The sequence below is a fragment of the Neovison vison genome, chromosome 7 (assembly GCF_020171115.1).
Source record: "Neovison vison isolate M4711 chromosome 7, ASM_NN_V1, whole genome shotgun sequence".
Lineage (NCBI taxonomy): Eukaryota > Metazoa > Chordata > Mammalia > Carnivora > Mustelidae > Neogale > Neogale vison.
Genome location: NC_058097.1, coordinates 200,113,965 through 200,236,990, shown reverse-complemented (window position 1 = coordinate 200,236,990; position 123,026 = coordinate 200,113,965). Strand labels below are relative to the sequence as shown.

Here is a 123,026-nt window from a genome sequence, read left to right as displayed (position 1 = left end):
CCCACCCCCACCACCTTCCCCGGGAGACTCTGTGGCTCCCCCCTGTCATGCATGGCTTCCTTCACTCAGTGCCCCACCCAGCTTCTCCCCATGTCTCGCCTGTTCTGTCTCTTGCTCACAGATGAACACATTCCATGGAAAAGGCCTGGCTTTATGCAGATGGGACCAGCGACATAATTTAAAGGGCTTAGGCAGAAATGAAAATGCTCAGAAATGATTAAGAATTTCAAGATGGTGGCCGAAGAGCATTAAACCAAATGTGGGACACTCCCGAGTCTGGGGACAGTTGGTGTTGATGTTGGCTTGAAGTTGGTGTTCAGTAATTCTCAGCTAATGCCAGAGGGTCCCTTTGCTTGAAGCCAGCACTGGGCCATGACTGAGTGGTTGGCTGCCCTTCTCTCGACTTGGGCTTCTCATTTGTTCTCTTTCTGCGCAATGGGTCTATATTATAATCCTTACTAAATCTTCCTGAGACCAGCCGCTGGTCTATGAGAGGCAGAGGGAATGCTATTAACAGTCTTGGCTGGGGAAACAGGAGATCTGGAGAGGATTATAAGACAAATGATTTTAGGTTGCCCTTGAATGAGTGCTTGCTAAAGAGAGAAATGGCCCTGGGGCCTGGGAGCCAATCACAATAGTAGCACTGAGGGTATTTTCTTTAGACATCCTCTCTGGCACAGAACTGTGCTGGAACAAAGCAAATAGTAAGAAATGACCCAGAAAAGTCAGATTTTTCATACATTACCTTGTCTATTCAAAGTAATCTGCAGCCAGAGCGCCTGGGTGGCTCAGTTGGTTGAACATCTGACTCTTAATTTCAGCTCAGGTCTAGATCTTATGGGTTACGCGATCGAGCCCCACATTGGCCTCTGTGCTCAGGAGGGAGTCTGCTTGAAGATTGTCTTTCTGCCCCTCCTCCCCACCAAATAAATAAATCTTTTAAAAAAAGAAATCAGCACCCATCAGGGATGGTGCCTGTTTGCAAATGAAGGAGACTTCATGCTCAGGTCCTCTTCAGCCATTGGACTCCAGCACTGGTCAAAGACAGCTGGAGAGGAAGTATCAGGAGCCGTGCGACGGTGGAAATGTTCTAGATCTGTGCCGTCCCCTACAGCAGCCGCATATGGTTGCTGAGCGCTTGAATTGTGGCGAGTGAAACCGAGGAAATGAATTTTACATTTCATTTAATTTTAATCAGTTTTGGTTTCAATCTCGGTAACCACCTGTGGCCGATAGTAACCACACTGGACAGCACAGACTAAAGCCCCAGCCCAGGTGGAGACACCGTATCTTCAAACAACTTTTAATCTTCGAGGGCAGGCAAAGCACAGTGCGGGGAACCATAGAGAGGGCCGCCATAGGAGGGCACCCTTCCTGCTGCTGGACTCTTGTAGGAGACAAGATGGGGAACAATAACTAAGAATTAGAGAATCTACGAGCTGATGAGAACTCAAGCTTACTTCGTCCTTCTCTGATGATGTTGTTAGACTCTGTCTGTCGTAGAAATGCCCTTAGGATGGGATGATGATGGTGATGTGATGAGAGTTTTCCACTGGGAAGTTACCCAGGACCATGGCACTTTTTTTTTTAAAGATTGAATTTATTTACTTGACACAGTCAGAGAGACAGCAAGAGAGGGAATACAAGCAGGGGGAGTGTGAGTGGGAGAGTGGGAGAGGGAGAAGCAGGCTTCCTGCTGAGCAGGGAGCCCCACACGGGGCTCGATCCCAGGACCCCATCCAGCCCCAAGATCATGACCCCAGCCGAAGGCCGACACCCAGCTGACACCCAACGAGCCACCCATGCGTCCCTGGGACTGTGGCACTTCTGAAATGGTGGAGTAAGGACCTTCAAATATCTCTGCCCCCCAAAACAATGTGAACACTTAAAAAAGATATAAAAATCAATTTTGTTCAGAACTCTGAAAATGAATCAAAATTAATCAAGAGGCTTGTAACAGATGCTCCACAGATTAGTCATAAGCAAAATGCCCATCAAAACCACAATGAGATGACACTACACCCACTGACTCTAATGAAAAAAAAAAAAAGGAAAATAACAGGTTTTGGCAAGGATGTGGAGAAATTGGAGCCCTCAGACATTGCCTTGCTGGGGGGAACGTAAAACGGTGCCACCTCAGTGGAAAACAGTCTGGCCATCCCTCCAAAAGTTACCATATGGCCTAATGATTCCTTGTGTAGGTAAACGACCCGAAGAACTAAAAACAGGCGTTCAGACAACTACTTGTACACCAACGTTCACAGCAACACAAATCACAGTTGCCCCAAAGTGGAAATAACTTGTATGACCAAGAGTTGACGAATGGATGAACAGGTCGGTAGATCCCTGACATGGAATGTTATTGGGCATAAAAAGGAATGAATCACTGACACGTGCTATGGTGTGGTTGACCCTTGATAGCATTACGCTACGTGAAGGAGAGCAGACACAAACGACCACATATTACACGTTCTCATTCATATGAAATATCCAAAATAGGCAAGTCTGTAGAGGCAGGCAGTAGATCTGGCACGCCAGGTATTGGGGGAAAAGAGGTATGAGCAGTGACTGCTGATAGATACGGGGCTTCTGTACAGGGTGTCGAATATGCTCTAAAATTACCCAGTGGTGACAGTTGCACAAATTTGTGAATATACTACGAACCACAGAGTTATGAACTTTAGAAGGTTAAATGTTACGGTATGTGCATTATAGCTCAATAAAACTGTTATTAAAACAACCACACGAAGCTACTGAGTACGAAAAACCTACTTTGTCCTTTAGCTTTTAATTATTTTAATTATTTTTAATTATTTTTTCTAAACATTGTGGTGAAATAGACATAACATAAAATAGGCACCCGTCAGCCACGTAAGAGCGATTAGCCCGGACGCCATTCTTGTCTTGGGTGACAGGCTCTCTGGGCTCCTTTCCAACTGATCCCCACAAAAGAAGTTGGGAGTGTCAGTTTGGCGAGGACTCAGAACTCCTTTCGGGACAGATCACTGGATGAGAAGGACCTAGAGAAAAGCAAGCAACCACTGAGGGGCCTGACCAAGGCTACCTTTTGGACCCCTGAAAGCTCTTCAGGGGACCTGGTTCCTTTCTTGCTCATCCGTGCATCCAGAAAGAACCCTCTACTACTTTTTTTCTTAGCTGATTCCTCCCACAGGAGAATGAGGGGAAAGTCCAGGATGGGCCTCCGGACGTTCTCTTGTGAGTAGCTTGGGTGGCCTTCAAGGGACCTTACTCACAGTTCCCTGTTCCGGTAAGGAACAGTCTCCTGTTCCTGACTCCTCCTCTCCTGAGCATTACTGGGATGCCCTTTGAACTGGTTACACCACTTATGTGAAGGAATGGCCAAGCAGGGCAAAAAAACTAAGATCTAAGGGATCTCCCAACTTTTCGGTTCCATCAGGGCTTATCCCAGGTGGATCTCCCCTCCCTGGGTGCCCCATCTTGCCCCTCCTGGTGGCTATGCCAGAAAGAACAACTCTACTAAAAGAAGTCTGGAGTATCCACTGACTTCTAAAGGAGTCTTAAGGGTGGGGAAGCCAGGGTTGCTCTCTGGAGGTAGGGCTAAGCCTGGGTAAGTGCAACTTCTCCCAGCCCCTTTCAGAAAGGATGGGGTGGGGGGTGGGGATGGGGGCGTTGGGGGGGGGCTCTGGCTGTCAGAGGCATGAGTAGGGCCACACATCAGGAAAAGATGAGAACTGAGGTGGGGAATGCCTTGTCCACTCTTCCCAAGTCTCCCTAATCAACTTTAAGAAATTGAAGTAAGGGATGCCTTTTCCTCTCTCCTTGTAGATGAGTAATTAATTCCCCAACCAACACCCTTCCTCCTTCAGAATCTCTCCCTGGCATTATAGGTTACAGGAAGGGTATCAGACCCGTAAATCACTCAATATCGTTCACTCGGATGCCTTCCTGGTTTTAACGGGACGAAGGCAACTCATTTGCTTTTGTTCTGGGGCATGGCCACAATACAAGTTGGAGGACGAGACTTGGCCACCTGAGTGACTTTGCCTTCTGGGTGCTAACTGGGAAAAAGGTGGCTCATTTTCTTTTGTCCTGATCTTCAGTGCATAGGATTGATCCCAGCCTCCTGCTGCTTTCTTTTGGAACCCCACCCCCCCCAATGTGGGTAGGGAGGAACCGAGGAACATCACATCCACATCAAAAGTTGATTGGCACATGGAGTCTGCAGGGGAATCCCGCCTGGCTTCACCCTTCCTGGGGTAAGATCAGGTCCCCGAACCCGTCCCACCCTATCTTGGAACCCCTGCTGGTGCTGGAGGGCTTGACCCTCTTCAAGAACTGGTAGTGCTCCAAGGGAGACCAAAGGGAGGGGCTGCGACAAGACCTGAGATGAGGGGGACCTCAAAAGTTTTCCAAACTCGGATGTAAGGCTTCTGTTAAATCAGACCCTCTCTGAAGCAGAAAAATGGGGCGTCCTGGCCACTGCTTAAGGATACGGGGATCGAGAGATGGGTGAGCCCATGGATAGCCTTGCTTTCCAACTGGAGCACTTGCTATTCCTCCTCAAGACCCCAACTGGGGACCCTCTCAAGACCTCAGTGAGGATCCTGATGATCTCTTTGGAAATTGGTATCACTGGCCCTTCCAAGCCTGCATCATAGAGGGATTGAAACCTAGAGGTTTCTCTCCCTCATTCATTTCCCGGGTTAATGGCTATAATTGGAGCCAACTGTGGTTGGTCTGCCTCAGGATGGAGACTTTTAAGGACTATTCCCAAGTTCCTGCAGAAACTGTTTGGGGAAATTCACTGTCTTCTCTGGCCTGACATGGACTGCATATTTCCACTTTGGTGGAAAAAAACACGGCATCTCGTCTTCTGTCCAAGCTGGTAAGGTTTAGAACCAGGAGTGAGTCCCTCTAGGTTTGCTGAAGGTCAAATAAGCTCGCGTTAAAATGGCGGCTAATCTTGTCTCAGAGTCTTCCTGGGTAATTTTTAAGGAAGTTCTGCTTGGATGTTAAAAGAGATTACATCTAGGTCTTTTCCAAATAGGATAAAGTGCTAAAGCATTGATTACCGAACTTAGGTTTGTGCTTTTAAAGGATATCTGGGTCTGTTGGTAAAAAATTGGTGGTTAATCTTGTTTCGAAGTTTTCTAGGGAAATTTTTAAGGAGGTGGCTTTCAAAGTCTCTGGTAAGGGTATCTGGGTCTGTAGGTAAGTTAAGTGTCAACCCAAACTCGGGAAGAAAACCCAACAATTTTCTTAGATTGAGAGAGGCTCTCATTGAATACACAACCATCTCTCCTGATGCTCCCCATGCTGAGATCATTCTTAAAGACCCAGTCAGCTTCCAGGTTCCGAAGGCTCTGGCACCAAATGCCCTATCTATGGCTGCCCAGGACACTAGAAGTGAGAATGCCCCCAGTGACAAAAACTAAGGAGGACACTGGAAATCTGAAGGCCCTCGGGGACCTTAACCCTCAAGGGCTCAGGTGGCCAGAGCCCTGATTGGGACTGCTGGGTCCTGGGGCTCTCCATGGAGGCTCCTCCCCAACAGCTCACCCTAGGGAACCCAGAGCCCCAGGCCATTTTGGAAACACTGGGAAAACCAGTCCATTTCCTTCTTGATACAGGAGACACCCTTTCTGTTCTCTCTGCCCTGGGCCAACTATTCAACTGCGATGTTGTTGTTAAGGGTATTACTGGGCGACCCATTAGCCAGATTTTTTTCTCTTCTTCTGGGATGCACCTGGGGAGATCTGATTTTCTTTCTTCCATTCTTCCTTTTTTCCTCCCCCCCTCCCTCCCTTCCTTCCTTCCTTTCTTTTACTTGTTTCTTTTTTCTTTTCTTTTCTTCTCTCTCTCTTTTTTTTTTTGGTGCAAAAAAGTGATTTTATTAAAGCATGGGGACAGGACCATAGACAGAAAGAGCTGTAGTGGGGTCAGAAGATGTGGCCCATTACATACATTCAAGTCGGGTGGGGGTAAGGGAGAGTGTAAGTCTCTAAAGAATTTTGGAAACAAGGTTTCCAGGACCTTGAGGAGGCTAGTTATTGTTGCCAAAATGTGATTTATTACCGTCTAATAAAAACTTAGTCATGAGACCCTTCAGATGTATATCGGTGGGCCATAAGCTTGTTGGGGGGGAGGTGATTGCTAACATGGATCTTGGTGGGGTTTAGAGATAAAGGAATCTTCTAAAGAATTTTTATATGTTAAAGTGGACCTACAGGATCTTGGAGGGTGGGGGTGTGGGGCTAAGATTGGCTTTTGCCCTTAGGAAAGTAGCATCATTGAGGCAATTGAGTCCTTAGAGGAAGAACGTCCCCTGCCTGATTCCAGGACTGTCAGTGGGGTAGAGAGGAAATTTAATAATTTTTCTTCTGCCTTTGTTTCCCACATCACCCATCACAAAACACCTGAGGGGTGTTTTCGGGTTTCATTTGCTGCAGTTGAGGTCAGCTGGAAAGAAGAGCAGAAGGAGAAATGTAAGACAAAGGTCAGGGAGTACAAGCAGGTGGGCAGTGAGCATCAGGCCCTGGGGTCCAGCTGGTGAAATCCCCGAATGCTGTTCCACCACAGGGATGTAGGAAAGATGTTCGGGTTCGAAGCCAACAGCCAAGAAAGAATTCTTGAGAAGCTTTGGTGCAAAAAGGTTTTTTTAAAGCACAGGGACGGGACCTGTGGGCAGGAAGAGCTGCCTCTCTCACTCTTTCTTAAGGCCCGGAAGCTCCACACTTCTCTTAGGTAAAGAGAAACTCTCGTAGTGATGGCCCCTGGGCAGGCTGGCAATGGCCTCCCCGTAATGGAGGCTGATATTAATTCCCAGGTCTGGGCATCTCAGGCCAAGGTGGGTTGGGACTTAACATAAGCAGTGCCTGTCCCCATATACCTTAAGGACCCCACCGCTTTCCCTTGTTGTAAAGGTTATCGGGACATGATAGGACATGGTCACGGAGAAAGGGCAGGTCCCCTCTATTGGTTGATCAAAGACACCCAGACAAGCCAGTACCCACCTATTAATGTGGGATCCAAAGTCAGAGAAAGCTTTTAAGAATCTCAAGAGGGCCTTGCTCAGTGCCCAGCTCTAAGTCTTTCCACTGTGAAGGATGTGACAGAAAGGGAATGACCTCGGGCATCCTAATCCAGGCGCTGGGTCCCAGTTCAACAGCGAGTGGGCCACTTCAGCAAAGAGCTGCATCTGGGGGCTGGGGGCTGGCCAGCATGCCTTAGGGGCAGCTATAGCTGCCGGCTCCCTTGATTCCCGAATCTATGAAACTGATTCTGGGACAGGAAAAACGTGAAGAATGAGCAGTTCCCCCATTCACAAGTCCCCAGAGGCAAACAGTGAGTAGGAAGTTACCCTGGGGAAGATGGGCAAAGGGACAGGTATCCTCTGGTTTGGGTAGACATCCTCGCCTACTGGGTTAAGGTCTTTCCCTCTAGAACCAAAAAAGCCACAGAAGATCCCTTGGCTTGGACTCCCCCAGACCCCGCAGAGGGAGTAGCCAAGGTTCGGGGCTCTATCACACCATGTCTGAAGACGTCAATTCTTGGAAGAATGAAATGGCACAAGAGACAAGTAAAAATTAGGTGTCTCTACTCCCTATCGCCTTATATGGGAGACCCTTCCTTGTCAATGACCTGCTGACAGACAAGGAAGTTTTTTTTTTTGTTTGTTTTGTTTTTTTTTTAAAGATTATTTATTTATTTAACAGAAAGAAATCACAAGTAGGCAGAGAGGCAGGCAGAGAGAGAGAGAGGGAAGCAGGCTCTCCGATGAGCAGAGAGCCTGATGCAGGACTCGATCCCAGGACCCTGAGATCATGACCTGAGCTGAAGGCAGTGGCTTAACCCACTGAGCCACCCAGGCGCCCCGACAAGGAAGTTTTTGACTTAATAAATCATCTCATCCCTCTTGCAAGAAGCTTCCCAACTCTCAGTCCCCAAATAACCAACCTCTCCCACTTCACCCTGGGGGCCAAGTGCTTGTTAAAGCCAGTCTGGGAAGACCCACACGCAGGGACAACTCCCAACAGCAATGTGCCCGAAGTTCAAGCCTGGGTCCCCGAAATCCTTCTGGGAATCTAGAGAGGACCTCCAACTTGTCTTGGAGGCACAAGAAACAGATAGGTCTTTTTCCTTTTGCCTGTCATCACCTCACAAATACATGCTCTATTTCTCACCAGACCCCGGCTGTACTCGGTCTTGCATTATGCATTGGGCCTTGCCTCCTAAGTGCTCGGACCCACTTTAGATCTTCCAGAATAAAGATCATCAAACTCCAAAGGATGGTGGTTCAGAAGGAGCCTCGCATGGAGGTCAAACCAGACACCTGCAGGGGACCGCGTGACCGATCTGGATGAGAGGAACCCTGACTGCCGCCCCATCCATGCCCCTGACCAGCAGGACGGAGCTACCATCGGTCATCACCTTTTTCCCTGGCAGTAGTTAGGGTTACCTCTTTAGAGGAGGGAAGGATGAAGGATAATTGGAAGTCAGGCAGGCAGAAACAAGTGACCCCCCACACCTTAAGAGGAAACCCCCCTTTAAAGGATTTTACACTGCCCTGGAAGGAGCCCTCCATCCTTTCCCATAGGATAGATGGGGGACAGAAACTTGATTGGGTGACAGGTGCAGGGAGGGTTAATCAATGAAAACAGCTGGCCAACAAGCCCATAAAAACCCCTAGACTTAGGGCGCCTGGGTGGCTCAGTGGGTTAAGCCGCTGCCTTCGGCTCAGGTCATGATCTCAGGGTCCTGGGATCGAGTCCCGTGTCGGGCTCTCTGCTCAGCAGGGAGCCTGCTTCCTCCTCTCTCTCTCTCTGCCTGTCTCTCTGCCTACTTGTGATCTCTGTCTGTCAAATAAATAAATAAAATCTTTAAAAAAAAACCAAAAACCCCTAGACTTAGAAACTCCTGGTGGCAACCCCTTTGGATCCCCTCCCTCCTCGAGAGCTTTGTACTATCCCTTCACTATTGCTCAACAAACCTCGTTTTGCTGCCCACCAAAAATAAATAACGAAATAAAAATAAAACAAATATCATACAGATTTTTAAGGCATTGGTCAAGCAAAATAGGAAATACTAAAGTTAATCATTAAAATTCTGAAATATTGATATGATATGTGAAATCATATTTGTATTGATTTATCATTCTTGAACTCAAGTATGATCAAAATATTTTATTTATTTATTTATTTTTAAAGATTTTATTTTTAAATTTATTTTTTTTAAGATTTTATTTATTTATTTGACAGAGGGAGAGATCACAGGTAGGCAGGGAGGCAGGTGGGGGGGCAGGCTCCCTGCTGAGCCTAGAGCCCATTTGGGGCTCGATCCCAGGGCCCTGAGATCATGACCTGAGCCGAAGTCAGGGGCTTAACCCACTGAACCACCCAGGTGCCCCTAAAGATTTTATTTTTAAGTCATCTCTACAACCAATGTGGGACTCAAACTTACAACACTGAGATCAAGAGTCCCTCATGGGGCGCCCGGATAGCTCAGCTGGCTGGGTGTCTGACTCTTGACTTCGGCTCAGGTCATGATCTCAGGGTTGTGAGATCAAGCCCAGTATTGGGCTCATGCTCAACAGGGAGTCTGCTTGAGATTCTCTCTCGCTCCCCCTCTGACCCTCCCCGCTGTGAGTGTGTGTCAGCGTGTGTGGAGTCACGCGCTCTCTCTCAAATAAATAAATCTTAAAAAAAAAAAAAAAAAGAGGGCGCCTGGGTGTCTCAGTGGGTTAGGGCCTCTGCCTTCGGCTCAGGTCGAGATCCCAGGGTCCTGGGATCGAGCCCCGCATCAGGCTCTCTGCTCAGCAGGGAGCCTGCTTCCTCCTCTCTCTCTGTCTGCCTCTCCCCCAACTTGTGATCTCTATCTGTCAAACAAATAAATAAAATCTTAAAAAGAAAAAAGAAGAAGAAGAAGAAGAAGAAGAAGGAGCACTTGCTTTACTGACTGAGCCAGCCGGGTGCCCCTGATCTAAATCTTTGTAAACTTAGATTTTCTTTCTTTTTTTTTTTTTAAGATTTTATTTATTTATTAGAGAGATAAAGAGAGAACACAAGTAGGCAAAGAGGCAGGCGGAGAGAGGGGGAGAAGCAGGCACTCTGCTGAGCAGGGAACGGGATGTGGGGCTCGATCCCAGGAGCCTGAGATCATGATCTGAGCCAAAGGCAGAGGCTTAACCCACTGAGTCACCCAGGAGCCCCTAAACTTAGGTTTTCTGAAGCAGTTAAGGTTTATAGTCTGCTTTGATGTACTACTTTAATTCAGTTATGTCAATCATTATCTGTTTTCAAAAAAGGGATTTTTATTTCTAAAAACAAACCATGATATAATTCATAATCATAATTCAAATGAGAATTGGATATTGGTTAATTGTTCATACTTAAAGCAGATAAATAAGTAAACAAAAAACAGAAATAACGAAATATGAGTTAGCAATTAAGAAACTTAGCAGAATTTATTGTATTCTACTTAGCATCATTAGATCAGAGGCTAGTAACAAAAACATGAACACCGCAATAATCCCATATGTCTTCTATATTAGAGAAAACGTAGGTGTAGGGAAAAAAAGTACATACATTTACATGCCCATGCTGGATAGAGAAGTTCGGTGATAACCAGCGGACACCCTGATTTTCAGAAATTCAGAAGGCTCTTCTCCATACCGAAGCCCTGTGGGTCTCAAGCATATGTCCTTGTATATCAAATGACCATTACCAAACTTAGCGATATCAGTAACTAGCGAGCGGTACTATGTCAATAGCGCTGTGATCAATATCTTGGACACGCCCCTCACCACCTCTCTTTGGAAGCTCTGCTAGGTTTTTGGCCTTTTAGTGTCTCGGGCATCCACCCCGTGATCTTCTCGCCACAGAGTTGGTTGGGTCATCCACAGGCAACGTAGGATATGACCTTGAGCTGCGGCTGCTAAGGGCTTCAGGGTCTGATAAGAGCCACCACCGAGGAGACAAAACCCTTGGGGAGGCAGCCTGGCAGGACGTTTTCAGCCATCATGTCACTGTTTTAGATTAATCATAGAAAAAAGCTGTTGGACTTGAAAAATACGTCAATCATAAAAATTTCCAAACAGGGGCGGCTGGGTGGCTCAGTGGGTTAAGCCCCTGCCTTCGGCTCAGGTCATGATCTCAGCATCTTGGGATGGAGCCCCACATCAGGCTCTCTGCTCAGCAGGGAGCCTGCTCCCCAACCCCCATGTGCCTGCCTCTCTGCTACTTGTGATCTGTCTGCCAAATAAATAAATAAAATCTTTTAAAAATTTTCCAAACACCTCCCAAAGTAGGAAGGTCAAGGAACTCCCTGCTTCAACCCTGGCATTCACTCTGTCCACTTTTCTAGAATTTTAAAGCAAATTCCTGATGTTTCATTTCATTCCTAAATACTTCAGCTTCACATCTTTTTTCTTTTTAAAAAAGGGACGTTGGCTTCTGTAACCTAATGGCACTTCACAAAATCGACGGATCCCTTCATTTCTACTTAAAGCTCATTCTTAATATTCAAATGTCACAGATTGTCCAGTACGTGTCATTTATCGTTGGTCTCTAAGTCGAATGACTCATCTGCCTTATAATATTTCCAGAACACAGCCCTATCGTTGCTTTCCATGGCGGTCAAGCAAGGTGCCACCGCATTTCCTTGGCAAGACGTGTCACATTTCCAAAACATGAGAAAGTGAAAAGAGAGGAAGGGCCATTCAGAATACAGGTGTGGGTCTGGAAAAATCACACTGTGCATTCTACTTTTGTCTTCTGTGGGAGAAGTGAGGCCAATCCTTTCTTTGTGGGATTTTCACTGATGTTTCTTTGCTTGTCACGAGCCATCTTCACTCTGGGCAAGGAGGGACACAGAACAACACGCTCTGAGCGGAAAAGCAAGAGCTTCAGAGCTGGACGGGCTCTTGCGTCTCTGCCACCGCCCTGAGAAGGAGGGTGCTTGCTGTCCCAGAAGAAGGGTGAAATGGAGATGCAGAGCTGCCCCCTGAGAGGTGCCCCCAGGCCAGGCCAGCCCAGCCCAGCCCATCTGACCTGCAGACACACCCAAGCCCAGCCCCGATTCTCCAGGCCACAGATAAGGAACCCACTTGCAAAGAAGTGCTTTGTGGGTAGATTAGATGACCGTCTTCCTTCTAACCTAGAAAGCATGGCTGAACTTCATCTGAAGGGACAGACTGACTCACTTGGTCCCTACCACGTGGTTTTGCAGCCACAGGTTAGGTGACAAGAGGGATTTAGCCATGCGACAGCTCCCCTCCACATACAAAGTAATGATGTATTTAATAGGAGAATTAGGCAGCACTGTATACGGCCTCCTGTGTGATTCACCTCCAGATGCTTCCTCAGGCTCCCGGACGATCACCACCAATTTTAAGACATCTGAAGCCATTATGACATTTACAGAAGGAGGGGGAGGGGCAGTGCCAGTGGCCCCAGAGGTCCTGACATGGGCCCAGGGGGGTGCCCCACTCCTGCCAAGGCAGCAAGAACCCCAGAGGACCCTTTCCCACTGCTGCGTCCCCACAGGCTACAAGGACTTTCTGAGACGCTGGAGAGATGGGAGCAGGAAGTCTCCTACCTCTTCTCTGTCTCCTGGATGGTGTTCAGCAACGGCTGGTTGTTTGTCTCTATCAGGAAGGAGCCCGCTGCGGCTGCCAGGATAGGGACCAGGCCAAACATCACCGGCTGTAGCACTGGGCTATGGTTGCCCAGGATGTAGACCAGGGGGGACAAGAGGGAGCCCAGGCGTGTGCTGAAGATCCCAGCACTCATCCCGGTCTGCCTGCGGAGACAGAGAACACGGAAAGGGCTGGGACATGCAGGGGCACTGCCGGACTTCAAGCACCTGCACCAAGCCCGAGAGGATTTGGTGAATGAATGAATGAACGAGGCGCTGAGCGTCAGGGCTGGTGCGCGAGAGATAAGAAGGCTGCGTGGCAAAGGGCCTGATCCTGGGGTCCGTCATGTGGGGGCGCATCATGGGGAAGGGAACCTTGATCTCAGATGCAGCCGGGGGGATGCTTACTGGGAGCCATGATAATGACGGAAAGCCTGACAGCTGATACTTGCTGAGCGCGCGCTCTGTGCTGGGCGCTGCTCCAACACTCAGCTCCTCAGCTCCTCATTTCCCACCACTCTCTGGGATACTGACATTTTTCTGAAGCTACAGACACGATACCATTTATGGAGTGCCTGCCAAGTTCCCGTCACTATTCCAAGAGCAATGTCCTACGATACCCCAAATCACGTTAAAATAGGGACATGAACCCGCTCTTTTGAGACACGAAACCACAAAACCATTTCCAAATGGAGGCTGGTTTCCTTAGTGGCCCAGCTCTGAGGGACAGAGGCTGCCGTCTCGGTCCCAGAGACTCTGACCCATCTTCTTACCTGACTTCGGTTGGGAAGAGCTCCATGGTGTATAGGTAGAGACAACTGAAACAGCCGGCCAGGCTCCCTTTCCCAAACAAACAGAGGATCATCTTAAAGGTATTCAAGTCTGAGAGAAGGCAGTGGGTGGGGTGTAGACAAAAGGGAGTTAATGAAATGTCAGTGTAATCACCTGTTCTGACATCTCATTGGGTCAAGCACCTCCCAGCCCCATGGCCTTTGCACTGGCCGTACTCCCTCCTCAGTGAGCTCTTCTCCCCGCTATTTACCTTCTTCTTTCTTTCTTTATTTTTTTTTAAAGATTTTATTTATTTATTTGACAGACAGAGATTATAAGTAGTTGGAGAGGCAGGCAGAGAGAGAGGAGGAAGCAGGCTCCGTGCTGAGCAGAGAGCCCGATGCGGGGCTCGATCCCAGCACCCTGAGATCATGACCTGAGCCGAAGGCAGAGGCTTTAACCCACTGAGCCGCCCAGGCGCCCCTCACCTTCTTATTTCTCATCTTCTTCCCATCCTTCTCAACTCAAATGCTACTTTGGCGAGGAGGACTTCCCTGATCTGTTTCACTGAGCGGAGCCCACCATATATTCCCTTACTCCTTGGACATCTCCTCTGAGGCACTGATCTCAACTGCAGTTAATTATAGTCTATCTCCCTAAAGGCTTCTGTGTTCCCTGAACCTGGGTCTGGTCTGAGCCCCAGGGTCGGCAGGTGCTGGAGAAAGAGCTGTGAATAACTAACACCCAACCAAAGTTGCTATTTTCAGATGAGGCAGGGGCAGTTGGGGAGTGAGGAATGCTGAGATTTAGCCCTGTCCCGGGGAGCTGGGGAGGTGACTGTCCCACAGACACAGGGTTTTCATCAGTGAAATGAGAGATGCGACAGTCTTCAACACACCTCCCGCTTGCAGGGTTCTAGATTTTTGTGATTCCTACAACCATTTCAGATTAGTATCCCTTGCTACTAGATCTCAGAGGGCTGAATTTTTATCTTTATAAACTTACCTAATGATGATAGCTAAAATTTATTCAATGTTTCCCATGAGCCAGGCACTGGGATATGAACTTTTTACACAGGATCTTTAATGATTTTTTTAAAATTACTGCAAACATGGAAAACTATAGAGATTGCTATGACAAAATGCCCATGTCACCATCATGTTGTTTTCCCCAATGTTAGCACCTATTAGCTGTGTGACCTTGGACAAGTCACTTCACCTCTCTGTGCTTTATTTATTTATGCTTCAGTTATAAAAGCAGCTTATGATGATCAGATGAGTTGATACATTTGAAGGACTAGCACAGTGCTTGGCAGGCAGTCAACCCCAAATAAGGGCTTCTTAATTATTCTTCCTAAACAACTGTGAGGGTCAATGGAGGATAAGTGGGTCAACTTGTCCATGATCACAGGAAACCAGTTGAAAAAAGGTTCATCTGGTTCTCTAGTCTGCTCTGAATCATCAAACCAGACCGGGTCATCCATCATATCAGAAGAGAATTTTCACAAGACTCAGAAGAAAACCTCACCTCGAGGAAGAAATGAGAAGAGAATTTTCACGAGACCCAGAAGAAAACCTCACCTCGAGGAAGAAATGAGGTGACAAGGATCACGCAACCGGCCACCAGCTGCAAAGAGATGGCAGTGATTCGGCGGCCAAAGTAGCCCATGCTCAGGCCCGTCACCAGCTTCATGGGGAAATCCACGACTGTAAACAGCAGTTGTGTCCAGTAGATGTTGAACCCAAATTTCTGCACATCCAAACCCAGCCCAAAAAAGGAGAAGCCTGCGGAAAACCTGGAGGAGAGAAAGTGCCAGCAATTTACTTCCTACTCTAGAGTGACCCATGGTTTGGCTTTCTTTCAAATGGAAGGAGTCTCCAACATTCTGGCCACGGATAGGATGCGTTCCTATTCTAGAACCCAATCCTCTCTGGTTCCAGACTTTGCCAGGTTTTCCCATCTTCTCAGATTGCTTCGCCCGTGATCTGTTGCCTCCATCTCTGTCTCAAGCCAGTGGGGTACCAAGGAATGACAACTCAGGAGCAGCCATCAGGTGAATGATTCGGGTGGGGGGTTGTCACTCTTTGGGGCACCACTCACCATCCCAGGGCGATACAGCAAGTTGTCCTGCGGAGTCCCGGAGTGCGGAAGAGATCGAGGAGGAACGGGGTCTCCTTGATAGCAGCTGTGTCCTCCTGCATGTGGAGCCTTACTACCTAGCAGGAAAAGACCAGAGTGGGGATGGCGGAAGAAAGGGCTCCGGCCCTTAGTCCTTCCACTTCCTGATGCCCTACAATTACTTGATTCCTCCCACATTGGCCAGTTCCTTCACACACACCCTCAAAGAGAAATAGAGGACTTCAAATTATGGGCATGTATTCTCTTATATAGCAACTTCTCCTTTTCTCTTAACTAGTGTTTCTTGATGGTCAACAATGACCACCATTTATTGAGTACTTGTTATGTGCCAGATGGGGGTCTAAGTACTGGATGTGAACGAACTTGTTTAATGTAAGGGAGATTCTGCAATCCTTTTTACAGAAGAGGAAACAGAAGCTCCGAAGGTTAAATAATTTGCCCAAGGTCACAGAGCTCTAAGTAGGGAGCTGGGAGTCAAACCCCGGTGAATGGCCCCAAGTCTGGGATCTCAGCCATTGTTATTTTGTTGCTTCATGTTCATAGTTAGAAAGGTCCCTGCCTCCCCTTTCTCCAGCACCACTCTCAATGCCCCCTCTCCAGAACTGTCTTCTACTCTTCTAGGTGTTTCTTCTCATACTTATTTCCTATTTCCGGATAAAATGCTACACTGCTATGGCTTGATTTTCCAACTTTAGATTGTTTTATGCCAAGAAAGAATGAAGACTTAACCCTCTTACTCTACTACCTCTGACCTAACCCTTCCCTTCTGTCATTCTCCCAACGTCTCATTCAGAGTTGAACCACGTCGCGTACTCTGATTACATTTCTTTCTGTGATGTGAGCTTTTTATTTTCCTAAAGTTAATAATTGCCTCTTTTGTGTATTTGCTTGCTAATATTCTTGGTTTCTTAAGTACTTGGCACTTATTTGTCCCCCAGTTCTTTGATAGAATGATAAAACTCTTATTAAGAGGATCAAGTTCAATGAGCAATCTATCAAGATCATTTTTTTTCCTTCATGAAAGGCCTCTGGTATATGTCTATTCATTTGTTTCAGTACAGACTGATCGTTCTTTAGGTTTTCTGTCCAACTCTTTCCCTTCTTTTTTACCTTTCTCCTATTTGGGATCTTCTATTTCCTGGATTCCCTGGCTTACATCCTTGTTTTGGTGGAATGTCCCCTGTGGTAGCTTCTGAGAAAGGGTGTAACAAGACACTTTCCCCACAGGTCCTCTGCCTATCTGATGGTGACAGCAACTGCTTCTGGATGTAGAAACTTACCTCTTTGTTCACCCTCAGGAGGCCAACTTAAGCCCTCACTGAGAATTACTGCCAACTCAGGAGGAAGGGTTCGGGTAGTGTGTGGGTTCCCTTTGTGCCTACCTCTGGAGTGAGTTTCCTCCCCTGCTCCTTTCTGCCGTTTAATGTTGCCACAGCCTGCAGATTTTTCACAGCCTTGTCAAGTTTGTTGTGGGTGATGAGCCAGCAAGCCGATTCTGGCAGACCCCTAGCAGTGAGAGGGCATGGGGTAAGGGAGGGACCGGTCTGGAGGGAGGGACCGATCAGACAGGCAGAGCCTTGAGCCCAACCCTATCCCTGACCAGTTGGAAGGGCCAAGGGATCTCCATCCACAGTGCTTGCACAGGTACGGGGCTCACACTCCCAATCACCACAGGTCAAGGGCTGGCCTGCTTGGAAACAGGGAGATCCAAGAGAAAAATCGGAAAGAACAAAATGGGAGGAGCAGCAGTGAAAGGGGGTGTGGTTGTTTCCGCCGTTTTTCTTTTGCTCCTACCGCAAGATACAAATTCGGGCACGTGTTTGTTTTTGCAGAACTGTCACCACGTTGTACACATTTTCTGCCTCCTGCATTTCTCATTTCATGCTGCGCTCTCAATACCTCTCATGGCGCTAGTTGGGGTCTCCACTGTCATTTTGAGAATTTTGCCTACTTTCCCGTGGCTCTGGATTTGTAAGGTAAACCTCTTCTCAGTGGCCGGCAGGGTCAAGTGTGCAGCCACTTAGAATCCCAGATGGCGCGATTCATCGGACGATTCGCCAAGGTTGATACGGAGAAAAAGAAACCAAATGAAAACACCTCATATATCAAGGGTCCTCTCTTCTCTCCTTAAGGAGGTTGGCCCGGTGATGGGTGTTAAGGCAGGCACGGATTGCATGGAGCACTGGGTGTTATACTTAAACAAAGAATCATGAACACTACATCAAAACACTAATGAAGGGGTCCCTGAGTGGCTCAGTGGGTTAAAGCCTCTGCCTTTGGCTCAGGTCATGATCCCGGGGTCCTGGGATGGAGCCCCGCATCGGGCTCTCTGCTCAGCAGGGAGTCTGCTTCTTTCTCTCTCTGCCTGCCTTTCTGCCTACTTGTGATCTCTATGTGATAAATAAATAAAATCTTAAAAAAAAAAACACTAATGAAGTACTGTATGGTGATTAACATAACATAAAAATAAGAATATTAAAAAAAAAAGGAGGTCGGATCTCAGCAGAGCCAAGCCAAGGTCGGCTCTGAGGCCAGCAAACACTTCACTGACATGAAGTCAGACCAGACAAGGCAACTCTACGCAGGCCACGGGGCGTCTGGGAGCTGACGTACCAGGAGTACAGAAGAATGATCACGTAGGCGACAGATAGGGTGCCCTGGAGCCAGCGCCAGGGGCGGATGAGGTAGGCCAGGCCCGTGAGGACCACCTGGCCCAGCGTGACCATGTACATGGTGTAGATATTCACCAGCGTCCGCCTCTGCGTCGGGGTCCACTCCATGGCTGGGGGTGACAAGTGCGGCAGTGCTGGTAGTGAGCTCCCAGGGCCAGGGAGAGGGGTCAGCCTGGGTGAGTCAGGGGCAGGGACCCCAGGCAAGGCCCCTGTGGGACTTGCCCCCGATGAACCCAGTTGATGGGCGGGCTCTGACCCCGCTCGGTGCCATGGAGGGCACACTGTCCTGAGCATCCCAAGCAACTTTGCCATCTCATTTGGTCTCTGTGACACCCCTATACAGGGCCATCTGGGATCCATCCCCCCCAACACAGGTAAGGAGTATGTCCCGGGGACTGGGAATTCGAGCCTGGGGCTAGCTTAAGCCACCACCTTCAAAGAGCGGACATTTCCTGAAGGTCTTCGAGGGGGCCGGGTATCATTCTATAAATAGGTATGAGATGAGGGAGGTTCAATCATTATCACCCCGTATCACAGATGGGGAAACGGAGGCCCAGACAGGGTAACTGAAGTGCCCCCCCGCCCCGGGGTCGCACAGCGGTGAGCGGAGCAGCCGGGGCTCCGCAGGGGTACTCACTGAGGCAGAGGCTGGTGATAATGATGCCGGTCATGGCCATCCCGCTGAGGAACCTGAGCACGCAGTAGGCCAGGAAGCTGGGCGAGAAAGCGGCGCTGGTGCCCGCGGCCATCATCAGCAGTATCCCGCTCCGCAGCGCCGCCTTGCGTCCACACCTGCCACCGGGACCGACGGAGCGGCGGGCTGCGAGTGGCCTCTCTGCCCCCGCTTTCGCCCCAGCCTGCTGGCCTCCACCAGTCTGCCCCTCACTCCCCCACATCCTTAGGAAAGGCCTTGGGAAGGGACTCCCTCCCTGCCCCCCCCCTTCCCACACGAGTTGGCCAAGGCCTAGAATTCCCCTAGGGGAGGAGGGTTAATTCTTTGCCTCTTGGCTCCGTTCCTTGTTGAAGTACAGCTGTTTCCAGATGGGTCTATGATGAGCATCTGAGTGTGGCTTCTGGTCCCTGCCCCATGGGGGAGGGAGTGTGAGCAGTGCCTCTAATGTTCCAAGGGACCCTCGACCCCACACTCATTCTCTTCTACCTCCTCTCAGACCCCTGTGTGCCAGGCAGGAGCCAAGTGCTGAGGCCTCCACCCGGAGCTCCCTTGCCCCTTCCCATGGGACCCCCTACCCGCACCCACTGCCCTGGCCACTGTGCGAGAATCAGACAATAAGGAAGATATGTGGGTAAAACACACAGACCGTCAGAGGCCACAGAACAACGCGGAGCAGAGAAGAACAGGGAACGTCAGAGGGGCTGTCATTGTAAATAGGGTGGCCAGAGGAGGCTCCTCTGGGCAGGTGACACCACAGAGTGCCAAGGACGTAGCACTGAGGTGTGTCATCTAAGGTCAAGAGCGTCATTTTCCCCATTTTACAGATGAGAAAACAGAGGCTCAAGTTGAAATGACTTGCGCCACACCCGCAGCCAGTGAGAAATCCCCATCATTGTACTCTGAGGCTGTGGGACGTGGCCTGAAGAGGGGTCCTGGGACTAATGCCCCTAGTGGGGGAATAGCCAGTTCAAAGGCAGGAGGAAGGAGTAGGAGGGGCGGGGCAGGTGCTGGGTTCAGAGCCCTGGCTCCAGGGCCAGCCCGGGCAGGGCCAGCAGCCCACACGCCCACCAGGCTTCACAGGCTAGGAACCAGCGAACCGGCGGAAGGTCGAGCAGAGGAAAGGCAGGGTCTGTTCTGCACCTGATAGGATCGCTCTTCCCATAGGACTGAGAGCAACAGAAGGGGTCAGGGATAGGAAGAAGCAGGGAGGCTCCTTCAAAGGCCGTTGCAGCCAGCCCGGGGAAAGGGGAACGAGGCTGCTCCCGGAGTTTTGGCCTAGGAGGTGGCGAGGGGAGGAGGTAGGTCCAGGTCTGTGACGATACAGAGCTATACAGAGCCGACAGGGTTTGCTGGGATACCGGAGAGGAGGGAAATGGGAGGGAAATGGGCGAGGTAGGGGGGAGGGGAGGGGAAGCCAAGGGGAGGTCTCAAAAGGGATCAGGCAAACCGTGGAGAAGAGATGGGTTCACAGACTCAGGAGGTCCATCCAGCTCCTACCTGGGCTCTCCCCAAAGGTGAGAGCTCTTGACCTGGATCTCTACTCGGGTGTGCTGCGGCTCTCCGCCATCTGTACGCACAGTAGAGCCGGCCAGGCTGCAGGCCCCTTGTTACCGGGGACTGGCGTTTAAAGCAAGAGATCCTTGCCAGCCCCATGGAGATGACTTTAATTCCCTCCTTTCACCTCTGAGTAGGTGGCGGGGTGGGGGACAGAGTCTGGGGCCCTCCAGGTGGCCTCCTTTCCGATGAGCAAAGCCTTTGCTTTGCCAGCCCCTCTGCCCAGAGCTTAAGGCTGGGTGTGCCAGCACAGGGGACTGTGGTTGAGTGTTCCAGGAGCCCAGCCAGGGGAGACACAGGTGACTGGGGTCACTGGGTGACTGGGAGAGCCCCTCAGTTGTACAGAAATGATCCCAAGAGCTAAGTGAACTTTCCAAGGTTTCCTAGAGGGGCAGAGCCCAGCTCCGCTAATGTCCACCTGCTATATTCTTTCTGCGGCACCAGGGTGGGGGTGGGGGGAAGCATCCAACAGGCTGGCAAAAACCAAGAGAGGCAAAAGATTAGAAGATGCTGTACCCGGGAGGGGAGTTCTCAGAAATGTGCCTTGGCCTGTTCGGCTTGAACAAGGATCATCTGTCTAGATACGGCATCGAGTGCAAAGCTGCTTCCTGATGAGAACATTGTCCTCACTTCCAAGAACATGGACAAAATGTCCACGCTGGAATCAGTTTTCCGTGGGGCCAGTGGTGCTGAGCCCCGCGTCTTCTCTGAAAAGGGAGCAGCCACCCAGGGCTACTGGGAGGACCTGGGAGAGCGCTCCGTAGAATCAGCCACTCACAGCAACAGTGACTGTCCCAGGGGCTCCAGCTTCCTGGGGAAGCGACCCGTGGAGGCAACTCAGCGGGGAAATCATGGCTGGCAGAAAGGAGACCATGGACCCAGCTTTATCACCATTCCCATGATGAAGGCCTTCGGCCGCGTGACTCCAAATTCATCCCCAAGCAGAGAGTAATTCGAGAGTCATGATTGCAATTCATTCCAGAACAAAAAAGGAAGGTGTCACCACCCCCAGCCCGCATCAGATGCAGGCCCAGGGACTGTCTTCTAGAAAAGTTGGGGTGTCCGGGGCCCGGGCAGGGAGGGGCGAGCGCTCTAGCCTGACCCCCTCCATTTGAGGTGTCGGGTTCAGCCCTGGCCGTCTAGCAGGGTAAGGAGGTGCGGGGGTCTTCTCCAGTGGCGTCCTGAGCCGTTGAGGACAGTGGGGGGATAGCATGAACTCTAGCCTAGTTGGAAGCTTCTGGAGACTTCCTCAGGCCTCCTCCCCTCACCTGTCAGAGAAGATGCCAAAGACAGTAGCTCCGACCAGCTGTCCCATCATGTATATGGACTGGGCAATGGACTTCAGTGACTTGTGCTTGCACACCAAGTCCCACTGGACGGAAAGAGACAAGTGTTAGCAGGTGGCCCATGTACCCTCACCGTGTGGCTTCTGTAGAATAGCAAGAGCTGCCTTGTCACCTCTTACACGCTAATACGGTCCCACAGCTTGCCCTTCAGCCCATAACCCTGCTTTCATGAGCACTGGCCCTTTTAGATTAAATGGCAGAAACCTCGATATCAGCATCACGGTGATGAATTAAGCACGTTATCCCAGATGTTTTATGAAACACTTGGTCCCGAGTCTTAGGAAACCTCTACCCTAAAAGAAAGATGACCAGCACAAATCTAGACCCAGTTTACTGGAAAGGCTTCCTTCTTTCCTTCTTTTTGTTCCCATTTCATTCAGCGGTCTGAGAAATTTGGGAGAAAACAGGAAAACAAAGGCACCTGGGTGGCTCAGTGGGTTAAGCCTCTGCCTTCAGCTCAGGTCATGATGGCAGGGTCCTGGATTGACCCCCACATGCTGAGCAGGGAAACTGCTTCTCCCTCTCCCTCTCTCTCTGCTATTTCCCCTGTTTGTGCTCCCTTGCTCTCTGCCAAATAAATAAATAAAATCTTAAAACACACACACTCGCACACACAGGAAAATGGATGTCATGTCGATTTTCTGACTGCTTTGCAAATAGCTAAGTGAAGGCAAAATAAAATCATCAGACCAAGTGTCGGGGTGGGAGACGCAGTAGGACGGAGCCCTCTGACATGTCTGAATGTCTTATGCACAGCGAAAACTTCAGCAGAATCTGGGGCCCCTCTATGATCCTACAATCCCACTCCTGGGCATACACCCAGCAGAAATGAAAACCTGTGTCCACCCCAATACGTGTGCAAGAACACACATGACCGTGATATTCATAATAGCCCCAAACCGGAAATAGTGCAGGTGCATTTCTCGGTAGAAAGGGCATAGATTGTGTGGTATATTCGTGCCATGGGATGCTCCGTGACCCTGAGAAAGAACCAGCTCCCAAATTATGTATCAAGATGACTGACTCTTAAAAATCCATACTGAGTGAAAAAAATCCCAGCACACTGAAGAACACACACTATGATCCCATGGGTGTAGGGGGTGGGTGCGTAGTGATGTAGTGACATAGTGACGTAGTGACGTAGTGGCGTAGAAAGGGGCAAGGGAGCCTTCTGGGGTTCTTAGAAGCAATCTGTATCTTGAGCTGGTGTTTACCTATGTAAATGTCATCCTGCCACACACTTAAATTTTGAGCATTTCATGGAACAATTTACATCTTCATTAAAATAAAACAAACAAAAAAAACATCTAAAGACCCAGCGTTCAGCTATAGCCTTGTCTCACCTCAGAAACGATGGAGGAGGCAACACTCTGGTCATACACCCACCCATCCAGGCAGACCTCGGTGTCCAAGCTTAAAGAGGAGGTGTCGTTGAGGCTTAGGATCTGCCAATGGGGCTCAGAGAACCGCAGGCACCGTTCAGGTTTCTGGTCCTTGTCCAGGGGGATGAAGACCCTCAGTAAGTCCCCATCCCCCACACCGCCCGGGGCATGAGACCCATTGGTCCAGTTGGCCGGCCGGCAGTGATGCTCCGGGGTTATGGCGGTGAAGTTCTGCAGAAAGTTGTGACAGCTGATCAGGAGGGCGGGGAACATCATGAGAGCAGTCTGGAGGATCTGGAACTTTCCCATGCCGCCAATGGTGTGGAGCAGCTCCGAGAAACCCATGGTGCGCTCTCCGCTGTGGCTGTTGACGGAGGTGTTTGCCCACATGCACCGCGGTCTAATTTATAGACTCTCTCACCTCCTTCTAGTGGGTTCTTGGGAAAGAGCTTCTGGGTATCTGTCCAGAATCATGATATCATCACATCTTATTTGTCTCTGCATCAGGAAATAAGGTGTTTCCACTTAAGAATATTTGTTCAAGGGGCGCCTGGGTAGCTCAGTTGTAAAGTGTCTGCTTTCTGCTCAGGTCATGCGTGATCTTGGGGTCCTGGGTTCGCGCCTCGCATCAGGCTCTCTGCGCGGCAGGAAGCCTGCTTCTCCCTCTCCCTCTCCCACAGCCCCTGCTCGTGTTCCCTTTCTCGTTGTCTCTCTGTCAAATAAATCTTTAAAAAAAAAAAAAGAAAGAAAGAAAGAATATTTCTTTAAGGAATAAACTTTTCACATGACCATTTCAATGGAATCCTTCCAGGTAAGTTCCCTGTGTCTTAATTGCACAAGTCCATTGTCAATATTTACCGAAGACCTGCAGACTGGTTATCGTCCCCAGGCTCATGGGCATCATTACAGCTGTGCGTGTGGCAGCAAAAAGTGATAAATTCTCGGGAGCCCGGGAGGCTCACTCCATTAAGCGTTTGCCTTCAGATCAGGTCGTGATCCCCAGGGTCCTGGGATTGAGCCCCGCTTTGGGAAATCCCTGCTCCGCTGGGGCCTGCTATGTCTCTCTCCTCCTGCTTGCCACTCCCTTTGCTTGTGCGCGTGCGCGCTCTCTCTCTCTCTCTCTCTCTCTCGCTGTGTCAAATTAATTAATTAATTAATTAAAAACACCTTTTTAAGAAAAAGTGATAAATTCTCTGAGTCAGCCTTGGTTAAGCTGAGAGGCAGAACTGTAGGCTCCGGTCAAACACCCACACGAGACAGCGCCAGGCCAAGGTCAAGGCCTGATTGATTTGGCTGGTAAAGACACAAGAAGCCACTTTCTATTTTAAGGTTTATTACTTACACAGACAGTGAGAAGACAAGTAAGTCAAAGGTGTCAGCTCCCAAAAAAGGACGGCCTTGAAACCAAAGGGGTTGGGGGATGGCAAGGTGAGTTGTGGGATGCCGCAGCTGAGAAGCCTGCTCCAGACTGCAGCCAAGTGCTGTTGTACGCTGCAGCTCTCCCCCAGAGCGGGCGCTCAGAGGCCTCCGACCCCATCAGAACACAGGGGTGACAAGAAAGTCTCACGATGCTCCGGGGTACACAGGTGGGCAAGGGGCAGAGGTGTTGTGGTGGCTCCCCCATTTGTCCCACTCTCTGGTGTCCCAGAAGACAGTAGCTTCTCACCCAGAAGTAGACAAGCCGTGGTTCCAGCCTCTGCCTGTGTGGCCTGGGTGGGCTCTCCAGGACGTCATGGCCAACACGTTCCCCTAAAACTCTACCCCCAACCCTTTACTCGCAGCTGAGGCCACTCACTCAGACACTGGTGTTAATTGTACTCTTAGGGGCTTGAACCAAGTATTTTTTTCCAATTTTTAAAATTGTGATTTAAAAAATTGTGATAAAATACACATAAAATTTGCCATCTTTTTAAAAATATTTTATTTATTTATTTGACAGAGAGTGGCACAGAGAGAGAGGGAACACAAGCAGGGGGAGTGGGAGAGGGAGAAGCACGCTCCCTGCTGAGCAGGGTGCCCGATGCGGGGTTCGATCCCAGGACCCCGAGATCATGACCTGAGCCAAACACAGATGCTTCACGACTGAGCCCCATAAAAGTTGTCAGCTTAACCATGTTGAAAGGCACAGTTCAGTGGTATTAAGTACACTCACAATGTTATGCAAACATCAACACCGTCTACCTCTGTAACTCATCTTGTTGAGCTGAAACTCTGTCCCCATGAAACACTAACTCCCCATCCCCCACTCTCCCAGCCCCTAGTCCCCAGCCTTCTACTCCATCTCTACAATTTTCACCAAACTAAGCACCTCATATAAATGGAGTAACACAGATTAGGTTTTTTTGTGACTGGCGTATTTCACTTCGCATAATGTCCTTGTGGTTCATCCGTTCTGTAGTGTGTTCAGAATTGCCTTCCTTTTAAGGCAGAATAATAATATCCCATTGTCTGTCTAGACCACATTTTGTTTATCCACTCATCCAGCAGTGCACACGTGGTTTGCTTCCACATTTTAGCTCTTGTGAATAATACCGCCAATCACTGTGGACATACAGATATCTCTTGGACGTCCTGCTTTCAGTTCTTGGGGGTATATACTCCAAAGTGGGATTGTTGGATCATTAATGTAATCCCATGTTTAATGCTTGGAGGAACCGTCATACCGCTTTCCAAGGGGACCGCACCATTTAGGTTCCCATCAACAGTGCCCAAATGTGGCAATTTCTCCACATCCTCTCCAGCACCTGTCATTAGTAGCCATCTAATGCGTGTCTGGGAGGGTCTCTCCTTGTAATTTCTATCTGCATTCCCCTACTGATCAGTGGCATGGAGCATCTTTTCACGTGCTTACTTACTGGCCATTTGTCTGTCTTTGGAAAATGTTTATTCAAGTCCTTTACCTCTTTTTGAATCATCTTGGTCAGAGAGCTTTGGGTGTCCTCTGTGTATTTCTGGATATCCACTCCTCCTCAGATATATAAACTGCAAATATTTTCTCCCATTCTGTGGGCTACCGTGGACCCACTCCACTTTCCGTGCCTTAGAAACCATCAGACTACTGAGCACAGCTGCCCCTCTGTGGGCTGCCCAGGACTGTACCGCCCAGCCCCCCTCTGCAGCCAGCCAGCAAATAGGTCATTGAACAAATAACACAGCAAGAGTGGCCGCCGGCCACGCACTTCACCTTGCTAAGCTTGCAGGAAGTTCAGGGCGATAAGATTGCCGGTGGCCAGGCGCCTGGGTGGCTCAGTGGGTTAAGCCGCTGCCTTCGGCTCAGGTCATGATCTCAGGGTCCTGGGATCGAGTCCCGCATCGGGCTCTCTGCTCAGCGGGGAGCCTGCTTCCCTCTCTCTCTCTCTGCCTGCCTCTCCATCTACTTGTGATTTCTCTCTATCAAATAAATAAATAAAATCTTTAAAAAAAAAAAAAAGATTACCGGTGGCCACCACCTGTGCTGGAGAGTTTAGAGTGACGACCAGTCCGTGAGAAACATAAAAACCCATCCAACAATAACAAGAAGAAAGCAAAGGGACTGAGCCAGTGTCCAGAATGTTCATCTTGTTCTGTCTTCTAGAGTGGAGGTTGCTCCCTCTTGGGTTCAGTAGCTTTTGGCAGGTGTCTAATTAAGACCTTATTACGGGCACCTGGGTGGCTCGGTTGGTTGAGCGTCTAAGCTTGATGTCGGCTCTGGTCATGATCTCAGGGTGGTGAGATCAAGCCCTGCGTTGGGCTCCATACTGGGAGTGGAACCTGCTTGAGATTCTCCCTTGCTCTCTCTCTCTCTGCCCCTCTCCCATCCCCAAAAGACTCTTTATTAGTCAGTGGTCAAGTTGAGGGTGGCAGCGAATGGCTGGGTTAAACTGCCCGGATGGCCCATGAACAGGTGAGAAAGAGATTAGTGTCCCTGCCCGTGCCCTGATCTCCCAGGTGTAAGGTGATCCCTTCTTCCCATAGCGCTGCTGGCTCCATGGCTACTCCGTCAACAATCACTTCGCCCTCTGCAGTCTTCTCCATGTCTTACCTGCCAAATAATGACATCGGCAGCCCTAGGAGTGGGCTTAACCTAGTACTGGTAATTCTTTTTTGCACTGATATTTTTATTTTATTTTTATTTTTTTTAAGATTTTATTTATTTACTTGACAGAGAGAGAGATCGAAAGTAGGCAGAGAGGCAGGCAGAGAGAGAGGAGGAAGCAGGCTCCCCGCTGAGCAGAGAGCTGGACACAGGGCTTGATCCCAGGACCCTGAGATCATGATCTGAGCTGAAGGCAGATGCTTAACCCACTGAGCCACCCAGGCGCCCCTGCACTGGTTTGTTTTGTTTTGTTTTGTTTTAAAGCACGAAAGTGATTCCAGGATTGAGAATCAAGATTTTACATTTTCTTTAAAAATAAAAATTACAGATGTTTACAACAGATTTGTTTTTAAAACTATAAAAAAAGGAAAAAAAAAACCTAGCTTTCCCCAGATAGAGTCACTTGTGCTAAATCCCACTCCAGCCAAGCAAGACTTATTACCTAATTGCCTAATTGCAGTTTTAGCGTCTCCTAGGAGTGGAATTTTAAACCAATTAGCGTAGCATTTCCTGAACCGCACTAGTGAGGTCCTCTGCTGGAGAGACCTCTGTCCTTCTGCCCAAAGGAAGGGGACTGTATTAATCCTTTCTTCCATTTGTGACTTCGATGTTGCTGCCTTAAAAAAGCTGTTTTCCTTTTGCCTTAAGAAGTTTTCCATTTTGTACAGCTCCTTGGAGCTCTTTTCTGTTTGCTAGGAGGGATGCTGCCCAAGTCATGAATCATTGAATAAAGCCAATTAGATCTTCAAATTTAATTTGGCAGGAGTAACAGAATCCAAAGCCAAACTCCCTTTTCTTTCTTTCTTTCTTTCTTTTTTTTTTTTAAGTAGGCTCCACGCACAACATGGGGCTTGAACATAGGACACTACCAACTGAGGCAGCCCGATGTCCCAAAGCCAAGTTTCTGATGGCATTTGGGGACAGCAAGAAGCATAGGTGTGGTACCCTAAAACCTCTTTTTTGAGTTCTCTTTCTTTACCGGTAAATTCCTCTCGGTTCTGAGCTCCTGGTCTAACTGGCCTTTGGATGCAGGACGGGTCAGGCTGAGCTAGCAGACGATTCCATCCAGAGCCCAACTGTGCTCACGAGTGGGTCTGCCCAGAGGCAAGTCTCTAGGCTTTCAGACTGCGATCGCCAGATTCTTGAGTGGAAAGCACCTAGCCCTTAATTGCTTTTGAAGATCCATGTGGGAACTGTTAGTAGCAGTCCCCAGTCCCCAGCTGTTGGGGACTGCTGCTTCAATTCTCGCCCTAGTCCAAGCTTCCAAGGGAACTGTTGGTGCTGTGCATGGACCATTTGCTGGGCCAGGACAGAGTGACATGTCTCGGTTATTGCTGATCTATGAAGGTGCATATGTTTCTTCATCTTGTCTTGTACAGGTAAAGGCTAGTTGCTCCTGAGAACTCCAGGAGTCAAAAAAGTCCACCAAAATTGGTGGGCATTTAAAGCATTTATTTATATTTATTTTTGTTTTGTTTCATGTCATGTCATGTCATTTCATTTTAAGCATTTAAAAGTTGCTATGACGCTGCCACCGCACCCAGGGGCTCCACGTTAGGATGAGCTGGTCACGGAAGAGGTGAGATTAACACGAGGTCACCTACGAACCTTGAGAAAATTTCCGTGCACCAAGGTACACCGTGTAACATCACACAGTTCCCGACCCACAATGGCACATCCTTTTGGGTATTAGTTTGGCTCCAAGATACCCAAAGTCACAGCTGAAAAATAAATAATAATAGAATAGGATCTTTGAACTCCAAAGAGTTGAGCACATCCCCTCCCAGCACCGCTGGTGGGTTTATATCTGTGATATAAACAGTTTAGAACTGTGATCCCTGAAACCGTAGGCAGCTAGGAACACGGCAAAATCATGTGATGCAACAATGGGCCATGGGAGCCAACCTATGGAATGAGCCCGGATGTCTCGTCAACAGGTGCATGGACAAAACACATGTGGTGGGTCTGTATATACAGTGGAATATTACTCAGCCATCAAAAAGAATGAGACGTTGCCATTTGCAATGCCAGGGATGGAACTAGACGGTGTTGTGCTAAGTGAAGTTGGTCAGTCAGAGAAGGATGAAAAATGGTATATAATTTCACTCATATGTGGAATTTAAGAAAAAAACAGATGAACATAGGGGAAGGGAAGGAAAAGTAAAATAAGATAAAAACAGAAAAGGAGACAAACTGTTAGAGACTCTTTTTTTTTTTTTTTTTTTTACCCATTAGAGACTCTTAACGATAGAGAACCAACTGAGGGTTGCTGGAAGAGGGAGGTTGGTAGGGGAACGGGACAGCTGGGTGATGGGCATTAAGGAGGACACATGATGTGATGAGCACTGGGTATTCTATGCAACTGATGAATCACTGAATTCTGTGTCTGAAACTAACAATACACTACAGGTAAGCTATATTTAATTTAAATTAAAAAAATTTTTAGGGACGCCTGGGTGGTTCAGTCGTTAAGCATCTGCCTTCAGCTCAGGTTATGATCCCAGGGTCCTGGGATCGAGCCCTGCATTGGGCTCCCTCCTCAGCGGGAAGCCTGCTTCTCCCTCTTCCACTCTTCTTGCTTGTATCTCCTCTCTCTCTGTCTGTCTCTCTCTTTATCTGTGTCAAACAAATAAATAAAAACTTTTAAAAATTTTTAAAATTTAAAAATAAGTAACTAAATAAAAACAACCAGACATTACAATGGTCATTACAGGGAATGTTCCTATAGGTAAGTTTGTTCATTTAAAAAGTGAACATGAGGGGCGCCTGGGTGGCTCAGTGGGTTAAAGCCTCTGCCTTCAGCTCAGGTCATGATCTCAGGGTCCTGGGATCAAGCCCCACACTGGGCGCTCTGCTCAGCAGGGAGCCTGCTTCCTCCTCTCTCTGTCTGCCTGCCTCTCTACCTACTTGTAATCTCTGTCTGTCAAATAAATAAATAAATCTTTTTTTTTTTTTAAGTGCATGTGAAAGTAAGGGTTTTCAAATTAAACAAGCAGAACGGGATACTTATTTTGGCTGGCATGCAGAAACCTCCAAAAGGCTAAGATTTTTTTTTTTCAAAAAGGCTAAGATTTATGGTAAAAAGCTAATGAAAAATTAAAGATACAAATTGTACCTAGAACAAAAGACTGTAAGGCTGAGAAAAGCAAGCCTTCTGCTCCCCTCAGTCCTCCCTTGAGCATCTACGATGCCGTGTACATTGCCTGTCCCCTAGGGAGAGACTGCTAAGCAGGTACCTTTTGAAATAAGACCACTCAAGGCTGCCGATGGTCCTCTTCCAGTCTCCTGCCCTCCTCGATCAAAGGCCCATCTGAGAGCCAGCACCGCATCATCCTTTCCAAATCCAAGCCAATGATCATTGACCTTCGGGAGTGACTCCAGATCTTGTGACAATAGCGTCTTGTACACCCTTCCTGTGGATGGCTCCTGGACCCACAGGGTTAATAACACCAGAAGAAGTTGCCGTTCGTCCCAGCTGAAAGTGACAACATATTTAAAAGAATGTTTAAGTAGCTCTACGGTTGGAAGTTGGACAGGTGGTTGGATGATATTCCAAGATATCATCTTGGATAAGAACTTTTTTTTTTTTTGGCCTTCACTGCTGTGCTAAGTGTATCCAAAAGGACAGAAAAACTTTCCAATATAGTTGGTTGGTTATGTTAGTCTTTTGCTATCTTTTAGGCAGCAATCCAATTCCCTGAGGAATTAAAAACAGTCCTTCTCGTTTTACAACTTGAGTCTTTACAGAATCCAGGTAAGGCTCCAGAATATTCAACGTCTCTTTTACCAATCCCTCAGCCTCTCCTACTGACCGCCAAAGGCTCCTCCTTGTGCCTCTGAGATGTACGTGTGCTACCTGGTCTTCTCCGGGAACCTTTATCTAGGTCATGTCTTTAACATACCAATGTCAGGGGCACCTGGCTGGCTCAATGGGTGGAGTGTGTGACCCTTGATCTTGGGGTCGTGAGTTCAAGCCCCAAGTTGGATATAAGGCTTACTTAAAAATTAATAAAATTAAAAATTTTAAAATAAAATAAAATATCAACTTCAGGGAAGTCATTCTTACCAGAAGAAAAACAAAAGTAGGAAAGCTTATTTGAAATTTAAACAAATAAGAAACAATAACAACTTTAAGTGGCTCCTCCACAAATGCCTATCACGCGGTAGGAATCCGAGAGTGGAACTGTGAGGCCTTTCTGTGTCTGTCCTATGTCCACGTGTGTCTGTGTGTGTGTAAATTCGTAGCATTTTCTAACTGCAGATGGTATTGCCAAAATTAATTTGTTAAAGATCTCCCCTTAACTGGCTTAAAGAAAATCAAGTGCTTACATACAAAATCAAGTGCTTAGTGCTTACATAAATTAAATTCTTAGAAATATAATAGAAACTTAATCCAGATGAGGGTGCCTGGGTGGTGCAGTCGGTTGGGTGTCTAACTTTTGGTTTTGGTTCTGGTTGTGATCTCCGGCTGGTGGGATCAAGCCCTGTGTCAGGCTCTGAGCTTAGCAAGGAGTCAGCTTGATACACTTGCCCTCTGCCCTTCCCGACCACGTGTGTGCATATAAGCACACACACACACACACACGCACACTATGGGAAATAAATCAATATAAAAAAAAAGAAATTTAATCCAGATCAATTTCCAGGACATGTGATGTGGGGAAATATTTGATATTAAAGCTAGTTCCAGTTTGTGGACTTATTATTATTATTATTATTATTTTTTTATTTACTTGACACACAGAGAGAGATCACAAGTAGGCAGAGGCAGGTAGAGAGTGGGGGAGGGAAGAGGGCTCCCTGCCGAGCAGAGAGCCAGATGCAGGGCTCGATCCCAGGACCCTGAGATCATGACCTGAGCCGAAGGCAGAGGCTTAACCCACTGAGCCACCCAGGCGCCCAGTTTGTGGATTTAATTAAGGCAGGAATATCTTTAGAGTTACCAGCATTGAATATAATCTTTTTAGTCCTCTAGGCTTACTAAAGGCCTGGTAAGTTCATATTATTGCTTACAGAATTTGTCAGCAGGAAAAATACCTTGAGACAATGGCTGACTGTCTTTTTAAAATAATATATTTTATTTATTTATTTTCAGAGAGAGAGAGAGAGGTTGTGCAAGGGGAAGGGCAGAGCGAGAGAGAGAATCTCCAGCAGACTCCACAGTGAGCATGGAGCCTGGCCCAATCACATCACCCAGAGATCATGACTGGGGCCAAAACCAAGAGTCGGACACTCGGTGGACTGGGCAACCCAGGCGCCCCAACTTTGTGTAGAATCTAAGTGTATTCATTAAAAGGACTATCTGTAGAATGCTAGGGTAACATTTCACAACTGTTTGCTCCTTTTTCTTTGTTTTGCTTTTCTTCTTTTAAGTGTTAAAAATTCCAGTATATCAGCTACTAGAAATAATGAGGTAAATTATCTACATGTGAGGAAAGTTAAGAGTGTGAGAAGGTATGGGGAATGGAGGCATGTTTTTGTGTTGAGGGAGAAGTAATTTTGTTCCAATCTGAGGCTGGTTGTCCAAAGAGGAAAAACATAGGACAAATCTGAAAATAAGCAGGTTTTGTGAAAAGGAGTCTGGGGAAAGGAATTTTAGTGTGGTCAGGCTAAATGAATTTAAAAGTTAAAAGAAGCTTTAACATCAGTAGTATACTTATGCGAAACTAAACTTTAGGTTTTTCTTTTATCTGCTGAAAGGACATGTTTTCTTTATTTTTCTAAAAAAGAGTGTTTTAAAATGATAATGAAAACACAACAGTTCAAAATCTGTGGGACACAGCAAAGGCAGTCCTGAGAGGAAAATATATAGTGGTACAGTCCTTTCTCAAGAAACAAGAAAGGTAGCAAATACACAACCTAACCCTACATCTAAAGGAGCTGGAGAAAGAACAAGAAAGAAAGCCTAAACCCAGCAGGAGAAGAGAAATCGTAAAGATCAGAGCAGAAATCAATGAAATAGAAACAAAAAAAACCAATAGAACAAATCAATGAAACTTGGAGCTGGTTCTTTGAAATAATTAATAAGATTGATAAACCCCTGGCCAGACTTATCAAAAAGAAAAGAGAAAGGATCCAAATAAATAAAATAATGAATGAAAGAAGAGAGATCACAACCAACACCAAAGAAATACAAACAATTATAAGAACATACTATGAGCAACTCTACGCCAACAAATTTGACAATCTGGAAGAAATGGATGCATTCCTAAAGACATATAAATTACCACAACTGAACCAGGAAGAAACAGAAAATCTGAACAGACCCATAACCAGTAAGAAGATTGAAACAATCATCAAAAATCTCCAAACAAACAAAAGCCCAGGGCCAGACAGCTTCCCGGGGGAATTCTACCAAACATTTAAAGAAGAATTAATTCCTATTCTCCTGAAACTGTTCCAAAAAATAAAAATGGAAGGAAAACTTCCAAACTCATTTTATGAGGCCAGCATCACCTTGATCCCAAAACCAGACAAGGATCCCATCAAAAAAGCGAATTACAGACCAATATCCTTGATGAACACAGATGTGAAAATTCTCACCAAAATATAGCCAATAGGATACAACAGTACATTAAAAGGATTATTCACGGGATGCCTGGGTGGCTCAGTTGGTTGGACGACTGCCTTCGGCTCAGGGCGTGATCCTGGAGTCCCGGGATCGAGTCCCACATCAGGCTCCCAGCTCCATGGGGAGTCTGCTTCGCTCTCTGACCTTCTTCCCTCTCATGCTCTCTCTCACTGTCTCTCTCTCTCAAATAAATAAATAAAATCTTTAAAAAAAAAAAAAAAAAAGGATTATTCACCATGACCAAGTGGGATTTATTCCAGAGCTGCAAGGTTGGTTCAACATCTGCAAATCAATCAATGTGATACAATACATTAATAAAAGAAAGAACAAGAACCATATGATACTCTCAATAGAGGCTGAAAAAGCATTTGACAAAGTACAGCATCCCTTCCTGATCAAAACTCTTCAAAGTGTAGGGATAGAGGGCACATACTTCAGTATTATCAAAGCCATTTATGAAAAACTGACCGCAAATATAATTCTCAATGGAGAAAAACTGAAAGCTTTTCCACTAAGGTCAGGAACATGGCAGGGATGTCCATTATCACCACTGCTATTCAACATAGTACTAGAAGTCCTAGCCTCAGCAATCAGACAACAAAAAGAAATTAAAGAAATCTAGATCGGCACAGTAGAAGTCAAACCATCACTCTTTGCAGATGATATGATACTATATGTGGAAAACCCAAAAGACTTCACTCCCAAACTGCTAGAACTTGTACAGGAATTTAGTAAAGTGTAAGGATATAAAATCAATGCAGAGAAATCAGTTGCATTTCTCTACACCAACAACAAGACAGAAGAAAGAGAAATTAAGGAGTCAATTCCATTTACAATTGCACCCAAAACTATAAGATACCTAGGAATAAACCTAACCAAAGAGGCAAAGAATCTATACTCAGAAAAATATAAAGTACTCGTGAAAGAAATTGAGGAAGACACAAAGAAATGGAAAAATGTTCCATGATCCTGGATTGGAAGACCAAATATTGTGAAAATGTCTATGCTACCTAAAGCAATCTAAACATTTAATGCAATCCCTAACAAAATCCCACCCATTTTTTTTTCAAAGAAATGGAACAAACAATCCTAAAATTTATATGAAACCAGAAAAGACCTCAAATAGCCAAAAGAATATTGAAAAAGAAAGCCAAAGTTGGTGGCATCACAATTCCGGACTTCAAGCTCTATTACAAAGCCATCATCATCAAGACAGTATGGTACTGGCACAAAAACAGACACATAGATCAATGGAACAGAATAGAGATCCCAGAAATAGACCCTCAATTCTATGGTCAACTAATCTTCAACAAAAGAGGAAAGAATGTCCAATGGAAAAATGACAGCCTCTTCAATAAATGGTTTTGGCAAAATTGGACAGCCACATGCAGAAAAATGAAATTGGATCATTTGCACACACGAAAATAGACTCAAAATGGATGAAGGACCTCAATGTGAGAAAGGAATCCATCAAAATCCTTGAGGAGAACACAGGCAGCAACCTCTTTGACCTCAGCTGCTGCAACTTCTTCCTAGGAACATCGCCAAAGGCAAGGGAAGCAAGGGCAAAAATGAACTATTGGGATTTCATCAAGATCAAAAGCTTTTGCACAGCAAAGGAAACAGTTAACAAAACCAAAAGACAACTGACAGAATGGGAGAAGATATTGGCAAATGACATATCAAATAAAGGGCTAGCGTCCAAAATCTATAAAGAACTTAGCAAACTCGACACCCAAAGAACAAATAATCCAATCAGGAAATGGGCAGAGGACATGAACAGACATTTCTGCAAAGAAGACATCCAGATGGCCAACAGACACATGAAAAAGTGCTCCACATCACTTGGCATCAGGGAAATACAAATCAAAACCACAAGTCAGAATGGCTAAAATTAACAAGTCAGGAAATGACAGATGCTGGCGAGGATGCGGAGAAAGGGGAACCCTCCTACACTGTTGGTGGGAATGCAAGCTGGTGCAACCACTCTGGAAAACAGCATAGAGGTTCCTCAAAAAGTTGAAAAAAGTTGAAAACAGACCTACCTTATGACCCAGCAATTGCACTACTGGGTATTTACCCTAAAGATACAAACGTAGTGATCCGAAGGGGTACGTGCACCCGAATGTTTATAGTAGTAATGTCTACAATAGCCAAACTATGGAAAGAACCTAGATGTCCATCAACAGATGAATGGATGAATAAAGAAGAGGTGGTATATATACACAATGGAATACTATGCAGCCATCAAAAGAAATGAAATCTTGCCATTTGCGACGACGTGGATGGAACTAGAGGGTATCATGCTTAGTGAAATAAGTCAATCAGAGAAAGACAACTGTCATATGATCTCCCTGATATGAGGAAGTGGAGATGCAACATGGGGGGCTTGGGGGTAGGAAAAGAATAAATGAAACAAGATGGGATTGGGAGGGAGACAAACCATAAGTGACTCTTAATCTCACAAAACAAACTGAGGGTTGCTGGGGGGAGGAGGTCAGGGGAGGGAGAGTGGTTATGGACATTGGGGAGGGTATGTGCTATGGTGAGTGCTGTGAAGTGTGTAAACCTGGTGATTCACAGACCTGTACCCCTGGGAATAAAAATACATTCTATGTTTATGAATAAATAAAAATTTAAAAATTAAATAAAAAGAATAAGAATAAAAAGGGGTGTTTTAAAAGATTTTATTTATTTATTTGACAGAGACAGAGAGATCACAAGTAGGCAGAGGCAGGCAGAGAGAGAGGGGGAAGCAAGCTCCCCGCTGAGCAGAGAGCCCAATTCAGGGCTGGATCTCAGAACTCTGGGATCATGACCTGAGCCAAAGCAGACACTTAACTAACTGAGCCACCCAGGTGCCCCAACTTTTCATTTTTTTTTGTTATTAGCATATAATGTATTATTTGTTTCAGGGGTACAGGTCTGTGAATCATCAGTCTTAAACGTGCTCACCATAGCACATACAGTCATCAGTGTCCATCACCCAGCCGCCCTATCCCCCCCGCCCCACCTCCAGCAACCCTCAGTTTGTTTCCAGAGATTAAGAGAGTCTCTTATGGTTTTTCTTCCTCTCTGGTTTCACCTTGTTTCATTTTTCCCTCCCTTCCCCTGTGATCCTCTGTCTTATTTCTCAAATTCTGCATATCAGGGAGATCATATGATAATTGTCTGTCTCTGGTTGACTTATTTTGCTTAGCATAACACCCTCTAGTTCCATCCATGTTGTTGCAAAGGGCAAGATTTCCATTTTTGATGGCTGCATATATTTCACCATATATATACACACCACATCTTCTTTATCCATTCATCTGTTGATGGACATCTGGGCTCCTTTCATCATTTGGCTATTGTGGACCTTTGATTTTTTTTTTAAAGGTTTTACTTATTTATTTGAGAGTGAGAGTGGGAGCGGGGAGAGCATGAGCAGGGGGAGGGGCAAAAGAGAAACAGACACCCCACTGAGCACTGAGCCCAATGTAGGGCTTGATACCAGGATCCCAAGATCCTGACCTGAACCTAAATCAAGAGTTGGATGCCTTTGAGCCACACAGGCACTCTATCTTTGATCTTTTTAATCAAAACTATTTCCTGTGTTTGCTGTCTTTATCTGATCTTTGACTACTTAGCTAATACTTTCAATATTAACAGTACTAAGTTTTTCTTAGAATTACACAACTGTCTATATTTGCCTGTGAAGTCTTTGTCACTTTGGTTAAATAGATAACTTAGTCATGTTTTACAGTGACCCATGATCCCATTTAACGAAAAGTTTTAAAAACTTTCGATGTTTTTTTTTTTTGAGAGAGAGAGAGATGGAGTGTGTGTGTGTGTGTGTGTGTGTGTGTATGTGTGTGTGTGTGTGTATGAGAGAGAGAGAGAGAGAGAGAGAGCACCTGTGTGAGTGGGGGGTGGCGGGGCAGAAGGAGAGGGAGGGAGAGAAACTCCAGCAGGCTCCGAGCTCAGCACAGATCTGATGCAGGGCTCGATCTCACAAGGTGGAGATCACGACTTGAGCCAAAATCAAGAGTCAGACATGTAACCAGCTGAGTCATATAGGCTCCCCAAAAACTTTTGATATTTGTGACAAACTTCCTCAAAATCAAGTTCTTAAATGAACTCTCCTTCTCCTTCTCCAAGTAGGCTCCATCCTGGGCATGGAGCCCAACATGGGGCTTGAACTCACAACCCTGAGATCAAAACCTGAGCTGAGATCAGGAGTTGGATGCTTGACTGACTGAGCTACCCAAGAGCCCCAGTGAAGTCTGTTTGATTTCAAACTAACTTGGGGGTTTTTTGGAGGTCCTTGGAACATCTCAAAAGGTTTGTTCTCTCTCTTTATAAGAAGGGAGATGTGAAACTAATTAGGCTGATTTGATATGTTAAATTACATAGGAAGCATTGTCAAATAAGAAGTTATACTAAGGGGTGACTGGGTGGCTCAGTTGATTAAGCATCCAACTCTTGATTTTGGCTCAGGTCATATCTCAGGGTCATGAGATCAAGCCCCATGTCGGGCTCCATGATTTGGGGGGAGTCTGCTTGAGGTTCTCTCTCTCCCTCTCCCTCTGCTCCTCCCCACAGTAGCCCTCTTCCCCCTCTTCTACTAAATCTATCTTAAAAATAAAATATTGTGCCACAGAAATAACCAGACTTTCTTGTCAGTTCCATTATAATGAACTCTCATCAGATCTTTAATAATGGACATCTAAAAATCTTTGTCATTTGCAGAGTTTTTATTTTACTCTGATGCTTTTATAAAAGTGTTCCAACAAATTGCTTCATCTTCAAGGAAACTCATGGAAAGTACTCTAGAATACAGGGTTGTTGTTCTTTTTAAAATCATTTTAAGTTTAAAAAAATCACTTTATGTTCATAAAAGTGAACTGGTAAGAATTTCCAGAACTAATGGAAAAACTGGGTTCAAGCAGAACAAGAATGAATAAAGTGGGACCAAAGGAACTGATGAGGATGATTATAATTTTTATGACTTTTTGTTTGAAACGTTGCTGGTTCTTGAACATTTGTTTTTTTCCAGATTTAAGAAAATTTTATTCTCTTTTCTCTTACTATGGCTCATGGTGATTTGCTAAGGTAAACCTTTGTAAACAAAGATGAAACATTAATTTCCTCTCCCTCCCTGATCCTGCCAGAAACTCTTGAGTGTTCTTTTCATGGTAATATATTTAGTTATGTGCATAAGTTCAATAAGAATCTATTCTCCTCGTAACAGGACACAACTGGAGACACTGGGTGTATTACCAAACCTTTGATTGGAACGTCATATTTGAGAGAGATATGCATATCTGATCAGATATGATCAGATAGCTTTAAGGAGCTGTTTTAACCTTGGCTTGGCTTCCTGGTCTCCGGCTTTTAAGAATTCAATCTGAGTTTAGTTATAGAAAGTTCCAGCAAAGGGGCGCCTGGGTGGCCAAGCTGGCTAAGCAGCTGTCTCTGGCTTAGGTCATGATCCCAGGGTGATGGGATTAAGTCCCTCATCAGACTCCCTGCTCAGCAAGGAGCCTCCATCTCCCTCTGTCTGCTGCTCCCCTAGCTTGTGCTTGCTCGCTCTTTCTCTGTCAAATAAATAAATAAAATCTCAAAAAAAAAAAAGTTTTCAGCAAAGCTGTCTTAAAAAGAGCTTATATGGTCAATCACTATTCTTGTTTTGCTTATACAGATAATCAGGCCAAGTTTAATACAAACAAATTAGTTTTTTTTTTAAAGATTTTTATTTATTTGACAGACAGATCACAAGTAGGCAGAGAGGCAGGCAGAGAGAGAGAGGAGGAGGAGGCAGGCTCCCTGCTGAGCAGAGAGCCTGATGTGAGGCTTGATCCCAGGACCCTGGGATCATGACCTGCGCCAAAGGCAGAGGCTTTAACCACTGAGCCACCCAGGTGCCCCCAAACAAATTAGTTTTACTCTGATTATCTTTGGCTTAAAAAAAGCAGACGGGTGGGAATGATCACCAAGAGAAAAATTATGTTTGCACCTTTGCCTAGATATTAGATTCTCATCTGCTCATTGCCTTTGAGGTTTTGGGACACACCTGTAAAATGGACGCAATCCTGAATTCTTCTAGTTTCCTCAAATATCTGGCTATGACTCCCCAAATGTTTCTAATTTTCTCCCACCCTTCTGATCTGGAATTGCCCTTGAATCTCTTTCAAAGGGACTCTCCGAGGTCTGTGTGGTCCTGTGCAGACCTGGAAGACCTCCAAAGCGAACTGACCAGGAGGAGAAGCAGCTGATCTTGAAGTTGAGTGCATCTACCCAAGATGCTGAGTCAAAACTTCGAAGTTCTGCTACACATGAAATCCTTCCTTCTTTTCTTTCATTTACTCTGGCCTTGGCCTGAAGAGACAACACCATTGTCGGGATCTCCCAGGCCATTACGGTGGCGGGGTGGGGGGGGGAGCGGGGGGTGCTAATCTTTCAGACTGCTGGATTGGTCATCAAAAACTCTGACCTTGGGGCGCCTGGGTGGCTCAGTGGGTTAAAGCCTCTGCCTTCGGCTCAGTCATGATCCCAGGGTCCTGGGATAGAGCCCCACATGGGGCTCTCTGCGAAGCAGTAAGCCTGCTTCCCTTCCTCTCTCTCTGCCTGCCTCTCTGTCTACTTGTGATCTCTGTCTTTCAAATAAATAAATAAAGTCTTAAAAACAAAAACAAAACCAAAAAACTCTAACCTATCTATGATGACGGAGGCCTCCTGGTCCATTTCGCTGTTTCTGGCTAACAGTGCCAAACTTGAGGGACTGCATGTCGAGGCTGTATGCGAAGAAAGGGACACAAGGCAAAGGTAACCAGAATAAAGTTCCCTGTGTGGCCTGCAACCCTTTAAATATTTCCAGGCCTCGTGGATGTCACCTTTCTGGTCCAGAATCCAGCAGGAAATTCCCAGAAGGCCTTTATGAGTCATTCATGCCTCCATGCAGAGCCTTACTTCCCCGGTTAGGAATAAATGTAAATGAGGCTATAATCAGGAACGTCTTCTTAACTCTTGAAATTATTGCAGATTTGATGCAAAAGCTATAGCTACCCAAGAAAAAGGCTTAGGTTCTCTGTCCTAAGTTGTTCTTGATAAGAGGATGACCCTTGACTATATTTCAGCGGAGCGAGGTGTCTGGGCTGAGGCCAACACTACCGGCTACACCCAGATCAAAACTTCTGGGGAAGTTGAAACTCAATTACATGAGCCCAGTTGTACCTAATTACGTACCATGACATAATTACACTGAGCCAGCTGCTTGGCTTAGAAAGGTGACTCCTTCAAAGGGGTCTTTGACTCATCTGATTTGGATTGCTTTGGGTCCCGGGCACCATGGCTCTGAAGTGTGGGAATTATCCTGTCTATAATAACCAGAGTAATCTCCCTGGCATGTTGTATTTATCTCAAAAGTTTGTTTTTAAAGGATTTTATCTATTTATTTGTCAGAGAGAGAGAGAGAGAGCACAAGCAGGGGGAGCGGCAGGCAGAGGGAGAAGTAGGCTCCCCGCTGAGCGAGGAACCTGATGCAGAACTCGATCCCAGGATCCTGGGATCATGACTCAAGCTGAAGACAGACGCTTAACCAACTGAGCGACCTAGGCATCCCTCTCTCAAAAGTTTAAATTCATGTTGGCAGCTACTAATCACCAAGCAAATGGTCTCTCTAAGAGTGGAACATCAGAAAGGAATAAAGACTAAAAAATTGTAAACTTGAAGTCATGATTTGTGAATACCAGAGATTCAGTAAAAAACCTTGCAAAAACCATCCTGACTTGTGGCCTCTATGTCACCCAGAGGATCAGTACGGGCTGGGACAAGTACAGAGCAGTCGCTGAGAGTGGCACCCATGCCTTAAATTTTGATCACATCCTCTCAGGTTGGGAGTCTAATCAAAAGGGCAGAATCATTTAAAAAAGGAACAACAGGCCAAAATAGAGTCACTTGTGCCAAACCCCACACCAACGAACCAAGACTTAATACCTAACCAAATGGCAGTTTTAGCTTCTTCTGGGAGAGGCTGGAACTGATCAGTCTGGAATTTCCTGATCAACCCTAGTGAGGTCATCTGCTTGATAAAGCCCCCCACCCCCACCGACACCCTGTCCTTTCCTAAAGGAAGGTGACCTTCTTGAAATAATCCTTTCTTTTGTTTATGACTGCCATATCCCTTTCCTTTTCTGCCCACAAAAGCTTTCCATTCTGTGTAGATCCTCAGAGCTCCTTTCTGTGTTCTGGATGAGCTGTTGACTGATTCATGAAATGTTGAGTAAAGTCAATTAGACCTTCAAATTTACTCAAATTCTGGGCTCTTTAAAAATATTTTATTAATTTGAGAGAGATAGAGTGAGTGAGCACAAGCAAAGGGAGCAGGAGAGGGAGAGGGAGAAGCAGGCTCCCCGCTGAGCAGGGAGCCTGATTCGGGTCTCGATCCCGGGACCTGGAGATCATGACCTGAGCCGAAGGCAGATGCTTAACTGACTGAGCCACCTGGATGCCCCCTAATTCTGCTTTTCAATAAAATTTGTACAAAATCTTGTTTCTCTATTCAGGTCTTCCATTTTGTTTTTCTGCCTCCTCCCTCAGAGTTCAGCAATGACATTTTTTTTTTTTAAAGATTTTATTTATTTATTTGACAGGGAGAGATCACAAGTAGGCAGAGAGGCAGGTAGAGAGGGAGAGGAGGAAGCAGGCTCCCTGCCAAACAGAGAGGCTGATGCGGAACTCAATTCCAGGACCCAGAGATCATGACCTGAGCCAAAGGCAGAGGCTTAACCCACCAAGCCACCCAGGTGTCCTACATGTCACTTAAAAAAAAAAAATCCTCATGACCATTTCATCTACTCCAGCAACATGAACTGAGTTCCTGCTGAGTGGACCATGGTAGCTACACACGAAGTTGACATAACTGTCTTCAAGGAGCCACGAGGCTAGATCAGCCTGTAATGAATCCGTCACGAACGGTGAGGGCAGAATCACCCAGAGGCAGGCAGGGAAGGTCAGGGAATGCTGCTACCTGGAGGCGGGGACTGTCATGGCGGATCTTAAGGCATGACAGCAGCCTGCTGCCTTTCAAATTACTGATCCGCTGGGGGCTGTGGGTTGAGAACAACTCAGAAAGGAAACTCACATCAAAGATCGCTGAATGAGAGGTGAGATCTATGGGAGGAACTGAGGCTTTGGTGCATCAGGGCTCATGCCTTGGGACAGCTTTCTGGAGGATTCTCCAAGCTCTGTTCCAAAGTGTAAGCTGCTGAAAGACTTGACCTTGGCGAAATGACATGTTGCAGTGGTTCCTGCCCAAACTGTGATATTCTTACTTTTTTCCCAGATTGCCCTTTTTTCTAGAGCTTTAGGGGTGGAACCCTGATCTCATCGATTCTCTGGTAATTCCAGAAGGGAATTAGGAAGGGATCAGACAGGGAAGTTTGCTCAAGACTACTCAGTGAACCAGGATTTGAATCCTTCATGAATCCAATCTGAATGACAATGAAGGCCAAGGTCAGGGGTGCAGGCACCTGTCCAACATCTGGACTGGGAATGGATCTGAAGTCAGAGGGATACCAGGAATTCACCTCCCTGTGAGATGTTTGGAGAACCAAGCCACATCCTGTTTCTGCAAGGTGGTATTGCCAGGAATGCGCGGGAGGGGTAGAGGTCTCCATCCAGTGCCTGAGTCCAATTTCATCACATATTCAACTAACTACTTACTAAGCATGTGCCACGTGCAAATCCCACATTTGCTAGTCGAGAAGGGAAGTCATACAAACTAGGAGAAAAGAGTTTAATTGCATATATGGGCAAGACAGAGTAAATGCCAAAGGAGTGGAGCAGAGTGAGTTCGCAAGGACAAGCTGGGGGGGCCATCCCAGGGACAACCAGGGGCACAAATGTCAGCCACCCTAACCTTGCAAAGACACAATGTTTGGCACCTGGACAGGGTCTCTCTTGACTTTCTACACATTTGTGATGCCAGTCGGCTGCTGGTGGTCAGTTTCTTTTCAGGAACCAGAGCGCTGGTTTGTGCCTGGCTCTTTGGGATGGACTCGAAGAGTCTTGATGGTCCTTGGCCTACCTCACCCCCATCAGCATCAGGAATAGCCGTGGGGGTGTCTGGACACCCAAAGAGGTATTGTGAGCCAGCACTAGGCTTCTGGCTGCTTAGATGGTTTCTTTGAGGGGAGAAGCTCCTAGCTGCTGGAGAGAAATTTCTTCCCTCTTCTCTTCTTCATCCTTCTTGGAAAGACCTCCTTTGACTCTGTTGAAATGAAAAGGCAAATGGAAAAATAAGACAAAAAGGCAGAAAGGAGGTGGCAAGAAGTAGGCGGTGTGTGCACAGCCTTCAAGACCTGGGTCTCTACTGTCTGCAAACCCCCAAGGATGGTAGAAGCTACAGCGGCCCTTCCCCTAGTCCTCATGGGGGCCCCTCAGGGAAAGACTGCAAGGTTAAAAAGTTTTCCAACGAAGATTCGAGGCCAGACACACACCCAAGGTCTCTCAACTGGTTAATGGGGCACCAGGCTCACTGAACATGCTGGGGCTGGGCCTGGGTCCCTTGCGGACCAAGGACACTCCCAGAGACCATGGGGGGACCGGGCACTGCCAAGGCCCTTCTCCCTCTGCCCCGGGTAGAGAATCAGTCAGGCAGGAGCAGAGAGGAAAGTCAGGGGTTGGGCCTCCCAAACGGTATGAGGGCTGCCCCATGGGGCTTTCCATCCTTTGAACAGGGGCAGTTTTGCCTTTTTTGATTGTATTCCTCGGTTTTTGAAATAATTCGTGTTTTGGTCCCTTTTATTTCATCCTGGAATTGTGCAGCCTGAGAATGGTTTGTTCTGCATAATTTTGTTAGTCTTCATTTATTTCTTGTTTTCATCATTTACACCTCTCATCAATTTCTCTAGTCTATTTTCGCTGGCTCCGGTTTGAGAACATTTTCAATGTTCCAAATGTTTAATCAGAGTTTTCATCCTGGATTGTAACTCTTTTATTTCTAACCTTTTAGTCCAATGGTTTAAGCCATTTTTGGGTGTGATTATCTCTTCACATAATCCCAAAGAAACGTCTCTTTCTACTCCCTCTGCTGTCCCCCATGTCTCTCTTTTCTGCACTTGAAGCCTTGTAGCCTTTCTGACTCTGTCTCTTGGGTCCATTCAGCTTATTGGTTTTACCCATTGTGTGCCTGCCGGGTGGGGGCTGAGGGATAGAAGCCTGTCCCACCTGCCTCTGTCTCCTCAGCTCCCACCCATGGATTCCCCATCCCTTCCAAAGACAATTCCTAAAAACCCAGAGGCAGACATTCTCCAGATTCAATGGTTAGACTGGCTCAACAACACCATTTTAAAAATTTATCATATGAGCAAAGATGACCAGAAGGCCTGTTGTGGGACCTGAAATCCATGTTCTTTTTTTCTTAAATTCTGGAATATAATACAATAAGCATTAAAAGTGTACTGGGGGGGGGGTGCCTGGGTGGCTCAGTGGGTTAAAGCCTCTGCCTTCAGCTCAGGTCATGATCCCAGGGTCCTGGGATCGAGCCCCGAATCGGGCTGTCTGCTCAGCGGGGAGCCTGCTTCTCTGCCTGCTTGTGATCTCCATCTGTCAAATAAATAAATAAAATCTTTAAAAAAATAAAATAAAATAAAATAAAAGTGTACTGGGGTCAGCCATGCAGCTGGTGTTCACCATGCGTGAGACGGTGGCAGGAGGTCCCAGCTGACCAATGGACTGGGCTTTAGTCTTGGTGGAGCGTCAGACCTCCTGCTGAAAGCCTGCAACCCATCCCCCACCCCTCACCTCTCTAAGCCCCCACTACCAGTGGAAGAAACTCCATGGAAGGTCACTAACTGGAGCCTCACAAATTTGTCCAGGCCCTGTGGCCTCTCATCTGGGTCTTTCCACCATTTTGGCAGGCTTTAAGGAGCATTAGCCTCTTCCCAGACCCATCCCTAGCTTCTGGGTCTTGAGAAGGGCTTCCCTGTGCCTGGGAAATGACCTAATTGAATTCTTTTTTTTTTTCTTTTTAATTTTTAAAATATTTTATTTATTTATTTGACACAGAGAGATACAGCGAGAGAGGGAATAAGCAGAGGGAGTGGGAGAGGGAGAAGCAGGCTCCCTGCCGAGCAGAGAGCCTGATGCGGGGCTCGATCCCAGGACCCTGGGATCATGACCTGAGCCAAAAGCAGACACTCAATGACTGAGCCACCCAGGTGCCCCGACCTAACTGAATTCTTATAATTATTTTCATTGTGTGCCTCTCCACCTTGGTTACCAAAGAAAGCCTGCTCAATATAGACAATTTGGAGATAATTTTCCTATTAAAATATTTTTCATGTTTTATTCATTTAGCTAATCTCTATCCAGTGCAGGGCTCAAACTCAGGACCCCAAGACTGAGTCTCGTGTTCTTCCGACTGAACCAGCCAGGTATCCCTGGAGATAATTTTTAAAAATGTAAAGTAGCCAGGGGGTGCCTGGGTGGCTCAGTTGGTTAAGCGGCTGCCTTTGGATCGGGTCATGATTCCAGGGTCCTGGGATCGAGTCCCACATCGGGCTCCCTGCTCAGCAGAGAGCCTGCTTCTTTCTCTTCCTCTGCCTGCCCCTCTGCCTACTTGTGATCTCTCTGTCAGGTAAGTAAATAAAATCTTTAAAAAAAAAAAAAAAAAAAGCAAAGTAACCAGGAAAAAAATTCTCACTCATACCTTGCGGCACCGATTGTCACCATTTTAAGATATTTCTTTTTAAGATATTTCTTTCTTGCGAGTCTCTATTTCTTTTTTTTTTTTGAAGTTTATTTTTATTTTATTTATTTACTTACTTACTTACGTAATCTCCACACCCGATGTGGGGCTCAAACCCATGACCTCAAGATCAAGAGTTGTATGTTCCACACACTAAGTCAGCCAGACGCCCCTTGAGTCTCTTCTTTATTTTTTTTTAAAGATTTTATTTATTTATTTGACAGACACAGATCACAAGCAGGCAGAGAGGCAGGCAGAGAGAGGGAGAAGCAGGTTCCCTATGGAGCAAAGAGCCCGATGTGGGGCTCGATCCCAGGACCCTGGAATCATGACCTGAGCCGAAGGTAGATGTTTTAACCCACTGAGCCACCCAGGCTCCCCGAGTCTCTTATTTCTTGACATAATTAGGAAATATCATAATTGATTTTAATATACTGTTTAAAAATATAGTATAAACATTCCCCAGGCCTTGAAAAACTCTTCATCGGGGCGCCTGGTGGCTCAGTGGGTAAAGCCTCTGCCTTCGGCTCAGGTCGTGATCTCGGGGTCGTGGGATCGAGCCCCACATCCGGCTCTCTGCTCGGCAGGGAGCCTGCTCCCCTCTCTCTCTGCCTGCATCTCTGCCTACTTGTGATCTCTGTGAAGTGGATAAATAAAATCTTAAAAAAAAAGTCTTCATCAACATAATGTTTACTATTGCGCGGTATATTATAATTGATTGAAATTGTTGGAGAGCTGGAGAGTTTACATTTTTTTCCGGGCGTATTAAATATGGTGATGAATATCCTTGTCAATAGCCTTTGTCCACATTTCAGCTTTTTTGCTTAGTGCAGAGTCCTGCAAATGTTGTTGCTACTTAGAAGTATATGAAAATTTGCCATCTCATGATCAGTAAAGCCAAAGAAACTTCCAGAAACTTGCAGGAGTTTCCTCCTTCCTGTCTATACATCTTCCTTGACTACTACTATGTTTTAAACGTTTTCCTTATTGGGTATTTAAAAATGACCTCTTTCCCATTGTATTTTACATTTATTTGATTATGACTGACGTGAATAGCTTTCCTCTGTTTATTTTCTATCAGCATTTCCTCTTTTGTGAATGTTCTATTCTTACAGAAGAGGATTTTTTGAGCAGGGTTAGTCCACTCTTCCTTTGCTGTGTTGCCCCAACAAACTGGGGCATAAGCCCAGCTGGATCACAGAGGCTGACCCGGCCCCACACCAGGCATACAGACCATTCTGGAAAAACAGTATCTGGTCTTGTGATTAATGAAGGATAGGAACAATTTACATAGAAATTATTCATTAACAAATGGATTTTTGGCAGCCTGTGAAGTAAAAACGGAGAAGGTTCCCTTACATCTTTACATAACCCAGGAACCAGTAGTAGAAGGTGTGTTACCGCTAATCCCTCTTGGTTTGCCGCCATCTTGGAGATGGGTAACGTGAACCTTGGAAAGACATTTTCTTCTCATCTTAATCTTTGACACCCCAGCGGGATGCCTGGGTCGCTCAGTGGGTTAGGCTGCTGCCTTCGGCTCAGGTCATGATCCCAGGGTCCTAGGATCGAGTCCCGGATCGGGCTCCTTGCTCAGCAGAGAGCCTGCTTCTCTCTCCGCCTCTGCCTGCCTCTCTGACTACTTGTGTGCTCTCTCTCTCTTTATGACAAATACATAAATAAATAAAATCTTTTTAAAAAAAGTGACCTGCATACTTCAAAAAAAAAAAAAATCCTTGACACCTCAGGCCTGGGACTAGCACTCACAATTATTTGATGAAATTAGAAATGGAGAAAAATGAAATGGGCTGAGCAGTTCTTGAATCCTTATTGTTCAGATGTCGAAAATTCCGCTTGAGGGGCGCCTGGGTGGCTCAGTGGTTTAAAGCCTCTGCCTTCGGCTCAGGTCATGATCCCAGGGTCTTTGGATTGAGCCCCACATCGGACTCTCTGCTCAGTGGGGAGCCTGCTTCCCCCCCCCCTCTACCTGCCTCTCTGCCTACTTGTGATCTCTCTCTGTGTGTCAAATAAATAAAGTCTTAAAAGAAAAGAAAAGAAAAGAAAATTCCGCTTGATTGACTCGACAGAGGCTGTTTCTTGCCTCCTGTTCCCCAACATCACCATTTCCTACAAAACCAAAACAAGTTGAGTCGTCTCTGTCTCTTATTTGGTTATGGGGGAATTGTCAAAAAGAACCCCGGACAGGTTATTAAAGAAGAACATGGACCAGAACCCTTGAGAATCATGCAGGAGCATATTAAATTTTTTATCTGATTATAAGCCCCTCAGGGGCTCTAAAAATCTAACTGTGGGTGCCTGGGTGGCTCAGTTGGTTAAGCAACTGCCTTCTGCTCAGGTCACGATCCCGGAGTCCTGGGATCAAGTCCCGCATTGGGCTCCCAGCTCCATGGGGAGTCTGATTTTCCTTCTGACCTTCTCCCATCTCAAGCTCTCTCTCTCTCTCTCTCAAATAAATAAATAAATAAATATCTTAAAAAAAAAATCCTAACTGCAAGAGGTCCCATGTCTGTTGGAACAGGTAATCATGAAGAACACTCATTCTTCACAGGGGTGATGTTGTTCCCAGGAGGCAAAAACTGGTTCCTGGTGGGGGGAGGGGGAACACAAAAAATCCAGGATATTAAATGGTTTGTGGCCTTCCAAAGGGCCACAGTAAGTCAACAGAAACACAGTGTATCTGTGGTATTACATTGTTATTGGAAGGGTGGGGGTGTGATTAGGGGGAAAGAAATGTATATATAGAAAAGTCCCCGCAGTGGGGAGGGGAGCGGTGATAATGAGAAATGGTTGAGAAACTGTCCCAAAGCAACTGCTCGTCCAGCTCCAACCCAAGAGCAGGTTTTGTTCGCCAAGATGTGAGCCCATTCTATTTGCTAAAAAAGCATCATGCTATTTCCTCCTTAATAAATCACAGGTTTAGGGGCGCCTGGGTGACTCAGACAGGGAAGCATCTGACTTCAGCTCAGGTCATGATCTCAGGACCTTGGGACTGAGCCCCAGGACCCCATCAGGCTCTGTGTTCAGTGGGGAGTCCGCTTTACCCTCTCCCTCTGCCCTTCCTGCCGCTCATGCGCTCTCTTTCTCTCTCAAATAAATAAACACAATCTTAACCAAAAAAATCAGTCACAGCTTTAGATTTCTTATGCAAAAGTTTAAACGAGATGCAAACAGGCTCTGAATGTGGCTCGTCTACCTTTTGGCCTTGTTATACTTGCTATAATCTCAAGGGGGCATCTAGAGGCATGTGAGGTTGGCGGAGTGGGGAGGTCAGGGGGATTGCCCTTTATCTGTTGATGACAATGACAACCTCATCAAGTATATATGGAAAAACTTTTCTTCCCTTCTCTTCCTGAACAATTCGATCTTAAAGCCATCATGTGGGGCAAAGCAAGGTAGGTGTCCACATAGAGGGCCCAGGATGGACCTTTGGAGCCCAGGGTGGGTGTAGAGGGGTCCGTGGAGGAGAGGGATGGGTTACATGCTGGGGGATTGATGAGTTAGGCAACTAGGTTAAGGCGGAGGGAAGGCAGGTTTCTCCTTGTCAGAGAAGGGAGTTAAATATGAAAAGGGACCTGGGGCGCCTGGGTGGCTCAGTGGTTGGGCCGCTGCCTTCGGCTCTGGTCATGATCTCAGGGTCCTGGGATCGAGCCCCGCATCCGGCTCTCTGCTCGGCGGGGAGCCTGCTTCCTCCTCTCTCTCTCTGCCTGCCTCTCTGCCTGCTTGTGATCTCTCTCTGTCAAATAAATAAATAAAATCTTTATAAAAAAAATATGAAAAGGGACCAAACTGGGATAAACCTGGTGGTGGGTGCTGTTGGATTGGAGTTGGAAGTAATGGTGTGACTCGTGGTTTTCAGTACGATCTACAGATAAAAAAAAAAAGGATGTACTGCTCTCTGTATCTATCTGTATATTCATATATTCCCTACTTCTGTCTGCTGAGAGGGCTTGAGAGCAGGAAAAAACCCATAATAATGAGTCCCTCATACATGGATCTTGGATTTTTTTAATTTAAGATTTATTTGAGAGAGAGAGAAGGGTGGGGGGGGAGCAGAGGGAGAGAGAGAATCTCAAACAGACGCTCTGCTGAGCCCAATGGCGGGGGCCCATCTTACAACCCTGAGACTGTGACCTGAGCCAAAATCAAGAGGCAGACCCTTAATCAACTGAACCACCCAGGCGCCCCAAGGACCTTGGCTTCTAAATACCAATCTTTCTTAAAATGAACCAAGTAGTCAGGGAAAGGGTTGCTGCCAAGATAGCTATGGGGAAATGAGCTAGACTATCCAGAAAACAAGGACATACTGAAAGAATCGAGAAAGAACACAGAAGTCAGAAATTTGTACCAGCTGGTGGGATACAATGAGCAGGACTCGGGCTCACGCCTGTGATAACCGTGCCAGAGATGTCTAAGCTGCAACCGGTAACATCGGAAAACCCCAAACCGGGGGGAAATCTACAGAACAACTGGTCTGGCATCTTCAAAATGGTCAAGGTCATGGTGAATTCATAGCTAGTCTGTGGCAGCTCCGTGTTCAACTTCAAAGACACCTGGGGCCAAGACACTGACCATCAACCACAGCAAGGATGAAATGGACCAGCCAGTAATTGATCAGGTGCTGTCAAAGTGGGACTCTCCCTCTGAAGGACACCTCTCCCAGCCCATCTAGTATGGTGTGTTGAAAATTATGAACTTATGGTCTGCAGTTGGTTTACCTGGTTCTACAACCTGATTTTAGCTGTGACCAATGGGATACCGAGAAAACCCCTCAACAGGTGTATGTGTCTAGGCTTCCCTGAGATTTCGGTATCTCCCTTTCATGCTGACAGGCTGTGACAGAGACCAGAGGGCAGACAGGACCCCTGGGTGGTGCACCAGGATACCCTGGGCCTTCCTGATGGTTGCCTGCATTTTTTTCCCTCTTAACTGTTTTGTATCCTTCATCTCCTGAAAGCCCTTTATAAGTGTGGTTTATGACCTCACACTTGTCCTTCCTAGTATAAAACCTTGTCTAACTGTTGGAGTCTAGAGGGTCCAAGAACACCGGAGGACTTTGTCCAGCCCAAATGAAATACAACGTCTAAATGCCTCTTCTGATTCCGAACCACATCCTCTTGTTCTATAGGATGTTGGGGGTGGGGCCAGGGATGGGGGTGGGGAAGACAAGCAGAACTTGACCAAGGCCAGAGGATTAAATGGAAATCATTTATCAATACTAGCTTTCTGACTGGGATGGCTCCACTGAGGTTGTGTAACAGAACATCCTTGTTGGAGAGAATTACACATTAGAGTATTTGGCGGAGGGGTCTTGACAACGTTCTCCCCCAGGGTTCAGACAAAGAGGATATGTTTGAGATTGCCCCAGACCTCGCTCAACACACAGACACAGACGCAAACGCCCTCAAACATACGTTAATTTAAAAAATAAATGATAAAACCATACAAAATCTGAGATGACTCTGCAGCATTTGTGAAGCTTCAGAGAACACTCTGTTTTTAGATGTTGGTTCGTTTCCCCATGTGGTCAAGGTCTCCACACCCCCTGGGATGACCAGGCTCCTGTAGGACCAGCTAGGTCAGATCTGATCAGCAAATCGTTGTGAGAAAGAATGGCTTTCTCCCAACTATTTTATTCTATTTTATTTTAAAGATTTTACTTACTGGGGTGCCTGGGTGTCTCAGTTGGTTAAGCCACTGCCTTCGACTCAGGTCATGATCCCAGAGTCCCGGAATCGAGTCCCACGTCAGGCTCCTAGCTCTGCGGGGAGTCTGCTTCTCCCTCTGACCTTCTCCCTTCTCTTGCTCTCTCTCTCTCAAGTAAATAAATAATATCTTTTAAAAAATAAAGATTTTACTTACTTATTTGATACAGAGTGAGAACACAGGGGAAGCGGCAGACAGAGGGAGAAGCAGACTCCCAGCTGAGCACGGAGCCTAGAGCCCAACTTGGTGCTCAATCCCAGGACCCCAGGGTTAATGACCTCACCCAAAGGCAGATGCTTCACCAACTGAGCCACCCAGGTGCCCCTCAACAATTAAAAAAAATAAAATTATTTTTAGGGGCGCCTGGCTGGCTCAGTCAGTTAAGCATCGGATTCTTGATTTTGGCTCAGGTCGTGATCTCAAGGTTGTGGATCTCATGGGGTTGAGCCCCATGTCTGGCTCCGTGCTCGGCCTGGAGTCTGCTTGAGATTCTCTCTCTCCCTCCCTCTCCCCCTGAACTCTCTCTCTCTCAATAAATTAAATTAAATTAGTTTTAGTAAATGGTCTCCATCATGTAATTGGTTCACATCTGTAACAACATACAGTAGCTTTATAATAAATGTTCCCGGCAGGATCAAAGGGAGCTCTGTTACCCAAAACTCGAATTCATTTGGCATTACTGAGATTTTTCTAGAGCTAGGATTTCAAACACAGTCCACCTCGCAAGTCCCTAGAGCAACGGCTCCAGCTGCCAGATCAAGCTGGACCCCGAGAAAGCTACAGCCTCAGGCCCTGTTCCCTTACCCCATCCCATTCCCCACAACCAAGGGTCTTTGGTGACCCCACTCTTGCTGGGAAACGCACCAAGTCCACCGCATTTTCAGAAAGATCCTCAAGGACATCACCTTACTCAGTGACCGCCCTGAGGAGATCCATGAGAGAAATTTCTTCCAGTGTTAATTGTTGAGGAAAGTTCCACTTTCCCCAGAGAACTGGTAGCGCTTTTCCTCTCTGACAATATGACAAAAGTCATTAAGGGACGTCTCCCTTTCTGTTGTTCTGGGCCAATCTGGAAGGCCACCCCGGCAGCCACACAGGCCTGTCTTTGCTTCCGAATGTGGCACCTCTCCTCCCTACAAACCATCATCCCCACGTCTCTGCCAGGCTTGACCTCAACTCATTCCCTGTTTTGCCTGGTCTCCAATTTATTCTTTGTTCTGTGTGACCATTCACGGTTGGGTTTGTCCTTGATGAAAGCCAAGCCTCTTAGACAAAGGTGGGTGGGCGAGGCTGGGCTTCCCGGTGTGGCTCTCACCCACCCACCATGACACTGATACTGCAGCGGGAGGACCCTCATGGCCCCAAGTCATTTCACAGGAACCTGCAGTCTGTTTGGCCCCACCCCCACCCCACCATGCCCAGAGGCTTCTTACCTCCTCTCCATGGCCTCGATGGTCTCCAGCAGGGGCGCGTTGCGGGTCTCAGCCAAGAAGCAGACAGCCAGTCCAGCCAGGATCGAAGTGGCCCCAAAGCCCATGGGGGGCAGGATGGCACTGAACTCCCCGAGCGTGGTGATCAGGGGTGCAACCAGACCCCCAAAGCGGGCACTGACCGAGGCAAAGCCCATCCCCATCTGCCTAAAAAGTGCAGACTGGTCAGTGACTGTGGCCCAGACTGCCTAGAGGGCCAGGCCCCGCGTGCCAGGGGGCAGATGGAGAGGAGGAGGGGCCTGCTTCACCAAACTCAGCAGGTGCTAAGGCCTGGGGCTCTGGGGTCTCCCAGCTTGGGGCAGGTGCTGCTCTGCTCCCCTCACCCCATGGACCCACCTGATCTCTGTGGGGTACAGCTCTCCAGTGAACAGATACACACAGATGAACGAGCTGGCCAGGCAGCCTTTGCCTAGTGCTGCCTGGGCCGTGCGCAGGGTCTGCATATCTGTAGAGAGGTGGACAGAGCCGGGGGTTAGGGAAAGCTCAGAGCCCCAAAGGGGTCAGGGAGGCAGAGGGGTAGCAGTGGGAGCAGGGGTGCTCGGGAGAGGATGGGATATGGGAAAGAGGCTAAGGCTGAGGCTCAGAGCCTGAAAAGGGAGGAGGGAGGCCAAGCAGCGGGCGGCACGGATCGGAATCCGCACCACCTCATGTTGCCCCCCGAGGCCCCGGAACGCCCCACCCTGCCCTTCTCTCACTTCTGCCTCCCTTTCCCCTTTCTGAGGCAAGACAAACTTTGGAGTGAGGCCTGGGTTCAAACCCCAGCTCTGAGCCAGCTGGGTGATCTTGGTCACTTGCATTTAACCTCTCTGGTATCCTCAACCATAAAATGAGGAAAATATCAGCACCTGCTTCACCGGGTTGTCATAAGTTTCCATGACGTTAGGAGTGCAAAAGGCTCAGCGCTCACTCAATGTTTGCTCTTACCGTTATTAACTTGTCCTGCTGTTGGTTATGAACAGTAAAACCCCCACGGCACGCCCAACCTCCAAGCAACGGTCAAGGAAATTATGGTACATCCTCCAGCTGCACGCTGGGTCCAGGAGGGAAGACGTAAAAGATACCCACACCTGGACCCTACCCCCTCTCCATGACCTTAAAGCCTCTTGGGGAGAGCCTCAAGTTCGGGTATTTCTTTCAAGGTCCCTCGGAGATTCCAACAAGCAGCCAGAGTTGTGAAACACCAATCTGGATGAATTGTCATACAGTAATACAACACTGGGGTCATGGGACATTTGTATGAACAGGAACAAGCATCTCGGGGCGCCTGGGTGACACAGGCCATTAAGCATCCAACTCTCAGTCTCAACTCAGGTGTTGACCTCAGGGTCTTGAGTTCAAGTCCCACGCTGGACTCCACACTGGGCATGGAGTCTACTTAAAAAATAATAATAATAAATAGGGGATTCTGGTTGGCTCGGGTGAGCGACTGACTTCAGCTCAGGTCATGATCTTGGGGTCCTGGGGTCAACCCTCCTCAGCAGGGAGTCTGTTTCTCCCTCCCTCTCTGCTCCTCCTACCATGTTCTGGCACTCTCTCTAAACTGAATGAAAAAAAGCTTTAAAAATAATAATAACAATAAATAAATAAAATGAAAAAGCACATTTATGTTATATAGTGAAATAGGATATATTTTATATATATAAATAAGATATACACATACATATAAATATAATCATATGTATACACACATATAATATTATCTCAATTATGTCAAATACAAAATCTACAAAAAGAAGAAAAGATTGGAAGAAAATATGTCAAAATACCAATAGTAGTAATGTACCATTCCACAGGAAGGTAATAAGACACTGAGAAATCAGACAAGTTGCCCAAGGCCATGAGCCCTTGGCTTCCCACAAGCTCTAGGACTCTTGACACTCAACCCCGGCTTCTTGTTGGAATCACTGGACTGTTTATTAGATACCTACAGTTGGGTCCCATTCCTTGACACTGGAACCCCTGGGCACTGGGGATTTCAAAGGTCATCAACCTGATCTCCCTGACAAGATGGTAAATGCCTTGGGGGCAAAGGACTCATGTCTCTGCCAATTCTCCACCGTGAGCCTGATACTGAGCCCTGAGTGCTTAGTAAAAACTCTGCTAATAGATAGTCACTTCCTTTCCAGATCCTGAAGAACAACCCTCAGTCCTGTTCCCTTGTTGTAGTCAAGGCTCACCAGACCCGAGACTCCCGGGCAGTCACAGCAAGAGCAGATGGCTCACCTTCGGGCACAAACATGTTCACGATCACCATGAGCCCAGCCAGGATGAGGAAGGAGGCCACAGTGGCCCGGCGGCCCACATAAATCATGGTGGTGGTGGCCACCAGCATGGCCGGGATGTCTATGACCCCGAACAGGACCTGCACCAGGTATACACTGAGTCCAAACTTCTGCAAGTCCATGGCCAGCCCGTAGTAAGCCATGGAGGTGGAGAACCTGGAAGATGCAGCAGAACGGTCCTGCTTCAGCCCAAGGTCCACAGTTCTGGACCCAGGGGATGGCGCACAGGATGAATGACATAGGACTCCATTTTCAGGGAGTGAAAATCCCCTCAATTTAACATGCCCCTCCCCTTCCCCTCACCAAATCTAAGTCTCTGACTTGGGTTTTAGAGCCCAGACTACCTTCCCTCCATGTCCCTGCTTAAGCACCTGCTCCCCGAGTCCAAATGTGGGCTCCGGAGGGTGAGTGTTTTTCCCTATCTGCACTGCTCCAGCCCCTCCTCCTCCCTCCAGTGGCTGATCTGAGCTTCACATCTAAGAGCTGGAAGGAGAAAACGAGAGCCTTCCAACCAGGCGAAGACCCCGTCGGACCCTCACAGTGTCTCCCAATGTTTACTGAGAAGTTTGCACCTGTAGATGGCTGCTTCTGCCCAGGTGGGGTTTACAGTCAATCTGATGGCAAAGGTCTGGAATTCCCACACTGCGGGGGGGGGAGCTCTAGAGAAATTTAAAATGTCCCTGTGGCAATGTCTCAAAGAGTTATTTGTACATCCGTGTTCATAGCAGCATTGTTCACAAGAGCGGAAAGGTGGCAGCAAGCCCAAGTGTCCATCAACTGATGGGTAGATAAACAGCACGTGGGGAATGCGGGCAATTACTCAGCCTTCCGAAGCAGGAAGCAGGCACTAAACTGCACGGCGATCAGCCATCGCGATGCCACACTTCGTTAGGTGTCATTGAGCCCACTTAACAATAAAAGCGTGGGACAGGCCCTCATGCACCCGGCGGGTTGGCCTGGCTACGTTTCCCTGCAACACCTCATGTCGACACAAGCTCTGGGACATCTGGGGGCAGAGGGAGGTGGAAAAATGGAATTTGGCAGGGGGCTCTCTCCAAGCAGGACCCCGGCCTCTGCTCCCTTAGTGCTTACTGAGAAACGCCTCCCTTCCTCCCACCTACCCCCAGCTACTTGAGTCGGGGAGACGGAGAAGAAAAGACCCTTCTAGAAAGCTGATACAGTTATTCTTGTTGACCCTAGGCAGGTCTGGGTTCGTGTAACACGCAAAGATATTTACAGAGATGGTTGCGTTATTAGAAGCAAGTAGCGGATATGTGTGGTACTGACCCATTTTTGTAAGAATACATGTGGCGGGGCGCCTGGGTGGCTCAGTGGGTTAAGCCACTGCCTTCAGCTCAGGTCATGATCTCAGGGTCCTGGGATCGAGTCCCACATCAGGCTCCCTGCTGAGCAGAGAGCCTGCTTCCTCCTCTCTCTCTCTGCCTGCCTTTCTGGTTTGTTGGTTTTAAAAAAAAAAAAAAAAAAAAAGAATACATGTGGCGTCTTCTGTGTACAAAGGTCTGGAAGGATACGGACTCGTGCTTGGCAGGGCTTGCTGCTGGGGGGGTGGGGCGAGCGGAGTGGGAGGAGAAGCATTCGGTTTTCTTCAGTACAGTGATAACAGGTACAAGTCTTGAGTTTACCAAGATACTGTTCTATACGTGAATGTTTCTAATCTCCACAACCGCCCTATGTGGTAGGTACTATTATGATATTAGTGTTACAGGTGGGGAAACTGAGGCACAGAGAGATTAAGGAACTCGCCCAAGACAACACAGACAGAGCTGAGCAGATAAGTGGCAGAGCTGAGATTCAAATCCAAGCAGTCGGATTCCAGAGTCCTGCCTTTTGTTTTGTCTTGTTTTTAATTTTTATTTTGTTTTTAATTTTTTAAAAATTTTATTTATTTATGTGACAGAGAGAGACAGAGAGCACAAGTAGGCAGAGTGGCAGGCAGAGGGACGGGGAGAAGCAGACTCTCTGCTGAGCAGGGAGCTCGATGCAGGGCTTGATCCCAGAACCCTGGGCGACGACCTGAGGCGAAGGCAGAGGCTTAATCCACTGAGCCACCCAGGCGCCCCTGTTTTGTCTTGTTTTTTAAATTGAACTACACTTGAGTCAAGCCTCACAACCAATACATGACCCTGTCACTACATTTCTGGGTTGTTTGAAAAAACAAATTTTTTCCCAATGAGTATGCAGTGGTTTTGTAATTTAGGAATAAAAAAACAACCAACCAGTAGAGAAAAAGAAATCCACATTACGGGAGGCATTTACAACAGGAGCTTGTGAAAGCCTACCAGTTCCTCAAAATTCTTCTTCCTCCTCCCAAATCTCCCCACCTGCCTGCAGAAACTCCATCCGGCTGACCCAGTCCCTAGCTGCCCGAATTCCTTCCTTCAAACAGAAACGGGCCTTGCTTATTCTCTCCAGAAGGATCCAAGAGGGGACTTTCAACCCTGGAATTTTTCATTCATGATGATTCTTCCCAGTGGGAAGAGGAGAGCGAAGCAGGGGGTGCGCCCCAACTTGGGTTCTGAGGAGCCCTCTGGCTGCCCAGGGCAGAAGCCCTCCAAAGGTCCAGAGTGGTGGACAATCCCATTTCCAGTGCATAGGGGACACAGCTCCAAACTTAAATCAGAGACTAGACTCTACCTGAGCACTTAACTCTGCCAGGTGTGGGGGGTTACATGTCTAAACATTTAGTTCTCAAAAGGACCTTAGTGGTAGGCATCTAAGCTGGAAACTGTGGCACCAGGAGGCTGGCTGCCTCACTCAAGGTCACCCAGGTCATCTGGTCATCTACCATAGCCTGGCTGGTAACCACTGAACAAGAATGCTGGGTGTCCTCCTGAGAACAGATGACTTGTAGCCTGTGTTCCGTACTTCACAAATATCAACCCTTACTATTTACATATCCTGGTCCGTAAAATACCCTCTACCCCCTTTCTAAATCCATTCCTCATCTTAGAATTTGCCAGCTCCAGTCTGTGCTAATGGGAACAAGTTGTCCTTGTGGTTTGATCCGATTTACACTTCCTGTTTATCTAGATAGCCGCTCTGAATTCCTTCCTGGTCCCCTGGCAAACTCCACAACCGTTTTTTGTAAAACCCACTTAGACGCCATCTCCTGCATGATGTGCTCAGCAGCTCCAGTCAGAACTGCTGTAAGGACACTTGTCATACCTCATAGACATTATTGTCTCCTGGTCTGTCCCTTCCTGACCCACAAGTATGTCTCCGGAGTTGGACACTTCCCAGAATCTCCTGGAGAGCCCCAAGGGCCTATCAGGAGGGGACAAGGTGCATTTTGGAAAAGCTGCATGTGTGATTCCAATGGGCGCCCCCACCCCCACCAAGGTGAGACACACTGTCCAGATGTGGGGTCCCCAGGTCAGCACAAATGTCTCATCTATGACCACATCTTAGCACTGAGCAGAGGGCCAGAGAACCGTAGAGAAAGGGTAGAGAACAAGATCGAATTCACGAGGCTCACCTGCTCATTGCATTAAGAGTATTTGAGAACAGAGTTTGGAAGTGGCGATAAGAGGCTTGGCCCTGCCTCAGGTCAAAGACGTGGGCTCGAGCACATCACCTACCAGACCACCATGAGACAGCACGTGACCTTCCGGATAGCCGGGGTTCGGAAGAGGTCCAAGACCGAGTTAGAGGTGCGCACGCTTGCGATCTCACTCTGGAGGTAGGAGTTCACCACCTGGACAAGGGAAGTTTGATCAGCAAAAGGAAAGGGTCTGGGACCCTGTTTTCCTGCAAGGAGTCCCTTCATCTGGGGAGAGGAAGGTCAAGGCTGCGGTCCCCGGCAAGATGGCTGGTTCTAGTCTCTGCATCCTGGGACTGATGGCTCTCAACAGATTTGTTTCCAGAGCTTTGGGATGAAGCAGAGGCTCCAGTGTGAGTCCCAGGGCTCCTGAGCTGCCTGCTGATTAGGCTGAAATCGCCACCTATGGTTCTGGAGGGACCCTCACTCCTCACTCCCAGCAGAGACTCTGAGATAGGCCCGGGTCGTGGTTAAGGGCAGGGGTTCGGAGCGGTTCTGCCACTTTCCACTGTGTGTTCTTAGGCAAATGACCCGGCCCATTCAAACTTGGCCTCCTCAACCACAAAAGTAACACATTAAATGAGATTACGGACATAAAGCCCTCAGCAGAGTGCCTAGCACGGGGCTCGAGGAAACCCTACTTACTCATAATAAATGGTGACGATCTTACAAATGGTAATTCTCTGATGCTGGTGTTTATCGTAAGGGTACCTTTATTATTGATTCTTTGATAATTTCCTCTTACGGCTTCTACTTCAATATTTTCACTTTATTATTTTATTTAAATTTCGGCAATTCCATGGGAATGGGGTTATTTCCCCATGGCAGAGATGGATGGACCGATGAACAAAGCAGTTAGATGATTTCTCGCAGACCGCCCAGCCCTTCGATGGTTATGCCTTCTCGCCTCCCCAGAAGTCTTCCCTCTCTCCTCACTCCCAGCCTTTCCACCTGGATGGTGGGGCGCGTCCCGGCAAGCTACTGAGTCCTGGCACATCCTGAGGCCACCAGCCAGATTAGAAACGGTCCCTCCCCTTTCTTCCAGCCCTGCTGCCTACCTCTTTGGTCAGCCTCTCCCCTTCCTGTGTTCTCCCGTTCATGACGGCCACCTTCCGCAGGTTCTCCACGGCTAACTGCGACCTGCCGTGCAGCAGGAGCCAGCGGGATGACTCCGGCAGCCACCTGGGACCAAGAGAAGATGAAGGACAGCAGGGGTGAGTAGAGCACCTTCCATTCTCCAAACGCAAATGCACCTTCTTTTCCTTTCCAGCCGCCTCCAGACTCAGGAAGACTGGGGACACACCAGCTTCCCTTTCCCAAAGCACAGCAGACAGGGACCCACTGAAAGGCACTTAAAAAACGGTCACAGATTCAGTTTTGAATCTGGTTCTGACCCTGCCGTGTGGCTTGAATAAGCCATGGCCCTCTCTGGGCTATGTCTCAGTTCCCCTCCTGTTGGGAGTTGCAAAGGAACTGACGAGCAAAGCAAAACCACTGGAAAGTTCTGGAGCCCTACATCAATGGAAGGGATTTTATCAGAGCTTCCTGACAGCCGTGGGCAATGCCCGTGAGCCCGTGGTCCCCACAAGCATCCACCCCCTTTCAAGTCCCCACCATCCCCGGCAAGGCTCAGTCACACAGGGGCACCCTCCCACCCCCCTCCTTGTCGGGACGTACCAAGAATAGAGGAAGAAGATGAGGAACGGAACAGAGACAGCAAACTGCAGCCACCGCCAGGGGCGGATCAGGTATGCCACTCCAGCCAGGATGAGCTGACCCAGGGTAAAGGAGTACCCCAGCAAGACCCCCGCCACGGTCCGGCCCCGGGTAGGCATCCACTCCACGACTGCAGAGGGAATCAGGGCAGGATCAGTGGCACCACAGCCCCCAAGGTTGTCTAATGCACCTGTGCCCTCATAGCGACTCTGTGGCCACTTGAAATTTTTCCAGAGCTCTCCTGAGACACAGGTACACCAAAGAACTAAATACAACCAGTAAGGGACATCTGGGTGGCTTAGTCGGTTAAGCATCTGCTTTCAGCTCAGGTAGTGATCCCAGCGTCTTGGGATTGAGCCCTGCATCTGCTCCTTGCTCAGTGGGGAGCCTGCTTCTGCCTCTGCCTGCTGTTCCCTTTTCTTGTGTTCTCTCTCTCTGACAAATAAATTTTTAAAAAATCTTTTAAAAAAATAAAAAATACATATAACCAATTAAACCACAAGAATGTTAGAAAAAATCATGGTAATTTTTTTTCAATCTTAGAGTCAGGAAAATCTTTTCTAAGAATGCCAGAAAACCCAAAAAAAAAAAAAAAAAAAAAAAACCAGAAGCAATGAACGGGAAGATCAACAAGCTTGACTTTATAAAAATAAGACTGTCTGCATATAAAAACAAACACCTTGACTGGCTTTAACAAAAACAAACAAGCACCATAAATCAAGTCATAATGTCAACAAAAACATGCAAACAAAAACTTTGCAACTCAAAATATAGATAAAAGGTACATTTCCTTAATATTGAAAGGGCTCTGATATATCTATAGGAAAACCACCAAAAGGGGAAAAAAAAAAAAAAAAGAGAGAGAGAGAGAGAAGAAAAGAAAAAAACAAAAAAAGAAAAAGCCCACAAAAACCAGGCAAAAGATATAAATGGTTGGTAGGAAAGGAAATATGATGGCTCTTAATTATATGTTTTTTTGTAAATAGCAGAACTTGGAAACAACCTAGCTGTCCATGCATGGGGCACTGGTTAAGAAATCACACCCGCTCTTCCAAGGCAACCGTAGCCCATTAACGAGGACACTTCCCCTTCCCAGAAGCAGGCAGCTCCTGCGCCCCGTCCATCACCAAATCCCGTTGCTTCTACCAACAGAATCCGGTTGAGCCCTTCCTGCTAGCACGCTCCTGAGGGAGTAGCTAGCCACTCCCCTCACCTCCCCACCCCACCCCTGCAGCCAAGCCACTCTGCCGCTGGCTGGCGGGGAGGCATGAGGCTTGGAACTGGCTGCCCTGGTGGCAAACACTCAGTCAGATCAGGTCAGGCCTCTCCTCGGCTTGGGGTCCTCCAGGTTCTCCTGCCTTTCAGAGTCAAAGCCAAAGTCTGTAAGTGGTCACAGGCCCTAAGGACCTGCACCCCAAACTCCCTGACCTCACCTGTCACCACTCCACTCCCTGCTTCCCACCCTCCCGCCACAAAAAACCCCTCCTCGGGAGGCCTGGGTGGCTCAGTCAGTTAAGCGCCTGCCGTCAGCTCAGGTCATGATCGGGGGTCCTGGGATGGAGTCCTGAATCTGGCTCCTTCTCTCAGCGAGGAGCCTGCTTCTCCCTCCACCGGCTGGTCCCCTGTTCGCACTCGCTCTCTCTCTGACAAATAAATAAATAAATTCTTTAAAAAAAAGAAAAAAGAAAAAAAGAACCCCCTCATCTTGACCCCACTAGAAACACACACCCCTCAGGGCCTTTGCCTGGAATGTTCCTCTCCCAGATAGCCGCGGGGCACACTCCCTCCCTCCTGCAAGCTCTGCCCAGTGACCCTCTCAGCGAGGACTTCCCCGGCCGCTCCACCGTCCCCCCAGCTCCCTGCTCGCTCATTCCCTTTCTGGGCTTTAGGTTCCTCTGCAGCATGGGTGCCCTTCGCACATACTGTATAAGCCGCTTGTTCCTGCGGCTTTCTTCCTGCACGAAACAGAGGCTCCGTGGGACCAGAAATCTGCTTTGTACCTTGTTCCATCTCTGGCGCTCAGAACCGCATCTGGTATGTAGTGGTAGTACAGGGTGTGTGTGTGTGTGTGTGTGTGTGTGTGCATGCGCAGAGATATGCGTATATGGGTGCGTGCACAGGTAGGAGAGTTTGTGTGTTTGTAGGGGGTGTGTCTCACAGACGCAACTCTAGCACGACACGGACTGTGCATGGCCGATCCCGCCTTCCGATCCCACCAGCTGTGGCTGGGCGCCCGCCCTGGAGGCTGAGGCAAGTGGGCTGGGATTTATGGGGATCATGCGTGAGATCGACAACCTTCAGGGTCCTGATTCAGAGAGGGGGATGTCAGGTGTGCGAGCCTGGTGCGGCCTGGTTCTCCAGCCCTAAGATTTTCCCCCATCCCTGAAATGAAGGACCCATCCCGTCTTCGGCAGCAGTGTCTGGATCCCTCAGACCCTCCCTGAGCCTGATAGTGTCCCAGGTGCAAACTAAGCCCTTAGCACAAGCCGGTGGCCAGCCTGTGGGCATCATGGGCTTTCTACTGCCTGATGGCGCTCCGTGCCGGAGCAACCAGCAGCAGCCGGAAACCAGCCTGGAGTGAGCACTGACCCTGTCACTTTGGGCGTGGGGGACATTCCCATCTGGCTCCCAAGGGGCCAGGTCTCCACCATGGGGCTAAGGAGCCTGGGTGAGCCCTGCCCTTTTTGGAGCCACAGCATCTTAGGACAGCCTGGAGCCTTGGGGACCACTGCATCTCGGCTCCCTTTGTGACCCCACACTGAGCCTGGCATACAGTAGGTGCTTACTAAGTGGTTCCTGGGGACTATAGCGCACAGGAAACAACCCAAGCCTCTCAGCATATGGAGGGACACGTTGCCACCAGGGTCCACGGCTCACGGCCGGTGGGGAGAGCCCAGATCACCAGAGAAGCCCGGGAAGGGGTGGGGGTGGCGGGTGTTTCTGAGTGGAAGTCACTGGACGTGCATCCCAACACAACAGAAAAGACGTCCACGGATTGGGTGCGACCCCCAGTTCCGCAAGCCGGCCGCCCCGCCAGGGCCCTCCTTGGCTGGACTCACCCAGGGAGAGGGAGTTGAGGATGATTCCAGAGAAGGTCATGCCCATCAGGAACCGGAAGACGCAGTAGGCACTGAAGGAGCCGAAGTAGGCGGTGGCGGCCCCGGAAACTGCCAGCTGCAGGTACGACCAGACCAGGGGGCCCTTGCGGCCCAGCCTGAGCCGGGCACCGGGCTGGGGTTAGCTTCCGGGGGCAGCAGCCGCATCCCTCCTGGGGGCTGCCGGGGGAGGGAGAGAGGAAGCGGCTCCCACAGGCCAGTCTCTCCAACAGAGCCAGGGGCACCTGCTAGGACAAAGGCGCTGACGGCTGAGGGTCAGGGAGGGAAAACTGGACACGAAGACTTGTCTTTTTTTTTTTTTTAACATATTTTCTTTTTTTTTTTTTAAGATTTTATTTATTTATTTGACAGAGAGAGATCACAAGTAGGTAGAGAGGCAGGCAGAGAGAGAGAGGGGGAAGCAGGCTCCCTGCTGAGCAGAGAGCCCGATGCGGGACTCGATCCCAGGACCCTGAGATCATGACCTGAGCCGAAGGCAGAGGCTTTAACCCACTGAGCCACCCAGGCGCCCCAAGACTTATCTTTTGTCTTTTGTTCCTTCACTCAAAGAGTGTATCAGCCCCTCCCCCAACCCAGCTCCTGATCTTCAGGGCTTGTGGTCAGAAGGTCCCCTGAGGGAGCTTCTGGCTGGTCGGAGGCCTCACACCAGGACTCAGGGGCCAGTGGGAGCAGGACCCCAGGGTCGAGTCCTCATTTGAGCTGGTCGTGCTGGGGAGGTCCGGGTGGGACAGGGGCTTGTCACAGCACAAATGGGTCGAAGGTCAGGATTCAGGGTACCAGGGTTATCCTGGTCCGGCCTTGGCCCTGCCCCATGTATGCGTGAGGGTCCGGGGCCAGAGCCCTGGCGCGGCTGGGAAGGGGGCCGCATGCTGCTCACCCCCTGACCCATTCACTCGTTCACGCGTTCATTCTCTGACGCAAACGTGCCTCGATCACCTCTAGGTAAGTAACCGTCCTGCACTGGGGGCTGGTGACAAACGCGACACCGTGGGTAAGAGACAAGCTCGTCCACAGGAAGGGCAGGCTGTGCCATGACCTAGTACGGCCACGGTCATGGTGGAGCTGCCCACGAGGGGCCTAAAGCACAGAGCCCGGTGTGGGGGGGCCCTCTGGAACTGGCAGGGAGGGAGGGGAGATGGGGAGGGGGAAGGGGTGGACGAGCTGGGAGGTGGGAGAAAGAGGACAGGAGGTGCGGAGCCGACTCCGTCATGGCCAAGCGCCGGGCTGGGTTTCTTGGGGTCCCTCTAGAAGGGCTGCCGGCTACCCTCAGGGGCCGTTCTGCTTCATTCTGGTCATCCATACCATAGAATTTCAGCAGGGACAGTAGGGAGGACCAGAAAGTTTTTTCTAAAGGAACATGCAGAGGCCTCGAGGGGAAGTAAAAGCCAGGTCCCGAAGCACCCGTGGGGTGCACCAGCATTGGCACGACAAAGGTGAGACAGAGCATATGTACCTGGTGGCACGGATGACATAAAATCATGAAATATTGGGGCGTCTGGGTGGCTCAGTCATTAAGCGCCTACCTTCGGCTCAGGTCATGATCCCAGGGTCCCCGGAGGGAGCCCCGCATCGGGCTCCCTGCTTGGTGGGAAGCCTGCTTCTCCCTCTCCTGCTCCCCCTACTTGGGTTCCCTCTCTCTGTGTCAATTAAATAAATAAAAACTTCTAAAGAATCATAAAATATATCTGGAAAGAGACACAGAAACCAGGCTGCCCTCTAGAAATCAGTGGACGGTGGGACAGCCGCGGGAAAGGGACGCTTCCCCGCAGACTCTCCCACACCTTCTAGAACGGTGAACCATGCGAATGCGTCATCTCTCTACCAATCAGCGTCAATAAAGTAAAATGAATGAAGAGGCTCAGGTGGCCAGGACCCTCCCCGTCAAGGCTCACCTGTCCGCGAGGCTGCCGAATACGGCGGCGCCCACCAGCACCCCGGCCATGTAGATGGACTGAGCTAGGTCGCGGAGGGGGCGGGCCTCACACACCAGATCCCACTGCAGGGGAGAGAGAGAGGGAGAGGGGCGCTCCAGCCTCGGCCTCGGGCAGCAGCCCCCCCACCCGTCCACCGCGCTGGCTCCCCTGCGAACCTCCGTCACGATGGTGGCCGGGAATGTGCTGAGGTCATAGACCCAGCCGTCCCTGCAGCCCTCCGTGGCTGCCCCGTGGACAGAGGTGTTGGGGCTCAGGAGGGCCCACTGAGGCTCCGTGAAGCGCCGGCATGGTTCAGGGGCCCCGAGCTGGTCCAGGGGTACGGTGGCCCTTAGCCAGGCCCCCGAGTGGTTGTGGTTGGTGGCGGCCATGGTGTGGTTGGCAGAGCCCCGGCAGTGGTGGCCGGGCACAGCGGCCGTAAAATTCTGCAGGAAGTTGTGACACGCCAGCAGGCTGCAGGGCAGGAGCAGCAGGGCCGAGTAGACGAGCTGGAACCGCCCCACACCACCCAGGCTGTCTAGCAGGTCCGTGAAGGCCATGGCCACGGGCTATGGCCCAGCCTGCTGCGGCCTTATATAAAGGATGGGCCCCCCGGGAGGTGGAGGAATAGGCCCAGGGTCAGGACAGCATGCCCCTCGTCAGGCAGGTCAGAGGGGTCCGGTTACACCTCACAGGAGGCCCCGGGAGTCCCCAGGCCTGCAGGGCTCCCCCTCCCTCCAGGGCCTTGGTCCTCACTTCTCTCCATCTCTGCTCCCAGTTAGAAAACCAGGGGTCCCAGAGCGCTGCCTTGCAGCCCACCCGCCGGGATCCGCAGGCCCAGGCGCCCCGCCCCTGCCGCCCACCCCCTCCCCGCGGGACCCCAGCATCATTGCCGCCCAACACCACCCTCCCCTCTCTCCTGGGGGCCACTGAGAGGCACCTTCCAGAGCCGAATCCAGACAGCGTAGGGGACCCAGTCCCTGGGCCCCAGCCCCCAAGAAGAGGCTGCACAGGATCAACGGGGGCGGGGGGGGGGTGGGCAGGATGGGAATGCTGGGGCAGGGCGCTCAGAGGCAGCCGGGGTCTCCCCGCCTCGGTCGCAGGCACTCAGCCTCCGTGTGGGTGTGTGGGCAGGTAAGGCCACCAGACAGTCCAGACCATTACCTCAATGCGCTCTCAAACCCCAACACAGAGAACTATGGGGGGTGGGGGGGCATGAGACTGTCCTGCCAGCCCCCGACCTGGCCCCCCTCACCAGCCCAGACTCCCAGCAAGTGACAGGCACCCCCGCCCCCTGCCCCCGTCCCCCTGACGGGACGCCAAGGCCCAGGTCCAGCTCTAGGACTCCTGGGGGCCAAATGCTGCTCGGGACAGGGAGTCCAGGCCCTGAACCAGCCTGTGGCAAGCAGTGCCCAGGACGTCTGCCACTCGGGGCTCTATCTGGGCCTCCCCCAGCCGCCAAGGGCAGCCACCATCCCACCCCAGGCTCCATCAGCCTCTGCCCCGCAGACGCCATCCTAGTTTGTGGCATACCCCCAACCCCCTGCTTCCCACTGTCCTCTCTCCTCTACCCTCACCGCAAGGCACTCTTATCTCTGGTAAGAAAAGCTGCGACCCAGAGGGGCTGAGCAGCTTACATAAGCTGCAGGTGTCCGGGTGAAGGAGGCCCTTGTGTTCTGGAAGCTTCCTGGGGGGTCAGGTTTGTGCTCAGCGGGAGTTCGGGTTGCAGCTGGAACCTTCTGGGCAGAGCGTACATGGAGGGCAGGGGTCAGGCCTCTTGGGCTTCGAGGAGGGCAAAAGGGACCAGCAAGGGTGGTCAAGGGGACCTCCCCAGTATGTCCTTGCCCCTGCAGCTTGGAGCCCCATCCTCCCCAGCTTCCTAGGTACCCGGACTCCAGCAGGGGTGTGAACCCCCAGGAGTGTGAACCCCCAGGAGGAGCCGCAGCGTGGGGATGGTGGGAGGCCCTGGGCTGTCCCTCCAGCTCCAGGCTTGCTGGTGCCTTCCTGAGCAGCAGCTTGGGACAGAAATACACTTCGGACACAGGGATGGGGCCTTTTCCTTTACTGTTTGGGGTTTCTCAGCATGAAAATATGAGATCCCCACCCCACCCCATACCCAGGTGCCTCTGGCACCCCCATTACTGGTACACCAGTCCCTGAAGAGTCCCCGTTAAAGTCACCAATATAAAAAAGGAAGGAGCGGGGGAGGGAGCACCCGACTACCCCTCAGGCCGGGCGACTCCTGGCTGGCAGGTGGGGCAGGGCAGGTCACGGAGAGGAGGGACATGGGCTTCTGCGCAGTAAGGAGCGGGCCTTCCCAGGCCCAGGACGAGGCCTCGGCTGGGAAGGGCCCTGCACAGCTGGGCTGTAACTGTGCAGAGCTAGTGGTTCTGTCTGAAGGTCTGCAGGTGACACTGGGGGGCGGGGCGGGGGGGGTGCTCTGGACACCGTCGGGGCACCGGGAGGCCCGGGGCTGTCGGCTCCCCCTGGAACCCCATCCTGAGGCAGGGACAAGCGAAAGCTGCCTTCCTTGTTTGGTGATGGGAGGGGCGGACGAGTCGTCACCCCCCCCCCCCCCCCCCCCCCCCCCCGCCCACAGAGGGCAAAGGCAGGGAAGGCCACACGGCTCTGCGCAGAGCAGATGAGCCGAGGCAGCTGGGACATGAAGGACAGGAGGACGAGGCTGCCTCCCGCTCCGAGGAAGGCACTTGCAGCTGGTGTGGCCTGCTGTGGCGTGGCGGGAAGGCATGGCTTGGCAGACGAGGGAGAGGAACACAGCAAGGGGGCGAGCCCCTGCCTCATGCAAACATGGTCAGCTGTAACCACTGCAGGGGGTGGGGGGTGGAGAGACGGGTCAGGTGGGGACAGCAGAGACACCAAGTCCAGCCTCCCGCCCCAGAAGCCACTGTCGCTTCACCCACTGAGGGCAGGTGGGAGGGGACCCTCTGGGGGAAGGAGGGCCACAGAGACCTCCAGGAGCCCTGCCCTCCCTTCCTGCTCCCTTCCCAGGACCCAGACGACCCCACCCCCTCCTTCAAGGACTCAGGAGGCCTGGCCTTTGGGGCTGGGTCTGAAGCCCTAGGCTGCTACCCCCGGGCAGGTAAGGAAGTTCCACCAACCCTAAACGCCCTCCCCTGCCACAGCCAAGGGCAGTGCCCACCTTGAACAGATCAAAGGTCACGACACCATCCAGATCCGTGTCCAGAGTTTTGAAAAATCCTACATTCAAAAGAAGAAGTTCTGGCACTGAGAACCCAGTAGGACATTCCCGCAAGACCAGGACCCACCCTGCCCCTCATTCCCCATCCCCACAGCACCCCAAGCTCTCACCTGTGCCTGCCGGGAAACAGCTCTTCCTGCTGCCCGAGCCCCCCTGCTGCCAGGTCCCCGCTCCCCTAACCTCCCAGCACTCAGCCCGCAGGGTCCCAAGTGCCACGCCCTTCACCTCTCTGGCCCACGCCATGGCACGTATGTCCTATATCCCTATTGCCCTGTCGTTCCCCCACAGCTGACGAGAGACAGAACCAGAGGCAGGACCCGACGGGGCACTCACGGAACATGGTCTCCAGCCGCACTAGGCAGCACACGAAGTTGTCGAAGTCCACGGCCAGGTCTGGCTCCGAGTAGCGGGTGATAATGAGCTCATACAGCTTCTTGTTGAGCTTGAAGCCTGGCCCGGGAGAGTGGGTAAGGGCCAGGGCGGCATGGCCTGGCCCAAAGGGACAGGGAGGGGGACTGGAGGCAGCGGGCAGGGTGAACCCTGCAGGTCCAAAGCCTGAAGGCCTCCTGAGTAGGGCCCGCTGCTGGGAGGGGCTGGGCAAGCAAGTGCCAGCCCCAGAGGGAGCGAGGGCCTGACAGCCCCAGGGAATCAGGGGCCAGAGGGCCCAGATGTCCAGTTTTATTTGTGCAGAAAGCCCTGGCCTCATCCGGACACACACCTCCCTTACTGGAGGCTCAGGCGCCCACCTCCACCCCTCCCTGGCTGTGAGGCAGCAGGCCAGTTGCTTTCCCTCTCTGAGCCTTGTTTCTTCCGCATACAGTGGAGATAGTCAGAGACCCTCGCCCAGTCAGGCTGCAGCAAGGGCAAAAGGAAATGCTGACAAAGCACGTAGCTCAGTCCCCACAGGATGCCACAACGCATCACCACCACCACCCAAAGGACAAGGACAGTGTGCTAGCCTGCCACCCTGGGTCACCAGTGGGGAATCGGCCTGGGGCCATTGGCCTCCGGCACTCAGGCCTTACCCGCAGACTCGATGGCCATCCGCATCTCGTAGGCGCTCATGCTGCCCGACTTGTCCAAGTCAAACTTCCGGAAGATGGACTAGAGCAGGGAGCGGAGGGTGAGGGCCGGGCCGAGGGAGGCACCCAGCCCTTCCCGCCCCGCCCAGGGTGGGGGCTTGATGAGGGTGCAGGGGAAAGACGCGAAAGGTGGGCCAGGGGCTGGATCTGGAGAGGTGGGGTGGGCAGAGGCCCCGCCTGGGATCAAGGCCACAGCAGAGGGCGGGCACCAGCAGGGCTGAGGGGCCACCCACCAGGTAATTCCGGATTCGGTTCCACAGGATGTTAAACTCCACCAGGCCCAGTTTCCCATTGCCGTCCCGCTGGGGGCTACTGTTAAGAAGCTTAAACCAGGGGCACGTGGGAGGCTCTTTCGGGTAAGCGTCTGCCTTCAGCCCAGGTCATGATCTCGGGGTCCAGAGATCGAGCCCCGCATCAGGCTCCCTGCTCAGCAGGGAACCTGCTTCTCCCTCTGCCTCTGCCTCTTCCCTGCTCGTGCGCATGTGTGTACCCTCGCTCTCTAATAAATATTTTTTTTAAAGGGCAGCTTAAACCAGGCGCAGGGTGAGAAGCAACCGGGAAGAAGGGGAGACTGACCTCAAGGTGAGGGGAGATGGGAAGAGGCAGGAACCTGCAAAGCCAGGGGAGCTGGGTTTGGAGGGATACAAAAAGCACCAACTTGAAGGTCACTCAAGGACCTAAACCCTGCTCTATCGCTCACTCAACACAAAGCCTGTGCCTCCGTTTCCCCTTCCCAGTCAACGGGAAGTTGCCCGGGAAAAGAGCTGGTCTGTCCACACTTGACAGGGCTTTGTCCCTTTCCCTGCACTGTTCTCGGAAGAGGTCACAGGGTGTCCCTCTCCCACACGCTGCCCAGCCCAAGCAGCCTCAGGAAACAGAAGCGAAGGATACGTCCATGAGGTTCACCATGCTGCGGCACGACTCCAGGCTGAAGCCCTTGGTACGCAAGTCCTTGTCTGCAAGAAAACCAGTTCCAACACCTCAACCCCGCGAGCTTCTGCGGCACCGCGCAGGGGTCCCCAGGTGGGACGGGGACCGGGGGAGCATGATTCCTGGCGCCTGGCATGGGAAAGTCTAGCAGGGTGGGTGCGTCAGGTCATTTTTATCGTTAGCACGGTTTAAAGCACTAGAACAATCAAGCTGGTGTGCCGTCAGCCGTGTCCCTGCCACGGAAGAGCCACAAATGAAAGGGAGTCAGTGCCAAACAGAAGTGGACAGACGCAGTACGAACGTGAGGCCATGGTGGCCATGGCAGGGCTGGGGTTTGCCACGGGCCCCACAGCAGGGCCAGAGGAGAGGGCTCTGGGCTGAGGGAGCAGCGTGGAAGGAGGTCGGAGGCGGGGGCAAAGGGAAGGTCGGGGGTGGCTGCCCTTGGCTGTGCACATGGGGGTGGGAATGGGGGGGTGAAGCCAGCCTCGTTCTGCTCGATGCCACTTGGCCCAGCCCTGGGGTGTATCTTCTTGAGGGGGGTGGGCTTCTCCTTCATACTATGGTGCTTGTCAGCAACTCCGCTTCTAGAACAACACTGAGCCCCGGCACTCGGGCATAGAGAACAGGGACCGGCCAGATGGTGGAAGCAGTCCGAGAGGGAAGTGGGGTGAGCAGGGCTCAGAAAGGCAGTGGGGGCTTGCCCCGCCCACGAACACCGAGGACTTGGGTTTGGCTCAACGTGGGAGCAGAAGCCCAGATTGTGGAGTTCAGAGGAAGCGAGCACCCAGGGCAGAGAGATGCCGGGACGCTCACGTTTGCTGATGATCCTGTTCAGAATGGTCTGCAGCTCCTTGACGCTGATCTCCATGTCCTGGGGGAAGACAGAGGATGGCACCACCCACCCTGGGGAAAGACTGCCCCCCGCTGCCCCAAAGTCCCTCACCCCAGCCCACCCAGCCTACCTCCCCTGCCAGCTGCCTGAAGAGGGTCTTGAAACTCGCGTCAATCTCCTCTTCTGAGAGCACTTGCTGGATGGAGCGCAGGGGAGAGCAGGTCAGGAGCCAGGCTGGGACCACTCGTCACCACCTGCCCGCCTCATCACGTCTCAGAGCCTCACTCTTCTCACCTGGAAAGTGGGAATCTAGACCCCCCCCCCACCGCCGCCGCCCCATCCACCTGCCCAGGGCTCTGTGGCCCAAACTGGGCACCCTTCAGATCTGTGATGGGGGGGCAAGTTCCTGAACCTCCCTGAACTTGAGTTTCTCGCTGAAGGGGAAGAGGGTGACGGCATCCTGACACGGTTGTCATAGAGGAAACGGGGTGACCAAGGAGCTCAGCAAAAACTCGAAAGAGACAAGAGCTCAGGGATCTCGCACCACTATGACCTCAAAAGCCTTTGCAAACTGTCAAGTGCTGGGCGGATGAGGGATCAGGATCCCTCTCAAGGCTCCCTGCAGGAGCCAAGACGCCCAGGTCCCCACGACACACCCAGGCTGAGGGCAGAAGTGGAAGGCACGGGGCAGGGAGTGTGGGGGGTGGGTAGGGCACGCACCTCATCAGGGAGATTGGCCTGGATCTGGTCGTCCAGTTCCCTGCAGGGGTGGGGAGAGAGGGGGTCCAGTCAGGAGGGCGCAGGGAGACCCCAAGCAGGTGGGGAGGAGGCACTGGCGAGAGGCTCTCGACTCACTGGGTCCCGGCGCTCTTCTCCGAGAAGAAGCGCAGCACGAAGTCCCCCTCCTTGTTGGGCTCGAAGGTGGAGGGCACCACCACGTACTCCCCGGGCGGCAGGCGGAAGCGGGTGCTGACCTCCCGCAGGTTGATGAACTGCTCTGAGCGCGCCCGCGAGGAGTTCGCCAGGAAGAAGTCCCGCTTCAGGTGCACTGCGGGCTGGCCCACCAGCTGGCCGGAAGCAAGGAGGGGGCGGGGCTGCAGCTGGCCACGCCCCTGCCCCCCCCCAAGAGCCGCCCATTGACCCAGACCCTGACAACTCTGACAAATGGTTTCAGCTGTTTCCTCATGGGTCAGGCGCAGGCGACAACCCTGCCTACCGCACAGGGCGGCGGCGAGGAGACACTGGAGGTGGACGGGGATACTAGGGCATCACTGAAGAAACATTCCCACGGTTATTCCCCAAGTCACGCAGCACAGGTACGTTCCGGGGGGTGTGGCCCTCGTTTAAAGCTCACGCGGGCCATGTAAGCTGGTGTTCTCGCTGACACTGAGGCTTGGAGCTAAGGCAGCTTGCTCAGGGCTGCGGAGTACTTAGCTAGTCCCGGGCAGCCGCAGCCAGCGCTCACTCAGGGGAAACAGCAAGACAGGAAGAGCCTCAGGTGTGTGGGAGAGGGCCGTGTGTGTGTGCGCGCGCGCGCTCTGAGGGCCAGGGTTCAAATCCAGCTCCCTCACTTGTTACCTGCCCTGGTGCCCAGGACAGCAGTGTCTGCCCCCAGCCCCGGGAGAGGGGAGGAGGGCAGTTAGCGAGCCGTAAGAGGTGACTTCTTAACTCTCTACGTGCGGGCCATCTTGCTCCCCTCTGGGCACCGTCAGGCCCCCTGTGTTCAGGGGTATGGAAATCCAGGTGATTCCGGTGTCACACCTACCTCCGGAGGGACCTGCCAGAGAGATGGAGGAGTTAAGAGACCTGCTCCTGGCCCAGAGCTGGGGGTGGGGGGCAGCATTTCCTGGGCAGAGGTCCTGAGTTCTTAAGAATGATGGGTTGAAGACACCAGGAGGCAGAGCCCAGGACCACTGGTGGCCCCAGACCCATCGTCACAGCAGAGCAGGATCGCAGGACCTCAGGAAAGGGAGCCTGGTCCTCTTCAGGCAGGAGGCAGGGTTCTCTTCATCCTCAGAACGCCCTGGGCCTTGTGTCTGAATCAGAGAACCTGAGACAGACCCCAGGTGGCCAGCTGCCATGTCCCAAAGGCCAGGGACATCAGAGGTCTACATCAGTCTGCGGCCAGGAGCTCTGGGCCTGGGCCAAGACTGCAGCCATTCTTTGCCCCTACCAGCAAGGTCCAGAAGTTTCTGTCTTAAACATAAGGGGTGAAGCAGGGCCCTCCCAAGCCAGCCTCTGCTTATATACTTCTAATACAGGGAGCTCACTACTCCACCAGGACAGCACACATGCCTATTTCTTTCTGAAGCCAAGCCCAAGCCTGTCCCCTAGAAGCTACCTCCCAGTTGTCAACTAAGCCAAATGCCTCTGCCCAAGAGCGACTTCAGCAGGTGCCTCTAGGGAACAGTGTCCCAGGCCTCCTGCCTGAACGCTATGGCAGGAGGGTCCTTTGGCGCCCCCTGCTGGAACTCGCCGGCAGCGCACCGGGAGGCGGGCTTCCCCGCTGGCTCTGGGCCAACCCCCTGGGCTCACCTCATAGACCGCGAAGCCAATGGTCTCCATGTCCCGGCCAAAGCGGCGCTCGCGGCGACGGTGCTTCTGCATGAGGGCGAGCACGAAACTGCAGCCTGACTCGCGACCCCCGAAGTCGTCGTCTGCATCATCCGTCTCCTCCAGCCGGATCTTGAACTGGGGATTGACCCAGAAGGTGGCTGCAGGAGGTGGGTGGTCGGCAGGAATCAGAGGAGGAACAGGGCGGTGCGGCCCCTCTGCGTGTCTGTTCACCCACTCATCCAACAAATAGTTCTAAGTGTGCACCGTGTGCCCTGTGACAGCCCTGCAGCGGGGACACACACGGTCCCTACCCTCCTAAGCTCGCGTTCTAGGAGGGGAGCAACCTATGAGCAAGTCAATGTAATTGACAGAATAGTTACAAAAATAAGCAAGCTGGAGGTCGTCAGGCCGGGCATCTCCGAGGAGGTGATAATTGAGAGAGATGGGAAGGAGAAGCCCTGGGAAGGCCCTGGGCAGCAGAAGAGAGAACCAAGAGCCCCACACATGAGGGCAGCCAGGATCTAAGGCAGCATCGGACTCCAGCGAGCACGGGGGATCCAGACAGGTGGCAAAGGGGCAGGAGCAGGGTGGGTGGTAAGGAGTGTGGTTTGAATCAAAGAGCAAAAGGACCTCCCCACCCCCAACAGGCTGGCACCAGAAGGGGCCCGAATGGATTCGGGTGACTGCTGTGTGGACAATGACCTAGGGAAGAAAAAGAGAAAGCAGGGTCTGACAGGAGGCCTCAGAGCTGCAAGGGTGACAAAGACATTTCTGGCAGTTGGGTGATTCAGCGGCCCACAGCCCCTAAAACAACCAGGTGCTGGATACAATACTGGAAACCGCTTTTTAGACACGAATAAGCCACGGCATTCCCATCCCCCCCACACAAGGTGACATTAACCAAAATGAGATGCGCTCAAGTGCCAGCCAGGACGTGGAGAGCAGAACCTCCAACTGGGCTGGTGGGGTGCAGAAGGGGGCAGCCACTGCGCAGAACAGTCTGCCAGTTCTTCGAATGGTTAAACACAGAATGACCCTATGACCTTGCACTTCCAATCCGAGGTACATCCCCAAGTAAGCAAAAACGTACATCCACACAAAAACTTGCATGTGAGTGCTCTTAGCAGCATTATTTATAATACCCAAATGCAGAAATAACCCAATTGTCCATCAACTGAGGAACGGACAGGAAAATTGTGGCATAACCAAATAATGGAATATTACTCAGCAACAAAAAAGGAATGGAGCACGGATGCACACTCTAACATGGGTGAGTGTACAAACAGGCAAATCCACGCAGACAGACAGTAAGCTGGGGGTTACGTAGGAATGAGGAGGAAGGGCTCAAGAGTGACAGCCATGGGGTGTGTGGTTTCTTTTGGGGGTAAAAAAGGTTCTAGGGGAGCATAAGTGGCTCAGTGGGTTAAGCCGCTGCCTTCGGCTCAGGTCATGATCTCAGGGTCCTGGGATCGAGCCCATCGGGCTTTCTGCTCAGCAGGGAGCCTGCTTCCCTTCCTCTCTCTCTGCCTGCCTCTCTGCCTACTTGTGATCTCTGTCAAATAAATAAATCTTTTAAAAAAATGTGGCCCAGTGGGTTAAGCCGCTGCCTTCGGCTCAGGTCATGATCTCAGGGTCCTGCAATCGAGTCCCACATCGGGCTCTCTGCTCGGCAGGGGGCCTGCTTCCCTTCCTCTCTATCTGCCTGCTTGTCTGCCTACCTGTGATCTCTGTCAAATAAATAAATAAAATCTTTAAAAAAAATAAAAATAAAAAAAATAAAAAAATGTTCTAAAATTGATGTTGTGATAGATCCACAATATATGAAAATACACAGTGATTTTTATACTTGAGGTAGGTGAATTGTATCATATGTGAAGTACATCTCAGTAAAGCCTTTTTTAAAAATGGACATGAGGTGGGGGACCTGGGTGGCTTAGCAGGTTGTATGTCTGACTCCGGCTCTGGTCACAGTCTCGGGGTCCTGGGATCAAGCCCCACGTTAGGCTGCCCACTCAGCAGAGTCTGCTTGCCCTTCTCCCTCTGCCTCTCCTCTGGCTCATGCTTTTTCTCTCAAATAAATAAACATAATCTTTAAACAAACAAAAAGGACGCTAGGAGCCTACAAGGTAAATAATGCCAAAGGACTTCTGTTGACTCCTGGAAACCCTGAGCACAGGAGACCAAATCTAATAGGATGGCACCTGGGTGGCTCAGGCAGTTAAGTGCCTGCTTTTGGCTCAGGTTGTGATCCCAGAGTCCTGGGATGGAGTCCGGCATCGGGCTCCCTGCTCAGCGGGGAGTCTGGTTCTCTGTCCCTCCCGTCTCATGCGCTTTCTCTCTCTCCCTCTTGCTCACTCTCTAGATATAAATTTAACAAAGGAGCTGAAAAACTTAACACTGAAAACGTCAAAACATTGTTGAAAGAAATTAATGAAAAAATAAAAAGATACCCCAAGTTCATAAATCAGAAAATTTAGTATTACTAAAATGTCAACGCTATCGGAAGTGATCTGCAGATTCGATGTAATCTTTACTAAAATTCCAACATCTTTCTTCACATAAGTGGAAAAGCATTATCCTCAGACTCATATGGAATTATAAGGGGCCCAGAAGTCATAATGATTATGAAAAAAAAAAAAAACGCAAAAGGTAGAAGACTCACACTTCCGGATTTCAAAGCTTACTACAAAGCTACAGTAATTGCTACATTAACTGTAACATTGTGGTACAGGCTTAAGAATGGATATAGAGGGGTGTGTGGGTGGCTCAGTCAGTTAAGCATCTGACTCCTGATTTCACCTCAGATCACGATCTCAGGGTTGTGAGATTGAGCCCTGCATTGAGCTCTTTGCTGAGCATGGAGTCTGCTTGGGATTCTCTCTCCCTCACACATGCTCTCTGAGTGAATGAATGAGTAAATGAATGAATAAATAAAATCTTAAAATAAAAAAGGGATATATAAACTAAAAGAAAAGGACTGAGCCCAAAAACAAACCCATATACATAGATGGCCAACTGATTTTTGCCATGGGTGCCAAGACCATTCAATGGGGAAAACGTAGTTTTGTCAACAGATCATGCTCAAACAACTGATTTCCACAGGCACACGAATTCAGCTGGACACCTGTCTCACACCATATATGGTACTACAGTGATCAGTGATCTCTTACACTACTGTTGGGGGTACTGCTTATTTGGGGGTACTACAAGTTGCACCCACTTAGACAAATGCCATGTGTGTTCTAACAATTCCACCCACTGGCTGTCCCACCTTTCTCCCTCTTCTGGGGCCTCCCTATTCCTGGAGACACAACAGTATTAAAATGAGACCAGTGTGTAACCCTACAATGGCCTCTGAGGGTTCAAATGAAAGAGTCCCATGTCTCCCACTTTTAATCAAAAACTAGAAATGATGGGGGCGCCTGGGTGGCTCAGGGTGTTAAGCCGCTGCCTTCGGCTCAGGTCATGATCTCAGGGTCCTGGGATCGAGTCCCGCATCGGGCTCTCTGCTCAGCAGGGAGCCTGCTTCCCTTCCTCTCTCTCTCTGCCTGCCTCTCTGCCTACTTGTGATCTCTCTCTGTCAAATAAATAAATAAAATCTTAAAAAAAAAAAAACTAGAAATGATTAAGCTTAACGAGGAAGCTGTGTCAAAAGCCAAAAGGGGCAGAAGGCCAGGCCTCCTCCATCAAACAGCCAAGTTGTGACTACAAAGGAAAAATACTTTTTTTAAAAGATTTTATTTATTTATTTGCAGATAGAGATCACAAGTAGGCAGAGAGGCAGGCAGAGAGAGAGGAGGAAGCAGGCTCCCCGCTGAGTAGAGAGTCCCACGCGGGGCTCGATCCCAGGACCCTGGGATTAAGCCCCACATGGGGCTCCCCACTCAGCGAGGAGTCTGCTTCACCCTCTATCCCTTCTCCAGCTCGTGGGCCTGTGTGCACTCTCTTTCTCTCTCAAAATAAATAAAATCTTTTTAAAAAAAATAAAAGCACTAGTCCAGTGAACACATGATAAGAAAGTGAGATAACCTTATCACTGATAAGTTTTAGTGTTCCGGACAAAAGATCAAACCAGCCCCAACATTCCCTAGGCGAAGACCTAATCCAGAGCAAGGTCCTAACTCTCTCCAGTTCCGTGAAGGCTGAGTGAGGTGAGGAAGCTGCAGAAGGAAAAGTCTAAAGGCACCAGACAGTGGTTCATACATTTGAGAAAAGAAGCCAACTCCGTAACATGAAGGTGCCAGGAGACACAACAAGTAGGAGCGGCAGCAGCAAGTTCCCAGCAGGTAAAGCTGAGAGCATGAATGCAGGCAGCTACGCTAACCAACAGATTTTCAGTGTAAACAAAGCAGTCTTCTATTGGAGGAAGATGCTGGCTTTCATAGCTGGAGAGGAGAAGTCAATGCCTGCTCTCAAGGCTTCAAAGGATAGGCTGACTCTCTCATTAGGGGCTAACACAGTTGGTAACTTTAAGTTGAAGGCAGTGATCATTTATTGTTCCAAAAATCCTAGGGCTCTTGAGAATTATGCCAAACCTACTCTGTCTGTGCCCTCTAAATTATTAATTTTTTTACATGATCTCTACACCCAACCTGGGGCTCAAACTCATGACCCCGAGATCAAGAGTTGCACGCTCCTCCTACTTAACCAGCCAGATGCCCCCAGCTGTGCTCTTTGAATGGAATAACAAAGCCTGTGCGACAGCACATCTGTTTATAACATGATTTATGAACATTTCAAGACCATTGCTGAGATCTCCTGTTCATGAGATTCCTTTTGAAATATGACTGCTCTTTGACAATCCACCTGGTCACCCAAGAACTCTGATGGGGACACACAATGATATTAATGTTGTTTTCATGCCTAGCATAGTACCCATTCTGCAGTTGCCGGATCAAGGAGTAATTTCAAGTCTTTCTGCTTAAGTCTTTCAAGTCTTACTACTTAAGAAATACATTTTGTGAGTGAAATAAGTCAAGCAGAGAGAGTTAATTATCATATGGTTTCACTTATTTGTGGAGCATAATAAATAGCGTGGAGGACATGGGGAGTTAGAGAGGAGAAGGGAGTTGGGGGAGATTGGAAGGGCAGGTGAACCATGAGAGACTATGGGCTCTGAAAAACAATCTGAGGGGTTTGAAGTGGCGGGGGGTGAGGGATGGGAGGTTGGGCTACCAGGTGGTGGGTATTATCCAGGACACGGATTGCATGGAGCACTGGGTGTGGTGAAAAAAATAATGAATACTGTTATGCTGAAAATAAATTAATTAATTAAAAAAAAAAAGAAATACATTTTGTAAGGAAGACAGTGATTCCTCTGATGGATCTTGGCAAAGTTAACTGAAATCCTTCTAGGGGGCGCTTAGGTGCTCTGGCGGTTAAGCATCTGCCTTCAGCTCAGGTCATGATCCCAGGGACCTGGGATCAAGCCCCACATTGGGTTCCCAGCTCAGTGAGGAGCCTGCTTCTCCCTCTCCCTCTGCTCACTCTTTCTCTCCGTCAAATTATTAAAATCTTAAATAAAATTAAATTAAAATGACTGAACTATTTGAATAGCAACTCTGAAAAACATACATAAGTGGCCGATGAATACAGGAAAAGACTTTCTTATCAACATCATTCATCATTAGGGAAATGCAAATTGTCAATGAGATGCCATTTTATACCCACAGGGACCGCTACAATAAAAAACCTGGTCAATGACAAGTGTTGACAAGCATGTGGAGAAACTGGAACTCCGACAATGCTAGCGGGAATGTATCATGGTGCTGTCACTTTAGGAAACAGGTGGCAGTTCCTCAGAGCCAAACATGGGGCTACCTCGCAACCCAACAATTTCGCTCCTAAGAAGAGACCCAAGGAAACATCTGCGCCCACAAATACAGGTACATGAATATTCGCGGCAGTACGACTTATAAGAGCCCAAAACTAGAAACAATCTCAATGTCCAACAACTGATGACTGAATGAGCATAACGTGGTGGTACACACACCGTGGAGTATTTTTCAGCCATAAAAAAATCTGGGAGCCTGCTGCCACAGGGACAGCCTTTGAAAACGTTACGGTAAGGGAAAGAAGCCAGGAAACGAAAGGCCACACGTTGTATGATTCTATTTACAACAATACCTAGAAGACAAAGACCTACAGAGACAAAATGTAGAGTAGTGGTTCCCAGGGGCTTAGAGAGAGAGAGGGAGGGAGGGAGTGACTCCTTAGGGATACAAGGTTTTTTGGGGGAGTAATGAAAAGGTTCTGGCATTAGATAGTGGTGGTGACAGCCCAACACTGCAGGTATACAAAAAATCACTGGTGCCTGGGCGGCTCAGTCATTAAGTCTCAGCCTTCGGCTCAGGTCATGATCCCAGGGTCCTGGGATCGAGTCCCGCATCGGGCTCTCTGCTCAGCGGGAAGCCTGCTTCTCCCTCTCCCCTAGATTGTGCTCTCTCTAACTATCTCTGCCACTATTTCTCTCTCAAATAAATAAAATATTTTTTAAAAAATTATAGTTTAAAAAGTTTGCCGGAGGGGCACCTGGGTGGCTCAGTCAGTTAAGTGTCTGACTCTTGATATCAGCTGAGGTCATGATCTCAGGGTCATAAGATCGAGCCCTATGGGCATGAAGTTTGCTTAAGATTCTGTTCCTGTGCCCCCCACCCCCAACTACTCTCTTGCCCCATGCACTATTGGGAAAAAAAAAAAGAAAAAAAAAGATTGCTGGATACAAAATAAATTTAAAAGATCAAGTGCATGTTACTGTATTATTTGGGAAACAGAATTTTAAGAAACGCCATTTATAATAGCAACAAGATGATACAGTACCTAGTAATTAAGCTCAAAGATATTTAAGTCTTCTAGATGAAAATTATAAAATTTCATTGAAAGACACTAAGAAGACCAAAACAGAAATATGCCACATTCTTGGATAAGACGACTCAAAGCTTTAAAGATGTCAGTTCTCCCCAAATCGATCTATAGTGTCAGCGCAATTCCACATAAAGTCTCAAAATGATTCTCTGTAAGGCTTAGTAGCTGATTCTAAAATTCGTACAAGAAAACAGAGGGCAAGAATAGCTAAGAGACTCTTGAAGGCGTTTGCCCCACCCCCAAAGGACTTCTTGCAGATCTCTAGCAATGAAATCAACGTGCTATCCGCAGAAGCGGAAAACCAAGGGATGGAACGGTGAGTCTAGAAGGAGACCCACACGGATACGGGAACTATCGGACGGACCGTCACCGCAGGGAGAAAAGGAGAGAGTTTTCTTAATAAATGATGCAGGGCACAGCTATTGCCTATTTGAGGAAAAACTGGAACTGGATCCCCACAAGGAGGAAAAAATGCTTCAAAACAGGGCTATGAGCCATGCTGGGAACACGGAGGGCACGGGACATGGGAACAGAGCTGTGGGGGGGCGGGGTCTGGATAAGCCAAGGATCCGGGTGGCCTTCCAAAGAGATCGCACGGTGAGGACGGAAGCTAGACCACAGCGGTTTTAAAAATCTGAACTGGAAGCTGGAAAGGAAACGGGGGTGTAGCAAACGGGAACATTTTGCTTCGAAGGGGAGCAGAGCAATGGGTGGGGAAGTGTGGTCACGAGAGGTGCTCGAAGACGGGGGAAACGGAGAACAGGGGCCGGGGGTGACGGATGATGGAGCCTAAGGCTTTCAGACACGTGGGAGAACGGGAGCCTGAGCAGGGGCAGGGGTGGCCCCCCATGAGCACGAGCAGTTCTGTCATTGTCAGTCAAGAGAGCAGTAATGACAGGCATAGGCCAAGACAGGCGGGGCGAACACCCGAGGCGCCCTGCGGGAAGTAGAGGTATCCCTCAAGTGCAAGGCCAGGTCCGCAGACAGGAGTAACCGCGGAGGCAGATCTGAGGGAGTGGAAATGTTCCTAACTGGCAAGGGAACTGGCGGGAACCATGCAAGGGGGTACTCTGAGGGCCACGGCTGTGAATTTACAGGGAAAATGCTGCCCCCGTTGCGTGACAGGGAAAATGCAGCCCCTCTCAGTGGTCCTGCAGCTGATGGAGAGAGTTCAGCTGGGATTCTTCGGGGGAGGGGGAGGAGCAGAGGGAGCCAGGAGCCAGAGCGTCTGCGGGGACAAGATGACCATGGTGACTCTAACTGGTGAGAAGAAAAGACACAATGACTGGGGAAGGATAGGGCAACAGTGGGCTTCACAGACCAGATGGTTAGATGAGGCTGAGGGCTGCTGGAGGAGGGGGCCCAAAGGGTCAGGGCAGAGGTCAGGCTGCGAGGTCTGGCCAGGCTCCGGTGGGCCTTCAGGGGGTGCCTGAACTAAGGCAGAAGAAAGGGTCGCTGCAGGTGTGGGTGGGGAGGAATGGAGAGCCCAGGCTGTGGCCCACGTCACCCGCATGGATTCAGAAGGCCAGGGAACAGTGGCCGGAGGCCCAGGAAGAAGACAGCAAGCCAGGAGGGAAGGTTCCAGAATGAGGAGTAAAGGATACTCCTCGAGGAAAATCTCAGAGGTCAGCACAACCACACCATCTCACAAATGAGAAAAACGGAGGCTTGGGGAGGAGACGTGCGGGGAGCAAGGTGAGCGACCAGGAGGCAGCCGGGCCCAGACGCCACCCCTGGGTGCCCCGCGGGTGTGCTCAGGACTGACCGGGGAGGGGGGTCACCTGGGTAGTTCCGGCAGCCGCCCGCGGTGCTCCCCCGCCGCCAGGTGCCCTCGTACAGCGTCGTGTTCCACTTGCGGATGGACCGGCTCTTGAGCGCATCGGGCGTCAGGTTGCAGATCTCCAGGCGCGTGAACTCACGCATGAAGTCCCGGAAGGACATCCTGGGGTCCCGGAACACAGCTGAGCCCCGGTCCCCAGCCAGGGCACAGAGGGAGGGGGCAGGTGTGGGGTTCGTGGAGCTCGGGAGCGGGAGCGCAAACCCCAGAGGGGCCGGACAGGGCAGGGGGCCGCTCACCAGAACTCTCCATCCTCCATTTTCACCCGGAGCTGCTCCCGCTCGTAAGGGTCCACGCTGTTCCACTCCGAGGAGCTGGGGGGAGAGGGCGCTGCCAGGCGCTGGCAGGACTGACCGGCGGCCTCCGTCCCCGGGGCCCATCCTCCCTGAGCCCCAGTCAGAAGGCCTCCGTGTGGTCCAGCCCAATGTCCCAATTCCAGAGGTTGTCACAGGAGGGCCAGCTCCAAGGATGCTCGGCCTGAACTGTGTCGGGACAGTCCCCCAGAACCAGTAACACAGAGATGCCCCCCAACGCCCCCCTCCCCGGTCAGTCCTGAGCACAGCCCCAGCACAGACGCCGGCGGCCCCGACCAGCCTCCCCGGTCAGGGTCCACTGCCCCTCACCCGTCACTCCAGGCTCCCGTCCACTCCACCTCGCCCCAGGGATTCCGCATCCGGATCAGGCTCACCATCTGGCCCTGGTAGTTCACCTGTTCCCAAAAGCTCCAGTCAGTGCCCACTTCGAGCAAACGTCACTTCCTGCCCCTTCACCCTCAGGAGCCCTGCTCAGCGCCCAGCACCGCAGCAGGGGAAATACAGCCCGTTCTCTAGGAATTTACCGTGGAGGGAGGCAGCTATGCACACAAGCTACCGAAAACCAGCGCAGAGCAAGATAAACATTTCAGGATCAGGGGCCACGAGACACAAGTAAGATGCTTTGGGAGGTCGAAGAGCCAGCCCTTCCCCCACGCCCTGGGTGCAGGCCAAACAGGCAAAGGCAAGAGAGGAGGCGGGAACCACCCTCCAGGGAAGGCCCCCATGTGGGCTGCTACCTGCTTGGCCCCTGTCACAGAGTACGCGTGGCCCTTCACCAGCTTCTTGAAGGTGACGGCCTCCATGTCCAGAACGCTGGAGATCTGCACAGCAACACAAGTGTCGTGGTCAGGGGCCAGGTTCCAGGGACCATAGGCACCCCCATCCCCAGTCAGGAGGTAAGCCCCAAGCATCACAGGTCCCAGACATCCCCCAAGCACATATGACGGCCACTGAGAGTGGCAAGCAGGGACCCTGACTCTGCCTAATGCCCCCACATACACTGCACCCCTGGAAGGGGAGGGTCACTCCTCCAACGCCACCACTGGCGGAGGGGGCCTGGGCAGCTCACTGACACTGCTTTGGCCAGAGCTGGCCAGACCCCGTGCAAACACACACGGGCACATACACACATAGCGTGTGCTCCCCCAGAGCCCTAAGGCCCTCATGGAGAGAGATGCGGTGAGGTGGAGAAGGGAGTGAGGACAGAACTGAGTCAGCGAGGACTGGGGGAGAAGGAGAGAGCAGGGATGAGGTTAGAGCTAAGGACACAGTGATGTAGGGGGAGGAGCCCGCGGTCAACGGTAAGTGGTGAGGACAGAAGAGCAGCAGAGGGGGTGATGAACAGCATGGCCGACAGCACCGGGCAGCAGAAGGGCAGGAAAACAAGCTGTCTGAAGTCTGGGGGACAGGAACGACACCAGCCACGAAGGAGGCCGACAGGACTGAGGTGACAGATGAGGCTGGGTTAGGTGATGGGTCTGGAGCCAAGTCTGGGGCCAGGACAAGGCCCCCGGCTGGGCTGGAAAAGGAAACCGCTGGAAGAGAAGACAGGTCATGTGGGGGAGGGGCGCTCAGGGGTCAAGGCTGGGTGCACTCACGTCAATGGAGCAGCCCAGGAGGGACCCCCGCTCCAGGGCCTTGAGGATGATTTGATAGAGGTCGCTGGGTGCCTTGCGCAGCTCATACCACTCGGTGACCCCGCCTGTGAAGTCCTCGAAGCCTTCTGAAGTGCTGCCCCCGGAGAGGGCCTCATAGCTGCCATTTACCCTGCGGGCAGCCCCAGGTCAGCGCTCCGGCAGCAAACAAGGCCCTGGGATCCCCATGGCCCGTGGCCCCTACTCACTTGGCATAGGCCTTCTCCAGCAGGGCACTCCAGAACTCGTTGCCTTGGGCAGAGTGAACAAACACCAGCTTCCCATCCTTCATGGGCAGCAGGTCATCCACGACTACGTCCACCCATTCCCCAAACTGCCACAGCTAGAGGGGACGAGAGCACGGTAAGCAGCTGAGCCCCACCATCTGCTAGATGCCGGACCACGCACCCCAGATCTAGGAGCCTGAACGAGGTGGCCTCTCTGAGTCTCAGTTTCCCTGGCCAGAAAAGGGAACAGTGGAGCCTTCTTCAAGGGAAAACAAACCATGCTCACAGAGCTAAAAAGTTTTTAGGGCAGCATTACTGATACTCTGGAAACAGACCAAGGTGCTTTCTCAGGTATGGAGAGGCTGGAAGGCCCTGGGTGCTTGGCTCTCGTGGACCTAGTCCCCTCCCTTCTGCATTCTACGTCTTATACTAGGTCATTCTAGGTCCGGATGTGTGTCTGGAGGCGGTGCGCAACCAAATACACCTGTAAATGAAGTGTGGATCAAAAAATGTGGCATCTAGACCACGAGATGGATGTGGTTCCCACATTCATGGGTTTGCTTCAGAGATGGCGGGAGAGAGAGGCTTCCCATGGCCAGAAGCGACGGAGTGCCAGGTAGGTGGGAAGGAGTGCAGAACAACCTGGCAAGGAGAGGAAGCGGGCCCAAGTAATTAGGAGTTGGGGCGGATGTACGGAACAGGCCAATCAAGAGGCCAGGGAGGAGCGGATTGGAGGAGGGAGGGAGGGGGCGGGGCAGCGAGGCCACACCCCTGCAAGCGGGACCCTGCAGGTGCAACCCTAGGCACCTCTGGTCTGCTCTGCTCAGGCCCAGGGCAGGATGGAAAAGGGAAAAGGACCCCTGATCAGGCCAGAGGGGAGAGGGCCCTGGAATCCCCGGGGCAGGGTTGGGGCCACTAGGGCCAGAGGGTCTCATCCAGGGTTGATGGGGGTTTCTCTCTCCCAGCATCAGCTGACTGAGAATTCCTTAGTGTGACTTGAGAAATGGGCTCTGTGTGCAAAAAGGGAATAGCGGAGGGGGGCGGGGGGGGGCGTGCTCTGGGTGGCTCAGTGCGTTAAACCTCTGCTTTCTGCTCAGGTCACGATCTCAGGGTCCTGGGATCGAGCCCCACATCAGGCTCTCTGCTCAGGAGTGAGCATGCTTCCCCCTCTGCTTCTGCCTGCCTCTCTGCCTACTTGTGATCTCTGCCAAATAAATAAGTAAAATCTTTTAGAAAGGGGAGGGGGATAGCAGGTTTAAACAAATTTAATCCCTTCTTTCTTCTCTGCAGGGCTCTGTCAGAGGCTAGAGGCTGCCAAAGTGCAGGAGGAGGTGGGGGAGGGGGGCCACTTGCGCCACCAGTGGGGATGGCCACCTGTGCTGGTCTGTTTTCCCCCAGGGGAACACTATCCATTCTTCAGATGGGACACTGAGACTCTGTGGAGGAAAAGCATTTGTCCCCCAGGAAATACTACAGAGATCTTTCGATTCCTCCGAGCACTTTCCTCCTGATACCCACAACCACACGGGAAAGCCGCCAGCCGAAATACCTGCCTTGCCCAGCCGTTTCACACATGACAGATCTGAGATGGCATCAAGAGGTCAAATTCTTTCTAGAGGGAGGACCGATCCCCGCAGGGTGTGGACTTAAGCTGCCCTAACATCAGAGTGCTGTGAGTCACCGGTCCTCACCTCCTCCAGGGCCTGCTACCCCCTTTTCCCCCACGCCCTGGTCCTAGGTGGATCCGGGGCTCCTCACCTGGAAATGGAAGATGCCGGCATAGCCGTTCTGGAAGCTTTGGCCGTGTGGAACCACTCGATGCAGAAGTGTGTCATTGAGGGTGAGGGAGGCAATGGCAGCCAGGAGCCAACAGTCCCCTGGGATGGGAGGGACCCAATCAGGACTGCTCTGCACATCTGCTCCCGGGGAAGCATGGATGCCCATTCCTGGGAGACCCTGGGATTCCCTGGGCGCCATGTCCCTCAACAAAGAGACCCGACCTAGGAATCTAGGCAAACCAGCCCAGCGCTGATAGCCAGAACCTGCCTGTGCTTGCAGGAGGGAGGGAGGGGTTAGGGCAGAGCCGGAAGGAACAGGCAGGGGAAACTACTCTGGAAAAAACACCCAGAATCACCCCCCCACCTCCACCAAGGGCCTACCCAGTGCTCCCTGGCAGATGTCTGTGCGAGTGGCTCCATCCACAATGAACTGGGGATTCGAGAGCAGCTCCTGCAAGAGACCCGAGTCCTGTCTCTGGGCCAGCCCTCCCCCAAACTGGAACTCAGCCGCCCCACAGCTCACTCCCCACCAGGGACCTGGAGTCTTATTCCCACTCCTCACCCAGGACAGGAGTAAACTGAGCCCACCCCGGGGATGGGGTCCCTCTCACCGTGGGACGCTTCCACTTGATGCCATAGGTTTTGGAGGAGTTGGGGCCCAGGTCCTTGTAGCCTAGGCTCTGGGGCACCGGGGGGAAAGCCTCGTCACGAAAGAGGGCCCCACTCTGCAGGCAATGAGCCCGCAGCTGCTCATAGTCTTGGCCCATGTACTTGATGGCGTTTTCATGGCGGCCAAGGCCCAGATCCTTGGCCCGCTGCTTCTGCACTTGAGCAGACACCCCGGTGCAGTACACGGGGGTGATGAGCTCCTCAGCCATCCTGCAGGACAGACCAGCGTGCTCAGAACCCAGGCCTTCCCAGAGCTAGAACTGGGGCTCCTGCCTGCCCCTGACCACCCCTACTTTCCAAACCTGGGGTTTCCCCACCTCACCGCTCCCCTCATAGAACCCAGGACTCTCTGCCACCTCCTTATGCCCCAAGAAACCAGGAGGGGGGCTGTTCCGCCCCTCGGTGCACTGGCCACCCCCTCCCCAGCTCTCATAATGCTAACCCCTCCCCTTCCCGGACTCCCACTGTCGCGGGCCCTGCAGTGCTGGGCTCAGCAAGCCAGGCAGGTGGGGCAAGGCAGGGCCGGGAGATGCCACAGGAACCCCTTCCCCAAACAGCCAAGCTCCTAGGCACTGGCCCCTTTACCCGACTGGGAGGCTGAGAACTCCAGGCAGCCAGGGTCCCCCCCTCCCCAGCGCCCTGAGACGGGCTGGGTGATCCAGGGCTGCCGGGCCTCCGTCCCGACCCCTCCGGCCTTCCCCCAGCCCAGCCCCTGGAGACAGTGGTGAGCGCAGGCTGGGCCGGCTGCCTGGGCTGAGCGGCTTCCCGAGCCGCCGCCCCTGTCCCGGGCACTCAGAAGACCCGGCGCAGGGGGCAGCCCCTCAGCCCGAGAGCAGTGGCCAGAGGTCGGGAAATCCTGGCCCGGACACCCAGCCCCTTACCTGGGGGAGCAGTGTTTGGGGGGGATCGCTGCAGTCCCTGCGGCTGCCTTCCCGGGTGGCGGCTCAGGGCAGGGCCCAACCAGGAAGAGCGCTCCTCCCCGCCCTCCTCCCGCGGCCCCTCCGCCCTCCTCTCCCCCTCCCTCCTCCTGCTCCTCCTCGGCCTCCTACCCGGCTTCCCCTCGGCTCCCCCTTATCTCGGCGTCCCCTTCTCCGCCTATCTCTCTCCCGGGGTCTCCCCGCCCCTCCCACCGCCGCCGAGCGCGCGCGAGGACAGATTACTGAAAGGCACAGCGGTGCCCGGGGAGGGGCCGCTGCGGCCCAGACGGAAGGGCACCGCGGGGGCGGGGGAGGGGAGCGCGGGGGAGGGCAGGGCCGGGGGTATTTTTAACCCGGGGCAGCGGCTCGAGTTGCAGGGCCCGGCCGCCCCACCCCAGGCGGCGCCCCCGGAGGGCATTCCCCGGGGCTCAGCTCGCCTCGCTCCCGCCGCCCCCCGCCCGCCCCGCCGCGCCCCCAGCGCGGGGCAGAGATTGCCTCTGGCAGCGGCGGCCTCTCGGAGGAGGGGCCGGACTGGCGGCGGGCGCACCCCTGCCGGACGCGGGCCACACGGCAGCCGGGGCCCCGCCGCAGCCCCGCTCCGCGCCGCCACCCCGCTACCCGCCCCCGCGGCTCCAGCTCGGGGCGCCTCCAACCCGGCCCGCGCGGCTCCGCGCGCCCCCCGGCCGCGGCTCGCGGCGCGACCTTGGGCCAGTCCTGGCCCCTCCCGGCCTCGGTTTCCCGGGTGTGTGCGGCGAGAATGGGACGGAGCCCGGCAATGGCGGGAACCCATCTTCCTCCTGCGCTCGGGGGTTTCTTGAACCCGGAACCGGCGAGAGGTGGGCGTCTCTGCCCGCGCCCCCGAGTCCTCGGCCCACCCACCTGGGAGCGCCCTTGTGCCGCCTTACCCGGGAGGGGGCGGCCGAGGCTGCAGGCAGGTCGGCGGGCCCAAGCTAGACCGAAGATCCGCCTCCCGCCTCCCGAGCTGTGCTGGGAGAAGTCGGAGAGCCCGAGCCCGAGGGCGGAGGACTGCGGCGTTCGCCCAGCTCAGGGCTTTCCGCTGACCTCGGGGGCCAGGCCCAGCAGCCGCTGCGGCTCTCCTAGCGTGTATACACGAGCGTTTTGTTGGGGAACAGTGCATACCTTTCCTAGGATTTCAGGACACATGGACCCGGGAAGGGTGAGAGCCCCTGATTGAACCCGACCCCATTCACAGCCTCACTTTACAGATGAGGAAAACTGAGGCCGAAGGATGCGACTTGCCGAGCCCCCTCACCTGGGGCCGGAACCAGGGCTCTTTGCTCTTCTCCATTCAGCATTCATGAGTCCAATCTTGGCTACACCTTCCTGCCAAAGCCTCTCTGCACAGCGGAGACCCATGACTAAGACACACCAGCCCCCGCTGGGGCAGTGGGCTCTCCTGGTCCCCTGGTTTTGGTGGTTGGGAAGTTGAGTCCTGATGGACACGTAGAAGTTAACTAGGCAATGAATTGCTGGAGAGGGTGTCCCAGGGGAACACAGCTTGTGCAAAGGGCCGGAGGCTGAGAGAAGACATGGCAATGAGGGGAACAGCAGGTGTTCCTTGTAACTAGATGACCAGGAATAAGGGGGCCTGGAAGAAGAAGAAAGCTCTGGAGAGGTACGCGGGTCGACCTATATATCCCACAGTCCCCAGAATCACCTTCACAAAACTATCACTCCTACTGTCTTTGTTCATGAAATAGGCACCGACCATCTCCTGTATGTGCACAGACTGGGCTCACCTGAGCCTAAGGTGGTGAAGACCCCATGGCCACACCCCCTCTGAAGGAGGGGCTCACTCATGTAATTATGATCCCCATAATTAGGAAGAATTGATGCCAAGTCCTATCTAGTCCAGGGGTTAGGAGTGGGCATAAATCAGACACAGGGAGGTATGAGAGGATAGGGGAGATGCCAGGTTGGGGAACTGCGTTGGCACAGAGGAGAAACTAAAATATGCATAATGTAACTTGAGCAGAGAGAGAGAGAGTTATAGCAGGACTAGGTGAACCATAGGAGTTTCCATCTTATTCTACTAGGGGCAGAAGGCTGTCAGATTTGTGCAGATGAAGAAGGAGGCTGCAAGGGAGTGGGTTGGAGGGGGAAAGAGAGGAAGCAGGGGGCGCAGATAAAAGACCAGAGAGAGGGGGGCGCCTGGGTGGCTCAGCGGGTTAAGCCTCTGCCTTCAGCTCTGGTCATGATCTCAGGGTCCTGGGATCGAGTCCCACATCGAGCTCTCTGCTCAGCAGGGAGCCTGCTTCCTCCTCTCTCTCTGCCTCTCTGCCTACTTGTGATCTCTGTCAAATAAATAAAATCTTTAAAAGAAAAGAAAAATACTGACCGTGTTGGCAAGGATGTGAAAGAGCTGAAGCTCTCAAATGCTGCTGGTGGGAATTCAGAATGACATCGCCACTCTGGAAACCAGTTTGACAGTTTCTTCAAAATATGTTTCCTAAACATATATTTAGCAATAAATAAAAGTGACCTATCGAGCTTCAGAAAGACGGTAGAAAATCTCAAATGCCGGTTATTCAGTAGAAGAAGCCAGAAAAAAAAAGCTGTATAGTATGTGATTCCAATTACATAACATTCTGTAAAAGCCAAAACTAGAGAGAGTAAATAAGGGACCAGTGGTTGCCAGGGGTTTGCGGGAGGAGGGGAGAGATGAATGGGACATTTTGAGGGCAGTAAAAGTTCTGTATATTATAATGGTAGATACATGACATTACGCACTTGTCAAAACCCATAGAATGTACAACATTAAGAGTAACTCCTAATGTAAACCATTACCTCTCTCTCGCTCCCTGCCTCCTTCCAATGAAGAAATAAAATCTTTTTAAAAATGGTCTTTAAAAAAGGAAACAGTTAAACATAAACCTGCCATACAGGCCCCATTATTCCTCTCCTAGGCATTTACCCAAGAGAGATAAAAGCTTATGTCCACACCAAGACTTGTGTGTGAATAGTCATAGATTTTTCTTCCTTTTGGTGGTCAAAAGATCATGGAGTCTTCTCCTTTGTTTGTTTTTTCTTTACTAATATTTTCCTTTTTTTAAGATTTTATTTATTTATTTGACAGAGAGAGAGATCACAAGTAGGCAGAGAGGCAGGCAGAGAGAGAGGAGGAAGCAGATTCCCTGCGGAGCAGAGAGCCCGATGTGGGACTCGATCCCAGGACCCTGAGATCATGACCCGAGCTGAAGGCAGAGGCTTTAACCCACTGAGCCACCCAGGTGCCCCGAGTCTTCTCCTTTGTAGCTGGGCATCCCACCGCACCACTGCTGACATCATCCATGGTCATGACATTGGCAGCCGTCAACCCCACTGCCCACAGACTGGGCAAGCCCTACGATTTCTGTAATGGCTCCCGAGCATTCTAGTTAAAGATCGGTGTGGTATCTGTCCAACAATGCTGATGGATAGATAGTGTCCAAAAGAGATGTTTCCACTGGGTTTAATTCTTTTCTGCTCTGTCTTTTGGTGGTTCCTTGAGGGTTTTGATGATCAGGGCAGAGGGAAAAAGTACCACCCCAACCAATGAACAAAGGAATATCATAGCCTGAGTTACATGTGACTCACTAAATTAAATAAAACTTCTTGTACACACACATACACACACACAAAAGAAAAAAGGTGCCACCCCATTTGGTTCTGTCCGTATCCTCAGTCCCTTGTAATCACCTGTTGCTTTTGGCAATGTTATCTCCAGTCTTCTGGGGGGACAGACCCCAAGGGCCAATCTTGGGGGCCAGCACCGATGTGGCCCCGACCTCCCCACCAGTGCACCTCACGTGTACAATTCTGATTGCCTTGGGGTCAAACCTAGGCAGCAGGGTGGAGGCAGCTAGTGCCAGATGAAGCCAGATTTGGGACGAACCAGGACGTTGCACCGGGCCCCACTAAGAGCACAGAGCAGAAAGCTATTCACAGCAATTTTAGTCATAGCAGGCTAAACTGGAACCAATCAAATCTTCATCTGTGCATTGTGAATACATAAACTAAAGGTGGTATACATACACAGTAGAATACTACCCAGCTATAAAAAGGACCAGATGAATCTCGGAATAATTATAACAAGTGTAAGAAGCCAGACAAGAATATATATTATATACTTCCACTTCTATAAGAAGTCTAGAAAAAGGATGCCAATCTAGTGATAGAAAGCAGATCAGTGGTTACTTGGGGGTAGGGAGGGGGCGCCAGCAGGTAGGAAAGTGTGGGAAGGATTACAAAGGGGCTGGAGGGGGCGCCTGGGTGGCTCAGTGGGTTAAGCCGCTGCCTTCGGCTCAGGTCATGATCTCAGGGTCCTGGGATCGAGTCCCACATCAGGCTCTCTGCTCAGCAGGGAGCCTACTTCCTCCTCTCTCTACCTGCCTCTCTGCCTACTTGTGATCTCTGTCTGTCAAATAAATAAATAAAATCTTAAAAAAAAAAAAAAAACCCAACCAACAACACGAATAGGACTTAGGGTTAGCCATGGCTCTTGGAACACAGTAAGGAATCAAAGACAACTCCAAACCCTTGACCTGGCTTGACCACCTGAGTAAATTAAAGGGGGGGGTGGCTCATCAAGCTGGGGACAATAGTGCAAGACTTTGGGGGAACACCTCCTCCAAGCAGAGAAGCCCAAAGAGGGAACAGCTCTCAGAATAAAGGTACAAATTTGGAAGTCATTAGCCATTAGTGCCACCTGAAAGAAGAAGTCAGGGGACAGACACTCTATTCTGGATACCAAGATACTTCATAAAGATGTCATTTTTCCATAAAGCAATCTATATAAATATCACAATTTATAATTTAACTGATTGGGGGTGGCTAGAAAAGTTGATTTAAGGTCCATATGGAAAGTTAAACAAAGAAGAATAGCCAGGGGTTGCCTGGGTGGCTTGGTGGGCTAAAGCCTCTGCCTTTGGCTCAGGTCATGATCCCAGAGTCCTGGGATCAAGCCCCACATCAGGCTCTCTGCTCAGCAGGGAGCCTGCTTCCTCCTCTCTCTCTGCCTGTCTCTGCCTACTTGTGATCTCTGTCTGTCAAATAAATAAATAAAATCTTAAAAAGAAAAAAAAAAAAAGAATAGCCAGGAAACTTCTGAGAACAAAGGGAAATCAATTGAGACTAACCCTACTAGATACTAAAGCACAACAAATCCATAATAATTAGATGTAATAATTAAAGAAGGGTACTGACACATGTCGATCATTGGAAGTTAGAAAAATCTAGGATGGGACGCCTGGGTGGCTCAGTTGGTTGGACGACTGCCTTCGGCTCAGGGCGTGATCCTGGAGTCCCGGGATCGAGTCCCACATCGGGCTCCCAGCTCCATGGGGAGTCTGCTTCGCTCTCTGACCTTCTCCTCGCTCATGCTCTCTCTCACTGTCTCTCTCTCTCAAATAAATAAATAAAATCTTTAAAAAAAAAAAAAAGAAAGAAAAATCTAGGAGTAGGGGGCACCTGGGTGGCTCAGGCACTTAAGCACCCAATTCTTGATCTCAGCTCATGTCTTGATCTCAGGGTCGTGAGTTCAAGCCCCACGTTGGGCTCCACACTGGGAGTGGAGCCATCTTTAAAAGAAAAATGAAAAAGAAAAATCTAGGGGCGCCTGAGTGGCTCAGTGGGTTAAAGCCTCTGCCTTCAGCTCATGATCCCAGGGTCCCGGGATCGAGCCCTGCATCAGGCCTGCTTCCTCCTCTCTCTCTGCCTGCCTCTCTGCCTACTTGTAATCTCTGTCTGTCAAATAAATAAATAAAATCTTTTTTTAAAAAAGAAAGAAAAATCTAGAATTAGATCTAAATTCACATGGGAATTTAGGTTTTTTTTAAAAGATTTTATTTATTCACATTTGACAGAGAGAGAGAGAGATCACAAGTACACAGAGAGGCAGGCAGAGAGAGGGGGGAAGCAGGCTCCCCGCTGAGCAGAGAGCCCGATGTGGGGCTCGATCCCAGGACCCCCGGATCATGACCTGAGCCGAAGGCAGAGGCTTAACCCACTGAGCCACCCAGGCGCCCCGGGAATTTAGTTTTTAATAAAAGTAGCATTTCAAGTCTGTTGAGAAAAGATGAGTTTAAATGAAAGGCAATAGGAAAATGGGAAGGAATTTTGCATATGATAAATTCCAGATGAACTCAAGATGAATTCTAGATAAATTCCAGATGAACTCAAGATCTGAATGTAAAAAAACGAAAATAAAAATGTAGCCAAGGGGTGCTTTGGTGGCTCAGTGGGTTAAAGACTCTGCCTTCAGCTCAGGTCATGATCTCAGGGTCCTGGGATGGAGCCCCTCATGGGGCTCTCTGCTCAGCAGGAAGCCTGCTTCCTCTTCTCTCTCTCTCTCTCTCTCTGCCTGCCTCTCCCCCAACTTGAAATCTCTGTCAAATAAATAAATAAAATATTTTTTTTAAAATGTAGCCAAAAGCTAAGGAAAAAGATTCTTTAGTCATCTCAGTGTGAAAAAGTTCTTTTTAACTATGACACGAAATCCAGAAGCCACCAAAAAAAAAAAAAAACTTATTTTACTACATTAAAAAACCTGCCCAGCAAAGTCAGCAAGAAACTTACAACTGACTTCTTGAAGAGCTATTTTTCCTGCAAACCCTTGTACGTCAATCAGAAACAAAAAATGGGAGAAACAGACAAAGAATAGGGTTGTTCACAGAGAAGACAAACAGCTCTTAATTGTATGAACTTTAACTCACTCACTAAGAAGAAATGCAAATTAGAACTTCACCAAGAGACCATTTTTCACTTAGCAGTTTGGCAAAGATAAAAAAAAATCTGGTATGTCAGGGCGCCTGGGTGGATCAGTCGGTGAAGCAGTTGCCTTTGGCTCAGGTCATAATGTCAGGGTCCTGGGATCGAGCCCCACATCAGGCTCTCTGAGCAGAGAGCCTGTTTCTCCCTCTCTCTCTGCCTGCTGCTCTGCCTCCTTGTACTCTATCTCTGTGTCAAATAAATAACCCCCCCCCAAAAAATCTGGTATGTCACTGATGGGTGAATGTTCCGGAAAACAGCCTTTATATGTACTGCTGGAGGTGGGGTTCAGTATGTGCATGGCCTCTATAAAGGGACATTTGGCAAAAATTGTAAACCTGGGTGGCTCAGTGGGTTAAGCCGCTGCCTTCGGCTCAGGTCATGATCTCAGGGTCCTGGGATCGAGTCCCGCGTCGGGCTCTCTGCTCAGCGGGGAGCCTGCTTCCTCCTCTCTCTCTGCCTGCCTCTCTGCCTACTTGTGATCTCTGTCAAATAAATAAATAAAATATTTAAAAAAAAATGACTATTTTGACATGGCCTTGGGGTAATTCTTCAAGGAATTCCTACTACAAGTATCTTTTCATATTTGAATAATGATGTCCTTACAAAGTCTTGGTGACTCTCTGTAGGACGACTTGGAATAGCAGAATTCTGGAAGCAACTTAAATGTCAACGGATAAGGAACAAACTACATTTTGGTATGGCTATGAAGAGGAATACTATACAGCCATCAAAAGGACTGTATGGATAAGGAACCATCTTCAAACCTGGGGTACCCACAACCCCCTCCTCAGGTTTGATCATTTGGTATTAGACTCACAGAACTCAGGAAAGTACTTTAGTTAGGCGTTTTATTTTAAAAGACACAACTCTGAAGCAGCCAAATAAAAGATGTGCCGAGGACAAGGAATGGCAGGGAAGGACACAGAACTTCTGTGCCCTCTCTAGGCAGCCCACCAACCCAGCACCTCTGTGTCCACCCATCCAGAACTGCTCCGATTTCCTGACCCCCTCTCCTCCCTGCAGGAGGTGGGGAAGCTGAAAGTTCCTGCTCCTGATTGGTTTCTCTGGGGTAAGGAGGGGTCCCACATGGAGTCACTTCATTAACATGAACTCAGGTGTGGTTCAAAGGGGCTCACGGTGAGTAACAAAATTCACTTCTGTGACTCAGAACATTGTAAGGATTTTAGTAACTCTGGGCCAGGAACCAGGGACGGGAGACAAGGACCGAATCCATACATTTTTTATTTATTTTTTAATCATACTACGTTTGGTTAGGTCTGCTTATGCTCTTTCTCTGGAAGGGGAACCGGGGATAGGAGGTAACTCTTAGTTCAAAATTTAAAATCTAGGGCGCCTGGGTGGCTCAGTGGGTTAAGCCTCTGCCTTCAGCTCAGGTCATGATCTCAGGGTCCTGGGATCGAGTCCTGCATCGGGCTCTCTGCTCATCGGAGAGCCTGCTTCCCTCTCTCTCTCTGCCTGCCTCTCTGACTACTTGTGATTTCTCTGTGTGTGTGTGTCAAATAAATAAATAAAATGTTTTTTAAAATGTAAAATGTACACATGAATATATTACCTCTCTGAAAAACAAATGAAAAGGACTTGGTAGCCCATGTCTTAGCTTTTAATGCCTGCAACCCCCCAGCTTTCTCATTTCCATGCTTCCTGGGAGCCACTCGGTGTGCAGGGAAATGGTGTGCAGATCCCCTTGTCTGACCCTGGTGGATTTCACCAGCTTCAGACCAGCAGCTCCCCCAAACACACCCTCCCCTCCAGACTTTCCCCAGGCAGCCATTCACTCTACTGGTGACACCCAGGGCTTGCCTCTGAGCTCTGTTCTTGAGACACTTCTAAACACTTCTAGGATTACTCTGCTCAAACCTCACAACAGGGGCGCCTGGATGGCCCAGTCGCTTAAACATCTGCCTTCAGCTCAGGTCATGATCCCAGGATTCTGGGATCAAACCCCACATGGGACTCCTCGCTCGGTGGGAAGCCTGCTTCTCCCTCTCCCTCTGCCTACCACTCTGCTGACTTGTGCTCTCTCTCTCTCTGACAAATAAAATCTTTAAAAAAAGAATACCTCTTGTCATTCAACCTCACAGACAACATGCACAGGTGATGTTATAGAAGGGAAAGCGAGGTTGGGTGACTGACTGGTCGTCACTGGAAAGGGAATTGTTATCAGAGCCTGTACTCGTGAGTCTGCATCACTGGCGCTTAACGTTGGCAGACCCCCTTCTCTTCCCACTCCCTCCCCACCCCTGCCCTGGGTCAAGGAGCCAGGCCAGGGCCTAAGCACAGTCGGTGCCCTATGGACACGAGTTTATTAGAGGGGCCGGGGTCAGAGTGGGTACATCCGAGAGGAGGTGACGGGGGGCCTGGGCAGCTCAGCCAGCCTGACGTCAATAGGACAGAAGGCTGGGGTGGGGGGCCCACAGCTAGTGGGCCTTGGGTCAGCGGGCGAGCAGGTGGGCTACTCTTCACCCAGCGAGTGTCAGCACCCAGGGCACGGTGGAGGCTTCGGGAGGACTGCGGAGAAAGGACGAAGAGGCTCATCAGAGAAGAAACTTACCGCATGCACACAGCTAAGAGGTGGCAGGGCTGGGACAGGGGCCCAAGCCTGCTGGACCCCAGGTCCTGTGTCCCTTCTTCCCATTTTATCAGGCCCCACACCTGCCTCCTAGGCTCCCAAGGCCAGCCTCAGCTGCTGTCCCCAACTCACTGTGGAGAGTGTAGGTGCCCGGCTCCAGCTGCAGTTGGGGGGGCGGGATGATGAGGAAGCCGCCCGCCAAGGGGTCTTCAGCCACTGAGAGGCAAGCTTGGAGGGGAGGGCAATGCCACTCAGGGTTTGGGGAAGGGCACTTGGATAAGACAGGCACCGGGTGGGGCTGGTGGCAGCACTGGCTGTGGGAAGGGGGCTGGCCATGGAGGGAACAGGGAGGTGGCGAGGGGCTGGGGGGCCCAGGAAGGAGGACCTGGGCCTTTGGACCCCTCTGAGCCCCACCGTGCTGGGGGTGCCGCTCTCGAGTCCAGGCCCAGTGGGACGGCTCCTTGGCCATGACCTGGCGTGAGTAGAGTCCGTAGTAAATGGGGGGGAGGTCCAGCCTTGTGCCCCCCACCCCAGAACGATGGTGGGGCCTCACCTCCTCACAGATCTCGCGGCTCACCATGGCCCGGAAGCCCATCCGGGCCCACAGCTTATCCCTTTGATGCAGGAAATCCGCCACCCGGAGATGCCAGTCTTTTCCCAGGGCCCACAGAAAAATCACGCATTTGGGGTCCTCCACGTCCTCCTCCATGTCATTGGCGAGAAACCTGGCGGGCAGCGAGCAGAGGCCATAAGCCTGTGGGTCCCCCCTGCCCCGCATCCCACAACCCCCAGCTAGCGTCTCCACTGACCACCCTGGCCACTCACAGAGCCAGGAACAGGTTGCTGTGGGTGTACTCGTGAAGCTTCAGGTTGGCGCGCCGGAAGTAGACCAGCACCATGGCCAGAAGGTACTGCAGATCCAGAAAGGGGGAGAGGTTACAGGGAGGAACAGGGGAGTGGGGGGGGGCTCTACTCCCACGGTGTCACCTCACCTTATCTGAAATCTGGAAACAGGGATCTTTGGATAGGAATTCCTGGAGGAAGCTGTGCTCTGCGGTAGAGAAGAGAGACGGCGGACTGGGGTTACCATCGGCCCCCATAAGACAAGAGCGGCTTCAGGGTTCCAAAGCCCAAGCCTCGGCTGAACCCACATTCTGCCAGGACCCCTCCCTTCCCCTTGCCACACTGGGGTCACCTGCAAAGGGAAGGGACAGAGATTTCAGAGGCAAGCGTGGGCAAGGGAGATCCTACCTCTCATCCTGATGTCAGTGCCAGGCCCCACAGCCCCTTCCATGCCGGCCCCCAAGTGAACTCACCCAGCAGGTTGAGAAAGGCCTGGAGCTCCTGGTGCGGGCGCTGATGGACAGACCCACTCCCCCCACCTGGACGGCTCCAGCCCCCCAGCTTCACCTGGGTGGCAACCTCGGGCAAAGTGGCCAAGTCTTGAGTGTCGCTCATCTCACGGCGGGTGGGAGCAGGTGGGGCAGGGCAGGACGGCCTGCAGAGAAAGCAGCCTCCGGATTTAGCACCTACCCTCCTCGCCCCCCACAAATCCAGGGGTTTGATGAGGCTGGCCTGACAGAGGACCTCCAGGAGGTGGGGAGATGGGCGTGGAGACTTGGGGTGGGGGGCGGGGCGGTGCCAGGAGCAGACAGAAACTGGCCTCTGTGTGGGGTGAGGAGGCCCGAAAAGCAGCAGAGCCCCTGGAGCCCGCAGCAGCAGCAGCACCCCCCACCCCACTCCATCCCGGTACCCCAGGCCGGACCAGGGAGGAAGCCCAGCAGCAACAGGGCTCGTGGAGGGCTTCCTAAGTGCCTGGAGCTGTGCTAAATTCTTTAAGAGCATTCTTCCTCCCGGTAGGTGGGTCTAGGTCAATACCCATCTCACAAACATGGAAGTGAAGAGCGGAAGTCTCATGGCCACTTAAATATGCGGCCTGCCTGACCCTCAAAGCCCAGGAGTTTAATTGCTCCTCTGGCCCCCCAACTCCCCCCTCACCAAAGCAGCATACTTGGAAGGACCACCAACCCCCTTCTTCACGGAGAGGAAAGTGAGGCCCAGAGGGGGGAATGTGATTAGACCAATAATTGCATTTAGAGTCATGTGAAGTGGGGGTCACCTCAAAATTTTCACGCTACGGGGAGAGGCGCCAACTCCGGGGCTCAGAAGTTGCCACGCACCACCCTGTGGCCAACCTGGGGACCTCCACCTAGGCTCCCACAAGCAGCCCACCCTTCTCCAAACAGCCTTACCTGAGCTAGGGGATCACCTACAGCATGACTCCGGCCCCCCAGCCGGCATTTATATACCCCCTGGCGCTGCTCCGCCCCCGAAGCCCTCCACCAATCAGACCCCTTCCTGGGGAGGGGGTGGGTCTTTGGGCCATCACCATCCACCTCCGCCTGGAGTGAACTCGGTCTCCACGTTCGCCTCCCAGCTGCGGCCTCCCAAGGTAAGAGCTTCTCCAAGGGTTCATCACCTGCAAGAGGGGTAAAGGCAGGACAGTGGGACCCCAGGACCAGAATGGCAAAACCGCCCCCTCCCCACCTCTTCATAAAGGTGGAGCCAAGGGGCGGGCCGGAAACGAGGCCTGGGCACCAATCACTGATTGTGCCTTGGGGCTGGGTTGCTGGCCGGGGCTGTGTTTGTTTCAGATCCAGGAACCTCAAAACCTAGGAGCCAGAGAGGAGAGTGTCTTGGCATGAGAATTCCCAGAGTCCACATCCCCCTTCCAAGATCCCTGAACGGCAGGGGGAGCCTAGGCAGTGGCTCCAAGGTAGGACAAGAGGCCTTTGCCAAAGACCACCAAGCCCCTCCCACCCCACCCCACCCCACCCCACCCCAACCCACCCCAACCCCGCCCCCATCCCCGTGCACACCTTAAGCCTTTCCGCCCTCACTGCGTCATTTACTCTCTTTACAATCCTATGGGACAGTCAGCACCTTTATTACTTTGTACATTTGACAAGTGACACTTTTTTCCCCAATTTTTTTTATTGTGGTCAAATACACATCACATACAATTTAGTATCTTAGCCATTTTTGAGTAGATTTAAGTACATTCATACTGTTTTGCAAACAGTATGACCATCATCTATCTCCAGAACGCTTCATCTTGCAAAAGTGGGTGTCTACACCTATCAAACAATCATCCCCCTTCCCCTCCCCCAGTGCAGGGTAACCACCATGCTGCCTTCTGTGTCTGTGAATTCAGCTACTCTAGGGGCCTCCTACAAGGAGAATCACACGGGAGTTGTCTTTTTGTGACCAGCTTATTTCACTTAGCATGTCTTCAGGGTTCATCCGCACCCTGGCATATGTCAGGATTTCCTTCCTTTTTAAGGCTGAGTAATATTCCGCTCCGCGGATAGACCACAGTTTGCTTATCAGTTCATTCACCCATGGGCACATAGGCTGTTTCCCCCACCTGGCTCTGGTGAATAAGGCAGCCATGAGCGTAAGTGTACGAATATCTTGAGACCTGGCTGTTCATTCTTTGAGGTGTACACTGAGAAGGATCAGGTGGTAATTCTACATGTAATTCTTTGAGGAAGCGTCAAGCTGTTTTCCACAGCCACGGCACCATTTTGCAGTCGTGCAAATGGAGGCCGAGGGTTCTAACTTCGCATTGTGGCCAACATTGCTATTTTCTGTTTTGTTGATGGTAGCCACCCTGAGTGAGAGGTGCTAACGGATGACTTTTAAAATACATATTGGGCGCCTGGGTGGCCCAGTGGGTTAAGCCGCCAGGTCATGATCTCAGGGTCCTGAGATCGAGTCCCGCATGGGGCTCTCTGCTCAGCAGGGGGCCTGCTTCCCTTCCCCCCTCTCTCTGCCTGCCTCTCTGCCTACTGTGATCTCTCTCTGTCAAATAAATAAATAAAATCTTTAAAAAAATAAAATAAAATACGTATTTACGGTCACCTGGGTGGCTCAGTCGGTTGAGCATGTGCCTTCTGCTCAGGTCATGATCTCGGGGTCCTGGGACTGAGTCCCCACATCTGGCTCCCTGCTCCGTGGGGAGCCTGCTTCTCCCTCTCACTCTCCCTCTCCGATCTCTCTTGCTCTCATTCTCTCTCAAATAAATTAATCTTTAAATAAAATAAAATATGTATTCAATAAAAATGGAGGCCACAAAGAAGTTGAACCATTTATGCTCCAAATCCCACCAGTGGTGACAACAGAAGTGGGCTCAAGTCACATGACCAAGACGTCTGCCGCTGTGAGGTCGGTTTTGTGGTTCTCACTTGATCTTAGCCAAAAGGCCGAGCTCTTGCTGACATTTTTCAGATGCGAAACTGAGGCTCATTGGGGCCTCAACCTGCCGACGTTTGAGTGAAGGAGGGAAGGAATGTGGCAGGTGTGGAGGCCAGGTCCGCGGACCTCAGTTGCCACAGTGCCACGGTTCACTGTTGGACGCTCAGCAGCTGTCTCGACTTTGCTTCCAGTCTCAGGCTTTGACCCTGGCTGCCGGTGTGACTTTTCATTCCTAGGGACTCTCCCTCCTGTTCTGCATCCCTTCGTCTCTGTCGGTTTCTGAATCCATTAATCTCTTGATCTCTGTGTCTCTCAATCTCTCTGCGTTTCTGGGTATCTGGGTATTTTGGGGTCTCTTGGTGTCTCCGTGTCTTGGGGTTTCATGGAGTCACTGAATCTCTCCAGGTGTCTCTGGATCTCTGGATCTCTCTCAGTGTCTGGGTCTCTATATGCATCTCTGTATCTCTTGGTCACTCTGGATCTCTGGACATCTCTCAGTTTCTGCGTGCCTTAGAATCTCTGGGTTCCTGAGTTTCTGTATCTCTGTATCTCTCCTTTCTTTGTGTCTCTGGTCTGAGTCCTCTCCTTGGGGCCACCTCCCACGCTCCCTGAGGCTGCTGAGCCTCTCTCCACCTACCGGGTCCCATCAGACTGCCCTGCTTGTGTGTGGGGGGGTTCCATGTCTGTTTCTCCTTGTGTATTTAATGTTGGCCTCCCCAGAAAGGAAGCTGTGACCTCCACGGTCTCCATAGCAAGTCCCCTAAACATGTCACTAAAGAGCCTATAACTGAATCAGTTCCCATGTTTGTCACGACCACCCATGATGTGAATATGGTTAATAGCCTCGTTTTACAAATCAGAAGGACAACAGCTAAACCCCAGAGTTTGGATGGTCCCTGGGAGGTTACGTAACTCACTGCTGGCCACGCAGCTAGTGAGGGGAGGGCCACATTTCAACCTGGCGGTCTGACCTAGGCCCCACGCGGAAGCCTAAGCCACGGAGCCTGGCCGTCTGGTCTAGCGCTGTTTCCGGACAAAGCCTGACACAGAGAAGGTGTTCAGAACGAATGAACGAATGAATGAAGGAAGGAAGGAATCCCTCAGACCAACTGTGTGTTCAGCCCCCCACCCTCAGCAGGTAGGTACAAAGAAGCCTCAGGTGGGTTTCAGGCCCAATCCCTTCAGTGCCAGCCTTGGGTTCCACGCTCCACACTGGAGAGAACTTTTCGTTTTTCATTTTGAAAGGATTTTCGACTCACATAGGTGTTGCCTGAAAAGTATGGAGGGGCGCTTGGGTGGCTCAGTCAGTTAAGCGTCCAACTCTTGATTTCGGCTCCGGTGGTAATCTCAGGGTCATAAGATCGAGTCCCACACAGGGCTCTGCACTGAACGGGATGCCTGCTTACGATTCTCTTCCTCTCTCTCTCTCTCTGCCCCTCCCCCACTCCCATGCCTCTTTAAAAAAAAAGGAAAAGTATGGAAAAGTTTTGTGTCCTCTTTGCCCAGCTTCCCCCAATGCTAACATCTTACCTAACCAGAAAACACTGAGAACCAGGAAATTGACACTGGTATAACAAAACTGTGCACCTCATCCAGATTTCATTAGTTTTGACAAGCACTCATTTATTTACTTGCATGGTGTCTGGTTCTATAAATGTTATCACACGCTTGGACTGGTGTATCTACAACCCCAAGCAGGATATGAACAATTCCATCACCCAGAGGAGCTCTCTTACCAGTCCTTCAGAGGCACACCCTCCGCCCCACCCGCCTCCAGCAACCATTCCTGTGTCACCACCGTAGGAACATTACACAATTAGAATCATACTGGATGTGACCTTGCAGGCTGGCTTTTTCACTCTGCGTTTCATCTGCCCAGGTTGCTGCATGTATCAAAGGTTCGTTCCTTTGTATGACCATGTTTTGTTTTTTAAAAGATTTTATGGGGGCACAAGGGGGGCTCAGTGGGTTAAAGCCTCTGCCTTCGGCTCAGGTCAGGATCCCAGGGTTCTGGGGCTTTCTGCTCGGCAGGGAGCCTGCTTCCTCCTCTCTCTGTGCCTGCTTCTCTGCCTACTTGTGACCTCTGTATGTCAAATAAATAAATAAAATCTTTAAAAAAAAGATTTTATGTATTTGTCAGAGAGAGAGAACACAAAAATAAATAAAATCTTTAAAGAAAAAAATCTTTAAAAAAATAATAATCTTTACTGGAATTCTTTGTATAATGTGTCACGCATTTCTGGGTCTAACCATACTTACTTATGTGGTTTCCTTAGTCGTGTGGGTTTAATTTGCACTTCCCTAACGGCTAATGATACCGAACATCTTGTGCTTATTTTCAATTGTGGAGTATATTGTTGCCCTCTTCCCCACCAAGAGATGTTAGCCCTCCCTCCTCCATTTCCTGTGAATGTGATGTTATTTGGAAACAGGGTCTCTGCAGATGTAATCAGGTAAAGATGAGATCAGACTTGATAAGGGTAAGTCCTAGTCTAGTATGACTGGTGACCTTAGAAGGGAAGAGCCTCGGAGACAGACACAGAGAGGAGAACACCAGGTGAAGACAGACGCATGGGGAGGAGGGGAAAGGGGGCCCTGGATGGCTCAGTTGGTGGAATATCTGACTCCTGGTTTTGGCTCAGGTCATGATCTCATCAAGGTCACAGAAATTGAGCCCTCCGGGGCTCCAGGCTCAGTGGGGAGTCTGATGGAGATTCTCTCTCTCCCTCTGCCCCTTGTCCAGTGCTCACGCCCTCTCTCTCTCTCTCTCTCTCAGTTTCAGATAAGATCCCCAGACCGAAGACAGCCATGTACAGCAGAGGCAGACGCCGGAACGTTGTGACTGCCATACAGGGAACACCACAGTTTGCTTGCACCCACCAGAGAGAGAGCATGGAGCCACTAACACCTTGATTTTGGGCTTCTGGCCTCCAACGCGGAGATAGTAGCTTTTTCCCTGAAGCCCTCCCGCTCATGGTGCTTTGCTATGTGGCAGCCCTGGGACATGCGTACATTTTGCGTCTGTGCATCTTCTCTGGTCAAGTGTTTCTTGAGATCTGTTGCCTGTTTGTTAACTGGATGTCTGTTTTCTTATCGTCAAGTCTGGAGCATTCTTTACATATTCTCAGTGCAAGCTTTTGTCAGATAAGTGATTTGTAAATATTTTCTCCCGAACTAGAGCTCATCATTTTGCTTCTTACTGTTGTCTTTCAGGGAACACGGCTTTCATTTTTGATGATGTTCCGTGATCGACTGTTGTTAATAAACTGTGGGATTTCAAAGGTAGGGGTTCTCCCATTCAAGGGTCTCAAGGAGCCCAAGAGAGAGACAAAAATAAGAGAGGAGAGGGCGCCTGGGTGGCTCAGTGGGTTAAGCCGCTGCCTTTGGCTCAGGTCATGATCTCAGGGTCCTGGGATCGAGTCCCGCATCGGGCTCTCTGCTCAGCAGGGAGACTGCTTCCCTTCCTCTCTCTCTCTCTGCCTGCCTCTCTGCCTACTTGTGGTCTCTCTCTCTCTCTGTCAAATAAATAAATAAATAAATATTTTTTTTTAAAAATCCCATAATTTAAAAAAAAATATATATATATAAGAGGAGAGAAGCAGCCAAGGGTAGATCACTCTAGAAGAAAAAACCAGAGTCTCAGGGCTGGGGATGCCCAGACTGGGTGTGTAGGAGGCCCAGGGGGCGGGGGGGGGGGGGCAGGAGCTGGGGTGGGGGTGACTGGAGGATGGAGGAGCTGGAGATGAGCCCTGAGTGGGCATGTTCGGGGGGTTACCATGGAACACAATCGTGGAGGCAGAGGGCAGCCAAACTTCCAGGCCTGGTTCTGGACACCCTTCTCGGCCCATGCTCCTGGATTTGCTACCTGAATTGTCTTGTCTATTCCACTGGCTTTAGATCTTTCCAGAGGCCACAGAGGCTCTTCCCAGCCCTACACTCCCTCATGTCCACATTCATACCTCTCGCTGCCTCTCAGCCCTCTCTGCTGATTTTCTCTAGGCACCTCACAATCTGCCCCCAGGAACCATCCCTTCCTCCTTTCCCCGACCACTTACCAGCAGTTGTTCAAAAGCAACATAGTAACAACAAAATTAGGGGTCGTTCCTCAGTACATTTTTTATTGCCCTGCGTCAACCACATAGAAAAGTACACAGAACGGAAATGAGTTCCATGATGAATTTTCAGAACCCACCTGTGTAGCCGGGGGCCCCACGTGCCCTGCCCAGTCTCTATCCACCGCCGCCATCCCCCATGCTCCCCAAAGGCCAGTCACTGTTCTGGACTCTAACCTCATCAGTTAGTTTTGCCTGTTTTTAACTTTACGTAAATAGAAGCATACAGTAGGTTTGCTCTGGGGTGAGATTTCGTCATGCTGCTGCTTCCTTCCCCTTGCTGGTGAGAATTTGGATTTTCTTTTTTTTTTTTTTTTTTTTTGACAGATAGAGATCACAAGTAGGCAGAGAGAGAGGAGGAAGCAGGCTCCACGCTGAGCACAGAGCCCGATGCGGGGCTCGATCCCAGAACACTGGGATCGTGACTTGCACCAAAGGCAGAGGCTTTTAACCCACTGAGCCACCCAGGCGCCACTTGGGTGAGAATTTGAAAGTATTTTTACTTTCTTTTGCATCCCTGACATCCAGTTCATCACTACATCTTGTGGATTCTCACTCAAAAATCACTCCCTAGTTCATGCCCACCTCCCCCCAGTTGCCTCCCTGGCCATCAACTCCTGCCTGATGACCCCCGCGGTCTGCTGAGTACTCTCTGCCTTCTTGTGCTCTTGGCCCTCCCTAGAGCTGCAGTGATCTTTGAAAAATAGTCCTTTCAGGGGTGCCTGGGTGGCTCAGTCGGTTAAGCATCTGCCTTAGCTCTGGTCATGATCTCTTAATAAAATACAACCTCCTTAACCATGGTACTTAGATATGATCACATCTTGTTTCCTTGTTACCTCCCAGTACGTCAATACCTTTGATCAGGGACCTGGTCAGCTTTGTCTGTCCCCAAGCTTCCAGCCCTGACTCAGAGCCTACTGTGTAGCCCTCTGCTCACATTCCCGGGATGAACTGATGGCTTACCAGGTCCTGCACCCTCTGGTCTTGCTCCTCTGACCGTGGCCCTGGCGCTGACCCTCCCCCACCCTCCAGCCAGACCAGCTTCTTTAGTTCTTCTCTGAACTCTGTCCCCCACTCCTTGCCCCAGGGCCTTTATGCATGCTAGTTCCTCCCAATAAGACAGGTGTCCTTTCTCTGGGACAATTCTACTCCCTTACCCCCTTTTATACTTACCGGGTGGCTTGCTTCAGTTGCTGGAATTTGAGTAGAAACGGTTTATGCCGTATCTGAGCAAAAGCTGTCAGAGCCCCAAGATGGTTCTACCCTTCCTCTTTTCCAGCTGCACTGGACAGCCTCTCTAGCCTGGAATCCGGAATAAAGAAGGCATGGAACGGATCCTGAGCCAAGCTGTAAAGGGCATGGATTGTGAACAAGAGATAAACTTTTGTTTTTGAAAGCCACTAAGATTTGGGAATTGCTTATTGTCATATCAGATCTCTATTTGCTGCTGTGACAAATTGCCAGAAATAGAACAAATTTACTATCTTTTATATGAATCTATTCTATTGCAGGTTCTGGAGGTTCCATGTGGACCTGGCCTGCATTCCTTGGTTCATGGCCTCACCCTCTGTCTTCACAGAGATCAGCCCCATGTCTTCAAATCTCGAACTCGGACCCCACTTCCACTTTTAAGGACCCTGATGATGACATTGAGCTCACCTAGATAATCCACGATAATCTCTCCATCTCCAGATCCCAGACTTAATCACATCTCCAGAGTACCTTTTGCTCTGAGGTCAGATTCCCAGTTTCCAGGAATTGGGAGGGAGACATCTTTGAGAGGCCGCTATTCTACCCACTATATATATTACAGCATAATTTATGCTGTGCTACCAAATTTCCTATTTATAAAATTGTATATTAGCACTGCGTGCTATCTATAAAAATACACATGAAACACAAGGATATGGGGGTACCTCGGTGGCTCAGTCGGTTGGGCGGCTGACTCTTGATTTCGGCTCAGGCTGTGATCTCAGGGTCATGAGATCGAGCCCCGTGTCAGGCTCCTTGCCAGGCATAGAGCCTGCTTGGGATTCTCTCTCTCTCCATCTGTCCTGCCCCACATTGCTCGTGCTCTTTCAAAAGGAAAAAAAAAAAAAAAGAAGAAGGATATAAAGAATTTGGAAGTATAAGGATAGAGAAAAGAATTAGGCAAATACTAAAAGAAAGTTGAAATAGCTACATTAGTATAGCTATTAACAAAGTCCAGGTTAAAAGCATTACCAGGCAGAAAGAGGGTGCTTCGGTAATGATTTCTAAAATATATAGCAATTTAGAATTTATTTATTCTTTTTTTTTTTTTTTTTTTTTTTATACATGTCTTTTTTTTTTTTTTTTTTAGATTATTTATTTATTTATTTGACAGAGAGAGAGATCACAAGTAGGCAGAGAGGCAGTCAGAGAGAGAGGGGGGAAGCAGGCTCCCTGCTGAGCCGAGAGCCCGATGCGGGGCTCGATCCCAGAACACTGAGATCATGACCTGAGCTGAAGGCAGCGGCTTAACCCACTGAGCCACCCAGGCGCCCCTAGAATTTATTTATTCTTAAAAATAAAGTCCATGGGGCACCTGGGTGGCTCAGTCGGTTAAGTGTCTACCTTCAGCTCAGGTCATGATCTTGGAGTGCCAGGATCAAGTCCGGCAATTGGCTCCCCAGTCAGCAAGGAGTCTGCTCCTCCCTCTGCTCCTCCTGCTGCTTGTCCTCTCTCTCTCTCTCTCTCTAATCAATAAATAAAATCTTAAAAAAAAAAAGTAAAGTCCATAAGCAATAAAAATATGTAACTATATTGGGGTGCCTGGGTGGCTCAGTGGGTTAAGCCTCTGCCTTCAGCTCAGGTCATGATCACAGGGTCCTGGGATTGAGCCCTGCATCAAGCTCTCTGCTCAGCGGAGAGTCTGCTTCCCCCCACCATCTGCCTGCCTCTCTGCCTATTTGTGATCTCTCTCTGTCAAATAAATAAATAAAATCTTTTTTCAAAAGATATGTATATATATATATGTATGTATATAGAACCACAAGGGAAAATAAATAGCAATAAAGCAATAAAAATAGGTAAACTTAGGGCGCCTGGGTAGCTCAGTGGGTTAAGCCTCTGCCTTCAGCTCAGGTCACGATCTCAGGGTCTCAGGGTCCTGGGATCGAGATGCGCATTGGATGGGCTCTCTGCTCAGCAGGAAGCCTGCTCCCTCTCTCTCTGTCTGCCTCTATGCCTACTTGTGATTTCTTTCTCTCTGTCAAATAAATAAAATCTTTTTAAAAAATAAGTAAACTTGTATATAGATACATTATATATACATATAAATGGATAAAACCACAAGGAAAAACAGACAAATCATAATTGCAGATTTGATGGCACATAAAAAAAGAAAAAAAAAAGATTTGACAGCCCGTGCAGGCAAAAAAATTACCAAAGGCATAAAAGATAGGAAGAAATAATGAATTTGACCTAGTGGACAATATAGAACATTGCACTAAATGCAGAAAAACATACCCAGAACACTTTCCAATAAATTGATTAAATACTCGAGCACAACGCAACTCAACCAATTTCAAGCAAGAGGCATCCTTGAGCAGTTGAGTAGCGAAGGAGGTTAGAAAAGGGGGGTGGGATTTAGGGTCTTACAAGACAAAAGAGAATATTGGAGGCCACAAAGATTGGCCTGCAAAATATTGGAGGCCACAAATCCCTCTCCCCACCCAACAAATAAATGAAAATCCACTAGACCATAGACTTTGCTCTATTGAGATGAGTATGCTATTGAACTAGGAATCTTGTAAAACCTCCAACACCACAAAAATGAAAAAGAAGATTATTAGCAGATCTGTATGGAGCTATTATTTTTAAAAAAACGGGGGGGGGTTGCCTGGGTGGCTCAGTGAGTTAAGCCTCTGCCTTCAGCTCAGGTCATGATCTCAGGATCCTGGGATCAGGCCTGGCATCGGGCTCTCTGCTCAGCGGGGAGCCCACCTCCCTCTCTCTCTCTGCCTGCCTCTCTGCCTACTTGTGATCTGTCTGTCAAATAAATAAATAAAATCTTTAAAAAAAAAATGAAGAAAGAAATGTAGAGGCGCTTGTCTGACTCAGTCAGTAGAGCATGCTCACTGATCTCAGGGTTGGGAGTTCAAGCCCCATGTTGGGAATGGAACCTACTAATCCATAATACAAACACACAAAAAATCAGAAAATAAAATACACATCAACTGACAAGATCTCCCCTCACCGAAAAAAACAACCACAAGTCCAACGAAAAGTACCCCCCCCAAAAAAGAACATATCACATTTCAGGTCACAAAGAAATCATCGGTAAGTTCAATAACATAGAAATATTATAAACAATATTGTCTGAGCACATAATAAAATAAGAAATGATTAATAAAGGCAAAACCAAAAGCAAACTGCAATACCAATTTCTAAAAAATAATGAGAATGAGAATCCTCCCTGTTGGATTCTGTGAAATCTGTTGAAAGCAACAATCAGAGGGAAGTTTGCTGCACTAAACACTTTCACCATTAAAATGAAAGAATGAAAAGAAATTAATTTAAATTCCCAGCTCGAAGTTAGAGAAAGGGCCACAAAGTAAACCCAAAGAAAGTACAAATGGGGAAACAATTAAAAATAAAAACAAAAACAAAGATGAGTGGATTGAAGAATAAAAATTGGACTTGGATTTTCAGAAAAATTAGAAAATAGAAAAAAGTACCAGCTCACTTGTTTAAGAAAAGGGTCGTAGGGGCACCTGGGTGGCTCAGTGGGTTAAAGCCTCTGCCTTTGGCTCAGGTCATGATCCCAGGGTCCTGGGATCGAGCCCCACATCGGGCTCTCTGCTTGGTGGGGAGCCTGCTTCCTCCTCTCTCTCTGCCTGCCTCTCTGCCTACTTGTGATCTCTCTCTCTGTCAAATAAATAAATAAAATCTTTAAAATAAAGAAAATAAAAGGGCGGTAGAGCACATGTATAATAAGTAAGAAATGACCAGAGGAAAACCGTGGACAAAGAAATATGTTTCCATCTTAAGGTTCATTTCCAAAATGTCAGAGTGAGGAGTGCAGTAAACTCTCTCCCCAACGAAACAACCATTTAACAGGGAAAAAATAATTTTGACAACTCAGCTATTCAGTGTCTGGAAGTTATCCGACAGGCATATCCAACAAACGTAGAAGAATTCATTAAGGAAAATCTCAGTAAGAACAGTGAGAACTTGTGGCATTTGGGCCACAACGCACTCCTTTCTCTTTCCATCCCCTGCCCCTTCTGTCTTCCAAAAGCTGTCTTCTGGGGCTGTGCAGCCGAGAAAACAGGGCCCCCCCCCTCCCATTCCAATCCCTATTTCCCAGTATAGAGTGAGTATTTTCACTCCAGGAGGGGCAAACGCTCAATGGTGTCACCCCCTTGTCACGGAAACTCTCTCTAGTCCAGGAAGGTGCCAAAAAAAGGACCAAGCATCTTCTCCCCCGACACAACCCACACTTGCAGGGAAGAAGCTCTACTCCAGGCATGACAGGCCTAAAATACTGGATCCCCAGGCTTCACACCCCAGCCGTCTCCTAGGACAGGTGTTGCGTGCCAGAAGGAAAAGTCCAGAGGACCTCAGGCTGCTGTCCCCCTCCCCCACCAGCTTACAGAGCAGAGGCTTTACTGGTGATAATGGCTGCTCTCCCCACCCCTAAATCCCACAGGGTAAGACAGGGGTTCCATAAGGAGGAAGAGCTCCATGGTTCTACCGGAAGGAACTGATTTTATCTGGCACAATGGCAGCCTGTGGCTTGTCTTCTCATTCCCAGTTCCTAGTTAACAAAAACTTGAGTTTTCTTTTTTTTTTTTTTTTAAAGATTTTATTTATTTATTTGACAGAGAGAAATCACAAGTAGGCAGAAAGGCAGGCAGAGAGAGAGAGAGAGGGAAGCAGGCTCCCTGCTGAGCAGAGAGCCCGATGCGGGACTCGATCCCAGGACCCTGAGATCATGACCTGAGCCGAAGGCAGCGGCTTAACCCACTGAGCCACCCAGGCGCCCTTGAGTTTTCCATCTTGGGCCTTTCTCGCTTTTTCTCTCTTGGACCAGTTAATCCTAAGGGAAACAGTGTTTCCATCTTTGGCCTTTCTCACTTCCTCTCTCTTGGATCAGTTATTCTGAGGGAAGCCGAGCTGTAAGCAGTCCCACGGAGAGGCCCACGCAGTGAAGAACCTCCAGGCTTGGTCTCCAGCTGGGAGGAGCTGAGGCCTGCCCACAGCCGCGTGAGGGAGCTTAGAAGGGGACTTTCTTAAGCTTCGGCCTCCGCGGAGCCTCAAGTTGACCGCAGCCTTGCTTAACTCATTAAGTTAACTCATTAAGATGAGCTCATGAGAGACCGCGAGCCAGAGCCCTCAATGAGGCCGCACCCAGATTCCAGGCGCCCACAGAAGTTGCTAGAACACAGGAGATAGATAGCTATCATGACAATAGATTGCTAAACAGAGGACCAGTCCTAGCAGTCATTAATACAAGTATAAAGCCTCTGCAAGTAACACAATGTGGTAGGGGTACAGGAAAAGACAAACCAGCAGAATAGAAGAGAAAATCTAACCGCAGTACAGGGGAAATCCGGTACGGAACAGGAGGCACAGGCAGGACCTCAAATCCACCGGAGAAAAGGTGGCCTTTATAATAAATGGTGTGGGACCACCACTAGCTCTCTGGACAAAGAAGAAAAAAAAGACCCATTCTTTACACTCTAGCTAAGAATTCGGGTATATCAGGAATCGAAATGTCAAATATAAAACCATTGGAGTACTAGAAGAAAATATGAGTGATTTCCTTATTCCCCTCTGAGTAGAGACAACTTTTCTAACTCTGATTCAAAATCCAGAGATAGTAAAAGAGAAGATTAATAAATTCTACCACCTCATGTGAAGAAAAGAGCTTTGCCCGGTGAAAACATGAAGAAGCTGTGACGGCCATCTTGGGATCCTGAGAGGACAGGTCAGGAGACAAAAATCAACGCTGAGAATGTCAGGGGAGAAAGATAAGAAAATCCTGGATCTCTGATGACATCATTGAGCCATTTAATTACCAGAGGCATTTACCACCTACTCGGGCTTCTCATTGTATGAAATAATAAACGTCCTTTATTTTAAAGCCTTCAGAAGAGGAGACTTTTGCTTGGGTTGAAATGATCTCATGCTAATCCTTGATCCACATAAAACATCCCAGCAAAAGGAACATTGTATACAAACTAGAAAACAAAAGTTTCTGAACAAAGGAAGACACCAGACAAATTAAGAGAAAACTTTTCAACCCATGTCCATAGTATAGAAAGAACTATTAAAAATTGTGAGGCAAAAGACTAGAACCCAGATTTTTAAAAATGGGGAAGAGATCGCAACAGAAAATTCACTGAATAAAAGAAATAAAAATCATTTTCAAACGTATGAAAAAATCTCCAAACTCAAATAAATCAACTTAAATCAACACCAAGACACCTACCAGATTGGTAAAAAGTAAACAATATGACAACATATTTTGTTGGTGAGGCTGTGGTGAAACAGACCTTCCCATGTTGCCAGTGGAAACGGGAACTGTGTGACCCTTCTGTAGGGAAATTTGGCACATCTAACAAAGCTACGTGTGTACTTACTTTGTGGCCCAGTAATGTCACTTCCAGGAATTTCCCCTGATGTATACCTCCAACAATATGAAAATATATATGCATGAGGTTATTTATTGAAGCATTGTTTGTCATTGCAAATAATTGAAACACACTTTACATACTATGTCATACATGGGAGATAAGTGAGGGGATTTGGTACATCCAGACAATGGAGTACTATGCAGCTATAAAAGGGGAAAAAGGTGGGCACCTGAGTAGTCATTTGGTTGAGTGACCAACTTGATTTTTCAGCTCGTCATGATCTCAGGCTCATGAGATCGAGCCCTGCATCATACTCTGAGCTCAGCATGGAGTCTGTTTGAGATTCTCTCTCTCTCTCCCCCGCTGCCCCTCCCTGCTCTCTCAAACAAACAAGCAAACAAATAAATAAATAAATAAAATTTTAAAACAAAAAGAATGAAGAAAATCTCTATGAACCACAAGGGAGTAATTTCCAGCATATAGGATGTTATCCTTTATGCAAGAAGGAGGGGTTATAAGAAAATATACCTGTATCGGGGCGCCTGGGTGGCTCAGTGGGTTAAGCCGCTGCCTTCGGCTCAGGTCATGAACTCAGAGTCTTGGGATCGAGCCCCACATCGGGCTCTCTGCTCAGCAGGGAACCTGCTTCCTCCTCTCTCTCTGCCTGCCTCTCTGCCTGCTTGTGATCTCTCTCAAATAAATAAATAAAACCTTTAAAAAAAAAAAAAGAAAATATACCTGTATCTATCCATTTGTGCAAAAAATGTGATATTTGTGCAAAAAAGAAAAAAAAACAAGACAGATAAAACCAGAACTGATGACATTTATTACCTTTATGGAGTAGGAGGGAACAGGTTAGAAAGAAGCCAGGAATGGAAATGGCATAGACGGGATTAGGGAAGAATGACCCCTCTCTGAGTATGTTTTTGTATAGTACTGACACTTAGACCCATGTTAATGTCTCCCTACCCCCAAAACAATAAATAAATAAAACCAACTGGACTATGGGGGGTGCCCAAAAAGGAAAATAAATAGCACTGCATTAAAAATAAGTAACATGGGGGGCGCCTGGGTGGCTCAGTGGGTTAAGCCGATGCCTTCGGCTCAGGTCATGATCTCAGGGTCCTGGGATCAAGTCCCATGTCTGGCTTTCTGCTCAGCAGGGGGCCTGCTTCCCTTCCTCTCTCTCTGCCTGCCTCTCTGCCTACTTGTGATCTCTGTCTGTCAAATAAATAAATAAAATCTTTTTAAAAAAAATAAATAAATAAAAATAAATAATAAGTAACATGGGGCGCCTGGGTGGCTCAGTGGGTCAAGCCTCTGGTTATGATCCAAGGGTCCTGGGATCGAGCCCCACATTAGACTCTCTGTTCAGCAGGGAGCCTGCTTCCCACCCCTGCCCCTGCCTGCCTCTCTGCCTACTTGTGATCTCTGTCACATAAATAAATAAATAGTCAAATAAATAAATAAATCTTAAAAAAATAAGTAGCATAACCACACTGAAAGGAGTGGGGAAGACAAAAAATTCCCCCAAGTCACTTTAGATACCAGTATTTTGACCACATACTGTAAAGCAAAAGACAGAGGTACTGAACAACACAGGTATTATACTTGAATTACAGTATTTGTTTTTTAGACCGGTATGGGTTAGAATTCTGAAACTATCTAATGTATATACTTGTATTAAGCATTAAGTAACACCCTGTGGATTTCTCACTGTTAGAATAAGGAAAAGGTTGTGTTGGATTGGAATCAAAAGCATTAGTATAAACTCATGATCTGTATGTATGTTAAACACATATATAACATGACACATGTAACACATGCACAGATATATGTAAACACACACACACAGAGGAATAGATCTAGAAACAAAGAGATATATACAGGCATAACTATATTCCTACTCTACACACTGACGAGGCCTAGAGAAAATGGCCTCCAGCAGCTGTGAGCACGGCCAATATCCAGATCGTAGTTCTTCAGTTCCATTCTCCAATAAACGTATTCGGGGCTCTTTGGAGAAATGGTTCATTTCCAGGCTAGGGCAGTCCTGGCTGACATCATGAAATCAACATCATCAAAGATGCTGACCAAGAATGGCCCACCTAAGCAGCTCCGAAATTCCTGACCCACAGAAACTATGAGACAATAAATATTTGTTGTTTTAAGCTACAAAGTTTTAGTATAACTGTTACATAACAATGAATAATGTGCCAATGATATGCAATTTGGAATCCTGGATTGGATTGTGGATCCAGAAAAAGACACTAATGGGACAGTTGGCACAATTAAAACAAGGTTTACAGATTAGCTAATAGTATTGTAGCGTTGTTCATTTCCAGTTTCAAGAACAGTCCTGTGGTTGTGTTAGATGTCAGCATTAAGAGTGGTTTGGTGAAGGGTATACAGGAACTCTTTGCACTGTTTTTGCATTTTTTGTAAGCCTAAAATTATTTCAAAATAAAGAGTTTTTTAAAAAAGAACCAAAATATGCCTAATGAAAGTTGAAGGAATACAATAGTAAAGAGCAGAAATTAATAAAAGAGGAAAAATTTAAAAGTCAAAATTGGGTTCTTTGATAATACCCATAAGATCAACAAACCTCTGGCAAGACTGATTCAGAGAAATTTTTAAAAGAGAAGGCACAGGGGTGGCGGGTGGCTCAGTCATTAAGCGTCTGCCTTTGGCTCAGGTCATGATCCCAGTGTCCTCGGATCAGCAGGAAGCCTGCTTCTCCCTCTCCTACTCCCCTGCTTGTGTTCCCTCTCTCGCTGTGTCTCTCTCTGTCAAATAAATAAGTAAAACTTAAAAAAACAGAGAGAGAGAAGGCACAAAATAACAATAATAGGAATGAAAAGGGAGCTAATAACTATGGGTATTAGAAAATAAATATATGAGGATATCATAAACAACATTATGACAACTTTTATATTTATATTTTATATATGAAACATATACTGGAGTGCCTGGGTGGCTCAGTTGGTTAAGCCTCTGATTTGGTTTCAGCTCAGGTCATGATCTCACTGTTGTGACATTAAGCCCCACATTGGGCTCTGAACTCAGCTTAGAGTCCCTATAGAAAAATATAATTCACCGAAACTAAAACAGATGGAAATAGAAATCCTGCTTAGTCCTATAACCGTAAACAAACTGAATCATTAGACAAAATCTTATAAAGAAAACTCCAGGCCTATATGGCTCCACCAGTAAGATTAACTACAGTTCAAAAATAAATAATTGCATCTCACACAAATCTTTCCAGAATATAGGAAAAAAAAAGGGCCCTTCCTCCACACATCATCAGGGTACCATACTTGATACCAAAAAGTCAATAAAGACTACATAAGAAATTCTGCAGTTTCAGAACATAGACATAAAACCCCCAAGCAAATCAATAGTAAACTGAATCTAATAATATATAGAAAAGATAACACATTGTGTGCAAATTAGATTTATTCTAAAAAGGCCAGGTTAGGGGCACCTGGGTGGCTCAATGGTTTAAGCATCTAACTCTTGATCTCAGCTCAGGTCTTGATCTCAGGGTCTCGAGTTCAGGCCCCCACACTGGGCTCCAAGCTGGGCATGGAGCCTTCTTAAAATCAATCGATCAATCCATCAAGAGGCCAGGTTAGAGATGAGAAATTTAATGAATGCAATTTAGCCATTTAACTTAGAGAAGAAAAATTGCAGCCCTTTAATGAAGGCACAGAGCACATCTTCCCATGCCCAGTGAAACCCACCCCACAGGGCACATTGCACCAGTAGCGGACATGTGGCAAAGAGCAACGGGAGAGGCGGTCTGGGCAGAAAGTCTGAGCCGGTTGTTGAAACAGGATCTAAATCCTGGGAGCTTTATTGGGCATGCAGTCAGCTTCATACTGAAAAAGCAAATCCATGGGGTGCCTGGGTGGCTCAGTGGGTTAAAGCCTCTGCCTTCAGCTCAGGTCATGATCCCAGGGTCTTGGGATCGAGCCCCATGTTGGACTCTCTGCTCCTTGGAGAGCCTGCTCCCCCCCCTCTCTCTACCTGCCTCTCTGCCTACTTGTGATCTCTGTCTGTCAAATAAATAAATAAAATCTTTTCTAAAAAAAAGAAAGAAAATCCTTTCAATTCTTCACTGGAATATTTTGGTAAGCATCTTTATAATAAAACAGCCACTCAAGTTTATGAGAAACATGATAGCGAGGTAATGACTTTAAAAATAATATAAATTAGGGTTGTGGGGGTCAGGGAGATGTGCTGCGAAGAGGAAATGGGGAAACAGCGATGTCACTGTTCTGTTTTTCGAGCCGGTGTTTGTTATTTCACTCCATTGCTTATGTATATCTGACATCAATTATTTCATACATACCAAATATTTCATAATTTAAAAAAGTGAACTCAGGCTTCCTCTCAGCCAGCAGTCTCTGGGATTCCCCATCTTAGAGAATAATTCTGTCTTCCACCCAGAAGCCTGGGGCTGCTTGGCTCCTCCTTTTTCTCTCTCCCCGGGTTACTCAAATACCGCCTCCTGGCCCTCTCTTGCCTTCGGGGTGTCTGTCCACCCTCCCTAGACCAGACCAGGCTGTTTTTATCTCCGTCTGAATGCTGCATCAGCTTCCTGACCACTCTTCCTGCTCCAGCTGCCACCCCCTTCCCTCCGCCAGTCCCTCCCTCTGCTGCGGCCATGATGACATTTCCCAGAGCAGACCTGCTCCTCCTCCTCCAGCTTAAACCCTGCAGCATCTCCCCACTGACCCTCGTCTGGCTGTTTACAAGGCCAAGCGTGCTCAGTCTCCACTCCCCTCTTCACACTCATTTTCAGCCGTTCTGTGCCTCACTCCGCAAGCTCATCTCTCAGGGATTTTCCTTGTTTCCTATAATTCAACCACACTTTCGGACCAGAGGGTCTTCCTACCGATCCTTGTTCCTCTCCGCCTTCCCCCACCCGATGCTCTAATTCTCTTTCGGTTCTATCCTAAATGTCATTTCCTCATCCCATTTTTCATTATTTTTTATTACTCATTACCAGCTGTGGTCTTTGAAAACTGTCCTAACCATCTCCCTCACTTCCTATATCCCAGACTTCCGGCCCAGTGCAGATCTCCAGGGAGCTCCAAGGCTGCCCAGGGGATGGCAGAGCCACAAGACGGAAGGAGCCTGGGCTCTTGCGTAACCGGGTGGAAGCCTGTCCTCCAATTGTTCCTCTCTCTATTGAAGATACAGATGTATTTGTTATCTGCTGTTGTATAAAGGTTATCCCAGAACTTTCAAAAAAGAATCTACTACCTCCTGTTCCGTGCATTAGGCAGTTCAGGAGAAACAGAGCTAGGAAGTTTGACTCACTGTGTCTCATGAGGTTTGCAGTCAAGATGTCAGCCAGAACTACCATCACTGGAAGGTTTGGTAGAGGCCAGAGGTTTGCAGGGGGTCCCCCTCTTTGGGGGCTCATTCACATGGCTGGGGGCTGCAGGGCCTCCATTGCACACCACATGGTCCTGTCCAGAGGGCTGCTTGCTTGTCTTCCTGCCATGGCATCTGGCTTCCCCCAGAGTGAGTTGACCCAAGACAGAGAGCACACAGGAAGCCAAGTCTCACAAGTCACACCATCCCTTTTGTTTGAATCTACTCATTAGAAGTGAATTACCGAGCCCAGTTCGCACTCAAGGAGAGGGGAATTGGGGCCACCTCTTGAAAAGAGGGGTATCAAGAATGCATGGATGTATCCTAGAAAGGCCACACCCTGGCTGAACCCATTCGTCCATCTACGTGGTTCCTGCACCTGAGGAGAAGCAAGTCAGAACACCCGAGGGCCGTCTCTGGTCTCACTGTGACCTTGGGATGCAGGAGTCCCTGAGCACACACCTCCTGGAGTTCTTCTTGTTTCTCTATTCAGATCCTGGTCCTTCCTTCTGAGATAACTGGTCACCAACTTCTCCTCCCTCCTCCTATCTCCACACACATTCCCTTGTCCTGTTCCCGTATCTCCCTGAACCCACATCCGTGCACACTTCCCACAGGGACAGAAAGACGGACTCTCTTCCCTTCAGCCACTCAGGGTCCCCCTCATCTGTTCCACCTCCCCTCCACTCTTGATTTTCCAAAGTCAACACTTCCCTGTGTGTTTCCTTGTTTATTAGTTGTCCATGGACTGGAAGCTCCAGGAGGACAGGTTTTGTTCACGAATGCGTTCTCTACACTGAGCACAGGGCTGACTCATAGTGGGCACTTGGTGAATACTTGCTGGATAACTGGTTGATGAACATTAAGGAGGCACATGATCTGATGTGTCCTGGGTGTCATACGCAACTGATGAATTATTGAACACTACACCTGAAACTAACGAGGTACTCTATGTTGGCTAATTGAATTTCAGTTTAAAAAAATACTTGCTGGATAAAGAAATGACTGAATCGGGGGAGCAGGGGGACTCCATTCTCATGGTAAAGAGGTAGGAGGAAAATTATGGGTCCCAAATTTCCTGCACTGTGCAAGAAGGTTCATGAGGGCCCAAAGTGTGCTTTTGCTCCCTACTGAGTCCCCAGCACACAGCCCTGTGCCTGGCACATAACGGGCCCTACAAATGTGTGCTGATTGCCCAAGCCAATTTATTGCCCCTAATACCTTTCTTTGTCTATAAAACACTTTCGTAACAGTTGCTCTCCCTGGACATGTCCTTAGCCCAGTCCTATTCTGTGTCCCTTTCATAGATGCCCTCAAGGTCTGGGTTCAGAGTTATGACATGGCCTCACACCTGGCCACCTGCCCCCTGCATCGGGCAGAGACTTGGGCTCCCTGGCCCTGCTCTGCCTCCAAGGACACTCAGGTTGTGTAGCCCAGCGGTGACTGCTCCCTGGTTTTGTCCAAAGACTGTGGGTAATGAGTGAATCCCGAACACTGCTTGGAAGGGGGCGGGTAGAACTCACCACAGTTCATGGGAAGAGTTGGGTGCAGACAGTGGGGGCTCTTGGATCACAAGAAGTGCTGGTGAGTGTTGGGAAACCAGACAATGTCCCAATGGTATCCTTAGTGTCCTAGCTCGGCCACTCTCCAGCAGGGTGGCTCTGACTAAGTTCTCCAGCCACTCTGAGCTTCCGCTTTCTCATCAATAACATGGTAACTTGGGGCATCTGGCTGGCTCAGTCACTAGAGCATGCAACTCTTGAACTCGGGGTCATGAGTTCAAGCCCCACTTTGGGCTAAGAGTTTACTTCAGAAAAAAAATGGCAATTAGTCACGGGGATTGAGAAAATGGATATGTTGCAAAGTAAAGAGATGGTGAGGCCAACCTGGGTTTAAATCCTGACTTTGTCTTTCCCTATTAGCTGCACAAACCTCAGGCAAGTTACCTGATCTTTCTGTACCTCAGTTTCCCCATCCATGACAGAGGCATGATAATAGTACCTGGCTCAAAGGATTGCGATGAGCCAAGCATACAGTCAGAGCTCAGCACACGTGGGCTGTGTGATAATCCTTACAATTTACAACACACACACAGAGGAGTTATTTTTCGTATTCCAAAGCCTGCCCTGACAGAGGTCCCAGACACAGGAGCAATGACAACATAGGGTCAGATGAGATTGTGCTTCCATTGGCTCAGGGCCATGGGCACCAAGAGGAGGGAGAGAGTCATTTGGGTTTACAGCCAATGCTTGAAAGTATCTTTGGAGGTGCACTAAGCCTTTTCTGGGCAAACAGGAGAAGGAAAGCATCTCACACAAAGGGGGAACGAAAGAGAAGAAGGCTACACTGAAGAGACAAAGCAGAGCATGAGGAATGAGGACAAGTTAAGTTTGGCCACGACACAAAGTGCGTGAGGGACAGTGGGGGGCGGCAGGCTGAGGCAGATCACCCGGGAATCCGAATGCCCAGGGTGGAAGGCCTTTGTCAGAGCAGGGAGCGGACATGGGTGTAACCATCTGGCTCATGTGGCATCCGTCCCAGCCTCCTCGCAGCTGCCTTCTTGGACTTGCAGAGGTTGGAATGAAGAAAAAAAAAATGTTCCAGCTGTTTAGCTGCAAGCTGCAATCACGTGAGACTTAACTCTGGAACCGAGTGAAATGGAGCCCCACCCCACCCCCTGCCAGCCCCAGGCATTCCTTCTGCCGGTGTGGCTCCAGCACAGATGTGTGGCTCTGGAACCCCTGCACTGTGGAGGCTTCCAAGTCCCCAGATGGCAGGGACACCTCACAGGGACAGCGGTGTAGGCACTGACTGGAACCCTGCCCAGGAAATGAGGTAGAAGAATCCGAACAATAACAACAAAACCAAACCAAACAAACCAAACAAACAAACAACAACAACAAAAAAAACCCCAAAGAGGAAAAAAAACCACACAAACATAAAAACAATTCCAATAGAAACTGACCCCTCAATCCTCCATGAAACTGCAGCCCCATGTCCAGGGCGGTCAGCTCCAAGTCAGTGCCCGTGCCCACCCATCTGTGTATCCATCCAAACCAATGTCTAGTCACTCCTTCAATATCTACTGAACTCGTGTTGTGTCCCAGGCCCTGGAGCTGGGG

At 49.7% G+C, this 123,026-nt stretch overlaps 4 protein-coding genes and 1 long non-coding RNA gene across 11 annotated transcripts; 1 reads left to right on the top strand and 4 right to left on the bottom strand.

The window, feature by feature from the left end:
* Positions 1–11,206: 11,206 nt before the first annotated feature.
* Positions 11,207–23,747, bottom strand: LOC122914560 (solute carrier family 22 member 20-like). Its single transcript, XM_044261188.1, has 10 exons — positions 23,114–23,747; positions 21,693–21,796; positions 18,835–18,989; positions 18,139–18,307; positions 16,908–17,031; positions 15,487–15,602; positions 14,967–15,181; positions 13,389–13,497; positions 12,577–12,780; positions 11,207–11,832 (listed from the first exon to the last, which is right to left on the bottom strand). The coding sequence occupies exons 1-10, from the start codon at positions 23,540–23,542 to the stop codon at positions 11,727–11,729; spliced, it is 1,731 nt and encodes a 576-aa protein (XP_044117123.1). The 5' UTR covers positions 23,543–23,747; the 3' UTR covers positions 11,207–11,726.
* An 18,821-nt stretch (positions 23,748–42,568) lies between these two features.
* Positions 42,569–67,138, bottom strand: LOC122913103 (solute carrier family 22 member 20). Its single transcript, XM_044259650.1, has 10 exons — positions 66,505–67,138; positions 66,308–66,411; positions 64,359–64,513; positions 61,261–61,429; positions 60,642–60,765; positions 59,624–59,739; positions 55,966–56,180; positions 54,079–54,187; positions 53,686–53,889; positions 42,569–44,050 (listed from the first exon to the last, which is right to left on the bottom strand). Exons 1-10 carry the CDS (start codon positions 66,883–66,885, stop codon positions 43,954–43,956), a joined length of 1,674 nt encoding a protein of 557 aa, XP_044115585.1. The 5' UTR covers positions 66,886–67,138; the 3' UTR covers positions 42,569–43,953.
* Positions 67,139–68,372: 1,234 nt separating this feature from the next.
* CAPN1 (calpain 1) lies at positions 68,373–90,190 on the bottom strand. 6 transcript variants are annotated; one of them, XM_044259645.1, is made up of 22 exons: positions 90,091–90,190; positions 88,211–88,478; positions 87,981–88,050; positions 87,580–87,698; positions 85,804–85,937; positions 85,559–85,727; positions 84,698–84,781; positions 84,270–84,355; positions 83,886–83,960; positions 83,591–83,751; positions 74,925–75,103; positions 74,155–74,166; positions 73,245–73,456; positions 73,110–73,149; positions 72,520–72,585; positions 72,371–72,428; positions 71,519–71,583; positions 70,861–70,929; positions 70,571–70,649; positions 69,879–69,995; positions 69,486–69,544; positions 68,373–69,150 (listed from the first exon to the last, which is right to left on the bottom strand). In XM_044259645.1, exons 2-22 carry the CDS (start codon positions 88,475–88,477, stop codon positions 69,124–69,126), a joined length of 2,148 nt encoding a protein of 715 aa, XP_044115580.1. In that variant the 5' UTR covers position 88,478; positions 90,091–90,190; the 3' UTR covers positions 68,373–69,123. The 6 variants fall into 6 exon arrangements, with proteins under 6 accessions (XP_044115580.1, XP_044115582.1, XP_044115581.1 ...); XM_044259647.1 differs by having other exon boundaries at positions 90,065–90,151; XM_044259646.1 differs by lacking the exon at positions 90,091–90,190 and adding an exon at positions 89,888–89,979.
* An 8,058-nt stretch (positions 90,191–98,248) lies between these two features.
* On the bottom strand, positions 98,249–108,213 carry SPDYC (speedy/RINGO cell cycle regulator family member C). 2 transcript variants are annotated; one of them, XM_044259641.1, is made up of 8 exons: positions 108,089–108,213; positions 100,943–101,025; positions 99,863–100,044; positions 99,539–99,597; positions 99,372–99,457; positions 99,100–99,271; positions 98,679–99,018; positions 98,249–98,485 (listed from the first exon to the last, which is right to left on the bottom strand). In XM_044259641.1, exons 2-8 carry the CDS (start codon positions 101,020–101,022, stop codon positions 98,451–98,453), a joined length of 954 nt encoding a protein of 317 aa, XP_044115576.1. In that variant the 5' UTR covers positions 101,023–101,025; positions 108,089–108,213; the 3' UTR covers positions 98,249–98,450. The 2 variants fall into 2 exon arrangements, with proteins under 2 accessions (XP_044115576.1, XP_044115575.1); XM_044259640.1 differs by lacking the exon at positions 108,089–108,213 and having other exon boundaries at positions 99,863–101,020.
* LOC122913100 lies at positions 100,965–108,230 on the top strand. The gene is made up of 4 exons (XR_006385700.1): positions 100,965–100,998; positions 101,201–101,322; positions 106,017–106,085; positions 108,195–108,230. It is a non-coding gene; the product is annotated as an uncharacterized LOC122913100 (long non-coding RNA).
* The last annotated feature ends 14,796 nt before the right edge of the window (positions 108,231–123,026 follow it).

Coding starts and splice junctions, on each gene's coding strand:
- LOC122914560 (XM_044261188.1), bottom strand. CDS start 23,542: ATGTGGGCAAACACCTCCGTCAACAGCCACAGCGGAGAGCGCACCATG. Junction 18,308..18,834: donor TATCACCAGCCTCTGCCTCA/GTGAGTACCCCT, acceptor TGTCACCCCCAG/CCATGGAGTGGACCCCGACG. Junction 17,032..18,138: donor ATCATTCTTCTGTACTCCTG/GTACGTCAGCTC, acceptor TCTCACTGCTAG/GGGTCTGCCAGAATCGGCTT.
- LOC122913103 (XM_044259650.1), bottom strand. CDS start 66,885: ATGGCCTTCACGGACCTGCTAGACAGCCTGGGTGGTGTGGGGCGGTTC. Junction 66,412..66,504: donor CGGCCACCATCGTGACGGAG/GTTCGCAGGGGA, acceptor TCTCCCCTGCAG/TGGGATCTGGTGTGTGAGGC. Junction 64,514..66,307: donor TTCGGCAGCCTCGCGGACAG/GTGAGCCTTGAC, acceptor TGCCCGGCTCAG/GCTGGGCCGCAAGGGCCCCC.
- CAPN1 (XM_044259645.1), bottom strand. CDS start 88,477: ATGGCTGAGGAGCTCATCACCCCCGTGTACTGCACCGGGGTGTCTGCT. Junction 72,586..73,109: donor AGGCCAATCTCCCTGATGAG/GTGCGTGCCCTA, acceptor CGCTCCATCCAG/CAAGTGCTCTCAGAAGAGGA. Junction 70,930..71,518: donor GCATGGTGAACCTCATGGAC/GTATCCTTCGCT, acceptor AGTAGCCCCCAG/CGGGACGGCAATGGGAAACT.
- SPDYC (XM_044259640.1), bottom strand. CDS start 100,391: ATGCTCTTAAAGAATTTAGCACAGCTCCAGGCACTTAGGAAGCCCTCC. Junction 99,598..99,862: donor GGCCTTTCTCAACCTGCTGG/GTGAGTTCACTT, acceptor TCTCTACCGCAG/AGCACAGCTTCCTCCAGGAA. Junction 99,019..99,099: donor GCCGCGAGATCTGTGAGGAG/GTGAGGCCCCAC, acceptor TACTCACGCCAG/GTCATGGCCAAGGAGCCGTC.